The 105,141-nt window shown below is 34.2% G+C and overlaps 1 protein-coding gene and 1 long non-coding RNA gene across 6 annotated transcripts; one reads left to right on the top strand and one right to left on the bottom strand.

The window, feature by feature from the left end:
• Positions 1 to 28,878: 28,878 nt before the first annotated feature.
• Positions 28,879 to 92,611, top strand: LOC128227832 (zinc finger protein 474-like). 5 transcript variants are annotated; one of them, XM_052938708.1, is made up of 7 exons: positions 28,879 to 29,018; positions 47,975 to 48,325; positions 84,278 to 85,387; positions 85,615 to 85,813; positions 87,554 to 87,737; positions 87,961 to 88,141; positions 92,321 to 92,611. In XM_052938708.1, the coding sequence occupies exons 2-7, from the start codon at positions 47,995 to 47,997 to the stop codon at positions 92,479 to 92,481; spliced, it is 2,166 nt and encodes a 721-aa protein (XP_052794668.1). In that variant the 5' UTR covers positions 28,879 to 29,018; positions 47,975 to 47,994; the 3' UTR covers positions 92,482 to 92,611. The 5 variants fall into 5 exon arrangements, with proteins under 5 accessions (XP_052794668.1, XP_052794666.1, XP_052794667.1 ...); XM_052938706.1 differs by lacking the exon at positions 28,879 to 29,018 and adding an exon at positions 33,371 to 33,482; XM_052938707.1 differs by lacking the exon at positions 28,879 to 29,018 and adding an exon at positions 33,590 to 33,880.
• Positions 42,567 to 44,124, bottom strand: LOC128227833 (uncharacterized). The gene is made up of 3 exons (XR_008259857.1): positions 43,841 to 44,124; positions 43,349 to 43,463; positions 42,567 to 42,976 (listed from the first exon to the last, which is right to left on the bottom strand). It is a non-coding gene; the product is annotated as an uncharacterized LOC128227833 (long non-coding RNA).
• Positions 92,612 to 105,141: the final 12,530 nt, after the last annotated feature.

Below are 105,141 nucleotides of genomic sequence, written 5' to 3'. Positions count from 1 at the left end.
GTAACAAATGAGCCAAGTATCAACAAGAGATGTTTGTCAAACATTATGCACCCACCTGAGCGCCATGTTGTTAGGATTATATAAACAATTGAATGAAATAAGCATGGACCGAAATGACAGCTGATTAGTCACGGACATTGGATGCCGTTGAGGTAGTTTTAAGATTATGACCATTCAAAGTGTGAGGATAGAGTGTGTTATGACCATGACCTTTGACTCTAATGACTATGACCTCAAAATCCATATGAGTCATCAGCTGGTCTACAAAAATCTAAATGTCAAGTTTGAGGGACATGGGTTCAGGCATTGACATGTTATCACACAGACAAGCTTTTTTGAATCAATGTCACTGTGATCTTGACGTTTGACCAGATGACCCCTAAAATGAAAGGGACTCATCTACAGGCCAGACACAACTCCAAGTCAGATTTGAGGGCCATGGGTACAGGCATTGTCAAGTTATCACTCGAAACATTTTTGCATTCAAGGTCACTGTGAACTTGACCTTTGACCCAATGACTCCTAAAATCAATAAGCGTCATCTCCTTGTCAGGACCAACCTCCATTGTCAAGTTTGATGATCATAGGTTCAGGCATTGTTGAGATATCACTGAGAGAGGATTTGTTATCTTTTTTGCATTAAAGGTTATTGTGACCTTGACCTTGGCTTGATGACCCTCAAAGTCAAGAGGGGTCATCTACTGGTCAGGCCCAACCTCCATGTCAAGTTTGATGATGATAGGTTCAGGCATTGTTGAGATATCACTGAGAGAGGATTTGTTATCTTTTTTGCATTAAAGGTTATTGTGACCTTGACCTTGGCTTGATGGAATTGTCGAGTTTGCTTTCAAGATCACTTTGACCTTGACATTTGACCCCTAAAATCCATAGGAGTCATCTACTGGTAAGGCCCAACCTCCCAGTCAAGTTTGAGGGCCATGGGGGCAGGCATTGTTTATTTATCACTTGGACAACCTTTTACCATTCAAGGTCACTGTGACCTTGATCTTTGGCTCGATGATCCCCAAAACCAATAGGGGTCATCTACTGGTGAGGCCCAATTTCCATATCAAGTTTGATGACGACAGGTCTTGGCATTGTTGAGTTATCACTCGGACAAGCTTTAAAATTAATTTACCATTCAAGGTCACTGTGGCCTTGACCTTTGACCCGATGAGCCCTAAAATCATCTACTGGTCAGGCCCAACCTTCATGTCAAGTTTGATGACCATACGTCCAGGAATTGTTGAGTTATCACTCGGACAAGCTTTGGTATACAGACGATAGACGGTACCGACCGACCGACCGACATGTGCAAAGAAATATACCCCTCTTCTTCGAAGGGGCGCATTATAAAAAATGTCTTATTATGCACAGCAGTAATTACATTAACAGAGACATTTTTCCATTGAAGTATTTATAAATTGAGTCAGTAGCTGAGTCCTTGGATGACATAACAGTGTAGTATGTTGGTTATAATATTTGTTTCCTTTTTAAAAGATATGCCAGCATGTATAAAGATGGTCTTTTCTATAGAATCAACATCAAAGTCCACAGTAAATCGATTCATGTGAGTTGCACGAAGACAGAATTTTCAAGTTTAAACAATTTACAATGTTGAATTGATGTCAATAGTTGCTCAGATCACAGCATGAATCCATTGAAGGTTTTGAAACAGTTTCTGTTTGAAGGCTGTTCAACTCAAGCACAATCCTTTGATATGAGATGGTGGCATAAACGGTTTGTGAATTCTGTCCTTGAAAAGTCTTTGGTAGTTTTTACTGTGGCAGACTCGTGATGTCCACCATCCCAGCAAAAAGGAGCGAACGGTCCTTGCCCAGAGAATCCACGATTTTGAAATTATCTCAGTTATAAATTCACATTTCTACGAAAATGTTATTGCCTACTATTAAACACATATTTATTTATGTCATAATGATATCATAAAACACTTACGTCATAAAATGTTTTCCACTCGGAGTTTTTGAATATAATTGCACATGTGTACTTCTTTTATATAAAAGTAAATAGTGCAAAAGTTACAGAGTAAAATCTTACTTGCTTGATGAGAAAAAGCCCAACTTCTGTTTTTGCATGCAAAATTTATTAATTATTTACAACATCGTTCCAGCAAGAACAGGTTATCTTGTTATAGCTGATTTTTGCACTAACATAGTCGAGATTGCATTTGAATAATGTTTCTGCAAATTAAGGTTATATTTCAATAGTTGCTTTTTTCACAAACATTGTCAATATTACTGTATGGTATTAGTCCTGCAAAAACAGGTTACATGGTAATAGTGTTTTTTTTTCACAAACATTGTCAACATAATTTTTTAAAAATTATTTCTGCAAACAAAGTTTATCTGCCTATAATGGGTCTATCCACAAACATTGTCAACTTAAAATTTTGATAATTTTATGCAAGAACAATTTATCCAAGCATACACTGTTTTTGTTTGCAACAGTTAGGAAGCAAGACATCACTTATGTCGTGATAAAACACTGTATGCTTCTTCCTAGCAACATAAATAACCAAAACTTTGGCTGCTTAAGCCAAATGATTTCATGTTTAGATAATATGTTTTTGCAGAGAATAAATACATGTATAAATGTAAGTGAGGATATGACATAACACAAAAAAGTAAATTCCATCTCTTACTTACAACGTTTTAGATGAAAGCATTGTTCAATTCATGGTTTTTGCAAGGTTAGAAGTATAATTATCATTAATTTCAGAATAAGTAAAGTATAATAATTATTAAATTTGTAAAGGTAATTATAGGAATAGAAACAGCAAATTAAATGGTTATTCTAATGAAAGCTACACAATATGACTATGAAAATCAAAGTTTTACAAGTTTTCTTTGGCTTTTTGTATTACATTATGATCGTGAAATAAACATCTTCTAAAAGGAGTTCCTGCAAATATTGTTATTTAGATTATAACAACTGTTGGACAAATAAAGATGAAATAAACATTCTAAACTAAGGAGTAAGAATATCTTACGCAACCATTATTCATCAATGTTTATGTATCTTAAGCCAAAAATACTTAGCAAATTTATGCTATTTAAGAACATAATGTAAAATGATAATGGTTGTATGGACTGTATTTATCAGAATGCATAGTTCTATCACTTTTCCAACAATGTTAAATTGTTTCGTGCTTACTTTTTTACAGAACATCATAAATTCAAATAGTTCGTGGACATGACTACTAGTATTTGATTTGCCTACAACTTTTTACATCTGAAAATACAACATATCGGCTGAAGCTTAGTTTTCTGCAGCACGTGCTTTCACTTTACACATCTATGTCACTGTCATCTGATTATTCTGCGTCAGGCTGTGGCAGTTTATCCACAACAGAACTATTGGAAGGAAAGGTTTTATAGTATTCGTGAAACTCATACTTTGGTTGAATACTTTGTTCAACTTTTTTCAGTTTTGATTATTTCGGCCGTCGTAAACTCGACCCGCATGTCATATTTAAAGTACATTGTTTTTGTGTCTTTTTATACGAATCTTATGTGCCTCATCTGTCTCCATGAAATCTTTTGACCAAGGTTTGTCTTGACCTGAGCTTTCACTTGATTTGTTTTCATGCTTGCTTCTGTAATAAAGAAAATCAGTGTGTTTCATCGGAATAACCATGTATGGATCCTTTCTTCTGGCCATGCTGATAACTGTTTCCCATTGACTTGGGACGAATATCTGTGTCTTCTTTTTTGCAAACTCGATAGCTGAGTGGATGCTGTCACATTCCATATGTGTATGGTCGCTTTCCAAGAACGTGTGATCGAGTATCTTTAAATCTGGTGATATATGTTATGGCATGAAGCAGTGAGAGCGCAACAATCTGGTTCTTGTTTTGGCCTATACATTCATCAGAATACAAGATAACATGCTCTACTTCAGAGGGTAGTGATAGTAAATACAGTCTAAGGCAAGTAGCAATTTTACTAGAGCCTCTCATGCCATTGGCTTCAGACCAAAGATAACCAGATCCCTTTCCATACCCTAGATCAAAGACTGACAGGTTATATACGCATAACTTTCTCATGTATTACATGTCAACTCTACTTGTATATATAGCCAGCGCTTCTTCTCCATATTGGCTAATGCAAGAGGCAGAAAGTCAGCAACTCTGACCAATATCAATCACATTTAAGATTCTCTAGTTCTTCCAGATTGTCAAATACAAAGGTTTCATCATCTTCTGGTTGATGCATGTTTAGCAGAAAACCAGCATATTCTTCCGATTTCTTTTCCAGGTGATCACAAAATATCTTTCTAATTGTAAAGCCGACATACTTAATGCAGAAGAGCGTATAACTGCTTCAAAAAAAGCAGTTTCCATGAGCAGGAACTTTTATCCTCTCCAATCTATTACTTTTGAGAAGTTGATCCTGCATTTCATTTGCCTTTATTCTTGCATTTCTTACCAATTGTTCTCTATAACTTGCCTGTGTCACTGATTGTAATGTTGCTGACCGCTTCTTGCTTATATTTGGTGATCTTTTGTCAAAGGATGCATCATTATATCCCTCTCGTGACTTTTTCCGCTTATTTCTTTGGCTTGTAATCATTGAATTGACAGCTCCACTTTTTCTATCAATGTCTTTTTTTAATTTGATGCTTATTTTTGATAGCTTTTATAAACACTCGTTTTGTTTTAATTTTTCTTTTCCTGTCATTCTTAGTCTTTTCGGATACATCGGACATATATTCTGTGTCAGTTGAGTTTAAATCTTTGGAGCATGGTTGATATGGTTTGTCTAAATCATCGTCAATTTCTGAACAATCAGATGCAATGTTTTTCCAATCACAGACAAGATTGATTAATGGGATTAATTATCACTATCTCTTCCACTGTCAATGTATCTGAGCTTCTTGTGAGTAGGTCTCTTAAATCGTTTCTTTCAATGTTTTTATTTATTTATTTCTCCTTTGTGTTAGGCTCCTTTATAATATTGTTATTTCCTTTTACATCTTGTCCCAAGGGCAATTCATTTACGGTGTTTTTATCTTCATTTACACCTTGAACACTTGATAACTTATTGACGGTATTGTCACCTTTATTCATATCCTGTACACGTGACAACTCATGAACATTATTGTCAGATTCATTTACATTGTGTACACTTGACGACTACTTCACAATATTGTCACCTTTATTCACATCCTGTACTCTTGACGACTGATTAACATTATTGCCAGCCTCATTTACATCTTGTATAATTGACAACTCATTAACGGTATTGTCATCTTTATTAACATCTTGTACACTTGGCAACTTTTCTTCACAATAAAGTCGTCTTCATTTACATCTTGTAAATGTGACAACCCATTCACAATATTGTCAGTTTCATAAACATCTTGTACACGTGACAACTCTTCACAATATTGTCATTTTCATTTCTGTCTTGTACACTTGACAACTTATTCACAATATTGTCATTTTTATTTTCATCTTGTACACGTGACAACTCATTCACAATATTGTCAGTTTCATTAACATATTGTACACATGACAACTCATTCACAATATTGTCATTTTCATTTCTGTCTTGTACACTTGTCTCATTTGCTGTATTGTCACCTTTATTTACATCTTGTACATTTGGCGATTTACAAAAATGTTCAAATCTATGGATCGAAAAATCTCATCTTCTGTATCTGATCACATCTGTAAAATAATTAAACAGACAAAGGTGTCATAAAATACGCTTACCAGTGTGATATTTATATTTATAATAGTTTAAAGAATAAAATCTTCATAATCATTTATTTAAATACAAGTTAATTGTATGTATATCTCAAAGATGAAAATGCAGAATGCAAAATCAAAATCGTTTCTGGTTTGCTACTCTTGTAACACTCTCGTGAAAGTTATGTATTTAAAATCAATGTACATGAAAACAATAGGAGACCGTAGAAATTAGTACATAATTTGTTTGCGATATTGTTGAAATGAAAAAGCTATTCACGATGGCAACATTATTTCTTTTGTTAAATGAATAAAAAATAATTTACTTACTTTTTACAATTAAATATCAGAATTCGCTTTGAAACATGAACATTCTCTCTCCAACGTGTTGTCACGTGTACAAGATGCTAATGAAACTGAAAGTAAGTTTCTGTAATGACTCTAAAATTTCAACAAAATTTTAGATTTCTTCAATGCATGGTTTTTATCACTCAACAGGCCACATTATTATCTTTCACTGATAAAAGCAATTATAACTCAATGTATTGTTATTGTATCTGAAATGTCAAAGATACAGACTGGCAGTTACTGGCCTGGTAAAAGCCTGCATCAACTGGTAACCGTTTTTACCTCTAACATATTCAGTATCTCTCTGCTTTTGCTTGTAGAGATAATTTTAATATATCAGATTTCTATACCTCCAAAAACCATGTATCAACACATACTTGGTTTTAGCAGAAAGAGTATTAAGAAGATCAACAATTTACATTCCTGCAAAAATCATGTATTGATACCTAAATTGTTTTAGCTCCATACTGCGTCAGTGTTATAATTAAAACTTGTAAATTATATTGTGATACCTGTTTTTTACTCAAACCAAAGTGAGTGATAATCGATAAGTGTTTTGGTCACAAATCAATATCTTTGAAAGTACTTACGTCATGAAAATGAAATTTTGACACATTTTGTATTTTTAATAAATGCTTCCATTTCTTTAAAAAAAGTCATTTTCCGAAATTTGGCCCGATAACTGGTTCTTGTTCTAACCCCTCGATGTGTCGATTGTTTATCAAGTATCCCCACGGCCTCTAAACGCCAGCTCCACCACTTTACGGTGGTGCAAAGAAAAAGAGCTGTCGACACTTCCGTGGTGGAGCTGTGGACTATGTTTACATAACAAACGTATATATCATTATGTTTTGACAGTATGAAGAGAAGAAAAACACTCGTCAAACTCATAATAATTCGTCAAATTTTATTTTTTGTGTACATAACTCATATTTTATAAAATTATCTGAACAGTTTATGCAGACCTTTCATGGGATTGCGTTTGGGGTCCCTAGGGTCAAGGTCACTGTTACTAAAAATAGAAAAACGGTTGAAACTGAATAACTTACGTTAGGGTTGACATATCTTTACCAAACTTGGTCTATAGGAAGAGTTGATGGATACCATTCAGTAACAAATTTTTATATTTAAGTTCAACATTTGATGTTTTATGCATCTTTCTTAAACCATTGGTAACGCTTTAAGCCATAAAACATTAGTTTTCGAATTGAAATATGAAAATCTGCAATCTAATATTTTGTCAGCAGTCGTATATCACTGGTTTTCAGATATTTACGCAAAAAATTGCTCATTCCAAGACAAAAAAATCCAAATGTTGTAAAAACGGTAAATCTGTGAGAGTGCAGTTTAAATGACTTTGAATGTTTTGATTGGGCTCAATTCTCACTGTAACTTTTGTAACTAAATGGTTTGTTTTTAACAACATTAAATGTGCATATGAATAAATTTGTTCTTAAATTTGTGATTAAGATTGGAAGATTCATTCTACGTCTGGAATGTAGATAATGGCGTGTTACATACTGTTATCACAGCCATGACAGAAACCATATTGAGGAGCTGGTCCGCCCTAAGGAAGATTTGCGTTTCTGGTTGAAGCAGCACTATTTCCTGGCAATACACCAGCACTTTGTTTGTCAGCATTTCTGAGCAGTTATGGGACCACTAACTATGCGGGAATGTCATAATCAAAATTTTGGTTTATATATTATTTTTTATAAATTTAGCATCTGTTGAGAAGAAATTTATTTCAAGATTGAAGGCACACACTATAGATTGATGCCCAAAGATATATTTCTAATTCAATTACATTATCTGACTTAAATGATCAAAGTAAAAGAAATGCAAATGATTCAGCTGCATATATACAAATTTAAGCATTATTTTGTCACCTTTTTAACTGGGGAAATTGTTGCTACTTGTCTATTAATTAAAAAACACATTTATAAATTATATTGTTTAATCTGTACACAAATCATATGCCTTTTTAGTTCGACTATTCGAAGAATAAGGAGAGCTATACTTCTCACCCAAGCGTCGGCGTCAGCGTCGGCGTCACACCTTGGTTACGGTTTTGTATGTAAGCACCTTTAAGTCATTATCTCAGTAAATATATCTTGTATTGCATTGAAACTATAGATATGTATTCCCAACTATCTTACCTACTAATTTAATGAAGTTAGATAACACTTTATTGAATATAATGCAAATTATGGGCCTTTATTATTTGACTTGGTTTAGGTTTTGCATGTAAGCACAAATAGGTTAATATCTCAGCAACTTCTTGATGTATTGCATTGAGACTTAATACAGTGGTACTCAACCATCCAATCTACTTATATAACCAAGTAAGATAACTCTAGTTTGCATTAAATTCAAATTATGGCCCTTTTATATTCGACATAGAAATTCGAATACATCATGTATTGCATTGAAACTTTATACACAGGCTCCCAACCATTCAACCTTCTTAATAAATCAGGAAAGATAACTCTTTCTTGCAAATTATATAATTTTTGCCCCTTTATTATGTGACTTAGAAATTCTGGTTAAGGTTTTGCCTCAAACATAGGTTAATATATCAGCAACTACTTCATGTATGGAATGTCAAATCATTTTAAATCTGACCTTGTAATGATAAAGATGTAGACCGGACACAAGCTATAATCATCAGAAAAGGCTGATAAAGCAAAGCATAAGAACATTTTGACTTTGATCCCGAAGGTAGGATCACGGTTCTTGTGTGCGATACCTCCTCGTACTATATGGTAGTCACATCTGCCAAATAATTTAAAATCCGACATTGTATGACAAAGAAATGGACCAGAAACATACTATTATAAGTAAGCTTTATTTAGCAAAACATATCACAAGTTCACACAGTTATTGTGACCATTTCAAGGGCAACCATTCAATGGCAACCATACTTTTTTCGAATCCGACTGAAAATGTGGACTTGACAAAAACGGGACAGACTGACGCATATGATAAAGCTGCACTCTCACAGTCTGATCGTTTTAAAAACGTTTTTTTATCGTTGAATAAGGCATTTTTTGCGTAAAAATCTTGAAACTAGCGATTTAAGATTGCAAAATCGAAAAAAAAGAATAACTAACGCAAAAAAGAAATTTTCGGCAGTTTTATCAAGCATAGAATAAAACAAATTGCAGCAAAATTAAGCATATTCCACCCTTTATCAAACACAAGAACGGAAAGAAATATTGTGATTTCACGTTTTAACTTTTAATTCTTCAATTAGTGTAGGCGATTGAGGTGGTAAAATGATCTTTGTACCCCCTTTTCTAGAATTTTTTTATTCTACGCATATGTACCAGAGAGCGACTGAGATTCAGCAAGGGCTTATCAGCTAGTAAATCACTTATAACTGTTAATCTCCCATTAACTTCATCTGAAAGTCTAGCCATCATTAACTGGCCCTCTTTGATCTTATCTGGGCTAGTGAAGTTGAATTCTGAAGGGTCAAGTTAATTTCTTTAGATGCAGTTCTTCAAAAAAAATTATTTATTTTTTAAAAGTAAATACATTTCTTAACTAGAAAGAAGAAGAGTTTTATGCTTTATTACTTTAACGTTTTTTAACATTATATAAAATTGAAAGAAAAATGAATGAAATAATAAGGCAATATGGATAATTTCTGTATTTTTGTGTTTTTCATGATTGAAATAATTAAGAATAGAATGGGGTGTCTTATGTTTTAATTATTAGTTAATTTGTATAAATAAAAGGAATAAACCTGTCTGAATGCGATGACCCACATTCTATTCTTAACTACATTGTACATGTAGATATTATTCGTCCCCGGTCGAAGCAAAATCTAAACAGGTATACAATACATGTACAATACATGAATTGCTATGTTATCTTTAACCTTCTGAAATAGTCGTTTGACCATAACCTCTTCTAGACCAATGGATTGCGGTCACGAGTGCGAAACTCCAGTCCCTTTGCAAACTCTTTCATTGTCTGAATATAGTATATGTCGGGAACTCAAAATCTGGCAAAAATGTACTTTGAAGTTTGCTATTATCGTCAAACTGTGTGTGTCCGGTAATTTTTCTTTATGAAAACACTCCTTTCCGTAAAAATGGAATAAGTCGCCGTTAACATATTGCCAATGGCCATGTTGGCGTATCATGGGACACTAATGGTTCATTGACATTTGAAGCTCTGTGTTTGAGACAAACAGGACAATTGAATAATTTCTTTGACAATTCCAAGCCAGAAGAAACATCTCTTGCTCTGCTGACTAAAACATCCACACTCCTTTTCTATAAGTTCAGTGCATGTATGCCTTGTAATATAAAAATACCTTCATATCAGTTATATATATGTTTTTAAATATAATTATGATGAATACCATAAAAACATCTGATGGAAGCGTTTATCACACAAACTTGTTCAAATTCTGCCTTTAAAAAAAGCATATAGGTATTTAAAATAACAAACAACATAATCTACTCTTTAACCAAATATTATTTTGATTAAACGGTAAAAATAGTATAAATTCGATAATCGAGTTTTAAACCGCTTTAATATTTCATATGTTTGAAATGTTTGCTATTTGATGTCGTTTATAATAGTTTTAGTGAGCTGCCTTCGTTTACGTTTAGTTTGTGTTAGTAAAATTCAAATACAATCTATACGCAAGATTCAATGGACAAAACTTCTATCACAAATTTTACATACATGTATCTACACAATTTGATTTTTAGTTACACCTTTTTTTATTATAAAGTGAAAATAAATATGCATGGTGCAGAAGCATCTTCATCGGAAGAAAAAACTAATCCTAACTTTAAAACCTGCAATGTCCTTTTCCCTTAATTTCAAAATGGTCAAAATAATGTATTCCAATTTTAAAATTGCATCGAAATAATGAGTTCCACAACTTTATAACATCACATAATTCCTGAAGGATGAAGTTATGCGCATTCAAAAAATCCATTTGTTTTTGCTTACACTTTATATACGTTCTGCAGCCGCAAACAAAACTCCAGATGCACAACTTTATAACCCTTTTTAGATTCCCCATTTTTTCATGACTCTAGGTTATTTACTGTTTTTTTATACAAGGGTTGTATAAAGTGCAGCGGGAAACAAAATGCAAGTGCAGAACTTCATCGCCCCAACAGCATTTCCCAACCTTTCATGATTCTTGATCATATGCCGTAGTTTTGGAGTTAAGATGAATCGAGAAATGCGAATTTATGCTACAATCAAGGGCCATAACAATGGTTTTATTATTAAGAGCAGCAAAAAGAACCCAAGTGCAAAATTTCAACACCCATCAAGTTTCATAAAGTTAGATAATACAGTTTTGGATTTTAAAGTAACACGAGTGCAGTAATGCAAAAGGGCATTAACTTTGGTGAAGCCGCAAACTCATAATTTTTCGACATTCCACTAAGCTTTTATGACTCCTTTTTATACCTATACAGGGTGGAACGGAACCACACACTGCTGCACAGGCGAACAGTGGCAAATGAATACGCCCAACCATTTTAGAGGGCATTAGAATACATTTTAATTATAATTGAATAAATATATTTTGTTTACACTACATACAAAACGTCATATTGTGTTTTGATTTGACAATGAACATGAAACTACAAGTGTGATGTTGCCTCCTACCTATAATGAAATCTTGTCAGGTAGACATAAATTAAAATGTTCAATAATTTATTTCTTTATAACATCGAAACTTTTCAGCTGGGGGTCGAACCGGTCTCCGTGACAGGTAAACAAAACAAACATTTTCCTTATGAAACTAAAGTAAACAACCACATGTGTTAAGAAAAAACCCATCTTTGATTACTTCATGATAAATAATATGTTTTATTCAATAAATAAGAATTATTAATTTAATAAAGATTAAATATATATGTTTCATTGCAATGTCTTTATATCCAAATCAAATGAAATGCAAAACTGTTGTCGCAAGCAAAATGAAGAGTAAAAAAAATTTATGATCATATTTACATGGTCAGATTTTAAATGTTTGAAGGATTGGTGAAAGAATTTTAATTTTAGAACTATTTTGAATGAGAAATGTAAAACGCAATAGTAAAACAATGGTTTCAGTAATTTAATTCATAATTATTTCAATTATGGTTAAATATATTTCTTTGACTTTAAAGAAATACTTGTTATTTATGTCAAAACAAAATTAGCATCAGCCTGCGCGAATCTAAAGGTTTCAACCAAATATAAATACCTCGCAGGGACAGGGAAATCACAAAAATTGCTCACACAAGAGACCATGTTCCGGCTTGTGTAAAAAATTAGAAATTTGTTTAGATTGTTATATGGTGTTCTTGTTTTTATTGTATGCCAGGAAAATATTGGAATCTCTTGTCTAATAAAGGTATTGAAGTTTTTCAAAGTAACTGGACGAGTTGTCTAGAAAGTCAATGTCGAACCTTGAGCAAATCAAATTTCATGTGAATCCAAATTACCAACTTGGCAATGGTTCTTTCAAACTATTATCATTAATATTGATGATATATCATAACTTATTCATGATATTATTTCTAAATAACATGTTGAGATTTATTGTATGTGGAATCAAATATCATTAAATTCTTGCACTTAAATGAAACATAATTTATAGTTATCATTGACATAATCCCAAGTGTTGTGTTTCAATGTAGGTATGTAATAAAGACACGTACAGTTTTACTACATTTATTCTAGAAGAGAACATGTGAAATGCGCATTTTGCTGTCTTTCTTCCCAAACGAATGTTCTGTAGTCGTTGAGTAGTTTGGTATAAAACTGGAGACATAGTTTGTCATTGCGAGGAAGCTTCGTACTTCTCGTGTGTTTTTGATTATTTCACACTTTTTCTTGTCAGCAGAACATCTGTTTTCACTGAAAATATAGCATTTCTGTTTGTTAAATGTGAGGCCCTTTTCATGTAGTCGTCGTAGGGCGGCTGCCCTGTTGCTACACACGAATATGTCATCGCTGATGTTTTGTACACCAACAACTTCAAGTTTTAGTTTAGTCTTTTGTAACGTCTCATGCAAACATGTGTAGTGCGTGATTTCTTTGAGATTTCAAGCGTTGATTTAACTAATATTGAGAACAATTTTGAACCATTTAAGTCCACAATTGGTCCACTGTCAATTGTTTAATGGCTTTTTTGTCTACACAGATACGTATTTCATTGTTTTTGCACTTCGGTTTTCGGTGCTACGACAATCGGTGATATCCAGTCTGTTGGTCCATCTACGTTTTCGATTATGTCCATGTCTTCGAGTCTTTTGAGTTCAATTTTCACCTGTTTCGAAGGTAAAATGGTATTCTTCTATATTGGTTGAACAAGGGGTTGAACTGTTTTATCTACAAATCAATTTATAAATAACTCAATTTGTGTGTCTTGGGCAACAACAAAAAAGATGCAATATACGCGCTAACTTTTATTCCATCTAAATTGGAGCGACCATACATGTTTTACTTATCTATATACAAAACAAGTATTTTAAATTTGAACAGACCGCCATTTTATGACTAACTCAAACATAACTGTTCAGACTCCATCTCTGTCAAATCTGGCATTTTGGGCACAATCAACCTCAACAAGGGTGGGTTTCTTCAGACTAGAAAACAAGAATATAAATGTTTTTACTTATATAAAACAAGTATTAGGTAGACAAATAACATTTCCAACATTATTCATTTAAAGATTTAGGCAGACCGCCATTTTATTACTGATTCAGATATAAATATTCCATTTCTTGTAATATATATCTATAACAACGATGCAAATAATCAACTTATAATTAAACCTGTTCAGACTCCATCTCTGTCAAATCTAGCGTCTGGGGCACATCAATGATTTTAAAGGGTTTCTTCAGACTAGAAAACAAAAATAATGTATGTTTTATAATATGTTTTTACTTATCAATATGCTAAACAAGCATAGACACATCAATTTCTAACATTATAGTATACATTTTAAAATTTAGACTGCTTTTTTGTTTCTGATTCAGGCTGACAATACCAATTTAAAATGAATTGATAAACGTAAAGTAAAAATATGTACAGTGTATAGCAAGATCTTTTTAATAGATTTAATGTATTTATGTGTGTTGATGAAAAGCTGGCAATGTATCAAAGTAAGGAACCTGAGATTAGGAAAAACACAAACATTGAGTGTTAAAGCTGCGATCTCACAGATTGAACGTTTCGGGAACTTTTTTTGTCTTGGAACGAGCCAATTTATGCAAAAATGCATGTAAACCATTCATATAGGACTGATGACAAAAAATAGTCGAACTGAAATATAAAATTGGCGATCTAATATTTAGTCAGCAGTCTTTTATCAATGGTTTGCAGATATTGACGCAAAAAAATGCGCTTAATGATGTCAGTAAACAACGTCGCACGCGCTTTTTGGTGAAATGAGCAAAAGTGCGTTTTGTGCGTCAATTATTCTACAAATTGAATATTTGCAAGAAAAAATGTCAATCATATTTTCCTGGTCTGAATCGAAAAATCCGACTCTTGGGCACACGGCATGGCCGGTAACTCGGCAAGCCTCGTTGCCGGCTTACTCGGGTCGGAATATTCTATCCGTACCGGAAACACATGATTTATTCTATTAAAGGTTGCAAATGCAGCAAGGAAAACGAAAATGCCGGAAAATGAAATCGTTTGGTTGGTTTAAATCTGAAATGGTTATCATTTAGTCAAAATAATTGTACGTTGACAGATTTGTTTACGATCCCGTATAAAACATTTATATTTTTAGACTAGGTTATCAATGTGCCATGTTATACACGAACTGTAGGTATATTAGTTTTACGATAATTTATTAATATGAAGGAGCCGAGAAGTACAAACAGGATAATTGTCTGTCTTAGTGTAATATGGTAAAATATTTAACCAAGTGAGCACCAAAAGTCAGAGTACATTAATTTATGGTATTCATGAGATGAAAAAAATATTGCGATTTTAAAGCTACACTCTCACAATTTGAACATTTTGACAACTTTTTTTATTTTTTGTCTTGGAACGAGTCCATTTTGGCGAAAATCCATGGAAACCAGTAAAATAAGACTGCTAACTAAAGCTTAGATCGCAGAATTTTATATTCAAGTTAAAAAATTGATGTTTTATGCATTTTTCTTAAACCGTTAGTAACGGTTTAAGCCATAAAACATTAATTATCGAACAGAAATATAAAAATCTACGATCTGATTTTTTGTCATCAATCTTATATGCGTTTTGTGCGTGTGTTTGTATGATTGTTAATATCCTTTGTATAGAATGTTGGTATAAAAACGATATCCATTGTTAATAAAAAAATCCGAAGTCGGTCCCTGTTCTTTTTTTCGACATAATTTGCATGTTTCGTGATATTTTATACCCAGATACTATTCAGAACATCCTAGTATGGCTAAGTTTATCTCTCTACTGCAAACTGATAATAAATCACTTCTTGTTAAATTAGCAATTTTTTGTCTAAAAGCCTTTGAAATAAGAAAGAACAATGCCTAATGGTTTTATTCATAAATTGTCACCCAAAACTAGACGAGCTGTATATGTCTTTGTATTTCCTTTTTACATGTTTGTTTGTTTTGTTTCCTGTTGTTGATTTATCACACATGATGTATCTCCAATCTATTGGTATTAGGTTCCTCTATAAACGGCAATACTGCTTCTATTTTCATGTCTTATTCGATTTCTTTCCACAATTTTCAAGGTTTATGTGTTAAAGAATATATTTAACATTCTCACTTCCATATCAACCATCATGCACGCTAATTTGTGTGTAACTTGGTTGATGTTTTCCTTTTTTTTCTTTTGTTCTTTCCATTTTTGAGTATTTACTAAAAAATCTGTCAATGATGCAAAACTCATTTAAAATATGTCATACATGAAACTTTATATATTTTGATTGTTTTTATGTGTGTGTGTATTCTATATTTATGTTTATATTCTGTGTAATGTGACGATGAGCTGTATATGCTTAATTCAAAAAATAAATTTTCTGTTCTGTTCTGTTCTTGATTAGCCCAATTTTTGCATAATATCTTCATAACAAATCAGAGTACATGTAAACAATAATCATTTATATAACTAGTATCAAATGTGTCTAGTCTAAAGTGTGTTTTTATTTGCATTAAATTAATATATACCAGAAAAGCAATTATAAAAATCCTTAAATGTATAAAAAAAAACTAGAGACAGCAAAGAATAACACCCATTTATGAATATCTCCAAAACAAATCAGAGGTCACCTAAACAATAATCATTTATATAATTAGTATTTTGTGTGTCTGTTCATTATCTTTAAATGAGCATATTTAAAGTGAAACTCTTACTTAAAATCAATACATATAATTGTATAACACACATCAAATTGACTGATAAACCAATAACTACTTACTCAATAATGCATTTACTGAAAATATTGTTTACTGATAACAAGCTTGTAACCCTGTTTATAATGGCAGAAAGCATGACAAATATTAAATGATTGGTGATTGCTAAAAGGTTTACTGTGGTCTACTATAGAATCACAAGGCAGAAATACCATGTTTTATGTTCATTCTTATTCGCAAATTGAACTCCGGATCCTTCATAAGAAACATTGTTGTCGACATCTATCAACCCATTTTGAAAAATCAAAACAATAATATTAATTGTGATAAGTCTTCTTTGGGAGTAAGAGTGCATCTTTAAAAATATTGTGTGTGTTTTTTCACTTATACGGTTTATAGGTCCATGGAAATATGTAACAATTTAACTTGACCATTCGTCAAAAAAAAAAATAAGTTAGGAAATAGAAGTAATAATTGTACATAATACAAAACAACAACAAAATTGACAAAGCTCAATATAACAGGAAATCAATATGAAAACAAAAATCCTTAAAGGCCATAATCATTTAAACTGAATATTAATTCATTAGAAGGTGTAAGATTTATGAAGTTCCCGCGAAAACATCTTACCACTCGACCAATCATTTTGTACGCATCGTTCTTAAAATAAAACAATTCGGGGGCAGTCGTGATGACATTTTACTAATGTCACCTTCAACCCATTAACAAATAAAGTTAGATGAACATTTAATTCGAATATCGATTAAATTAAAGAAAACAGCTTACCTCATGGTTTATCAATGCAGTGAACAAAATAAAACATAATTATTCCCATTCACATAATAACCGGTCCACACATTTTACATTTCTGGCACATGATTACAGGCATGGGTCCGTGTTACAGGTAACCAATCGGAAAACGTAAACAAATCGGGAACACTTATTAAACTTATTTGTCGTTCTTCCGAAATAATGTTTGAAGTAAATTGAAGACAATCTATTCAACCATAAATATCATTTTTAACACACAGTTTTGAGTTTTTGAACAATTCCCCCCGGATGTCATTCAGAAGAGAAGGAAGCTGGTTCCTAGCCTACGACACCCTCTACATCGACGGAACTGCTGTGAGGGCATAGGGACACGACGGCGGTGAGGTGTCCATCCTGTCGTGGAACATCAATGGTTTAACTGATTGTAAAAAGAGCAATATTGATTTTACTGATTTGATTAGTTCATTTGATATTTGTTTTTTTATATGAAACTTGGACAAATTCATCTAGTAACGTTAATTTAAGCGGTTACAGTTCGTTTAATTTCTACAGAAAATTTCAACACAAAAACGCCCGTAGAAATAGCGGTGGTATCGTTATTTACTTTAAAGACCATCTAGCAAACGGCATTCAAATTGTAAAAAACCATTATGATAGCATTATCTGGCTAAAATTAGATCGTTATTTCTTTAATACTGAGGAGGATGTATATATTTGTGCATCTTATATATGGGGTGAAGGTTTGCCAGTTTACAATACATTTAACGTAGATCTATTTGAAATTCTAGAAAATGACATCACATATTTTTTGAATTTGGTAAAATATTTTTATCTTGTGATTTTAATAGCCGTGTAGGCAACAAATGCGATTTTATTACACATGATAATTTTAATACTGTTTTTGACGACCTAGACTATGTCCCTGATTATGCCTCTGTTAGGGCCTCTGTTGAAAATGTACAAAATAGTCATGGGATTAAATTGCTAGATCTTTGTAAATCAACTTGTATTCGCATTTTAAACGGTAGAATTGGTGACAGTTGTAAACATACTTTTTATTCTCATAACGGATCTTCCGTAATTGATTACTTATTGACCCATGAATGTAACTTTTCATTGATATCCAACTTTACTATTGGCGATTTCAATGAATGGAGCGATCACGCTCCTATACAGTTTTCATTATATTGTAAGTATTTCTCGAATAGTTACGATACATACACTGATGTTAAATTTAAATCGGATAATACTCTACGTGAACAATTTCGCACTGTGATTATTACAAAATTACCTATGTTCGATGATATTGTTGATAATATAAACTGTTGAAATAGATTGTCAATTAATGAAGTTTAGATAGATTTACAGCTACAATCCGCAGTGAATTTTGGAAAAAATTTTTAAATAAAAAATAAAGTTAATAATTGTAATATCTCTTTGGAAGATTTAAAAACATTTTTTAAAAATCTTTTGATTGCAATAACGACGAGGCTGAACAATTTTGTTCAAGTAATGATTTTGATGAAGATAACTCTACATTTCCAGAGTTAGACCAACCTATTTCTATTATTGAAGTACGTAACGCAATAAAGCATTTAAAACGAAATAAATCGGCTGGTAGCGACTGTATATTAAATGAGTACTTTATTGAATGCGCTGATATATTGAATAGCATTTTAGCGTCTGTTTTGTTTTTTTCCAGAAAAGTGGACAGAAGGTGTCATCATTCCACTCCATAAAAAAAGGTTCTGTTAATGATGTCAATAATTATAGAGGAATTACACTTGTTAGTTGTTTTTCAAAAGTATTTACAACAATTTTAAATAAGCGCATCGAGTCTTTTTGTGAGGCTAATGCCACTATTTCGGATGCACAATTCGGATTTCGAAAAGGTTGCTCAACAGTTGACGCAATTTATATTTTAATGTCTATTGTGCAAAAATATATCAATGATATTAAAAGATTATATGTTATTTATGTCGACATGTTGAAGTGTTTTGATAGTATTTATCGCAATGCTCTGTGGCTTAAGTTGTATAAATCTGGTATAAAAGGTAAATAACTTAGAATAGTGAAAGATATGTATGAAAATGTTAAATCTTGTGTGAAATCATGTACATCTCATGTACTCTGAATACTTTAGTTATGCCATTGGCCTGCGCCAGGGGGAGGTTATGTCCCCGATTCTTTTTTCCCTGTTTGTAGAGGACTTAGAACTATATATGCAAGATAGCATCACTTCCGGTTTAAGTATTGATGACATTGAATTAATTATGTTGTTATTTGCTGACGATATGGCCATTTTAGGGAAATCGCCCGAGGAAGTCCAGAACCATTTAAACACTCTTTACTCGTATTGCAAAGCATGGGGATTAAATGTAAATACATCAAAGACAAAAATAATGGTTTTCCGTAAACGGCGTGGAATACGTCGTAACGAGCATTGGACATATAATGGCCATACTTTCGATGTTGTTGATAACTTAAATTATTTAGGTACTGTGATAAATTACACTGGAAGTTTTACAATGAATCAAGAGCATTTGGTTGGAAAAGCTCTTAAGGCCATGAATACTTTATTATATAAATGCAAAGAATACGACCTTAAACCTAAAATATTTTGTCAACTATTTGATTCTTTTGTTGGCTCAATATTGAATTATGCCTGTGAAATATGGGGTTTTAGTAAGTCAAAAGAAATAGAACGTATACAATTAAAATTTTGTAAGCGATTGTTACACGTTAAAATAAACACATGTAATGCTACAGTGTATGGAGAACTAGGTAGATACCCTTTATACATTAATCGATATGTAAGAATTATTAGATACTGATTTAAGATTTGCAACAGTAATAACATTATAATAAAGTCCGTGTATAACCAGGCCATTGATGACTGTAATAAGGGTTATATAAACTGGGTTTCTAAGGTAAAAAAAAACTGTTAAATGATTATGGTTTTGCATACGTATTTGATAACCCAAATATTGTGCATGTTAATGTATTTATAAACGAATTTAAATGTAGAATTATAGATACATTTAAACAAGAATGGTATGGTAATATTAGTAACAGTTCTGTTTTCGATATGTATAGAATTTTCAAAACTTCCTTTGATTATGAAATATATTTAGATTTAGTCCCAAAGAATTTACGTTTATACTTTGTTAGATTGGGAGTTTCTGCACACCCTTCAAGAATACAAACAGGACGCTCCAGGTTTATTGAAGCATGATGGTAAACGAAAAGATAATATTTTTTGACAATGAAATTAATGTCGCTGTGTAAGAAGGCAAACAAGGATGGAGAATGTAACCAATCCAAGCAGAACTCCATCATATGGTGTAATCAAACTGTACTCATTAGAAAGAGTTTGCCTATGTTTGCCTTGTTATTCACAAAAATACTTCGAAAATACAACAGATTAAAGAGAAATAGTTTTTTAATTAAAATGATGAAAATTTAAATAATTTAAAACAGTTGTAGATGAAACACCTAAATAAGTTATTAAATCCTCGATATTTTCTCATATTTATACCAAATCAGCAACAATAGAAATCGATTCATTTCAATAAATTTCCATTTTCAAAAATAATTGCACAAACATCCGTCTATACGTACACTCTATATATATATATTTATACATCATCAAGTTAGCATAAAATCTTTAATTTCAAAACTGTTTTTTCCTTCATTGTCTATAATGTCACCAACTCTCTTCTATTTCTATATCGTCAGGTAAGTCATCAGCACTTTAGCACGTTTGTAATTCCCACGTGGGCTATCACGTGATGTTTTAAGCAGGGAAACTGTTATGATCATTGAGATCAATGAGACCATTGTTGCTTTCTAGGTTTTAAGATGAGAATACATATATGTAATTCCTAAGCGAGGGTGGCTCTATATGTCCAGGTTACCATATGTAGCAGTTTAATAGTTCAAACAACAAACACAGTGTTCCTCAATATCTCTATATTCAACATTATCGAATGTAGATATAATATCGGAGCGTCCTGAAAATATAAATATAAACAATCATAAGATAATGAATAATAACATGTTTATAAGTTAACATCGTAAACAGTCTAATATCTTATATGATTTAATCGTGTGCAGTGGCAGATTAAATTAAATGGCTAAAGCATATAAAACACACATATAATACAAGCAACATTACTATACAACAACAACAACAACAACAACAACACAGTACATTATAAAACAAATCATTGACATGGAACTTACTGATTTATGGAATCAAACACTCCTACTACCTCGTACTCCCATGGTGACTTCTGTTATCCATGCATGTTATCATCTGTAACCAAACCCATATATATATTAGTATATGGAAAGAGGCTAAAAGAATATCACGGAACTGCCATTCTCAGATTAAATACAAAATCTGCTGATGTCGTAAAAATACATGACAAAACTAAATAAATGCAGCTGAATGAAATAATGATCATGTCAATCCATTGCTAACCCAAAACAAACACAAAAGACTACAAATGCAAATCAATACTAACCATCAGAACATCAGATTCCAAGTGAAACAATCAAGTTTTCTAAAACAAAGTAAAACAAACATCTCTGTAGACTTCAGATGTGCACGACAATCAATCAAACTTGGATTTCCCGCTTCTTCTTTACAAAGGCAAGGGAGAGAAACCTTATTAACTTACTGCATTATCTCATTACAGGATTATCTCTCTTCGACTGTAAATTCACTTGGCTTCATCATTGTGTCACGTGATTGAATGATGCGCTTAGAGTGGATAGTAATTCTTTGTTTACGTTTCGATGTTCAGTCATTTTTTTTTTGGTGCAGGGATACAACTTTAATGTTATCTTTATCTAAGTTCAACAGATTAAATTATTTGAATAGATATTGCATTATGATTGCTTCTTGCTTTGTCAAATCTACCTCGGTTATTTGAAACATAGCTTGCAATTTATATAGTCTGCACTTTCTCAAACTATATTTTTGGTGGTAAATCGGCTGGCGACATTTGTGACTATTAATAGGAATTTTCTGTTGTGAGTGTCGAGTTTGTGGCTACAATGTACAGGGTTGAAACAACCCTGTTCAAAAAGGAAGTTATGAATGTTTGTAAATATATTAAAGAATCATTTATTATACGCAACTCACTTATAAATAATTTAACTTGATATAGTAGTTATGAAACATTCCCTCACTGCCAAAGTTAACATAATATTTATTTGGTATTCAATTTACATAATATTTTTGCTTATATTTTATTTTATTATATTATGTTTGTAAGTTTAGATACGTGACAAGTTTATATGTATAACTATATGTATTACGACGATGTACACATGTATAAGTCAAATAAACTGTCTGTTCTGTTCTGTTCTGTTCCTATCAAGTGCTTCGCATAAACTTTTCTGGTATGGTGTCTTTTGTTCTTTCCATTTTTGAGTATTTACTGAAAAATCTGTCAATGATGCAAAACTCATTTAAAATGTATTATACATGAAACTTTATATATTTTGATTGTTTATGTGTGTGTGTATTCTATATTTATGTTTTTATTTTGTGTAATGTGACGATGAGCTGTATATGCTTAAGTCAAAAAATAAATTTTCTGTTCTGTTCTGTTCTTGATTAGCCCAATTTTTGCATAATATCTTCATAACAAATCAGAGTACATGTAAACAATGATCATTTATATAACTAGTATCAAATGTGTCTAGTTTAAAGTGTGTTTTTATTTGCATTAAATTAATATATACCAGAAAAGCAATTATAAAAATCCTTAAATGTATAAAAAAACAGCAAAGAATAACACCCATTTATGAATATCTCCAAAACAAATCAGAGGTCACCTAAACAATAATCATTTATATAATTAGTATTTTGTGTGTCTGTTCATTATCTTTAAATGAGCATATTTAAAGTGAAACTCTTACTTAAAATCAATACACACACATCAAATTGACTGATAAACCAATAACTACTTACTCAATAATGCATTTACTGAAAATATTGTTTACTGATAACAAGCTTGTAACCCTGTTTATAATAGCAGAAAGCATGACAAATATTAAATGATTGGTGATTGCTAAAAGGTTTACTGTGGTCTACTATAGAATCACAAGGCAGAAATACCATGTTTTATGTTCATTCTTATTCGCAAATTGAACTCCGGATCCTTCATAAGAAACATTGTTGTCGACATCTATCAACCCATTTTGAAAAATCAAAACAATAATATTAATTGTGATAAGTCTTCTTTGGGAGTAAGAGTGCATCTTTAAAAATATTGTGTGTGTTTTTTCACTTATATGAAATATCACGGTTTATAGGTCCATGGAAATATGTAACAATTCAACTTGACCATTCGTCAAAAAAAATAAGTTAGGAAATAGAAGTAATAATTGTACATAATACAAAACAACAACAAAATTGACAAAGCTCAATATAACAGGAAATCAATATGAAAACAAAAATCCTTAAAGGCCATAATCATTTAAACTGAATATTAATTCATTAGAAAGTGTAAGATTTATGAAGTTCCCGCGAAAACATCTTACCACATGACTTACTCGACCAATCATTTTGTACGCATCGTTCTTAAAATAAAACAATTCGGGGGCAGTCGTGATGACATTTTACTAATGTCACCTTCAACCCATTAACAAATAAAGTTAGATGAACATTTAATTCGAATATCGATTAAATTAAAGAAAACAGCTTACCTCATGGTTTATCAATGCAGTGAACAAAATAAAACATAATTATTCCCATTCACATAATAACCGGTCCACACATTTTACATTTCTGGCACATGATTACAGGCATGGGTCCGTGTTACAGGTAACCAATCGGAAAACGTAAACAAATCGGGAACACTTATTAAACTTATTTGTCGTTCTTCCGAAATAATGTTTTGAAGTAAATTGAAGACAATCTATTCAACCATAAATATCATTTTTAACACACAGTTTTGAGTTTTTGAACAATTCCCCCCGGATGTCATTCAGAAGAGAAGGAAGCTGGTTCCTAGCCTACGACACCCTCTACATCGACGGAACTGCTGTGAGGGCATAGGACACGACGGCGGTGAGGTGTCCATCCTGTCGTGAAACATCAATGGTTTAACTGATTGTCAAAAGAGCAATACTGATTTTACTGATTTGATTAGTTCATTTGATATTTGTTTTTTTATATGAAACTTGGACAAATTCATCTAGTAACGTTAATTTAAGCGGTTACAGTTCGTTTAATTTCTACAGAAAATTTCAACACAAAAACGCCCGTAGAAATAGCGGTGGTATCGTTATTTACTTTAAAGACCATCTAGCAAACGGCATTCAAATTGTAAAAAACCATTATGATAGCATTATCTGGCTAAAATTAGATCGTTATTTCTTTAATACTGAGGAGGATGTATATATTTGTGCATCTTATATATGGGGTGAAGGTTTGCCAGTTTACAATACATTTAACGTAGATCTATTTGAAATTCTAGAAAATGACATCACATATTTTTTTGAATTTGGTAAAATATTTTTATCTTGTGATTTTAATAGCCGTGTAGGCAACAAATGCGATTTTATTACACATGATAATGTTAATACTGTTTTTGACGACCTAGACTATGTCCCTGATTATGCCTCTGTTAGGGCCTCTGTTGAAAATGTACAAAATAGTCATGGGATTAAATTGCTAGATCTTTGTAAATCAACTTGTATTCGCATTTTAAACGGTAGAATTGGTGACAGTTGTAAACATACTTTTTATTCTCATAACGGATCTTCCGTAATTGATTACTTATTGACCCATGAATGTAACTTTTCATTGATATCCAACTTTACTATTGGCGATTTCAATGAATGGAGCGATCACGCTCCTATACAGTTTTCATTATATTGTAATAATTTCTCGAATAGTTACGATACATACACTGATGTTAAATTTAAATCGGATAATACTCTACGTGAACAATTTCGCACTGTGATTATTACAAAATTACCTGTGTTCGATGATATTGTTGATAATATAAACTGTTGAAATAGATTGTCAATTAATGAAGTTTAGATAGATTTACAGCTACAATCCGCAGTGAATTTTGGAATTTTTTTTTAAATAAAAAAATAAAGTTAATAATTGTAATATCTCTTTGGAAGATTTAAAAACATTTTTTAAAAATCTTTTGATTGCAATAACGACGAGGCTGAACAATTTTGTTCAAGTAATGATTTTGATGAAGATAACTCTACATTTCCAGAGTTAGACCAACCTATTTCTATTATTGAAGTACGTAACGCAATAAAGCATTTAAAACGAAATAAATCGGCTGGTAGCGACTGTATATTAAATGAGTACTTTATTGAATGCGCTGATATATTGAATAGCATTTTAGCGTCTGTTTTGTTTTTTTCCAGAAAAGTGGACAGAAGGTGTCATCATTCCACTCCATAAAAAAAGGTTCTGTTAATGATGTCAATAATTATAGAGGAATTACACTTGTTAGTTGTTTTTCAAAAGTATTTACAACAATTTTAAATAAGCGCATCGAGTCTTTTTGTGAGGCTAATGCCACTATTTCGGATGCACAATTCGGATTTCGAAAAGGTTGCTCAACAGTTGACGCAATTTATATTTTAATGTCTATTGTGCAAAAATATATCAATGATATTAAAAGATTATATGTTATTTATGTCGACATGTTGAAGTGTTTTGATAGTATTTATCGCAATGCTCTGTGGCTTAAGTTGTATAAATCTGGTATAAAAGGTAAATAACTTAGAATAGTGAAAGATATGTATGAAAATGTTAAATCTTGTGTGAAATCATGTACATCTCATGTACTCTGAATACTTTAGTTATGCCATTGGCCTGCGCCAGGGGGAGGTTATGTCCCCGATTCTTTTTTCCCTGTTTGTAGAGGACTTAGAACTATATATGCAAGATAGCATCACTTCCGGTTTAAGTATTGATGACATTGAATTAATTATGTTGTTATTTGCTGACGATATGGCCATTTTAGGGAAATCGCCCGAGGAAGTCCAGAACCATTTAAACACTCTTTACTCGTATTGCAAAGCATGGGGATTAAATGTAAATACATCAAAGACAAAAATAATGGTTTTCCGTAAACGGCGTGGAATACGTCGTAACGAGCATTGGACATATAATGGCCATACTTTCGATGTTGTTGATAACTTAAATTATTTAGGTACTGTGATAAATTACACTGGAAGTTTTACAATGAATCAAGAGCATTTGGTTGGAAAAGCTCTTAAGGCCATGAATACTTTATTATATAAATGCAAAGAATACGACCTTAAACCTAAAATATTTTGTCAACTATTTGATTCTTTTGTTGGCTCAATATTGAATTATGCCTGTGAAATATGGGGTTTTAGTAAGTCAAAAGAAATAGAACGTATACAATTAAAATTTTGTAAGCGATTGTTACACGTTAAAATAAACACATGTAATGCTACAGTGTATGGAGAACTAGGTAGATACCTTTATACATTAATCGATATGTAAGAATTATTAGATACTGATTTAAGATTTGCAACAGTAATAACATTATAATAAAGTCCGTGTATAACCAGGCCATTGATGACTGTAATAAGGGTTATATAAACTGGGTTTCTAAGGTAAAAAAAAACTGTTAAATGATTATGGTTTTGCATACGTATTTGATAACCCAAATATTGTGCATGTTAATGTATTTATAAACGAATTTAAATGTAGAATTATAGATACATTTAAACAAGAATGGTATGGTAATATTAGTAACAGTTCTGTTTTCGATATGTATAGAATTTTCAAAACTTCCTTTGATTATGAAATATATTTAGATTTAGTCCCAAAGAATTTACGTTTATACTTTGTTAGATTGGGAGTTTCTGCACACCCTTCAAGAATACAAACAGGACGCTCCAGGTTTATTGAAGCATGATGGTAAACGAAAAGATAATATTTTTTGACAATGAAATTAATGTCGCTGTGTAAGAAGGCAAACAAGGATGGAGAATGTAACCAATCCAAGCAGAACTCCATCATATGGTGTAATCAAACTGTACTCATTAGAAAGAGTTTGCCTATGTTTGCCTTGTTATTCACAAAAATACTTCGAAAATACAACAGATTAAAGAGAAATAGTTTTTTAATTAAAATGATGAAAATTTAAATAATTTAAAACAGTTGTAGATGAAACACCTAAATAAGTTATTAAATCCTCGATATTTTCTCATATTTATACCAAATCAGCAACAATAGAAATCGATTCATTTCAATAAATTTCCATTTTCAAAAATAATTGCACAAACATCCGTCTATACGTACACTCTATATATATATATTTATACATCATCAAGTTAGCATAAAATCTTTAATTTCAAAACTGTTTTTTCCTTCATTGTCTATAATGTCACCAACTCTCTTCTATTTCTATATCGTCAGGTAAGTCATCAGCACTTTAGCACGTTTGTAATTCCCACGTGGGCTATCACGTGATGTTTTAAGCAGGGAAACTGTTATGATCATTGAGATCAATGAGACCATTGTTGCTTTCTAGGTTTTAAGATGAGAATACATATATGTAATTCCTAAGCGAGGGTGGCTCTATATGTCCAGGTTACCATATGTAGCAGTTTAATAGTTCAAACAACAAACACAGTGTTCCTCAATATCTCTATATTCAACATTATCGAATGTAGATATAATATCGGAGCGTCCTGAAAATATAAATATAAACAATCATAAGATAATGAATAATAACATGTTTATAAGTTAACATCGTAAACAGTCTAATATCTTATATGATTTAATCGTGTGCAGTGGCAGATTAAATTAAATGGCTAAAGCATATAAAACACACATATAATACAAGCAACATTACTATACAACAACAACAACAACAACAACAACACAGTACATTATAAAACAAATCATTGACATGGAACTTACTGATTTATGGAATCAAACACTCCTACTACCTCGTACTCCCATGGTGACTTCTGTTATCCATGCATGTTATCATCTGTAACCAAACCCATATATATATTAGTATATGGAAAGAGGCTAAAAGAATATCACGGAACTGCCATTCTCAGATTAAATACAAAATCTGCTGATGTCGTAAAAATACATGACAAAACTAAATAAATGCAGCTGAATGAAATAATGATCATGTCAATCCATTGCTAACCCAAAACAAACACAAAAGACTACAAATGCAAATCAATACTAACCATCAGAACATCAGATTCCAAGTGAAACAATCAAGTTTTCTAAAACAAAGTAAAACAAACATCTCTGTAGACTTCAGATGTGCACGACAATCAATCAAACTTGGATTTCCCGCTTCTTCTTTACAAAGGCAAGGGAGAGAAACCTTATTAACTTACTGCATTATCTCATTACAGGATTATCTCTCTTCGACTGTAAATTCACTTGGCTTCATCATTGTGTCACGTGATTGAATGATGCGCTTAGAGTGGATAGTAATTCTTTGTTTACGTTTCGATGTTCAGTCATTTTTTTTTTGGTGCAGGGATACAACTTTAATGTTATCTTTATCTAAGTTCAACAGATTAAATTATTTGAATAGATATTGCATTATGATTGCTTCTTGCTTTGTCAAATCTACCTCGGTTATTTGAAACATAGCTTGCAATTTATATAGTCTGCACTTTCTCAAACTATATTTTTGGTGGTAAATCGGCTGGCGACATTTGTGACTATTAATAGGAATTTTCTGTTGTGAGTGTCGAGTTTGTGGCTACAATGTACAGGGTTGAAACAACCCTGTTGGGTTGAAACAACCCTGTTCAAAAAGGAAGTTATGAATGTTTGTAAATATATTAAAGAATCATTTATTATACGCAACTCACTTATAAATAATTTAACTTGATATAGTAGTTATGAAACATTCCCTCACTGCCAAAGTTAACATAATATTTATTTGGTATTCAATTTACATAATATTTTTGCTTATATTTTATTTTATTATATTATGTTTGTAAGTTTAGATACGTGACAAGTTTATATGTATAACTATATGTATTACGACGATGTACACATGTATAAGTCGAATAAACTGTCTGTTCTGTTCTGTTCTGTTCCTATCAAGTGCTTCGCATAAACTTTTCTGGTATGGTGGCTGCCATTGAATGAACGATTTACGGTAGTCACACCACTTTACGGTTATTGGCGCCGCACTGAAGTGCGCGCCTATTATGGAATGAGAATTTATTTTAGTTAGTGGTAGGAGCGGTTTTTAAGTTGATTGACAGTTTGGTTTTACTGTTATTTTATTATGATTAAAAAATGCAAATTGATGGCGATTGCATGAGTGTTAAAAATGCTATTTATGGTTGAATAGATTGTCTTCAATTTATCTTCAAAACATTATATCGGAAGAACGACAAATAAGTTTAATAACTGTTCCCGATTCGTTTACGTTTTCCGATTGGTTACCTGCAACGCGTTCAGTAGAGATGTTTGCGGCGAACGTTTGCTGTTTGGTTTCCCGCTTAACGTGTATGCGCTGCGTTGCAACAGAGATACAAAACAAAACGTTTGCGAGCGTTTTGTAAACGCTCGCCTTACTGAACGCACTGCTGTAATATCATGTGCCGGAAATGTAAACATTCGGAGGAGTTCCGAATGAAATGTAAAATGTGTGGACCGGTAATTATGTGAATGGGAATAATTATGTTTCATGTTGTTTTGTTATGTTTACTGCATTAATAAACCATGAGGTAAGCTGTTTTCTTTAATTTAATCGATATTGGAATTAAATGTTCACATAACTTTATTTGTTAATGTGTTTAAGGTGACATTAGTAAAATTTTATTACGATTGCCCCCGAGTTGTTTTATTTTTAGAACCTTACACATATCCGGATGTTGCTATTTTTAGAACCAGAAGATATTTCCCCGCTATTCATAGGTCAATAATGGATTTTCTACATCGTCGATTAATAGTTGGAAATTCGTTGAAGTTTTTTCATGAATATACGTTTAAAATAAGTAAACACTAAAAGTGCACACTGACAGTTGATTACGATACATCTAACAATTTGAGTCATTACAGTAAAACATGGATTATAAGTGAATTATACGCATAAGAGAAGATTTTCGGGTCGGTGGAATTACCGAAATCCCGAAAATCCCCGTAAATACCGAAAATCCCTTCCATTCTCTGAGGTAAATAGCGTTTTCTTTAATACGCCCGGATTTACTACTTTATTGTGTTCGAATGTTGTATGCCGTAATTGTTGGAGGTTGGAGAGGGGTAGGGAAGCCTGGGGAGGGTGGGGGTGGGGGTCGTGGTGACTAAAACCCGGGACCCCCTTTCATTTTACATCTAGTGTGCGAGGTGGTTTGTACGCCGGGAGTAATTACTTATTATTAGTGTCATCGCTTGTATGCCATAGTTGGTTGTAGAGAGTGGAAGGGGAGTCGGTGGAGGGGTGTTGGGGTGACTTAAACGTAATCAAAACCAACGAAGGATGATAACAAGATTTATTCATTCAGTTTCGTTTATGAAAATTGTACTGTATTGGATGACACCGCACAGCAAGACACTTAAATGCGTGATCTGATAAGACAGCAGACGGTAATAAAGATACACAGAAGTTGTGTACTTTACATGGGCTGGAGTTATTTTGTTACCGTAGATATTGATATTTAATGTTTTAACTTCAAACTAGTAATTCAATTGATATCACATTAGATTTTTTTATTAATTTTCTGATTTTTAATATGTCGTACATTGATTGTTTAATAGCTTTTGTATTGATATTGCTTGTAATTAGTTACCAGTTTATATTGTTGAAAGCGCCTTTGAACGTGTATATAGAAATGGTGCTGTATAAGTTAATCGATAAATAATAATTAATTGTGTATTGTGAACAAGTTGTGTGTCGAGAAAGGTGAATAACTGGTATCAAGCGGGAGTTGATTATACAATTGTCCTTATGTGTATCATAACGAATTGTATGTGTCTAAACTGTTATGTGGAATCGCTTGCTATGTTTCATTGCACAATCTCGCGAAGAAAGAAATGCAAATTGTACAATTTCACTTAAATACCATCACTGCACCTAAATACGAATCATCAACATCATATTAACATTGGTCATGATAGGAAAGTGTTATTAATGAATAAAGGCATAATATAATATTTTATATCGTAAAGCATACCGTTTAAATACTAACATGCAATACTCGTCTCAATATCGATATGGACATGTCATTGTGAGATATTGGTCCATGTCTGTTATCTATCAGTAATGACACCCCGCTGTAGATTCTTATCGTGCGGTCAGTACCTGGAACCATGCTGTCACTGATGACTATAATACGATGTGTATTGAACCCCAATCAATGGCGTTCTGGTTCAAAACGGAATGCTCCTGTGAACCAGAAATTAAATCTTGTATTTACACGGAGGTAACAAGTAAGAGTACGCGGTGTATGAAAGAAACATCGGAAGTCTGAATACTTATTTCTTAGTGTAATGCAGTTCAAGAGTACGTTGCACGTCAGTGTTAACGATATTAAAGAAATTTAATATAATACACCACTGAGGGCCATATGACATAATAAGGACAGGCCATTTACCCATCGAAGGTGTATATGGACGGAGGCGTAAGCCGAGGTCTGTTCACCTTCGGGGGCTGAGTAGGCGGTTATTATAATGCCATAAGTCCCGAAGTGGTATATTATATGAAAGAGGATGATCTTAAGCGAAGTGATATTGCTAATTTTCGACCATATGAGAGCGTTCAGTTATGGCAGGATGAATGTGGACTTGAACTGGACCAAAGATTTGTATTATATATATATTTTTTTCTAATTTAGATGAAAAACAGATTGTTCATTCACCGAGCCATATCCAGGCCACACCACGAGGAGGCACTCTCGTCATGGCCCATCCCCCACCCCCACCGAAAACCTACCCTCATTTAGTTGAAGAAGTTTCAACACATTCCTCATTGGTATGTTTCATTGCACAATCTCGCGAAGAAAGAAATGCAAATTGTACAATGTCGACTACATTTACTGGGATGGATTATTCCATAATCATCGCTTTATGATAAAATATTTCTCTATATCGCATCAACAACAAATAAATAAAAATAGTTCAGGAAAAGTTCATGAAGAGTTCGAACTTGCTCGACAACATGACATGTTACAGGCATATTTTCCTCGCGTTTCGCTTTCGAGTCTTTGAGGTACGCATGAAGTAACAACTGTACTTAAAAAATGAAGAAAGGGTGCTTATGTGTTCAGTTTATGTCCCCCTTTAGGGAAAGCTGGGACATATGCATTGACGTGACATTCAACAGTACTGCCAACAATGTCACACCATTATACCTATCTTTCTAGCCATGGGTTCTTTGTATGCTTTGATTGATAATTGACAGTCATTATACAACTGTTTTGTCAACTCAGTTTTACATCTTGTACATATGTACGAACTTTTGAAAATGAAAGGGGGTCCCGGGTTTTAGTCACCACGACCCCCACCCCCACCCTCCCCAGGCTTCCCCACCCCTCTCCAACCTCCAACAATTACGGCATACAACATTCGAACACAATAAAGTAGTAAATCCGGGCGTATTAAAGAAAACGCTATATACCTTAGAGAATGGAAGGGATATTCGGTATTTACGGGGATTTTCGGGATTTCGGTAATTCCACCGACCCCAAACGCTATAAAAAATACATGCATTGTAAAAAATTTAGTAACTTACAAGTCTGAATTCCTTTTTTTTTTGCACCACCCGACCAACATTTTTTCAAAAAAATCTGTAAACCAATTAATAAAAAAATGGCCTGATAGAAAATAAAATTTAGTGTTATTTAACCTAAGGGCTATTCCAGTTAAACATATGTCCCACCCCAGGACGGCAAAATAAAGAAATTCTGTAGGGGGTAGGTCTTTTTCTTAATTTGCTACTGTAGGGGGTGGTGATAAGTCCAATTTCGCTTCTATAGGGGGGCGTCATTTTCTTTTTTGCTTCTGACCGTATCTGCTCATTTATATTCACTGCCCGATGGTGAAATACCGGTTTTTTTTATCCATATAACATATTTTACCGAACGTCGTGTACGGAATTGGTTTGGATACAAATTTTCGCGATATTACGAGTCGGTTCCGCGGTACCGGAAATCAGAAGAAGTTGCGTCCCTTGACAACAAGATGGCGGAGGCGCCAGAATTTGTAAAGTCGTGGTCGAAGACCAACCTACAAAATTGGCTAGAAAGCAATAGTTGCGCCGCATGTGTGGATACGTTTCGTGGTAAGTATACCAAATTGCAGTGTTCGACACTAACGGGGTCCCGGGATCCCGAGGACACCAGTTTTTCAGGAGGGACACCTGAACTTCGAAGTCCGGTATTTCGTCGGGACACTTTAAATTTCTGACTGATAAACGCTAAATATCAATAAATAAGTAGCATTTAATTAATTTATTACCTAAATTCGGGCTCCCTAAATTTCTTGACAGCACATGTCAAAACAATATTATTAATTATCATTATCGGACTCATCAAAGCGAAAGTATAGCTGACTATTTGACTATAGTTACGTCATGAATCTATAAATAAACAGGTCATTTCACAGGCGCATGCAGGTTAACGCTTCCGTTTTGTTGTTTACATTTTAAACAAGGTCAGAGCTGACAGAGATTTATTATCGGTAAAATACTTATGTGGAATTGTTTTGCTTATGTGTCAGAACCGCCCAAAAAGATGCCAACTCTGATGATACCTATTATATAATATGATACGAAATTTGAGTATTTACAGTAACATTTACGACACAAAAGAACTGCATCCTACATTCAGCATTCTTTGTTAATTGGCATTCAACTTATCAATATTCTTTGTTAATTTTAAAGACATATATTTTATGCCTTGATAAAAAATAATAGAAATAAAATTTGCAGGGTTTTATTCATTAATTCAATAAATTTATAAAATTTTATGACTTTTTGGCGCGAAAATTAACATGTATACACAATTTTTGGTCGTCTGCTCTTCCAGTATGCACTACGACTGTTGGGCAGTCTGATTGATTTATCAACAGCTCTACTAAATATTGATTGGAGTTTTCACAAGCCAGATGTAATATTCCTACAGTTTCTTAATGAAAAGCACCGACATTTGACAAGACCCTGAACCATGATGTATTTTATGCGTATTTTCCAAAAATCTAAAAATAGTAACAACATCAAGTTTTTGTTTACATTGTATCCATCTCTGTTTTTGACTGAAAACAGAAGGGACTTAGACATTCTCCCGCTTTTGAACCCAATCTACCAACTTAGAGACCAAAATATACCTCACTGCCATTCAGTGCTACTAACCTGTCATTACATGCTGCTGAAAACATGTATAATAATTATGGTGGTTTATACTTGCATTACAAATTGAAAAGTAAAAGGATGTTGAATTTAATATTAAAACAGGCTCAACAATGAAAAAATGTAAAAAGTGGAAGGGACTCCTAATTTCAGGAAGGGACACCTGATTTCAAATGTTGGTGTCCCTTCGGGATCCCTTGGAAAAATGGTTAGTGTCGACCCCTGAAATTGACAACAGTTGTCTAGAATTTTATTAGAAATCATAATTTGTACGTATTGCGTAAATGTTATAAATCCGAATGTTTCGTCCCCTTAACATTTCGACCACAAGTTATTTTAAGGTTGTATATAATTACATGGGTGAAAGTTTCAGCCTCATGTGGCTTAATATGCACTTATAGCAACATATGAAGAAACAAGAGAACCGTGGTGTGTAGGTTATAGTCCATATAATGGAAAATAACCAAATTTATTAATGGAAAATAACAAAATTTATTACAAGCGAAGCCCAGTAATAAGTTTTGTTATTTTCCATTACATGAGCTGTAACCGACTTATAGTTCACCCTAGTTTCTAAGCCAATCATCGAACAAGGCCGTATACAGCGTGCCCATTGGCTGCTCGAAGTTCATTTGGCGCGCGCCATGTCTGTTGACCTAGTTATAATAATTAACTTATTGGATGCAGATGTGATCTTATATGAAACCTATTCGAGCAAAGATTTGAAAATCTCTGGGTGATGATTGGCTTAGAAACTAGGGTGAGCTCTAAGGTCCTATATAGCTCACCTGATCAAAGAGTTACAAAAGAGTAATTGCAAATAATCTTTGCATATAGACGTATAAAAAAATAAACTTCTCAAGGGGGTCCGAATTTGCTCAAAAAATATTCTAAAGGGGGTTCTTTTCTCATCAAATAAACTTCTGAAGGGGGATGGTCCATTTTGAAAGTGCCTTCCTGGGGTGGGACATATGTTTTACTGGAATAGCCCTAATGCTAATTTCACAACAATGATAATTTACGCGCACAATTTTCAAGATGGCAGACCGTTTTTTAAAGTCTCTGTCGAAAGCATAAAAAAAGAACAAAATAAACAAAATAGAGCGATTTTTAACATCAGCATCAGTGGGAGAGGCCCTCCACGGCATCTAAGAGGGTGTTGATGACCCGGTAGTGAACAGGATCTATGCCAGGGGTGATCAGTTCCTTTGCGAACTCGACACCGCTGTGCATGTACTTGTACAACTCGGGTAAATGATTATACTTGTACAACTTAAATGATTATAATTGTGAGATGTATGCTTAAGATGACAATTATTGACTGTATGACTGCCAATCGTAAGATATCAAAACTATGTTCAGGGCTTTCATTAAGAGCCGGCTGCCAGCTCAAATGACTGCTTCAAAGAGAATTTTGGCCGGTTCCAAATCTCCACAAAAAATGCCAAAATGCTCCATCGTTATTAACTCTAACAGTTATTTATTTACATATCTGTTGCTCATATTATTATTTGCAACAAATTCATTTTTGTGTATAATGAACTGATTAATATATATATAATTTGAGAAAAAACACGACGTTACTTTGAAAGATGTCAAACACGCCTTCAAAGTTCAAAGCACATGTGTGTTTAGGGCGTTCTTGCATCATTTTTCTATGGACAATCCCCAAACATGTCACGAGCTATTTTAAACTACCAATAATAAATATCATATAATTATATCCTATTTATCATGTGCGAATGAAATCGTCATGGAACTTAATCAGAATGATGTCACAGGTCATGCTTCAGAAATATGTCAAAATGACTGATTTACAAAACATGTAGTAAACAAGTGTCTGCCTTGAACAAACACATGTCATGTCACATTTGTCACTACTGTTTCCAAAAATGGAATGCTAATCCGGCAATAAAACTGTACTCTTATGTCTAATTATCAAAGTAAGTATTTTGCTATGAATACATGGATTATAGAAATATCATATATCACATGTGATATGACCCAGTTTTACAGCTGTTAAAACGTGTGTTCTCTCGATCTCGAATATTACAGAAGAATGTTGTCATTATTGCCCATGTATTTCAGACCTTGATTTTTTGTATTGTACACTAAGTTTGATTATATTATATAACTGAATTTTTTTTAACTGTTCTTTTATATATATATATATATATATATATATATATATATATATATATATATATATATATATATATATATATATATATATATAGCAATTCTTACTAATTCGAGTTGTAGGGCTTTGTTGAGGGCAATATCTAGTAAGACGTCTAGTTTATCAAATCCATTCCCAATGCTGTTAAAACCGTTGCTACTAAGAGGTTGACCCAGCTTTTCTTACAGATCTTATAATTATGATATTTAACTTAATTCATTTTAAAAAAACAATGAACGTGCAAAGTTGATTTATTAGTTCAAATTAATCTGAAATAACACTAGTTAATTGTTTACCCAATAAAATTGTGTTTTTACTTAGTACAGTACAGGACTCCCTCTATTTTAATACAAAAAATGTTCATTGTCTAAGTTTCCTTTGAGATTTCCTGTACGAAAAGAGCCAGGCGGAATCAGAGCAGGAAACCAGCTGGGTTTTTTTTATCCAAAACCAGTTGGTTTGGGATAGAAAACCAGGCGGAAACCTGGCATAATACGGCGAATTATGTAAATGAGCTGATTTTTAAAACCAGGCGTAAATTTGATGAAATCAGGCGTAAAAATAAACCCAGGCATAAAACAAATCCAGGCGTAAAATAAAACCAGGCTTAAAAATAATTCCAGGCGTAAAAATGAAACCAGGCGTAAAAAAATCCAGGCGTAAAAAGCTAGGTTAAAACATATTATCCATGTAAGGTCTACTTATACATACAAACAGAACAATGTAAAATGTTAAATGACAATGAATTTTATTGAATTAATACTTGAATGTATAAATTTTTCACATTATCTGATTTGAGCATAATGCATTCCCTGTGCAGTATCATATATCTATTATAAGTGTTCAGGTACATGTTATTTATTACTATCATGATTCTTGAAAATAAGACCTGCTACCAATATAAACACAAGTTAATGTTGTTACTATTACAAGGAGAAGGTTTATATTTCACTTTCTCCACAGTCACTGAATCCCGCCTGTGAATGGTGATGCTCATGACTCAGTCTCACTTAAAGGTGACAATAGCATACAGCAAAATGTCAAAATTTCAACAACAGTATTTACATTATCTGTATTGCTTGCAATGATAATAAGTATATATCCGATCATTTGGCAAAATTTTATGAGTACAAGTGTTCTGAAACTAAATATATAGCCATTTTAAGGTAGCCACTATCGAGTTTCTTGCAGTAATTTTCGAGTCACACCTTCAAAAAACAAGTACAAAGTAAACCACTGTTACCTATTAAATGAGTGTCATTTTGTGTCAAATTCTGAAACTAGATATATATTCTGAAATGAATCAATATACTTTATGTTTATTTAAAAATAATGTGTATTTTGATGAAATTGGCAAAAAAAACGAACTCGTTTATTCTATTTTTCTAATTTTAATTTGAAAATCTAACTGTAACATAACAATAGTAAATCAAAAAAACATGTTTAAATCATATCAGTAGCTTTTTTTGATACATCAAATCATTTCATTTTAACATGTTAAACATGGATTATGTTGTCAATAAACAATCAATTTCTATTTGATTTAAAAAATTGTCCCGTAAATTACAAGAAAATGTATCGTAAATTATCTTAATAAGATATCTCATTTGAACATCATATAATGAATTTAAACATTTATATATATACATAAACATTAAACTAGAGGCTTGAATGTATCATGTTTAACATACATACTATATATATACCTGGTTAACATATGACTAGATACATAACATGATATAACATTTTCCGTTGTAAGCAATTACAAACAGGTTTTGAACAATTAACTATTAAACATTAACAACACATGATTTTTCATGAACTTGTCAATTTCACATGCTAATTTCAGTTTTAACTAGAACATTTTTGTCCATTGTTAGGTCATAAACTATTCAGCATACGCTATAAGTGCATAGCCATTGTATGTCCCGTAACTGACAAACGTTTGTCAAAATTGTGTATTGATAAATGTTAGTGTTTCTGCATCAACGCTGAAAATTCTGCAAGACTTTCCAGTGGCTACAGGCTCTGCGATCTGTTTCAAAATACTTTGGCGATTAATCCATATCTTGTCCTCGTTTCAGGGCCATTTGTATCGACCTACAGTCTTACCACACGACTCCATACATGCTACCTCTAGTTCACCATCTTCTTTGTCAATATCTGTGACTTTTGCGATGTAGTATTTCATGTCATAAGCGATAACAACATAATCTTCTACATTGATATCAATCTCTGGGTTTTCCTTCTGGATAGTGCTTTCATTTGTTGTATCAGATACAATTTCACCATTTTTCTGTGACTCACCATCATTTGCATTTGCATTCTTTATAGGCTTTAATAATGAATGTCTCTCCCATTCACATGGTGAATTTTCACTGAAACCTCCCTATTGAAAACATTCATCACATACACAAACGGTCTCCCTCGATAGGATATTCATTGGTGATACACCAATAACACTGTGCAACTTCATTGTTCCCTTTACTGGTTTCAGCTCTATATTTCGCGTATCCACAGCCTCCTTTCTTTGGTCAAACTCTTCTGGTAATATCTTTTTGTATTTGATTTGACCTTCTGTCTGTATTGCCCATTTGTAAAAATCCTCCTCGTCTTGAATGATTACTTTGCCCTGCTTTATTGCATTATCTGCATTCCTCTTGGTCGTGCCACCAACGCCGTCACAGGTGCCCTTCCCATGACCTGATTCTAAATAGTGCCATGACCCTTTGATTCCAAACTCTGTTTCCAGACGACTTACAATGTCAAATACTGTCTTATTACGGTATTGACTCGTGGGCGAGTCAGTCCAGAAGTGAATTCCTTTAATACTTTTATCTGATTCCTGGATGTACTTTATCACCTTCTGGATTATTACTTGGACCATAGCAGCATTGTGTTGAAGAACTTCAGAGACAAAAACAATGCTGTCGTGTGTAAGTTTTCCGTCCGTGGCCTTTTTGTAAATTACCGTAGGGTGTAGGGTGATGGCTGTTGCGTTCCAATACGCGCTCTGAATTTCTTCTAAACTTTGACAAGTATAGTTCTCCGAAAAGTCCATCTGTACTAATACGTGGTTTACAGGAAGCTTTTCTTTCATTTGTTTCAATCCCTTGTATTGATCAATGACTCTGCTAATGTGTTTTGCAAACTCATTGTAAGTGCTTATCATTACATTGATGAACTCCCCTTTCGGTAACTCGATGTCAACAACTCTCATACGCTCCTTGCCTTCACTCATTTTCTTTCGTTTCCATTCCTGGTACTTAATAGTCGTGCAATTAATATTTTGCAACATTGCTTTCAGCTTGTATTCACTATCGAACGTTTCCATGAACTTGTCAGGGCTTGTGATACTTGTGACCTTGTTATTTTTTAGACATCGCAGTTTCAACGCAAAGTTTTGATGCTTTTGACATAAACATACGCTCCGAGCGGAGAAATTAACATGGGTTATGTTCGCCAGTTTCTTCCTACAAAACGTAGCATGTGACACCTTGTAGCTTGACTCAGTCAAAAACTTTGTGTGAAGGTTGTACATATAGTCATTGAGAACGCGCTTTTGTACCTTACTTTTACCAACTTTTACAGCATCTGCTTTGCCAGGTAGTTGTCGCGAGTTATCATCTCTTTCTAAAAATATTTGTATATCATTCTCTACTCGTTGATTAAGGACTTTGTTTCGTGCTCGTTTGCAAATTGAAGCGGTTTTCTGTAGCCCATTCATTTTTCTCCGATTAAGGCCCGTCAACGATGCAAGCGAATATTTCATTCTATATTTCTTTATAATTTTGCCTGATGCAATGCGCATGACAACATGTTTTCTGTTCGATTGTGTTGCTGCCTTTATTTCATTTCCAATACATTCGGCAAACAGCACCTTTTGCCTGACTTTAGATGCTGACGGGTCACTCAGGTCAATGCCTGCTTCGCGCAATAAACTTTCTGATTTACTTTTAGGTGTAGATGGCTGTTGGGTTGCCAATTGCTTCTGTTTAAGCCTATAAAGTTTCTTTCTTGCACTATTCAGCTTTCTCTGTAAGTCTTCATTTTGGTCTCTCAGTGTCTCATTTGTCCTATATTGTTTTGCAAGGGCCCTTGATACTCTTTTGCGGCCGCGCGACTCTCTTGAACTTTTCTGATAAGAAGAAAATGGCATCTTAATTGCCAGTGGTGTTCTAATATCAGTTGTGCTACTGATTTCATTTTCTTGTGAGGTACTTGGTTCTTGTTCCAACATGGCTTCTTCTCTGTCATTTTGGCCTTCAATGTAGTTTGTGTCTATCTTTCGCTTCCTCCTGTGTGTCCGAGCATGTTTTCTGTTAAGCTCGCGTTTGTGTTCTCGTTTCCTTAATGGGAGTTCTGACACTGGCACAAAATAACTTTTAACTCTCTGGTTTTCTCTTCTTAGCCATTCATCTCCCAACATAGCTTTCTTCCTTGCCCTGTACTCCTTCATTCGCTGTGATTTTGACTTTGTCATGCTGAAAATAGTGTATGATTATTTTATTAGCAAAATATGTTTGCAATTTCAAATATGTAAATATCTTAATTAATTATGATAATATTTTGCAATATAATATTTTAAATATAACTTATATATGTATACATTATGTAGCTGATTATTAAACTATCGTTTGAAAGAACGAAAATGTGCGTATCAATCTAAAATTCGGAATAAAAAGATAAATAAGTTACGGGACAAATGGGGGTGATTTACGAGACAGCGTCCCTTTATGGACCATATCAGACATGTAGTTAAAATAATCATTTTCTTTTTAATTGCACACATATACTGTTACATTAGACAATGTTTAATTAATCTTTTTTAAGAAAACATACCTGATTTACTCTTAGTACATTAACATTGAATACACATTGTCATTGAGAAAATAGAGTACCCTAATGTGCAATGAAATTTTCTAAGGGTAAAAAACTTATAAAACTTAATAATATCCTGTGTTTTATACAAACCATTGACTTTATTAGTGTGATCAGTGGGTTTAACACATGTACCAATGTAGAAACATGAAATATTACTTAATTAAAAGATCAATGAAAATGGGTGATTTACGGGACAATGACTTAAGTTACGGGACAACATTTCAATACAACATGTAAACATGAAACAGTAAAATGCAGCTGACATCGAATTCATACTTTAAATAAACATACAATCACAGCATTGTGTACACAAAATTATTTGAATATTATTTAACAATAAAATTTTATGATATAAAACAAAAACATACCTTCTGTTCAAAATTTGGGCGGCCTGTAAACTATAACAAAAATGGCTGATGACTGTGTTTTCTTTATATGACGTCACTATATTGCGTCATTAGACCGAAAAATAATCAACTAGCGAAAAGAAATTAATTTTATGGTATAAACGAAACACATGTGACTCGTAACTTATGCCTCGTAAATTACTTCAAAAACAATTCTTACTTGATTATTACCTTTGATATTAATAATTCAAACTACATAGAGCCATTCCAAATTAGGAAAGTACTATGGTAATGTACATGTGTAATCCTTTTACAGAATATAACACCATGTGGATGTAACAAACATTTATACCATGGCCTCGTAACTTATCATTAAAAAAATACGGTCGATGGTCGATAGGAATGTCTTCTGCTTGCAAAATAGATAAAATATTTCAGTCCAAAAAGAAATTTGCTTTCAAACAATCAATATTGGCTCTTTAAGAACGTATTTTGCAATGTTTATTTATATTTTTACATGATATTCTATTAACATAATTCGGCAATGACTCGTAACTGAAACATAATTGAAGGACATAGGTAAAACACAAAATATTTTAAAACTTTTACTGGATTGGATAAAATTTATTTTCAACATAAAATAAACACATCCAGAGCATTGCATTAGATACATTTTTTCAATACATGGGATGCACGATATTGATTATATATGACATACAAAATTGATATTCTTGCAAAGGACACCAGCTTTTTGGCTACCTTGCAAAAGTTAGTCCAAAATTTTAGACTGAAATATTGTGAATAACATATTGAAGTACATGAAAAATAATAATCATATACAAGACCTTGTATTAGTACTATTTTTTGTCAAAATTGCCATTAAAATCTGATCCATGCAGCACCGCTTATTGCAAGGACAGCATTTGTCACCCTTACGTGAGACTGACTCTCATATGATTTTCAGCTTGGTCCTTGTTTTCTGTCTAGAAGTCATTCAGCATTTCTTTTGTAACAGTCATCTGTATAAATCAAATCACTTTTTATTTCACTGCAATAAAAACATTGATCAAATGTCTAGTCAACAAAAAGACAATGTTTGTACATTTCTATAAGAAATATGTGTTGTTACATGCAACCCATTGCATTATTATTAGAAGAATATACTTTTTATAAACTTTTCTAAAATGGTAACCCTTCATACATTGATTCCCCTATTATGCACACATGTCGTATTGCCATGGTATATTTTAAGCTAATAACATAAATAAGGAATGTTATTGTAATTAAATAATTCATAGTTCTACTTCATGACTACATGGGGGTATATTTATAAAAAGAATAAAGTTTGAAAGTTAAAACTAAATGTAATAGCAGATAATACAGCAACCCACCATGTGGTTGAGCATGGACGCGGCCATTATGTTCTACGTCTGGTTCCAACTTTCCCCATTGTATCTTGTTTGGTCACAGGATTCTCATCTTAGCCACAGACACAACATTGGCCATCTATAGTATTAAAATAATGACATTTGCACATACATACACAACCACATGATCATCAATGATAACTTATTGGGGCTCAATTATAAAGAAGAGTATATATGAAGTTTATTGCAGCTTAATTATACTAACTTTCAAGTATTAGAACTTGTGCATATATTCATATAACTACACACACTGTATAACAATCATGAGGCTTCAAAGCATCCCAGTGAGACAATTTGTGTTAATGGAGGTTCACTGTCCTGGGAGCAATACACAAAATGTTTAAATGCTGCCAGATAAAGAACTGCAAGAATATTATACTTAATCACTCGCCATATTTATTTATGTCCTTTTTAATGTGGAATTTTATAAAAGAAATATATTAAAACTGTTCTTACCTTTTAAATGATTAGGAAGAAGGTTTATCCACACAAAATATGAGCTTCAGAAACCGCCATGTTTACATGATTCTTCTCCATGCATTTGAATTTCCTACTCAGATGAATGTTAACCTGATGCTGATTGGCTTAGATAAAACTCTCCAGGAAGCTTTCTGCCTGACCTTTGATTGAACTGATAAGCCCAGGGTGTGATACAACTGGACTCATAGAGAGAGAAATTTTGATAACATGTAGCAGTATTAAACCTTTTATCAAAATAAATCATGAGTCAAATAGAAAAGAGTTAGAAATGTGACCAGCTGGTTTAGCCTGAATTTTTCGTAAGGGGATAAAAATTAGATCATTGGATTTGAAATTTAATTATGCAACAGCAAAGTTGTGCATTAAGTGTAAATATCATCTCAATAATTTGTTTGTAACTGTTTACAAATTGGCTCACAGTTGTGTAACCAATGATTGATGGCTACAGTAGGCTTAAATACCACAAAGAGTGGATGTTTGTTGAAACAATAAGGATGAAAAAATGAAAGATTTTTTTTATAAAACTAAAATATTTCCAAACTTTCTCGAGAGAAGTTGTCCGAGGCCACATGTCGCCTTAATGTGATTGTGCCAAAAAACTTTACCATAGGATTGAAAATCCTGTATGCTTGACAACAATACAGAGTTGGTCTTGCAAATGTGACATTGCCTTTACATGTCAAAGACATATGGCAAGTTATTTTAAATTGCCTCTGAACATAAAAAAAAAATCACCCATACTTTACAACCTACACTCTTATGTCCTTCTATTCAGCATTCCATTGTGAATAAACACTAAGTGTATCTTTCACCTTAGCGGTAGGAACATGGGTCTTGCACGCGATACGTCGTCTTGGTATGTCGAACACATGTGGCTAGTTATTTTAAAATCTGTCCATACAAGAAAAAGATACAGCCCGGACACGACAACCTATACTTAATGTCCTTATATGCAACATTCCATTGTGAATAAACACCTAAGTGTGACCTTGACCTTAGAGGTAGGGACACAGGTCTTGCACGCGACACGTCGTCTTGGTATGTCAAACACATGTGGCAAGTTATTTTAAAATCTGTCCATACAAGAGAAAGTTACAGCCTGGATGCGACAACTTATCCTCTATGTCCTTATATGCAGCTATCCATTATGAATAGACACTAAGTGTGACGACGACCTTAGAGGTAAGGACACAGATCTTGCAAGCGACACGTCGTCTTGGTATTTCAAAGCACATGTGGCAAGTCATTTCAAAGTCTGTCCATACAAGAGAAAGTTACAGCCCAGACGACAACCTAAACTCTATGTCCTTATATACAGCATTCCATTGTGAATAAACACTAAGGGTGACCTTGACCTTAGAGATAGGAAAACGGGTCTTGTACGCGACACGTTGTCTTGGTATGTCGAACACATGTGGCAAGTCATTTTAAAATCTGTCCATACAAGAAAAAGTTACAGCCCGGACACGACAACCTATACTCTATGTCCTTATATACAGCATTCCATTGTGAATAAACACTAAGTGTGACCTTGACCTTAGAGATAGGGAAACGGGTCTTGCACGCGACAAGTTGTCTTGGTATGTCAAACACATGTGGCAAATCATTTTAAAATCTGTCTATACAAGAGAAAGTTACAGCCCGGACACCAGTTATTGAGCCGGACGCATGGACTGACAGTGCGATTTTAATATGCTTCAGGGGCATAAAAACCATGATTCTGACAGTAAATACCATGCAAAAGAAACCTTAATAATTATTTACTATTAGCTATTTGTATCATGATAACGTTTATCTTTTTAAAGAAGGTATCGAAATAGGTATTACTTAATTTCCTGCCTTGGTATATAATCCTTGGGATAAAAACAGGAAATAAAATCCTCGCTTGTCGGTTCAGCGAATCTCTGGATTCTATCTTTTATGAGCAGTTGTATAGAAATTTGGGCACCAGATATATTTTGTCACTCGCACCAGATTCTATCTAAGTTTTATTATGCTGTTTTTGTAACCAGCAATGCTTCTTTATTACAATTTAAATTTAACAGTTTGGTAATCAACAAACGGATATATCATATAATGATCGACGACGACGACATAGCATGATATTGCCATGTGAAAATATGGGCTGATTTTAACACTTGATAAGGATAGCAGTGCTGCAAGCACAAAATTAACACATAATTTGTTTAATTGTGTCCTCTGCGACCTACACATGATTGGACCGATTGCAAGCATCTGCATAGCGGAAAAAGCTGCTGGTCGGATTGGTCTGGTGGTAACTAGAACACTTTTATTGGGGGTAATTTTGAATGTGTGAATGGCCCAGAAATGTTTGTGTATAACAATTTCTACAATTTTTACTAACTTAGTCGTTTTGGACCGAAATTATGAAAATATGTCAAAATTTCGGACTTGGCTAAAGGTCAAAATCAGTCCAGACCGGCAAATTGCCGGTTTTTAGAAGCCCTGTCACCGTGAGACTACTGCTTGTGACACATTACCATGTTAAAGTGAGAATGGTGAATAGATTAAAGAATTTATACAGGTTCAAAAGCAGAAGAAATCAAAGTGCTGAAAGCACTGATTGACTAGGGCTTTGTTTAGGGGAATGTTGACAACCATGTTCTAGGTCACAGAGCCCAAATATGGAATTTCAGCCCAAATATCCTGAAAATTTGTCAGAAAGGTTGTTTTGATAATTATTAAGTCAAGTTCGAATATGGGTCATCTGGGGTCAAAAACTAGGTCACAGAGCCCAAATATAGAAACACCTTGTTTACACTCAAGAGGTAACATTTTCAGCCCAAATATCCTGTAAATTTGTTAGAAAGGTTGTTTTGATAATTTTTTAAGTCAAGCTGAATATGGGTCATCTGTTTATTTTATTGTTATATTATTGTTTTAAAATCATTGAAGGTACATGTACCAATTTCAAACTTCATGAACTTATTCACAGTAAATTGTGATTTTTTTGTGACAAGTTATATAAATCCAACCTAAATATTGTGAGTTATTGCCCTTTGTATCTTTTAAAACAAATACATATTTGTCATGTTTTTACCCGCCAGTTTTACAGTTCCACCTATGGTGTATGGAAGGGCAGAAAGGCACCATACAGTATGTAGTCCGATCAATTACTTTTGAACCCTTTATCCAATCATGACTAAATTTGGTCAGAATGTGTATGAACGTGATTGATAATTAGCAAATTGCTGTAGTTACCCGAGAGTTATTGTGCTTTAATTATAGAAATTACCTAAAATTGCTCTTGTCCTATCAAAAACTTTTTAAGCATTTGTCCAATCATCACAAAATTTGATGAGAATGTGAATGGGCATAATACATCAGAGAAGCCAAATCCCTGTTATTGCCATTTAATTATCAACAAATCTTTAGCACAAAGTTTTACTCAGGTGAGCAATATAGGGCCATCTTGGCCCTCTTGTTTTAAATATTATTATAATATTATAAAATTCTTTTTAAATATGATGAAATTCATACGAAATTGACAGTTCAAAGTGCAGCACCTTGCTGGCGCATAAGAAATCGGTGAAAAGAAATTGTTTAGAAACTGATAATTAATTGTACCTGTGTTAAATTGTATATTTAAAAAAATCAACACCATGAGCAAATATTTTTATCTTGAACACCCCATTGGTAATAAAGTTGAGAAATGTACAGGCTGTCTTGTGATAATATGCATACGTGTATATGTCTTGATGTTATGTAAAGCTGCTTTTGAGATAATGTATGTGATAGTGTTATTTTTCATTAACAATCATGAATGTTTCATGCTTTTAAGTTGATTTGGTGATGAACAAGTTCTTAATCCATAGTTCTATAACATAAATATTGTACAAGAGCCACAACATAATACATCATACATGTACTACTTTGATACAATATATAATATTTATATTGGTAGGATGGGTTCAGCCAATGCTCATCCCTTTTTCTCAATCAATCAAGGGACATAACTCAACAATTATAATTACGAAAGTTATAGGGCTTCCTTTTAAAACAGCTGTTGTTGAAATTATTAACCTTAACCCTTCATGAAGCTAACACCATTTTAAATCTTGTAATGACGTTTTATGTTCTTCGTTGCAGAATAGCACTTATTCAGCACCATGCCCCCAGCAGTAGGGAAGAAAAAAACAGTGGTGTGCTACATTTGTGGTCGAGAATTTTGCTCCTCTTCAGTTACAATACATGAACCCCAGTGCCTTAAAAAATGGCAGGCCGAGAACAACAGATTACCCAAAGGTCAGAGACGTAAAACACCCTCCAGGCCAGAGATTTTACCATCTATTGGTAATGGAGACTCCTCGGATATCGAGAGATTCAATGAAGCTGCTTTTAAGACTGCCCAGGGGCAGTTGTTGCCGTGTAAAAATTGTGGACGAACGTTCGCGACTGATCGGCTGGAAATCCATCTGAGGTCATGCAAACCTTCTCAAGGCATGTTGTTGTTTTAATCATAATTCAAGCTGTATTATCAAAGGTTGGTCACGACCAGAAGATGACCCTGAAATTGGTTCCTCTCCAATCCAAAAGTACAAATTTAATGTCCATCATTATTTATTTCTTAGCTACGACCACACAATATAGTCCAGTGATTCGTGGCTAAAAAAGCAAATAAAGGAAAACAAATACACAGACATGATTTTTGCATATTGCTGTGTGGTAAAAAGGTATAGAAAAATCCAACGGTGCAAAATGTGATTTTTTTTGGGTAAAATGTTGAAAATAGTAAACAAAAGTATGAATTCCTGGAATTTGTCTTTATCAATTTTGGATTTAGCAGTAAAAATACCAAAAGAACTGTATTTATATATACATTATACCGCACCATAACATACCTAATGTATAGCACTCATTCTTTGTTAACCAAGACAAATGGGAGTGAAAAAAAACTAATTTTTCAAGGTTATCAAAATCATTTGTTTTTCATGGCAGCTTATTTATGCATGTTTCGTAGTTACCTTTTTGTCGTTTTACCAGTTGGGCTTCAATGATTGTTGAGATATGATATTTCAAAGTATACCACCCTCACGATAGTGTAGCTATTTTTTTAGCACAACACTTAATTTCGAAATCTTTTATTTCGATATGTATTTACTTAAAACACTGCACATTGACTTCCCTTTTATGCCTATATAATATCCGAGTCAGAAAAAAATAAATCAGCCATTGCGGTTATGCTTTTTATTGGAAATATCAAACAAATAAAACTGCAACCATGGTAACATTAACTGAAAAATACAAATGACCTGTGTTTAGAACATCGTAAAAACACAACTGTCTTTTGTATAAGTAAACAGCATATTGTATATAATAGTACTATGTGACTATAACTCAAGTTGGTTATTGAATTCATGTTTTGCAAATACAGCGATCCTTAATAAATCTAAATTAAAATGTCCCGTTCATTACACCTACTTGTCCCGTTCATTACACTGTTATTTTCCACAATGTAGATTATGAGCGTATTAAAGCAAAACTTGTACGCATAAGAATATTGACTAATTTCAATTAAAGATGTTAAAATAACTATTTAAAAATATATTTTAAATACATAAAACAGCAAATTCGATACAAAGCTTGATATTGTGAGGTTAATTTGAATTTCATACATCTCCAACTTTACGACGCAATAAGCAGGTGGTGGAATGTTAAAATATTAAAATATATATTATTGACTAGAATCTTTATAAACTCTAATTGTCCCGTTCATTACTTTTAGCTTCGATGTATCAGCTTTTCATTACAGCGTCGCAGTGTTGTAAAGAATAAAAAAATGACTAAAGAAAAACTCTTAAAGTTTAACTATTCACCGTCAAGGTTTTTACAGAACACACCTTTCTCATTTATTCATCGCACACAAGCTTCAGTATATTTTCAGGAACAGAAAATAGGCGACCTGCCTTAGTCGTCGGCACCGGCGTTTGAATCACTTTAATGATGTCCGCCATATCGCGCCATACTTTGTCCTCGGTAATTGGCCATTTAAAGCATCCTTTACGCTTACCAGAGTCGGCCATGAAGTTGATATAAACAGTGTTGTCATGAAAGCAAACTTCGATTACTTGACCAATGTATTTCATATCGTCATATCGTGCAACTACAAAACACCCTTCACTGACTTCAGTAGGAGCAAGTGGCTCTGGCTCTGACTGGTTACGCGTTGTTTCATCATCAGTTTGATCAATTTCTGGTTCATCATCTTCTTGATTTGGACTTGCCTCGACAACTTGAGGAATTCTCTTAGTAACTGCAATTTCACTCCAATTGCATTTAGACTGACTGTTAAACTTGTCTACAAAACAGTCATCACAAGCACAACTCGTATTCCGTGTCAATAATGGGCCGTCTCCCTGGCCTATCATGGCATGCAACTTCATAGAGCCTTTGACAGGTTTAATCTGTGCATTTCTGTCATCATCTTCAGTTTTAGAGTGGTTGTACTCTTGTTCAGTTATTAACTGATATTTTATACCGCCTTCCTCTTTTGAAGCCCAGGTTAAAAAGTCCTCGGCGTCTTGGATTAACACTTTCCCCTGTTTCACAGCGTTATCGGCGTTCCTTTTTGTCGTGCCGCCAACACCATCACATGGTCCTTTACCATGGCCACATTCAAAATACAGCCATGACGTGGATGTATCATAACGCTGTTCAAAATTACTCACTAGGTCAAAGATAGTTTTATTCCGATATTGAGATAAGGGAGAATCAGACCAAAAATGAACAAATTTTAAATCATGAATGATGTTTTTCAAAAGTCCCATCAGCTTGTCTATGATAGCGATGACCATAGCTGCATTGTGGCTCAGAACCTCAGAGACAAAGACGTAACTTGAGTGTTTTAGCTGATTGTCGTCTGACCTGTAATATATTACTATCGGGTGTAATGTAATCATGCAGCTATTCCAATACGCTGATTGGATTTCTTCTAGGGTGTCTTGCCCCTGGGGGTATTACTCTGTTTTTTCTTCTCTTCATACCTTTGCAGTCGTCTTTGGGCGCTTCTAAGCTTTCGTTATAAGGCTTCATTCTGATCTTCTAAGGTTTCTACCTGTCTGTATGCCTTCGACAGTGCCCTAGATGTTCTTTTCTTCCCTTTCTGTGCTCTTGAAGGAAATGGCAGTTTAATAGTTATTGTCGTGTCTGTTGTGCTTGAGATTTCATTTTCATTAGATTCCGTGCTTGTAGACGGTTGTGATTCTGTATTGCTGCGGTCGACATCAGTATTCTTCTGTTCCTGTTTTCTCCTTCTAAATTGAATTTGGTTTAACCGGTTATTTTCTCTTGTTTCTAACTGCTTGCTCTCATCCAGCAACGCCATCGGTTTGAAGTAAGCTTTTGTCCGGGCACGTTCTTTTTTTAGCCATTCTTTTTCTCCAAGCTTTTCTTTCTTCCGAGCTTGGTATTCGCGCATGCGCTCTGCTTTAGATTTTGCCATTCTGAAACACAGAGATAAGTATTCTTTAATATTACAAAGTACACTGGTCAGTTTGAGCTAACAGTATTTTTGTGGTTGGTTTTACAAATGTAATTGACGGGACGAACCGTACGTAATGAACGGGACACGTGTAATAAGGAATTTACATGCATACACAATTAAGGGATTTATCTAGGTTGTATATGTTTTTACTATGAAAAGGATGGGTTTTTAAAAACACAATATATTGCATGGTAAACATGACCTTTGATTTCATGTTGAATTCCATTAGCGGGCAACTGTAATATTTAAACTATACACGGCTAAAACGCAGAATTTTACAATAATTCGTGCTGCCATAAACATTTCCTTCATGTAAAAGTGAAAATATTAACAAAACAAGAGTCCTTATTTAAAATAAGAGCTATTTAGAAGCGTTGACACTTCATTGTAATCAACGGGACTTTTATCATAATGAACGGGACACACATTTACACGGCTACATAATAATTCAAGGAAGAACGGCATATTTTAAAATGTGTGCAATGAATATGCAAGGTGTCTAGTTACTCAATCAGTTTACATTCTAAGAAATACATTTTCAAAAAATACGAACACATGTACTTGTAATACTTACATAATCGTGGAAACTTTGTGGTCTGCACATTCTTTGTCAAATCTTTCCCGCTACGAAAACATCCGGTGAAGTGTGATCCACATGAGTAAATGAACCCAAGTAAATCAATTAGCGGCAAGAAAATAATGTTTAGCGGGGTGTTTTAATGTTCTGTGTCCCGTTAGTTACGTCCCGTTCATTACGGTCGTTTGATTTGGTCTTTCAAATATGTCGATTAAAGTGAACTTTTATATAATTGTTGTGCACTTACAAATATCAGTTGTGTTGGATTATTGTTAACGCATAATAAACCGCCACAACTTCTGTCATAAATTGTTTACGCTTGTTTTTACATGTGTTTTCATAAAGGCCTCGTTCATTACTAAATTAAAATTACGCTGCAGAACAATAAATTGTATCTGTTATTTGACAAGGTTGGTTGATATGTTCACAAAAAGTAATAGTTATTTTCAAATAGTTGCCCTTTCGGATGATTTTAATCCCCGATATAACCACATATGATCTATGTTTTGACGAAGTATGGCTTTAAGATTGCATTGTCCCGTCGATTATGCCAGGGATGATAAAATTCCGGATTAATCCGGAATTCCGGATTTAAGGCCTCACGGATCGATTTTGAGATTAATGTAAATCCGTTGAGTTTTTTTCTAGGGGGGAGGGGTACAGGGAGCGATTCGAGCTCAGTTCGAACAATATGGGTACGAAAGGTTGAGTTTTCCGGAAGTGTAAAGCCGGAAATTAACGAACCTATTTACGTCTTGGCAATCGAGCTATATGATTGGTTAAGATAACATCCGGTGATTACGGAAATTACCGATGGGACTAGAAGACAGTATCCGGAAGGTCGTATCCGGATATGACAGACGACGAATAAACGGGTATTGGAAAATTGGAAAAAAACGACCACCACCAACTTCTAAAAGCATCGATTCGTCGATTTTAAGGGTATATTTGCCATTTATTTTTGAAGAGCAATTTCCGAAACGTTTCTTTTTAAGTTAATAGAAAGTGATCAAACTGAGAATGAATTTTTCGAATGTAGCATTATTTCGGACATCCCGATTCGGATTGTGTCATAATAATGGATTTTTATTTGGCCGATTGAAGTTTACGCTGTTTCTTTATTTTTCTCATAATGTTTGAAGCATTGTTCTCAATAAGAAGTGGCTGTTGACCATAATGGGAGGTTCAAATGAAAATTGGTTTGGTTCAAATTTAAAAAAACAAACATGAATAAATATTTTGTAGTAGTAATATATAGTGAGATTTATATTCTATTGTTGTAATTTGTATTTCCCCATCCAGGTAGGTTGATGGTTACAAAAGTCAGGGATGAAAGACACCTCAGCCAGTGCATCCAGTGACTGACAATTCAATCCAGAGGCCATGATACTTGGATTTATGGCTGAACATGCTCCCTGGCACCACAGTAGTGTGTCTTACTTAACACACTTGCCAAAGATACAAAAGCTCTCAGCGACATAAAACTTCAAAGGTGTACAGCATCATACAAGATGACTTACGGAGTGGCTAGCCATTTCAATGATGAACATGTGGAGGAGCTAATGGATCTCGGTTTTGTTTCAACTAAGACAAGTCAACAAACGCAAACAATGAGAAAACTGTTGCAGCTATTTTTCTGCTATAGAGAAAGAAATAGTGTTGAGGTATTTGGCCTCCTTAAAAATCACAAGGGCTGATTCTAAATCAATTTTCATAGAATTTGGAAGCCTGTTTGAGAGACTTGAACTGCCATGGGACAATCTAGTTTAAGTGTGCTACTGGACTCATGTAACACCATGAGGGGAAAAAATCTGGCTTGGGGACCAGAATACGTCAATGTCCACCATGTCCACAACGGCTACGCTGCCAAAGCATTTAAGTCCCGTTTGGATATTACTTGGAATAATATATATAATAATTAATAACATTATATTCTCATCAAATGTGCAGAAAATGGAATTGAATAAATACCACTTTTACCTGACAATAAACATTTGCAAGCATGATAATTGATATGTTGTTCATTATTATAAATCAAACATCCCACAGTGTAGACTGTTCATACACAGGCATTTGATCATAGCCAGTTGAGTTTTATGGGAAGTGGACAACTGAACCAAAATGTCAGGTACACATGTCTAATGCCTGTGACTTCAGGTAAAAAAAAAAGTAAATTTTACTGTTTAAAGACAAAGGTGTTAAACTTCACTGCTAAGATTCCTTATTATACCCCCCAATACAAAGTTTGGGGGGGGTATACTGGAATCGGGTTGTCCGTCTGTCCGTCTGTCTGTCCGTCTGTCCGTCTGTCCGTCCGTTTTTTTTTGTCCGGGATTCATCTTTGTCGTTATTGAACAAATCTTTTTCAAACTTTCAAATATTAATGACCATGATGTAAACCTGTGCCTCCGTGGATTTGGTCAGAGTCGCATGATCCTGAGTGGAGTTGTGGCCCCTTAATGAGTTAAATTGGGCAAAATTAGCTTTGTCCAGGATTCTTCTTTGAAGCTATTGAGCAAATCTTTTTCAAACTTTCAAATATTAATGGCCATGATGTAAACCTTTGCCTCCATGAATTTGGTGGGAGTCACATGATCCTGAGTGGAGTTGTGGCCCCTTAATGAGTTAAATTGGGTAAAATTAGTTTTGTTCGTCCTACTCCTTCGTCATTTTTGAATGAATCTTTTTCAAACTTTTAGCCATGGTGAGAACATTTGCCCTTGTGATTGTGGTTGGAATCACATGATCATGTCTGACTCCAATTATGGCCCCTGAATAAGTTAAAATAGGCAAAAATTATACAGCTTTGTCTAGCCTAATCCTTGGTCATTTTTTCTCATTTTTTCTATAAATCTTTTTCAAACTTTCAGATGTCAATGACCATGATATGAACTGTTGAATATGTGATTTGGTGCACCTGTATTAATCAGAATGTTTGCATGGCCTTAAAAAGACCTTTAATTGATTTTGTCCTTAAAAAGACCATCAAAAGTCCTGAAGTTAGGTGCATACAGGCCTTAAATTTGTTACAATATTCGCTTTGGTGGCCTACTCCTTTGTCATTTTTCAATATATTTTTCTCAAACTTTCAGCTATCCATGACCATGATGTGAACCTTTGTATATGTGATTTTGTGCACCTGTATTATTTCCTTGGTACTCATGTGTGGGGGGGAGGTGGTAGGGGTGGGTAAACAGAAATTGGGTTGGCAGACTGTCAAATTCACCCGTCCACCTTCATTTTGGAATATCCTGTCAGGAGTCATGACCCCTTTATGGTGAAAATGAGAGAAACAGGTTTTATATCTCCCCTGAGGTGGGTGGGAGTGGGGTAATATTCGCTTTGGTGGCCTACTCCTTTGTCATTTTTCATCATGACCCCTTTATGGTGAAAATGAGAGAAACAGGTTTGTTATCTCCCCTGAGGTGGGTGGGAGTGGGGTAATATTCGCTTTGGTGGCCTACTCCTTTGTCATTTTTTAATATATTTTTCTCAAACTTTCAGATATCCATGACCATTATGTGAACCTTTGTATATGTGATTTTTTACACCTGTATTATTTCCTTGGTACTCATGTGTGGGGGGTGGGGGTGGGTAAACAGAAATTGGGTTGGCAGACTGCCAAATTCACCCGTCCACCTTCATTTTGGAATATCCTGCCAGGAAGGGTTGGGGGGTATTCGTTAGCCTTTGGCTTACAGTTCTAGTTATTGTTCTGATTGTGGATGTCTCGTGTTGAACATAATTATATCTACTTAACCGAAAGGTGTACTCCTTGAACACTATTCTAAGGCAAAAAAGGGTATTAGAATCCCTGAATTTCAGAAATACAGAAAGCTTCGGGGGGCTTCGCCCCCCTTATCCCCCCATCAGGGCTTTGCCCTGGACCCATCGGGGGCCTTGAGCGGCCCCCAGAACCCCACGCAGACATTTTCAGGATTGGCAACTTGGCTCTGTTATCATCCCTGTTATGCTAATTTTGCGACATGGACGTTAGTAAAGAAATTTGTTTGAACATCGGACAATATTTAAATGTTGACTGTTTTATCTCAGAATTGTCACCATAACATTGTCAAAAAACCTGAAGACGGATTTGTTTCAGGTTTAAAGACATGTATGCTGAGTCAAAATCAAACGCCATGCCATAAAGGCGACATGGACATTTGGCTACCCCTACTGTCATAAATCGGCAAAAATATACATTTTTCATGGTTTTAATAATTTTGATTTTTTTTGTGATTTTTGACCAGGACTCCTTAAAGTCAAAACAGTAAGCTTTGACAAAAAACATATAAAATTTTCCAGAATACGATATCATTAATAGTGGCGACATCAATTGTCCAGATTAACATGGAATGAGTGATAGGCACATCATATATTATAAAATGGGATTTTTTGGGCAAAATGTAAACAGAAGTATGAATTTATGTGATTTGTCTATATCAAAATTAGATATAGCAAAAGAAATACTAGAAAAACTGTATTTAATAGACGGTATACAGCACCATAACATATCCAATATAATGACACATCATTTGATGTAAAATAGGATTTTTGGGGTATAATGTTGAAAAATATAAACGACCATATGAACTTCTTGACTTTGTCTATATCAAAATTAGATTTAGCAATAAAAATACCAAAATAACTGTATTTAATATATATTATACAGCACCATAACATACCTAATGTGTAGACACATCATTTATTGTGAAATGTGATATTTGGGGTAAAATGTTGAAATTAAATGTAAACAAAAGTATGAATTTCTGGAATTTGTCTATATCAAATCATAATTAGCAAAAAAATACCAGAATAACTCTGTTTAATATATATTATACAGCACCATAACATACCTAATGTGTAGACACATCATTTATTGTGAAATGTGATATTTGGGGTAAAATGTTGAAATTAAATGTAAACAAAAGTATGAATTTCTGGAATTTGTCTATATCAAATCATAATTAGCAAAAACATACCAGAATAACTCTGTTTAATATATATTATACAGCACCATAACATACCTAATGTGTAGACACATCATTTATTGTGAAATGTGATTTTTGTGTATATTTTTATAAAAATAAATCAACATCATCAACAACAACAAAAAAAAATCATCAACAAATCTATTTAAAGAACTAAAATGGCTAAACTTCTCGGATAGATGTAAATACCACGCAGCAGTATTAGTTTACAAGACGTTGAATAGCATGGCTCCATCATATATGTCAGAATTAGTAACAGTTTCAGACAATAATGTATATATGCTAAGATCAATGGCACACAAAGATATTGTTTTACAAACTAGACCTCGTACTAATTATATGAAAGCATCGTTTACATATTACAGCAGAATTGTTTGGAATAATATACCTTTGGAAATACGAGAATCAAAAAACTTTAATACGTATAAAATAAAGGTCAAACAGTACCTCATAGGAAACTTGTGATTATACAAATTGTGATGTTTTATTCATAATTATATTTAACTGAGAGTATCTGTCTAATATTGGTTTAACATCATCATCATGTCATCATATGCATCATTATCGTCAGCATCAACAGCATACTTATAATCATCATCATCATCGTCATCGTTGTTAGCATCGTCTTCATGTTTGTCTTATGATTATTTGCCATATTTTCATTCTGTTTCAGAGGGCCATATCGAAAATAAGATTCTGTAGTTTTGTACATGATCTTAATATGTCACCTTCTTAAAATAAAGATATTATTATTATTATTATTATTATTATAAAGCGTGTTTTTTTGGAGTTTGCCAATAACTGGACAAATTTGAGCTGAATAACTACCAGTCCTAATTAACTGTATTTTATGTAATTATATTAACCTGCTCTATAACAAACCTAAGGTTCAGAATGTCATACAAAGAGAAAGGTGATTATTTGGTTATAGTGCTGTAACTGTAAATGAGACTGAAGATTTCTTGAATTTGCCAAATTTCATCATTAAATTTAGCTTTGAAATATCAGAATAACTGAATCATTATTTTATTTTTTATATCTAAATGTATTCATCAGTAGATAAATAACCAATCATAGAAAGTAAGTGACATCAACGTCATAAAATGGCACATCGTTAAGCAGCAAAACCAAAGAAGTTAATTTAAACAGAAACATGATATAGACACATACATTTTGACGATTTAGTATTATAGATCACAAGTGATACAATAGCCTATCAAAAATTGTGTAATAAATACATAATATTAGGCAAACATGTGACAAATATGTGACTTAATTAAATATTGTATAGAAATTTATTATTGAGACCGTGGAACTATAAAAAAAACTTCTATATGATATTTAATCATGAGGACTAAGTATTTGAGCAGATGCTAAAAATTTCAGATTGTCTGAAAGTGTTGACAAGGGGTAAGGGCATGAATGAGATTTGAAATGCTGACTGGATTCTGTCCAACCTTCATGCTCTGACATAAATGAAGCTATGCAGAGTTTTAGTGGTGTAATGTATTCTACAAGTGAAGAGCACATGATGACCACAACAGCATTCCAAACTCGAGACAGAAAGGACATTGAAATTGTTACACTGTACTTGCAAAAAAGAAATCCATTACAATGTGAAGCAGATACGAAGAGTATAACCAGTGGTGTTGCATCATATGAGAGTATAATGTTGATGAAGCAAAATAGATTGGTGAAAATGTGGTAGCTAGAGTGGTTGGCAAAACTATGAAAGAATTCACGTTATGAAAAAAAGACGCTGTTGTGCTATTAAATGAATGACAATGCTGGGGTCAAAAGTGATGATGAAGTACTGTGTTACAGTTTGCGGGTATTTCTTCAAATTCAGGACTGGAATTTTTTAGGACACACTGTTATGAACCCGCTAGAATGGGGTTGGGAACTAGTGAGTAACAAAGTACTATAACCAGTGACAACTGAAAGAGCTCCAGCTCATGCTTATATTATGAAAGTTGTACTGTGCACTTGTCAAACTGGCTGCCGTACAGTAACATGCAGCTGCAAGAAGGTTGGATTTAATTGCGCACGGCCTGCTCTGCATGCGTTGAAAGGTTATGCACATCTTTTGGTACATTAAGTCACTGACATTGCTACTATTATCAACTAAAAAGTTCCATGTATGTAAAAAAAACAATTATGCATATCTTACAAAGTATAAAATGTTTGAGACTCTTTTCTGAAAACGAAGAATGTACAAATTCTCTTTTAGTATAGAACATGAAATACAAAGTTACATATTTTGGGCTTGTATTTATTGTTTTGTGATCAAATTCCGAAAATTTTCGTTCATGCTTTCAGAACTTTTTACTCCAAAATCAAAACCACATTTCTTGTTTGATCTTATAGCATAATGTTTTCAAATAATATGTTGCACGATATGCAGCTCATATACATGTCATTTCTGTGACCATAATTGTTCAGTTTTTGATCCAGGTATGGACAAATACCAGAAATTCACAAATGTTTTTCTTTTTTTCATTTCTTTTTTGTAATATTTGACATTACATTCAGCCATGTTAGCTGTTTCTAAATGTTTAAGTAAATTATTTATCAATATAACATAAATAAAAAAACTATTGTGAAAATTTTATATGGAAATTTAACAGGATATTGACTGATTCCAAAAATTCCATTTTTTAGTTTTTAGCTGTATTGGCCAAAGGCCAGAAGAGCTTATGCAATGGTAATGTGTACGTAGTATGTGCGTCCGTGCGTCTGTAAACAATTTCTTGTGAACACGATACAGTCTTCAGTTTTGATTGTATCTCAATGAAACTTGTACAGTAGTTAGATATCCATTAGAGCCAGCCAGATCCGCCCATGCATGCCTTGATTATGGGCCTTGAAAGTATAAAAAATCAGTGCGTCTGTAAACAATTGCTTGTGAACATGATACAGTGTTCAGTTTTGATTGTATCTCGATAAAACTTGTACAGTATCTAGATATCCATTAGTGCTCAGTTCTGTTCGAAAACCAACCAGATCCGCCAATGCATGCCTAGATTTTGGGCCTTGATAGTATAAAAAAATGCTATTGTGTAAACAATTGCTTGTGAACACGATACAGTGTTCAGTTTTGATTGTATCTCGATGAAACTTGTACAGTATCTAGATATCCATTAGTGCTCAGTTCCGTTCGAAAACCAGCCAGATCCGCCCATGCATGCCTAGATTTTGGGCCTTGATAGTATAAAAAAATGCTATTGTGTAAACAATTGCTTGTGAACACGATACAGTGTTCAGTTTTGATTGTATCTCGATGAAACTTGTACAGTATTTAGATATCCATTAAAGCTCAGTTCCTTTTGAAAACCTTTTTTAGCTCGACTATTCGAAGAATAGGTGGGCTATACTACTCGCCCCGGCGTATCGGCGTCCGGTTAAAGTTTTAGGGCAAATTAGGATTTTCACTTATAAGTCCAATACCCTACATTCAATTGACTTAATACTTCACGCAGTTGTTCAGGGCCATCACATGATGAGGTTAGATAAATCCATATCATTCTTTACACAGATTATGGCCCCTGATTGACTATGGAACTTAGGTTAAAGTTTTAGGGCAAGTTGGAATATTTATTAATAACTTCTATATCCTTTGTTCAATTGACTTAATACTTCACACAGTCGTTCAGGGCCATCACACAATGAGGTTACATAACTCCATATTATCCTAAATACAAGTTATGGCCCCTGATTGACTTAGGTTAAAGTTTTAGGGCAGGTTAAAGTTTTAGGGCAAGTTGGGATTTTCACTTAATACTTCACACAGTTGTTTAGAGCCATCACATAATGAGGTAAGATAACTCCATATTATCTTTTATACAAATAATGGCCCCTGATTGACTATGGAACTTAGGTTAAAGTTTTAGGGCAGGTTGGGATATTGTTTAATAACTTCTATACCCTTCATTCAATTGACTTAATACTTCACACAATTGTTCAGGACCATCACCCAATGAGGTTACATAACTCCATATCCTTAATACAAGTTATGGCCCCTGATTGACTTAGGTTAAAGTTTAAGGCAAGTAAAAGTTAAGGGCAAGTTGGGATTTTAATAAAAAAAACTTCTATACCATTCATTAAATGCACTTTATAAAATTCAAAATTATTTACGACCATCTTACAACAAGAAAAATAGCTCCGTTTTAAGCCTAAATACAAATTATGGCCCTTGAATTTTTTTTTTTTTTTTTTTTATTTTTTTTTAATTTCCTTTGAAAGGCATATTTGTATATTCTTAACCACATTTTCATAATGGGAAATCAAGTTATTTGAATGACCTGCCTCATTGTTTGGGCGGGCTGGTGGGAGGGCAGCATCAAAGTCACCTTTTGTATCAAATAATTTTAGTTAGGTTTGACATAAAGAGACCAAACTTGGTATTATTACATCGTTATTGTATTCTTAGACAAAGCGGCGTTGTCGAGCGACGGCTCTTGTTTGATATCTGCCCATGCATGCCTAGATTATGGGTCTTGAAAGTATAAAAAATGCTATTTTTAGCTAAGTCTATTTTTAGCCAAGTCTGCATGAGCGAAGTCTATTTTTAGCCAAGTTTACATGTAAAGTTACAATTGCTTGTAAATGTTTGTTCAAATTATGCCCCTGGGGTCATAACTGGCCACGCCCAGGGTTCACAGGTTTGGTATACTTAAATTGGGAAATGTTAAAAACCTTTTTGTCTTAAACAGCTATGCAGATCCTTGCTATTTTAAACAAGGCTTTATTTAGTGGTCCACTACCATGGTTGTTCAAGTTATGCCCCTTGGATCAAAACTGGCACTGCCCCGGAGGTCACAAGTTTCCTAGAGACTTATTAAAGAAATATTTTCAAAATCTTCTTGTTTCAAACCACAAGGCCCATACCTTTGATATTTGTTGTGGAGCATCATATGATGACCATCTAGCAAAACATTTGAAATTATGCCCCTTGGGCAAAAGCTGGCCCCACCTTTTTTGACTTACTTTTTAATTTTTAAAGCTACAGCAATGAAATTTTGACCATGTGCACAGTTTTGCAAACGAGCATCAATGTTGTCCTCGGATGTCCTTGACTTTGACCTTTTGACCAACTTTTTTAATTTTAAAAGCTACAGAAATAAAATTTTGACCATGGGTACAGTTTTGAAAGCAAATATTTTTTACCCTCAGATTACCTTTACTAAATGGCACATATTGAAATAGTTCATGCACCTAATCTGCTTACAACACTTCCTGTCCTCAGATGTTGAACATGCAGCGTTTTTAAGCTAACCCAAACACAAAAAGTGAATGATATATTTGTTGCCTATTACTCATACATACATGCTCTGGATTGAAAATGACCACAAGAGCCATGCCAGTAGAGCATAGGCCCTCTTGGGCCTCTTGTTTTGTTATGTTTTACCCCCAAAATCACATTGCATACTACATGATGTTTCTTTACTTTAGGTATGTTATACTATTATATTATATGTACTTAATACAGAAACCCGGTGTTTATAAGGTATAGTAATTCTGGTAATTTTATTGCAAAATATGACTTATAATATAATAAGTCATTGACAAATTCCAGAAATTCTCATTTTTATTGAATTTTCAAACGTTTTCTCCCAAAAACACATTTTTCACTTTACAATGATTGTGAACTGAAGATATGCTATACTGTTCTATAATATATATTAAATACAGTAATTCTGGTAATTGTATTGCAACAATTGAAAGTTCTTGGTAAATTCCAGAAATTCTCATTTTTATTTATTTTACCTAAAAAATCACATGTCACAAAATTAGGTAGTTTTTATAATTTATATATTAATATATATTAAATGCAGTTATTCTGGTAATTGTATTGCAACAATTGACAGTTCTTACCTAAAACATCACATGTCACAAAATTATGTAGTTTTTAGACTATCTGCGGATGCGCGCAGGTAGTCTTGAGACCACAAACTCCAAAAACTACTTCTATTCATGTCGTTTTAACCCATTTTTTTTGTCTCAATGTGCTCTATGTTTAGCAGAATGACGTCGAAACCATAAAAATAGATTGGTTTTGTTGCAGTCCGAGTATGAGTGTTTGCTTGTTCGGCTATTTCCGCGCTGTAGTTATCTATCCCGGCGTTTTATTTTTAGCAGATTATTACTATTTTTAGATCGTTATATTTATCAGATTAATGAGGGTCAAGATAGGAGGCTCTGGTAGGAAGATAACATATTGATATTCACTCTGAGTTTAGCCCATGATGTTTTAGAAATGATTACCGACCGTAAGAGTCCCATCGCCTGCAGGATTTGTTATTAAAACCTGAAGTGACCCTGAAGCAAGTATTTGTAATGGTGATTTTTTATTTGACTTTTATGAGATAAGAAACAAAAATAATTGTCTAAGTTTAAAATAGTTGTATCTCAGGTTTCGCATTGCTAATGCTTCAAATACTATACATTGTAATTTACCTGCAACACAATAACAAGATACTATTCATTTTATGATTTTAGGCGTTTATATATCTAATGAGATGTTTTCATTTTTTGCATAAAAGCTTCGTTCCGGTGTATTCTTGGCATAGTTTTAGACATTAGGCTTTCAATTTATATAAGCACACATGCCCTGATACGACAGTGAGTCATGCATAAGTTTGGTGAAGCAAAGTAGTTCGGTTTAAACCTGTTTAACATCCAAAGAGTACGAGGCATTCATAACAGCACTAGTACTATTTCTACACAGGTACTAACATAAAACATTAATAACATTAAATTTATCAATAAGTTTTAAAAAGCACAATCATAATCTCATTCATAAAACAGACAAGTTCCGATAATTTAAAAATAGATTCAACTACATTAACTGACCGGTATTCTAAACATAGTTTCTACATACATTAACTGACCACATGTTTGTCCTCACCGCGGGAAAACAACCATCTGATAAGTTCTGCATTTTAAAAGGTATTATTGCTAAAGTTGCTCGTAAAAATAAATTCATTTTCCTCAAAGAATTGAAACGTGTAAGTCCATAAAACTTGTCTAACGTATGCTATCTAATCAAAACACCGAAAAACCTTTAGACGCGATTGAAAAGAGCATTTACTGTAACTTCAAATACATGGGGATGCGTCGACTGAAGTGATAAGCTGTGTATTTTGAATGGAATTATTGCTGAAGTTGTCTGTAATAAAATGATTTTCCCTAAACAAAACGTGTATGTTAATAAAAGGAAATGATATATGTATGATGTATTGTATTTTCCTATGGTATGGTATCTAATCAAAGCAACGAAAAACCTTTAGAAACGTTTGAAATGGGGCATGCATTGTTACACTAAATACATGGGAATAGGGGATTACGACGATTGAAGTGACACTTACAAAAACAAAATGACACAAGACGCCATAAAGATATAGATATGTTTGTTTCCTCACCCAGTGAGGGTACAAGCGCTCTCGGCACATTTTTCACTTTTATTTATGTGCCCTTCACCCATTCCCATAGTTCAAATAAAATTTGCAACTCTCACATATTTGCCCGCAGATAGTCTCTCAGCGCTCTTTCGCGCTTTGATTATAATTTAGGTATATTATAGTGTAGTATAATATCTATTAAAAAAAAAGCAATTCTGGTAAATTTATTGCAAAATTTGACAAAGAAATTAGCAAATTCCAGAAATTCTCATTTTCATTTATTTTTTCAAACATTTCAACCCAAAAATCGCATTTCACAAAAGTATGTAGTTTCTAAACTTTAGCTATATTAAACTGTAATATAATACCTATTAAATATAGTAATTCTGGCAATTTTATTGCAAACTTTGAAAAAGTTACTGGCAAATTCCAGAAATTCTCATTTTCATTTTATTTCTCAAATAATTTACCCCAAAAAACACATTTCACAAAATCAGGTAGTTTCTTAACTTTAGCTTTATTAAACTGTAATATAATACCTATTAAAAATAGTAATTCTGGCAATTATATTGCAAAATTTGAAAAAGTTATTGGCATATTCCAGAAATTCTCATTTACATTTAATTTTTTAAACAATTTACCCCCAAAAAACATATTTCACAGAATATGGTGTTTCTTTACTTTTGGTATATTAAACTGTATTATAGTATATATAACATACAGTAACTCTGGTTATTTTATTGCAAAATTAGACACAGTTATTGGAAATTTCAAGGTGAGCTATTGTGATCAGTCTTATAATGTCCGGCGTAAGTCGTCCGCCGTCAACAATTACTTGTAAATATCATCTTCTCCTAATCCGCTTGGACAATTTTAATGAAACTTTATAGGAACCATCCTTGGTTTAAGTGCTCTTTCAAAATTGTTCAAAGAAATGAATTCCATGCAGAACTCTTGTTGCCTAAAGGAAAAACTAAAAAACTTTTCTTCACAAAAACCATGAGGCCTAGAGCTTAGATATTTGGTGTGTAACATTGTCTAGTTGTTGTCTACCAAGTTTGTTGAAATAATGCCCCTGGGGTCAAAGTTGGCCCCACCCCGTGGGTTACAAGTTCACTATAAAGGTATTTGTGTTAAAATCTGATAGTTAGGTAAAGTTTACTCTTGAAGCAAGGGCAGCAAATCTTCCTACAGTAAAACTGCGATCGCTCGAGGACGCCGGGATCCGAGCTGAAAACTCAAGGGAACCGATATTTTGAACGACCCGAGTTTCAATCTTCCAGTCTGTTATGAAATATCTTTCTGTGTATTTTAAGTTCGAAGTCATTAAACCCACTGTTCACTGTGACACCGATTTTGTGTTGCGTTGTGGAAATCGCTCATATTTTCAAAGGCTGTCGTATACTAAATGAAAAATCAATTAGAAGTCATGTTCATTTTTACAAAAAGCACATTTTCTAAACAAGCCAAATTTATATATGACCGTACATATTATGGCCTTGTCAGATTTAAGTTTCGCAAAATCAACGATTGATGGTTGCGCAATCTTGTCAAACTGTTCAAACTCATAATTATTTTTTTAAATGTCCTTATCAACTATTAGCGGTCATGGATTAACAGAGATAAATGGTTTTTCACACCTTATGAAATTTCCTTTCAACTGTCATCCAAATTTTTACAACTTGCAAAATTTTTAACACCTAGCAAATGTTTGTTCATTTTGGAACACGCGTTCGGGAAAAAGTGTGAAATTATGACCTCGAGGGAGCCGTAAGGTTTTGAGCATGATTTGTATATTTGGGACGGGATATCGTACTTGACTCCTCGACTTATTTTGGTTTTGATGCAGCGTCAGTATATTTTATATGAAAATAGAAGGAAAAATGATCGGGACCAAGCTCCGACCTCGAGGGACCACTGGTTCTCTAAAGACCACTTGTTCGAACGACCGTAGTTTTACTGTATATGGTCTCCTTTTCTGTTGAAGATTGCATTGTCTATTTTTAGCTCGACTATTCGAAGAATAAGGAGGGAGGTACTACTCGCCCCAGTGTCGGGTTCGGTGTCAGTGTCCGGTTGAAGTTTTAGGCCAAGTTGGGATTTTCACTTATAAGTCCAATACCCTTAATTCAATTTGCTTAATACTTCACACAGTTGTTCAGGGCCATCACATAATGAAGTTAGATAACTCCATATTATCCTTTATACAAATTATAGCCCCTGATTTGGATATTTTTTAATAACTTCTATACCCTTCTTTCAATTGACTTAATACTTCATACATTTGTTCAGGACCATCACACAGTAAGGTTACATAACTCCAATGTATCCTTTATACAAGTTATGGCCCCTGATTGACTTAGGAACTGAGGTTAAAGTTTTAGGGCAGGTTAAAGTTTTAGGGCAAGTTGGGATTTTCTCTTATTAGTCATACCCTTCATTCACTTCACTTAATACTTTACACAGTTGTTCAGGGCCATCACATAATGAGGTTAGATAACTCCATACTATCCTTAATACAAGTTATGGCCTCTGATTGTATTAGGAACTTAGGTTAAAGTTTTAGGGCAAGTTGAAGTTGTAGGGCAAGTTTGGATTTTATACCTTTCATTCAATTGACCTAATACTTCGCACAATTAATGATGGCCATCTAACAATAAGATTACATAACTCCATTTAAACCCTAGGCCTAAAAAAAAAATACATTTGGTTCGGGTTACCCGACCCTACCTACGGAATAGGCGCCGACCCTAACGTTTTTATAGTCAGTTTGAAAAAAAAAATGAAAAACTAAAAAAAAAAAAAAAAAAAAAAAATTTTTTTTTTTTTTGCTTTTCAATATGTAGTTTAAAACCTTAATTGCTTATATAGAAGATAACTTTAACACCATTCTCCAATGATGAAAATGAAATTCTTATATAAAGCCTAATAAAAAAAAATAATAATAAAAAAAAAAAGCCTACCTACCCTACCTATTTTTGAAAAGGATGTAACCCTAACCAAACAATTTTTTTTTTTAGGCCCTACAGTGTTCAACACTAATGGGATCCCAGGATCCTGAGGACACACATTTTTCAGGAGGGACACCTTAACTTCAGAGTTCGGTATTCTGTTGGGACACTTAAATTTTGATGAATACTTTTATATCAATAAATAAATAGCTTTTCATTAAATTATTACCTAAATTTGGGTCCCCCTAAATTTCTAAAAAGTTTAACTAAAGTTACGTCATGAATCTATGAATAAACAGGTAATTTAACAGTACGCATGCGGATTAACGCTTCTGTTTTATTGTTAACATTATCAACAAGGTCAGAGGTGACACCCCCCCCCCCCTCCCCGGAGCGCAATGTTGTCAGGATTATTTGGACAATTGAATGAAATATGCAGGGATGAAATGACAGCTGATTTGTCATTGACATTGGATGCCTTTGAGGCAGTTTTAAGATTATGACCATTCAAAGTGTGAGGATATTAAATCATGTTTAGATGATGACTGGTATTTGCAGATAAAAATGTATCCTCTTCGCAGCAGGGAATAAGTAAATATGATGAAATTTAAATGATAAATATGAGTTAGGACAATGACCTTTGACTCTATGACCTCAATATCCATAGGAGTCATCAACTGGTCACCCAAAACCTAAATGTCAAGTTTGAGGGTCATGGGTGCAGGCATTGTCAAGTTATCACACAGACAAGATTTTTGCATTCAAGGTCACTGTGACCCTTGACGCAATGACCCCTAAATCAAAAGGGGTCATCTACAGGTCAGACCCAACCCCCAAGTAAAGTTTGAGGGCCATGGGTGCAGGCATTGTCTAGTTATCACTTGAAGAACATTTATGCATTCAAGGTCACTGTGATAACCCGATAACTCCTAAAATCAATAGGGGTCATTTTCTAGTCAGGCCCAGACACCATGTCAAGTTTGATGATCATAGGTCCAGGCATTGTTGAGATATCACTGGGAGAAGCTTTGTTAGCTTTTTCGCATTAAAGGTCACTGTGACCTTGAACTTTGGCCCGATGACCCCCAAAATCAAGGGGTCATCTACTAGTCAGGGCCAACCTTTATATCATTTTGAGGGCCATGGGTGCAGGCATTGTTGAGTTATACGTAAGACAACCTTTTATCATTCAAGGTCACTGTGACCTTGACTTTTGACCCGATGACCCCTAAAATCAACCAGGGGTCATCTACTGGTCAGGCCCAGCCTCTATGTCAAGTTTGATGACCATTAGTCTAGGCATTGTTGAGTTATCACTCGGACAAGCTTTTAAGTCCTTTTACCATTAAAGGCCACTGTGACCTTGACCTTTGACCTTTTTACCCCTGTAATCAATAGGGGTCATCTACTGGTCATGCCCAACCTTCTTGTCATGTTTAGTGACCATACGTCCAGGAATTATTAAGTTATCACTCGGACAAGCTTTGGTTTACCGCTGGACTGACCGACCGACCGACTGACGGACCGACCTACCGACCGACCGACATGTGCAAAGCAATATACCCCTCTTCTTCGAAGGGGGGCATAATAAAATTCCCAAAGTTTTATTAATGTGATCAATGTATAAAATTTTAGGACATTTTGGCGCGAAAATTAACCTACACAATTTTCGGTCATCCGCTCTTCCAGTATGCACTACACCTGTTTGGCAGTCTGATTGATTGATTGATTGATTAACAGCTCCACTAAATATAAACCTGAGTTTTCACAAGCCAGATGTAATATTCCTACTGTGTCTCAATCAAAAGCACTGATATACAAGACGCTGAACCATGACGTATCTTATCCGTATTTTCCAATTCTAAAAATATTAACAACATCAAGATTTTAACTCACCTTAGCACAAAGTTCTCAAGGTGAGCTATTGTGATCGGTCTATATCCAGCGTCTGTTGTCCGTCGTCCATCCGGCGTTCGGCGTCAACAATTGGTTATAACCATCTCCTAAACCACTCGGACAATTTTGATGAAACTTCATAGGAATGATCCTTGGTTGGTGCTTTTTCAAAATTGTTCAAAGAACTGAATTCCATGCAGAACTCTGGTTGCCATTGTAACCTAAAGGAAAATGTCAACAATTGGTTAAAATCATCATCTTCTCCTTAACCCCTTGGATAATTTTGTTGAAACTTCACAGGAATGATCCTTGGTTGGTGCTTTTTCAAAAGTATTCAAAGAAATGAATTCCATGCAGAACTCTGGTTGCCATGGCAACCTAAAGGAAAACATCAACAATTGGTTATAATCATCATCTTCTCCTAAACCCCTTGGACAATTTTAATGAAACTTCATAGGAATGATCCTTGGTTGGTGCTTTTAAAAAGTGTTCAAAGAAATGAATTCCATGCAGAACTCTGGTTGCCATGGCAACCTAAAGGAAAACATCAACAATTGTTTATAATCATCATCTTCTCCTAAACCCCTTGGACAATTTTAATGAAACTTCATAGAAATAATCCTTGGTTGGTGCTTTTTCAAAAGTGTTCATAGAAATGAATTCCATGCAGAACTCTGATTGCCATGGCAACCTAAAGGAAAAATTACAAAACCTTTTTTGGCAAATACTTTGAGGCCTAGTGCTTAAATATTTGGTGTGTAACATTGTTGATTGGTTATCTACCAAGTTTTTTCAAATTATGCTCCTGGAGAAAAATTGGCCTCACCCCCGGGTTAAAAGTTCTTTATAAATACATTTTGTTGAAATCTGATAGTTATGTAAATTTTACTCTTGAAGCAAGTTAAGCAACTCTTGCTATATGGTCTCCCATTTTGTTGGAGATTCCACTACTTTCTTTATTTAGTAACAAGGGAATAGATTAAAAATTTTATTAAGTCTTTAACATTGTTACTTGTAAGGTAATAACTGTTCTTTTTTTAGGTTTATAGATTCAAATAATTAACACTTTATTCTTTAGAAGAAATTTCATTTTTACTTAATGATAAATTTAATAATCAGACTTTTCCATTGAACTTCATATATATTATTGTAAACTTCATGTAGATTATTTTAAGCTACAATCTTATCTTGTATGTGGATAGTGTTATTCACTTATACCTTATATAAAGATTTTTTTTATTATTAAAATTAGATGGAAGGTGATGTTGTCATCTAGATGGAAAAAATGATAATATAAGTTGAATGTGTTCTGATATTTTATTTTTAGAGCTTAAAGGCAGTTTATTGATTTTATTGGATGGTGCACTGTTTGTTGTTTGTGTATCTATACTATAAGTTCTTTCAGTGTGCAAGCAATTTAACATAGTTTTGTCAGTGTTTAGGCAATTGAACAAAGTCCTGTCAGTGTGCAGGTATCTGTACCAAGTGCTGTCAGTGTGCAGTCAATTACCAAGTCCTGTCAGTGTGCAGGGAACTGAACAAAGTCCTGTCAGTGTGCAGGTATGAGAATCAAATTCTGTCAGTGTGCAGTCAATCACCAAGTCCTGTCAGTGTGCAGGAAACTGTGACAAGTCCTGTCAGAGTGCAGGCAAATGTGACAAGTCCTGTCAGTGATTGTCCAGGCAACATGTTTGACCAGTATGTTTTTCAATATTCTTTGAGAACAAATATCAAGCTATATTGATAACAAAGGTTAAACTCTTTTACTCAGGTGAGGGATTTAGGGCCATCATGGGCCTCTTGTTGTTTACATTGAATCCATCTTTGTTTTTGACTTAAAACAAAAGGGGCTAAGACATTCTACCGCTTTTGATGCCAATGTACTGACTTGGCGACCCAATTCTTCCTCTCTGCTATTGCCAGAGGTTCATATGTCTGACATTGTGCTACTAACTTATCATTACATGGTGTTGAAAACATGTATAATATGGTGTATACTTAAATTACAAATTGAAAAGATAAAGATACTGTGTTTGTATGTTACATTTAATATCAAAACAGGCTAAGTAGTGAAAAAAAAGTAAAACATGGAAGGGACTCCTAATTTCAGGAAGGGACACCTGATTTCAAATGTTGGTGTCCCTTTGGGATCCCTTGGAAAAATGGTTAGTGTCTACCCCTGCCCTAAATACAAATTATGGCCCTTGATTGACTTTTTTTTCTTTTTATTTCTTTTGACAGGCACATTTTTTATTCTTAACCAGGTTTTCACAAAGGGAAAACAAGTTATTAGACTGACCTGTGTCATTGTTTGGGCGGGCTGGTGAGAGGGCAGCGTCAAAGTCACCTTATGTATCGAATAATTTTAGCTAGGTTTGACATAGAGTGACCAAACTTGGTAATACTATATAGGAAGAGTTTATGGAGACCTTTAATGGGATTGTGTTTGAGGCCCCTAGGATCAAGGTCAAGGTCAAAGTTACTATTAATAGAAAAATGGTTGTTATTAAATAACTTACATGAGGGTCGACATATTGTGAGCAAACTTGGTATGTATAAAGAGTGTATAGAGACTTTTCATGAGATTGTGTTTTGGGACCCCGAGAGTTATGGTCACTGTTTACTATTCATCCCCCGCCAAATCGAAGATTTCAGGAGAGGGATATTGTTTAGGTCACTAGGTCAAATCTTAGAAAAATCTTGTCTGGAACCTTATCATGGTAATGATTGGTCAAGTTATGTTCATAATTGGTCATGATGTACCTCTTGATGAAATATGGACCACTTAAAAAAGTGAGTCACATGGGGTCAAAAACTAGGTCACTAGGTCAAATTTAGAAAAACCTTTGGAACATACTAGAGGCATTATACATGGTCAAATATTCATAAACTTATTTAAAACTGGGTCACATATGATCGAAAATAAGGTCACTAGGTCAAATCTTAGATTTTTTTTGTCCGGAATTGAAATGATTGGTTGGATTATGTTCAAACTTGGTCTTGATGTACCCTTTGATGAAATATGGACCGCAAGTAAAGTGGGGCACATGGGGTCAAAAACTAAGTCACTAGGTCAAACCTTAGAAAAATCTTTGAAACACATTAGAGGCATTATATATGGTCTAATATTCATGAAACTTGATCAGAATGTTTCCTTGATGAACTCTTGGATATGTTTCCAACTGTTCACATGTGATAAAAAAATTAGGTCACTTGGTCAAATCTTTCAAAAATCTTGTCCGAAACTATTTTATGGTGGTGATTGGTCAGCTTATGTTCAAACATGGTCAGAATGTTCTTTTAGGTTAAATTTCAACTGCATTTCAAAAGTGGGTCATATGGGTCAAAAACAAGGTCAATAGGTCAAATCTAAAAAAAAGATTGGGAATACACTAGAGGCAACTAATATTTATGAAACTTAATTAAACTGTTTTCCTTGATTGTTGTTGAATAGTTCGAGACTGGGTCACATGGGGACAGAAACCAGGTCAGTAGGTGAAATCTTTGAAAAATTGTGTCCCAAACCAAACATTGGTATTGAATAGTCGGTTATGTTCAAATTTAGTCCTAATGTTTGCCTTAATGAAATCTTTCAAGAATTTTAAAATTGGTCACATGGGGTCAAAAACTAGGTCACTAGGTCATTATTACAGAAATCTTGGGAACACTCTAAAGGAAATACATAGATCTGCTCTAATTTTCATGAAACTTAATCAGAATGTTTGCTTTGATGAAATCTTGGAATAGTTTGAAACTAGTAGGTCATGTGGGGTCAAAAATGAGGTCACTGTTTCAAATCTTAAAAAAACAACACCTTTTGGACACTCTAGAGGCTATATTTTTTGCAATATATCTGGACCAATCTTCATGAAACTTGATTAGAATGTTTGCCTTGATAAAATCTTAGATAAGTTTGGAACTGGGTAACATGGAGTCATAAACTAGGTTTCTTGGTCAATTCTAAATGCTACATTATATACAATATATTTTTATTTCAAACAGTTGCAATCAAACTCAAACTCATATATAATTATTTCACCAATAATTGATTTCCATTCCTTGACTTAGCCCAATCAGGCGGGGGATATTAACAAATTTGCTTGTTACTTTTATTAGCTCACCTGAGCACGAAGTGCTCAAGGTGAGCTATTGTGATCGCCCTGTGTCCGTCGTCATCGTCAACAATTTGACTGTTAACACTCTATAGAGGTCACAATTTAATGAAACTTGGTCAGAATGTTACCAACAATAAAATCTTGAACAAGTTCAATATTCGGTCATCTGGGGTTAAAACTAGGTCACCAGGTCAAATTAAAGGAAAAGCTTGTTAACACTATACAGATCACATTTATGACTGTATTTTCAGGAAACTTGGTCAGAATGTTCATATTAATACTCTCTAGGTCAAGTTTGAATCTGGGTCATGTGAAGTCAAAAACTAGGTCACCAGGTCAAATTGAAGGAAAAGCTTATTAACACTCGAGAGGTCTCATTTATGACTGTATCTTCATATAAATTGGTCAGAATGTTTATATTAAAAATCTTTAAGTCATGTTCAAATCTGGGTCATGTGCGGTCAAAAACTAGGTCACCAGGTCAAATCAAAGGAAAAGCTTGTTAGCACTCTAGAGGTTACATTTATGACTGTATGTTCATGAAACTTAGTCAGAATGTTAATATTGATAACCTCTAGGCCATGTTTGAATCTGGGTCATGTGCGGTCAAAAACAAGGTCACCAGGTCAAATTTAAGGAAAAGCTTGTTAACACTCTGAGGTCACATTTATAAAGGTTTCTTCATGAAAGTTTGTCAGAATGTTAATATTAATTATCTCTAAATGAAGTTTAAATCTGGGTCATGTGCGGTCAAAAACTAGGTCATTAGGTCAAATCATGGGAAAAGCTTGTTAACACTCTAGAGGTTACATTTATGATTGTATGTTCATGAAACTTGATCAGAATGTTTATATTGATCAGCTCTAGGCCAAGTTCGAATATGGGTCATGTGTGGTTAAAAACTAGGTCACCAGGTCAAATTTAAGGAAAAGCTTGTTAACACTCTAGAGGTCACATTTATAACTGTATGTTCATGACAGTTGGTCAGAATGTTTATATTAATAATGTCTTAGTCGAGTTTGAATCTGGGTCATGTGCGGTCAAAAAATATGTCACCAGGTCAAAAATTAGGAAAAGCATGTTAACAATCTAGAGGCCACATTTATGACCATATGTTCATGGAACTTGATCAGAATGTTATTCTTGATGATCTTTTGGTAGAGTTTGAAACTGGGTAATCAGAGGTCAAAAACCAGGCCACTAGGTCAAATCATAGAAAACCTTTGTAAACACTGTAGAGGTTACATTCTCTCTTTGATCACCATGAAACTATGTCAGAATGTTTGTGTTTATGAAGTCTATGTCAAGATTGAAACTGGGTATCCTGAGTTCAAAAACTAGGTCACGAAGTCAAATCATAGGAAACATTGTTAAAACACTATTTTTTACTTTATCTATATGAAACGTAGTCAGAATGTACTTATTACAGCAAGGTAAGGTTTGCAACTGGGTCATCCGTGATATTAAAAAAATCATCCGTGATATTAAAAAAAAAACTTGGTCACTAGGAAGGATCTAAGTAATATATTTTTTAATTCCAGCAGGTATAAATGTTTTGATTCCATACTTCATGATTATATGCAGACTTATTGAAAATATAACTTGTAATTTAATAAAAAAAGTCCTTCCATGATGTAGTCAAAAGTATGTATACTTAGTTTTCAATGTTTCGTGCAATTTCATTTAGAACAAGTGTTTTAATCACACTCACTGCTAAAATACATTCTGAATGAAATGAAACAATTTTCATGTTTATACTCCAACCATAACAAGAACAGAAAATAAAAATGTACAAACAAAGACAAGTATGCATCCTTTCTAAGGTAGCAGACCACCAGACTGACATTTCAAATTCTCTAAAACTGTAATACCCTCAACTTTAATATTTAACATGTAGCATTGAAAACTAGCCCTAAATTTGTTTTAATTAAGTCCCCTCTCGTTGCACTTTCCATCGCCCTGAAAAACATTTATTCCCTCCCCCTGTCACAATTGGCCTTGCCCTGAAAACACTTATTTCACACTTGAATTGGATCAGGTGAGCGATACAGAGCCTTCAGGGCCCTCTTGTTAATTTTTATTCATTACTAAAATGCCCACTGAAATACTTTCTGGTATTAGAATACCATATCTTGTCCAGTGGGTGTAGGCCATGGCAACTGAAAACAAAACTCCTTTTCCGTGGAGACAAAGGATAAAAGATATTCAGTGATACACCTTATAATTCTCAATTTCTTCTTATTTTTTAAGTTATAAAATATTACTTGCACATTAAGCATTCACGTGCAGATCAGATTCCATGTTGTTTTGAGAGCACCTTATTTCCTTTCGGAGGCTGTTCCATACCTGACAGTGACTTGCCTGAAAGTGGAAAGAGTTTTTCCCATATTAAGTTGTTCTTACTGATGGCATATCTACAAAGTTTTCATATCTGAGATTAGAATTACATGTCTTAAAAGCTACAAGGTTTTGAACATATTCTGGAGATATACAGTACAATCATTTGAAAGCAATGCAACTTATCCTGTTCAGATGTAATGTTCGCAATTGAACTCCATGAGGATTTTCAAAAGTTGATGTGTAATCATTAAAAGCAATTTTTAAAGCTCTGTATTGAAACTTTTCTATTTTTTCTGTGTTGGTCTTGCTACGAAAATGCCAAACAACAGGACATTAGTTGAAATTGGATCTGATGAAAGATTTTAAGATAACAAGCAAATTCGTTGAATTGATATCCCCTGCCTGATTAGGCAATGTTCATGGATTGGAAATGAAAAGTATGTGGAATATTCCTATATTAACATTGTAATATGGCTGCAGAGAAATGGACCATTATGAACATTGGATATAAGTTTGAGTTTGTTTGGAATTATTTGAAATAAAAGTTTTGTATATAGAGTAACATTTTTAATAGTTTTTATGAATTTGAATGAATTTTCTAAGATTTGACCTAGTGACCTAATTATTGATCATATGTGACCCAGTTTTATAGACATCAAAAGTTCATCAAGGAAAACATTTTGATTAAGTTTCATGAATATTTGACCATGTATAATGCCTCTAGTTTGTTCCAAATATTTTTCTAAGATTTGACGTAGTGACCTAGTTTTTGACACCATGTGACCCACTTTTACAAGTGGGTATGGGATATGATAATGGGAAAATTCTGACCAAGTTTTAACATTTTCTGATCAATGCCTACCAAGATATGGTACGGATGGACGGAATGATGGACGGCCGGACAACGCCAAAACAATGTCCCCCTCCCGAAACCTTCAATTTAGCGGGGAATAATAAGCTTAGTAACATAACATAACATAACATAACATAAGTTTTATTAGCATTAATGTTGTGGCAACATCATAGCCATACAAAAAATAACATACAATGAAATACAGTGGTACAAGTACACAAGAACACAAACTTTTACACGGAAGAAGAGTGAACATTTAATTTCCACTTCTGTTGCAAAATGAAAAACATACAAACTTTTTTAAATTTAGAAGTAATTTTGGCGATTTAGTTATCATAAGGTTTTCGAATTTTGTTAATGTTGGCCATCTGCAGTAAAAATTGCTTTTTTCGCAGTTCTCTGTGTTTAGGGCAAACTAGAAGGAAATGGTATTCATCCTCAATAGTTCTCATGTTACAATTATTACAATATCTTTCGTGTCGATGAGTATTAGTATATCTGCCTATTTCTATTTGTAGATCGTGACATGAAGTTCTTAGTTTGGTTAAAGCAATTCTAAATTTATTTTCAGTGATATCACTAAGGTACGTTTCCTGATCAAACTTATGTTTAATTAATGAATATGAGCAAAGTTTAGGTAGGTTGTTTATTTGTCCATACCATGTCTGTTTATAATTGGCGATTATTCTATGCCTTATAGGTATTATATTGTAATGTAATTGGCTATGCATATTTGCCAAACTCTTCTTGCATTTAGTAATATTCAACATGATTTATCCAGTTAGTATATTAAAATACTGCCTGCGTTTGTTGTCAAAAGTAACTTTCATTGGCCGCGAAAATACATTACTTTTCCCCCTACCTACAATAATAGTTGTGTTGCATACACCGGTCAGTGGCTTTACAATAGCTCATGGTTATAGTTTAATGTACTTACGTTAAACTCTCTTAATTATGTCATTCCATTTAGTAATTTCACGTTGTAATTGAAACACGGAAGTAAAAACAGTTTGTTTTAGGGCGGCCTCTTTTACTGGAAATAATCTCTATTCGTAAAACATGCTTTATAGGTAAAATGCTATACCTCTGTAATACAAGGTTACGTTAAACCATACTTTAAGTTGTTAATGTCACGGTGGATCACGCTTACGTGACCGGAGTACGTATCATAGGGATTTTGTCCGGATTCCGTACGTGGCACTAGATTTGATGTGGTGGAAGACTACAATCTACGGATTTTCCGCACGGCTCCTGATTGGATGAGATTGGCCATTTTGGATTTTCCGGGTTTCTGATTGGTTTTGGGGCAAATGATTGCCATGACCTCATCACCAAGTATCAAGGCGCGGGAAAGTATAAATACAAGACCACGCAGCAGACGCCAGCTTTCACAACTTTTCGGCCATATTGGAAACTTTAAAAACTTAACTTTTTCAAATCTTTTCGTACAAGTTTATTTAACAAGAAAGAGAGCCACCCCGCAGCAATGTAAATATTATATTATATCATTATAGATAATAGATAAAAGGAACGTTATCATTAAAAGAACATTTACTCTTTATAAAGTAATATTATTACAGTATCTTATTTGTTTGCAAAGATTGATATTTATTTATGAGTAAATAAAAGTTATTACACATGTCACGATCGTTTGTCCTGTATCTAGTAAATTAAATGTCAACTGGAGCATCTGCTTTCCGTTACGCATGAAATAAGGTAAACAACAAATCGAACGTATAAATTGAGTCGTCTACGTAAGGGTTCACGTTACAATATCAATAGATAACGTATCTTGATTAAGCCAAATGTTAGTCATCCCAAGGCGATTCAATAAGGTTTGTATATGATAAGTCCAATTATTACCGTTATACGTAGTATCATTGTTAATGTCATCGCGTAGCATATTGTATACTATTTTGATCAGGCAATTATTCGGGGAGTTAAGAATTTTTATCCAGTATCTGATCATTATGATCATTCTATTAATTTTCATTGGGACCCTTCCTAATTCACCATACAAACATTCTAAATTTGTTGATCGTTTAACACATAATAATTTTCTGCAAAATTTAGTATGTATCATTTCAACATCTTTGGCATCGTGAAAACCCCAAACTTCTGCTGAATAGCTAAGAACTGGTGTCACTAGACTATCAAATAATTTATTTTTTTCTTTTATTTTGTGCAGTTGGCTGAATACAATAAACAAATTATGCATAGAATATGAGGCGTGCTGTGCTAATCGCTTTTGTGTTTTGTTCCAGTTATTGTTCTTATATAAATGCGTCCCAAGATATTTAAAGGAAGTAACTATTTCTATCTCGGCGTCGTAGAGATAAAATTGGTAGGTTGTGTGACGGCCCTTTTCAAAAATCATAGCTTTCGTTTTTTTAGCATTAATTTTTAACCCCCAGGTGTTACAATAATCTTGGAGATCATTTAACATGCATTGTAGAGAGTTTGGGTCATGTGAAAATAAAGCTGCGTCATCTGCAAACATTAGGAGAAATACCTTTATGTCGTTTATAGTAAATATTCCTTCCCGATTACTGTTAATATTAGACGTGACATCATTCACGAAGAATAAAAATAATAAACTTGAACTCGGACAGCCCTGTTTCAGGCCAGTGCCAGATTCGAACCAGTCTGATCTTGACTGTTTGTATCTAACACAACATTTGACTGCAGAATACATCGCCTTAAGTGAAAGTGCTATTTTAGAGCTTACATTTTCTTGTATGAGCTTTGTCCAAAGCTTAATTCTATCGATTTTGTCATATGCCTTTTCATAATCAACAAAAATGCAATACAGTTTTTTACCACCATTAAGGGTTTTAGCAATGATAGAGAATAGCACGAATATACAATCAATAGTCGATTTTCCTTTCTGGAAACCAAATTGTGAATCGCTTTTTTTTTCATTTTTAATTGCCAATAGTCAGTCTATTTAATAATATCTGAGAATACACCTTACTTAATATATTACTGAACGTAATGCCTCTATAATTTTTAGATTCACTTGGGTTACCACCTTTAAATATTGGTGTTATTATACCTTCTCCCCATGACTGCGGGTATTCTGCGCTATTAAACATTCTGTTATACAATTTGAGCAAATATGGGGAAGTAATTTCAAATGAATTCTTAAAAATTATATATCGTTGCCGGGACTTTTCCCGCTTTTTTGAGAAAATATAGCATTCTTGAGTGTCGATTCCGAGATAATCCCATCCAGCGATTCATCTGCCTAAAAGGGCACATTAAAATCTTGTTCATTATTTGTAGCACCAAAAAGGTTTTTAAAATGATCATACAAATCATCAATAGATAAACCTTCAGAGCTGGGTATATTTTTCTTGTACTGATTTTTGATATTCTTTCAAAGCTGTTTTGGTTTTGTCATGTTAGCAATTCTAACACCCTCAATTTTAAGGAAGAGTTTCTTTTCTTTTCGTTTAATCCTATTATATGTTTTTATGCCCCCGAAGGTGGGCATATTAAAATCGCACCGTCCGTCCGTCGTCTGTCGGTCCGTCCTTCCATCCATCTGTGTGTCCGGCTCAATAACTCGTGTCCGGGTTGTAACTTTCCCTTGTATGGACAGATTTTAAAATAACTTGCCACATGTTCGGCATACCAAGACGACATGTCGCATGCAAGAACCGTGTCCCTACCTCTTAGGTCAAGGTCACACTTAATGTTTATTCACAATGGAATGCTGAATATAAGGACATAAGAATGTAGGTTGTCAAGTATGGGTGGTATTTTTTATGTTCAGAGGCAATTTAAAATAACTTATATGTATTTGTTTGATCTTTAACTTTTCATGTACTGACCTTGTTCATAGGTATTTTTACATTCAATTTAAACGTATTTTGGTTTTTACCCATAGTTTTTTTTTGCACAATTTAGCAATATTTCAGTAAATGAATTAACTGAGTCATCAATGTTTGTATTATCGATATTGTCACACAATGCGGCTAATCCGTTACTGTGCGACTGTAGCAAATTTATGAATGAATCACGCTTATCGTCCTCCCACGCGATGTGTATACTGGGGATATCCGATGAATCACGTGATTTAAATTCCGTTTGTAAACAAATACCTTGTAAACATACTTTAATTGCCGAGTGGTAAAAAAATTCTGTAGGGAGGAGTATTTCAAAATCGCTAAAATGAGAGAAATATCGATAATTTATGATAAAATAATCTACCAGGCTATTTCCATTAGTATTATGGAAAGTAAAGTCGCCTACTTTCTATCCTTATGTAATCGACCATTTACTATATGAAGGTTTGATGCCTTACATAAGTCTAGTAACCTTTTGCTGTGGTTGTCTAAACATTTATCTTTACTTATTCTATTTGGAACTTTTGTCAACATTTGTTCAAATTCCTCATTGTCTATGTAATAGTCAAAATTTAAGAAGTCAATTTCGTCCGCAGTGCGGCTGTTAAAATCGCCATTTAGTGCAACTATTCCATCAGTGCTATATTTTTCGATTCCCTGTTCAATTAGATCGAAAAAATCTATATCAAATTGTTTTAAAATAATAGAATTACTTGGTGGTAAATATACACTGCATATATATAAATCTTCGTTTCCTGAAAGGATACTTTTACATATCTTAATCCACAAAATACCATTTTTATGCCTTTCAATAATTGAAATCTTATCTCTTAAACTTTCCTTAAATAAATGGAGATACCCCCACTATAATGACCTTTTCTTGTATTTTAGATTTAGTACCAAATAAATGCTCATGATAAAAATTTCCTATGTCTAGATTTATAGTGTGCTTTTCTGATAACCATGTCTCTGTTAAAATAACTATATCATATTCACATCTAATGTCCAAAAAGTCAGTATCACCAAGTTTTCTACCAAGTCCATTTATTATATTCCATGATATAATGTTAATATCTTCCCTACGACCCCCCTAGTGTGTAATCGTCTGGGCTCTCCCTCTCGTCTGCTGTCCCCCGGCGTGCGCGTCCTTGGCTCATGGCACCGGTCCGTTGTATGCCTCACCGTTTACGAATAACTTTTTACCAACGAAATATGTCCGTTTTCCCTTCCGCTCTTCCTCCTTTTGTATATGATACAATGCTTTCCTGGCGTCCCGGATTTCCTTGGGCTGCTGTATCCCCACTCCATAACCGGCTTTCTTAAATGTCGTCCCTTTTCTCGTACGCCATTTTTCTAACATTTTTGCCAACTACAATCCCCCAGACCCTTTCTTCTTCCATATATTTATTAAGAAAATCTTTAACTAAATGCTCGCAGTTGTGACCTTCGTCTTTCTTTGCCAACCCTGGGTCCTCTTCAAACCCATAGAACATTAAGCTGTCCTTCATTGCACGTGCCTCGTTTTCAAGCGATCTATTTGCGTAATCGTCCATTTGTTCTTGCATAGATTTAAGACCATTTTCTATCTGGCTAATGTTCTTTTTTAGAACATCGTGTTCACTATCAGTTCACTTCGTAGTGCACTAGGGTAAGACAAGGGTAAGACAAGGGAAAGACTAAATGGAGACAAGGGGCTAACCAGATAAGGCTTCTTCAGTCTATAATAAATGCTATCTTTACAGTGAAACTTAGAATGATGTGTTTAGTTTCAACAGATGTTTTAATGTTAACTATTATAGAGAATGATTATAATCAATTTTGACCTTTCATTTTAACAATATAGAATTATATGATTGATGTTGTTTTATATAAAATAAAGTTAATTTGTCAAACATTTAGACATTTAAATGTTTTTGTTTTCTTTATAAATATGCATTGCATTATTTTCATATTAATTGATAGCTTTAATTATATAACTTTGGTTCTAAATAAAAGGGTTTCATCTTCAAATACTTTTATGACATAACGTTCAAAGGAGTTCATGAGCCTTTCTTTAAAGTTTCACAAGGTGATAATTACACGTTGTTCGTTATTTGTAATTGTTAATTATCAAAGTTCACGCCTTATATATTGTTCCAAGCTCAAACTGTGAAATTGTAGATCAGTTTTTGCCTCTGTAAAAGTAGTTTTATTTTGTTCTACTATGTCGCTTATGGTTTGGCAGGACGCTTCTATAATGTCTACCCGCTTATCCAGGTCCAACACTTTTTGTTCAAGATCTATGACCTTTGCGTTTATCCTAGTAACTGTCTTGTCGATGTTGTCGATTTTTGGCAACGCTTGTTTAATACACTGAATTTCTTCTAATATCGTCGTTGCCCATGGTGGCAGCTGATTGGGTGTGGCACTCGCCCCTGCCGGTTGGTACATCTGTGGACCCGGTGTCATATATGGGAAATTCTGTGCCATATTCATAATAGGTGAAGTCATTAAGTTGTTCATTGTGTTCAGATTTTCATTCCATGAAGGACCAATGTACTGACCGCTATGTCCATTATATTGGCCAAGATTAACCCTCTTGTTTACCTCCGGCGTGCTCGGTACATGTATATTGCTGTAACCGGTTTGACCACTATTGTCCAAAGGAGAATTTGCTTTCCGCTTATTTTACTTCTTTTTCTTTGAATTTTCGGTCTTCGAATTATCAGACATGAATGCATACTATAAAACACTATTAACTAATGCAAAAAACACACTTTGTAATCCTTTTTTAACCACTTTATGTCCATTTTGTTTCAGAGCTAAATTTCCATGTGCACTCGCGACTTGACCACGTGACCACACATTGATTGACAAAAATTTGCTTAGTCTTTAAAGGAAATTCACTTGCTTAGCTGCTTTTTTGCACATTTTAGAAATCTGGGCATCTTAATTTAACAGACTATCTACCTCAATGCCTAAAAGTTTAACTTACTCTTCACAAACAATAGTGTGATTAAGTATTGATTGTTTTATTTTTTTAACAGACTGAGCCAACTGAAATTGCTTGAAATTTGTCAGGGTTAGCCTGCATTTGATTGGAAGTAAACCAATTTATCAAAATGTTACTTTCTTCTTTAAGAGTGGTCTTAACAACATCAGTATTTAAGAATATATTAAGAAAAAAAATGATAGCAATAATAACAACAACAATCAATGTTTTTAATAATGATAAACATCATAATACTATTTTTGTATTAATACTAACAATATCTTGACAATAATAATTGTAATATATGAAGTTATACTAGTATTTATCATTAATTAATAAATCATAATAAAAAATGAACATTTGAATTTGAAAAGTTGAAATTGTATTTGAATACAGGTTTTATGATAGACATGATGTTATACTAAATGATTTATTATTTAAATTTATTATTGAAATCTCAATGTTCCCCTTAATGATCTCATTGACTTGTCAATCAAAGATTAATGTCAATCAATAAATGTATACAGTTAAATAAATATTCAGCATTTCCCTTTGTATAAGAACAGGTAGTTGATAGTTGAAATCACAGTTTGGTAAACTCTACTCTAAGAAATCAATATCTGATATTGATTTGGGAATTTCAAATCAACCATTCACTTACTTTACCTATTTGTTTTGCTCAATGAACTTGAATACATTTGAAACATTCAATTTAAAGGGAGCAAAGTTTACGCTTCAGATTGGTTCTACATATTAACTTGTATAGGGTGTATAAACTTTCTTCTTAATAGTTTATAGAGCAACTGGATATTAAAAATATCAGATCAAATAAATACTGATAAGCTACATGTATGCTTGGAATGAATGAGTTAGGTGAGTACAAATTTGCTTCTTAACATATATTGTTAAGGTATTGTTAAGGTGTTAGTTCCTTCATCAGTGCCAAGGGATATTTTTACAGGTAAACAGTCACAGAATGGGACCAGGGCTGAAGTTAAACCAGAAGATACTGAGGGGATGGAATTGAGACCAAAAACAGCCGTTGTCGTCAATCCTAAAGTTGTGAACGAGAGTAATGCTGTGCCGCTAGAAAAACAGAGTACTAGACAGGCAGACGGGGTGCTAGAAGTTGCACTATCACCTGCAAAGAGATCAGAAGATTCAGGCAACCAGTCGGCAGCTTCTGCATACTCTTCTGGGGGAAGTCAAAGTAAACCTGCTAACCAGTCAACTCCTCAAAACCAGTCAAAATTGAATCCTTCATTGGGAGCAAAGTTTGTTTTGTGCTATGTTTGCGGAAGAAAGTTCGGGGAAGCTTCTGTGAGCATACATGAACCTCAGTGTTTAGAAAAGTGGAAATTAGAAAATAGTAGGCTACCAAAAGGGCAACGTAGACCAATACCAAAAAAGCCAGAGGTGCTAACGTTAGCAGATGGGAAGTATGATGTGGTGGCTATAAATGAAGCAGCGTGGCAGAGTGCACAGGCTCAATTGATTCCTTGTGACGGTTGCAGAAGAACATTTTCACCTGATCGGATAACTGTCCACCAGAGATCATGTAAAGGGACTGGCAAAGAAATAGCCAAGGCTGGGCCTAAGCCTGTGGGGGGCGGGGCAACCAATCAGGGTCCCGCTGTTGGCCCTGGGTTCAAGAGGGAAGGCACTTTTACGTCAGATAATCCTCATCCGCCCAAGTCAATAGTACCACCTGGTCCAAGATTTATGCTATGTTATATCTGTGGAAGAAAGTTTGGAACAAAATCTATAAGTTTCCACGAACCACAGTGCCTTGAAAAATGGAAGATAGAAAATGATAAACTCCCAAAATCACAACGGCGCCCATTGCCAAAAAAGCCAGAAGTTGCTGGTGGTAGTGGAAAATATGATGTTGATGCAATAAATGAAGCTGCCTGGCAAAGCGCACAGTCTCAGCTAATATCTTGTGGAAACTGCGGACGGACATTTGCGCCTGATAGGTTGTCTGTCCACCAGCGTGCATGTAAGCCCAAGGGCGGGGCTGCAGCCACCAACAATGATGACTCAGGGCCTGGGATGGCCTCAAATCATCTTGGTATATTGCTGTCTATTTTAAATTGTCTAAACAAAATTTACAGCATTAGTAGAAGGAAGATAACTGGTGCATAATGTAACATTAAAAGTTGACTAGCAGAAATTTGTCACATTTTGATATTTAGAGAGGAAATTGAACATTTTCATAGTTTTAGTATTTAAATGAATTTTTTTTCTTAAAAAATAAAGACTTAAAAATAAAAATAAATAAGTCTTAGCATTCTACAGGTGGCCTGAAGCAGCCAAAACAGGGAGCAAAGGGTGGACCGCAGACTGTAGTATGCAACATCTGCGGGCGAGAGTTTGGGTCTAAGTCAATTGCAATTCACGAGCCCCAGTGTCTTGAGAAATGGAAGGTGGAGAACTCAAAACTGCCCAAAGGTCAGAGAAGACCACTGCCAAAAAAACCTGATGGAGGAATGTCCAGGTTTGTGGATGGATTCTTGTGTAAAAGGTTGAATAATATTAGAGGTCGTTAAAAACAAGACGTGCGCATGTAATTGTACATATAGCTACATGTACATGTTAAAGTGGCAGTTGAGTTTAATAGCTGTTTGGTAAATTTCACTTTAAACTTGTACTTGTAGGCTCGATGATACTTGAAAAACTTACTTTCCATATGCTATTGTACATGTCATTCCAAACGTGTACAATGAACACATACCTGGACAATGAAGTGCACAAAAAATAGCCCACACTTATATGTATAAATAGTGTTTCACAACCTCTCTAATTATTGCCAGTTTAAAGCATTGGCAACCTTATTGACATAATTTTAAAACAAATCATATCAGTTGATTTGATTTATACATAATCTAATTATTAAGGGCCGGCAGCGATGCTAAAGTCATCTGAAGGACCAAAATTTAAATTTTTTAAACAAATCAATTTCTGTTTAGTTTTGAGGTTTAATATTTAACAAGCATGATTCATATATCCGTTGCAACATGAAAAGCTGTAATTAGGAGTTCAGCAATTTTCATGAAATAATATTTTATTATATTTACAATCAAAAAGCTTTTTCCTGGCAATGTCTTGATACGAAAAGAACATGTTTATGAATCAAATTTATCAGAATTGCCCAATGAACAACGCATTGGGATTTAGTGTTGATTGCCGCAATTTTAAAAAAGATATACCGGTATGCATTTTTGTATCCCGGAAATGAATTCCATCCACTATTTTTTATAACTTTTCTGAATAACTTTTTTATTTGACAAGATATCATCAAAAACTCTCAAGACATTGTTGAATAGGTAGTCTGGGGCATTTTGACATAAAAACAGTAATAATGTCGACAGAACTTTCCGAAATAATGTTAATGTTTTTTATCCAAAATCTGATAAAATATTCTTTTGTAAAATTTGTTTAACTCCTTACTACCCCAAAACAAGTTACCAAGAATATACATTTCACTCCCAAACAAGATGTTCCTCAAAACTAAATAAAACATTTTTAAACGTTTTAGTTTTTGACCTTCCCCACCCACTTTTGGATTGTGGCCAGCTCTTAGGTTAAGGGATAAATGTACTGGTACATGTTTACCTGTCTCTTGTTGAATTCCAGGTAAATCTAGGATGAATCAAAATTAAAGCTTATTTTTATATAGTGATAACATTTATTAAATGGTGGTAATAATTTTTTCTTGCTGCATAATGCACCTATCAATGTTTTGCTGAACCGGGCGGTTACAGGGTGGTAGCCCCCTACAAAGCCACAAATAGTGAATTTTGTCAAACTGCCAAAATTGCTCTATATCTCACCCCTTGAGCAGTGAAATAAGTCAAATTCCCAGGTGAGGTATTCATAAAACTTAAGTAATTTCTTAACTAAAGTAGTGTTTTTAATAGATACATGTAAGTATGCATTTTTGATAAAATCATTGTAAATGAAGTTTTTCAGATATTATAAAGTTACTATATCATATGCTTAGGGAGATACTCAAGTTATGAAAATGACTTAAGTTATGAAATGGACCCCCCCCCCCCCCCCCCCCCCCCCCCCGCAGGGTAGTAAGATGTTAAAAGGCATTGAAAATCCTTTAAAAAAATCCATCTTAATAAAGTGGCAGTCTCGTCAGGCTTCTCAAAAACAACACCTGTTGTGAATCACCCGCTGCCTCAAGTCCCCTATATAATAAAATATCAGTTTGTTTCCAATTTAACAGACAGGAGATGAATGACCTTGCCTGGGAGAATGCGAAGGCCCAACTGCTCCCATGTGAGAACTGCGGGCGTCGTTTTGCCTCAGACCGCCTGCCCGTCCACCAGCGATCCTGCAAGCCCAAGGGTGGGGCAGGTGGTGGGGGCTCCACTGGTGGGGCAGGGGCATTTGGGGGCGGTCAATCTAAGGTACTTAGATTAAGATATTTGCAATGAGTTTCTTATCTTCTGATTTACACCATTATAAAGCCAAAAATACATTTCAATCTTGACAGAATATAATGATTCATACAAGCATCTAGCTGTCTTCAAATTTGATAAAGATTGAATTTCACTCTTCCTAAAGATAATACTAATCTTGGTAGGTGCAACACCAAGTAGGGGTGTCTTAATTTTCATTTCTGACCAACAGGCTCCAGTTTTTAAGAAGCCTCCTACTATGGTGTGCTACATTTGTGGACGCGAATTTGGCACGAAGTCCATTGCGATACACGAGCCCCAGTGTCTGGAGAAATGGAAGGTTCAGAATGACAAACTCCCGAAGGGCCAGCGGAGACCCGAACCTAACAAGCCAGAGGTTCGCTCTATTGGAGGTGAGAAAAGATTCATTATTTTTAGCTTGTTTGTTTTTCGATGAAAACATTGAGATGTTGTCATAGCCTTGGTGTCTTTGATGGCTTGCAAAAACTTTCATCTTGGCCATAACTAAAAAAAATGGTAGACATATTTAAATACACTTATATCTGATTAAGTTATTTAAACAATGGTCAACGCTATTATTTTTCTCAGGCAACAATTATTAAATCCAGTATTATGGGCCTACCAACACCCAAAATTCTTGATATCATAACTGTTGCCTTAGAAAAAACAACAGTTTTGACTTTCATTTCACTTAGCCCCCATTGTTTAAATAACTTATTCAGATGTTAGTGCATTAAAATATATGTAATTATTTCTTGTACGTAAAATGGAAAGAAATGTTGGTACACAGTCGTACAATGCTTATTTAAATATTTAAAAAGGACAATCTGAATCATATTCTGCACACCAGGAATTAATAAAATGTTCATTTAGAATGACACTGTATAGACTTTGGTGGTTTGTATTTAGCTCACCTGAGCACAAAGTGCTCAAGGTGAGCTATTGTGATCGGTCTATGTCCGTCGTCTGTTGTCCAGCGTCAACAATTGCTTATAAATGTCATCTTCTCCTAAACCACTTGGACAATCTTAATGAAACTTTATAGGAATGATCCTTGGTTGGTTTTCTTTCAAAATTGTTCAAAGAAATTAAATTCATGCAGAACTTTGGTTGCCATGGCAACCTAAAGGAAAAATAACAAAACTGTTCTTGACTTAAAACCATGAGGCCTAGAGCTCAGATATTTGGTATGTATCATTGTCTAGTAGTTGTCTACCAAGTTTGTTCAAATTATGCCCCTGGGGTCAAAATTGGCCCCACCTTGTGGGTAACAAGTTCACTATAAAAACATTTTGTTAAAATCTTGATAGTCATGTAAAGTTTACTCTTGAAGCAAGGGCAGCAAATCTTACTATATTTTTGTTAAAGAGTGCATTGTCTATTTTTAGTTTTTCTATTTTTAGTAACAAGGGATTAAAATAGTTGTTCATTAATTCATCTAAGGTTATAATTGTTTTTTATAGGTTTGTAGGTTAGGAAATATTATTATTTCATGCTTTTCGATGAAATATGGAGTTTTATCAGTGAAATAACAACAGTGGAAATATCAATTTGATATTTTCACTGCAAAATATGGAGTGAAAATATCAACTTTCAGAACTACTTTTAAAATCCATTGCAGTTACTTACCCTTGATCAAAACAGAACACTCAACCATAAAATTTTGGCAATTTTTTTTTAATATTTAAAGAATTGTTACATATTAAAGTTTAAATAAATATATTTGGAAAGTAACAACTAACCATTTATAAGAAAAATGGTTATCCTGTTTTTCAAACTTTTTCTTGATAATGAAGCTGAATGTTTGAGCATTTGCTTTCATACCAAACAAATTACAGATGAAAACAACTGTTCGAACATAAATAGAATGTTATATCATCGTTCAAATGTATTTTGAACTGTTTGTTGTTGTTATACGTAATACGAACTTCCCGGAAAATTCACACAACAATTTACAGATTTACTGATATTCGTTTTTAACCCACCTACGCCTCAAAATTTGTAAACCAGCATGCCCATCATTATTACCTGGTAAACTACCAGTCTTCAAGCAAAACATACTGGTCTCTGACAGTAAGATGACTGAATATCCATGTATCATAAAACACACTCTTAAACTAAAAAAAATGTTTTATATCCAATGCTTAAAAATTAAAGTGTTTTGGTTAATTTTTAGAACATGGATACACTTATAAAACTTCATTGATAACTGTTCATGAAATATTTGCACTAAAAAACGAGCGAATAATAAACTATAAAAAATAATATCAGAGAACTTTTTCTCAACAAACCGGAAAGAGACAATTGACAGCGTTAATTTTGCATGAGGGGCACCCCACGGGTAGCAGAGTTAATAACACCCTTTTCAAAAAAGGGGATAATTAAGAAAATATTTAAAATTCTTTAAAACTCGGAAAATAAGCATAAAAGAAACAGAAAATTTGTTTATTTCAGTGTAAGACCATATTTTATTCCACTCGTGATTATAGAAAAACTATATTTTCACCCGTGGCTTGGCCAGTAACTCGTGAAAATATGTTTTTCTACAACTATCGTGAAATAAAATCTTACACTGAAATAAACAAATATCCTCTATATCTCTTTATTTTTAAGAAGAATTTCATTTTTTATACCCAATGATGAATTTAATAATCAGACTTTTCCATTGAACTACATGTAGACCATTGTAATTTTCAATCTTATCTTTAATGATTAGTGAATACACCTTATATAAACAGGACTTTTACTCAGTTGATTAGTTGGAAAGCCATGTTACAGTGTGTGTATTTCATGTGATAAATTGCGACATAAATGCTACGTCAGTAGGCAGTATTTTGCTTCGAACGAAGACTTTAAACAAAGATAACTTTCCTATTTTTTCACTATTTTAAATAAAACATAGCGCATTCTACGCCGCTTACAGAGCCCCGCCTTCGGTCTTAATTTGATTAAGAGTGTAGTTTCTTAAAATACTTTGACAAACATCATTTTGGAAACAGGTTTTTCGATGTGTATGATGAAACTAATCACCTTATAAAACGAAGGATGCTGCTCTTTAAGCAGCATAGACTGCCCTTTGTTGCATTTAGTAGATGTAGTTAAAGAAAAGTTATCTTTGATTTAAGTCTTCTTTTTAGGCAAAATGTTGCATTCTGACGTAGCATATATGATGTAATTTATCACATGGTATACACACACTGATGTTATGAAGGATGGAAATTGAGACACTTTTACTTTAGGCTGTTCATAGTGTAGTTTTATCAAATCCTCATAATTTATAGCAGGTATATAATTTATTGGATGGTGCGCTGTCGGTCATTTGTGTGTCTTACACTATTGCTTCTGAAAATCAACTTATGCTTTTGCTTTGGCGAAAATTAAGTTTAATGTTCACAGCAAATCAGTATGACAAATTTTGTCAAATGTATTATTCCGAACAATTATTAGAAATGATGTCCGGTTTCCGATCTTTTACGCTCTGCGAACACAGTCGAGTACATATTTTCAAGACGATACTACGATACTTACATTTTCTCAGCAAGCCACTGGCTCATTTTTTACCGCATATGTAAATACATGTACAATGTGTGTAAACATACCCTCATTTGAAGTCTTGTTCATTTGGGTTGTTTTTGTAAAAGTAACTATTATTTCACTATGTTTACTTTACTTATAAATATCACTCCTTTTATATCATTGTCATAACTCTATCTAAAATGCAGGACGATGTGTATTGTAGGGACATGTCATTTATCTCCCATTCTTTGTATTGTTGTGTACCCTGAAATTGATGTCATGCATATCATTTTCCTATTCTTTAACTGTATATTCATGTATTGTATGTTATAAATATGTAATGCTCTCCATTGTTGGAGGAATAAAAGAATCTATCTACCGTACCAAGATTGTGCAAATTATGCCCCTTGGGTCAAATTCGGTCCCACCCTTTTTGACCTACTGTCTCATTTTTGAAACTACAGCGAAGAAATTTTGACCACGTTCACAATTATGTAAACAAATAACAATGTTGTGGTTGGATGACCTTGACTGTGACCTGTTAGCCTACTTTCTTATTTTTGAAGATAAAGCAATGAAATTTGGACGTCCATGTGTAGATATTTAAAAACAAATATCAATATTGTCCTCGGATGACCTTGACTGTGACTTTTGACTTACCCGGTAGTCTCCTTTTTTTAAGGTGCAGCAATAACATTTTGACCATGTGTACAGTTTTGAAAACAGATATCAATGCTATGCTTGGATGACCTTTATTGTACCTTATTGACCTTACTTATTTTTGAAGTCTCTGTTATGATATTTCGACCATGTTTACAGCTTGAAAACATATATCAATATTGACATTGCCAGGTGACCTTTTGACCTACTTTCTATGTTTTAAAGGTACAGTTTTGAAATGGGTCATATGTACAGCTTTGAGAACAAATATCAAGCTATATTGATTACAAATGTTTAACACTTTTACTCTGGTGAGCGATTTAGGGCCATCATGGCCCTCTTGTTTATTATGGTTAGCGATTATAAGCTACTTATAACATAATTCTTACCTCCAGCAACAGGTAAATATGATGTAGACGCAATGAACGAGGCAGCGTACCAGAGTGCAATGTCAAACCTAGTACCATGCCCGAACTGTGGGCGTACATTCAACCCTGACCGTCTGACTGTACATCAGCGTAGCTGTAAGCCCAAGGTACCCAAGGAGGATGCCTGAACATTGGATTGACCACATTATGATGGACCACCTCTGTTTTAATATCATTCCTTACAGATTTTAATTGAAATAGACATATTTTGCTCATATACATGTATATATATATGTCAAACAAAGTGAGAGAAGCATGTTTTTTCTTCAGTTGGTATTATTTTATTACAACTTGATAGGTCGATCGTGTCATATAGTAGTAACTGAATGGATAGAAATGTAAGAATTCTGTAATTGTATTGGTTGCTTCTAAAACAAAATGCAAAAATTGTGTTTAAATGGAGGGCTGCCTGTTGCCGTTTGATGTTATTTCAAACCAGTTAATATGAACTTAAAAGCAGTTGAGCGCTGTCTCTGTAACAGCTATTGTTCTTTTATTATATGGCTTAAAAGGATTTAAAATTACAGTTTATAGTAGTTTTTAGAAAAGTTCGCCAAATTGTATGCGAACGCAACGTCATTGCTGAAATGACATTGTTGTAATTGTGTCCCTGCCGCATAGGCACTGACATTTGATTTGAAAGTGAGAGCGGGCTAAAATTGATATTTTCACTGTTTGAAACAGTGACATATCAATTTTAATTCACTGATAAATCTCTATAAACCACAGGCAAGATTTAATAAATGTTATTATTAGCAATAATAAGCTACATATTACATCACCCTTTACACAGTTCCTGTACATACATGCCATATATTTGAAAGGCTCTAAGGGGATTTTGTTCAGAATTCCAGGGGATTTGAGTCACATACCAGGGGATTTTCAACATCGCCATTTTAGCCCTTTGGCGAGGACAATATTTCACTTTTTTACCCTTTATTGCAACATACATGAGTATTTAATTTACACATCTATAAGTCATTTATATTTTTATGACACACTTTCATGTTGCATTGTAAAATCACTCACTTAACACATCAAAATATTTCATAGCAAATATATTTCAGAGAAAACTTAATGGACTTACCTTCCTCTAATGTGGGTAAAAAAACCCTGGTTACTATCAGAAATGATGATTTTTAGACTAATAGAAAGAATGGAAGGTAAATGAATGTTTTTCATTTCTTCTAATTCCCTAACAGTCAGTTTGTTTGCATTTGATCAATAAGTAAATTTAACCCTTCATAAACTTGTTTCCTTTTGGCAATAATCAAAATATAACATACAACATCATTGTAATGAATAAAGACTGTCACTTAGTCATTTTCTCTGAATTGTTTAGATTCTACTATCAGTTTCGTTTTTGTCAATTTCCTATGTCATTGCCAGTTATGTAAACATAGGTGAAGCATGACAAAGAACAGCATTTTCTACTAGTTATTTTAATCTCACTAAGCACTACCCTTTAATGCCAAGCGCCAGGCAAGGGAGCTACTTGTACTTTTAACGTCTTTCGGTATGACACGGCCAGGGATAAAACCCCCGACCCCCCGCTCCGTAGGTGGACCTTAACCACATGGCCACAGAGAAGGTTTAAAATAAACAAAGTGTCACATGTTTTTAACAGAACGGAAGAATCATTTATCTGTAACATGCTCTCTGATTGTATCTAAAATATAGTTAAACCAATGAAAATCCACCTTTCATTTGACCAGTCTACTTGACACTTGTTACACAATTTCTCTCAGTTTTAATCCCACAATTTGTGCCTTGCTGATGGATATAGTGTTGTTTGTGAACACCATCAGTTGATAATCCAATTAAGCTTCAGGACAGGAGGGGCATTTTTACTGTTTTACTGTTTACATGATGATAAAATTCAATCCTGTGATAAACTGAAATTATTTTTTTTTTAATTTCGGGAGGGGGGGGGGGGATAGCACAACACGTTGTTGTTGTTGGTGGTGGTGGTGTTGAACAATCGTGACCCCTTGTTCTATTTTTTGTTAAGGGTCACCCAAGGAAGCTTCCTGTAAAGTTTAATTGAATTTGGAGTAGTAGCTTTAGAGGAGATGTTTTTTTAGAGCAAAACAGGAAGTCAGCCATTTTGTTGTTGCTCTTGTTGTTGTTGTTTTTGTTGTTGTTGTTGTTGTTGATCAATCGTGACCCTTTGTTGTATTTTTGTAGATGGTCACCCAAGAAGCTTCCTGTAAAAGTTCATTGAATTTGGACAGGTACATAGTTTCAGAGGAGATGGTTTTTTAAAGCAAAACAGGAAGTCGGCCATTTTGTTGTTGTTGATCAATCGTGACCCCTTGGTGTTTTTTTGTAGAGGGTCTCCCAAGAAAGCTTCGTGTAAAGTTTCATTGAATTGGGACTGGTTGTTTTAGAGGAGATTTTTTTTTTAAAGCAAAACAGGAAGTTGGCCATTTTGTTGTTGTTGTTTTTGTTGCTGTTGATCAATCGTGACCCCTTTTGTAATTTTGTAGAGAGTCAACCAAGGAAGCTTCTTATAAAGCTTCATTGAATTTGGAATGGTAGTTTCAGAAGAGATGTTTTTAAAGCAAAACAGAAAGTCAGCCATTTTGTTGTGGTTGCTGTTGTTGTTGTTGATCAATCATGACCCCTTGTTGTATTTTTGTAAAGGGTCACCCAAGAAAGCTTCCTGTAAAGTTTCAGAGAATTTAGCCTGGTACCTTCAGGGTGATGTTTTTAAAGCAAAACAGTAAGTTGGCCAGATTGTTGTTGTTGTTGATCAATCGTGACCCTTTGTTGTATTTTTGTAGATGGTCACCCAAGAAGCTTCCTGTAAAAGTTCATTGAATTTAGACAGGTACATAGTTTCAGAGGAGATGGTTTTTTAAAGCAAAACAGGAAGTCGGCCATTTTGTTGTTGTTGATCAATCGTGACCCCTTGGTGTTTTTTGTAGAGGGTCTCCCAAGGAAGCTTCGTGTAAAGTTTCATTGAATTTGGACTGGTAGTTTTAGAGGAGATGTTTTTTTTTAAAGCAAAACAGGAAGTTTGCCATTTTGTTGTTGTTGTTTTTGTTGCTGTTGATCAATCGTGACCCCTTTTGTAATTTTGTAGAGAAGTCACCCAAGGAAGCTTCCTGTAATGCTTCATTGAATTTGGAGTGGTAGTTTCAGAAGAGATGTTTTTAAAGCAAAACAGGAAGTCGTCCATTTTGTTGTTGTTGATCAATCGTGACCACTTGGTGTATTTTTGTAGAGGGTCTCCCAAGAAAGCTTCGTGTAAATTTTAATTGAATTTGGACTTTTGGAGCAATTATTGACGGACGGACGGACTCACGGACGGACGACGGACAAAAACCGATCAAAATATTATGTGTACCATGATCGTATAGTCTCGATAAGTCGTAAAAGCCATAAACATATTTTTTTCTGTAGTCATACAAATGTTCGACATACTGTACACCCCTACTATGCCATTCTTTGTAAAAAATGTTTTATTATTAGGTAGTTTTATTTTGCTGTTGTTCCATATTATTTCTATTGCTTCTATTGCTTCTATCGCAGCATCCGTCTTTTATGTAATGTATTACTTCTAGAAGAAAAACAGATTTTAATTGAAAATTTTGAATGCTGAACGGATCCAAACAACTTTAAAAAAATAGATCTTCTCCAAACTGTTTGATGATTTGCATATATAGTTTGACCCATATGGATTGTTTGTTTAACATTATTATTTTTACCCAGCTTGCTTTAATTGCTTTTACAAAAAGGGATAGGTGGAGCATTTTTAAACCAACATTTTCATATTCTTGAATTATTTGATGTACTTGAGTTATTTTTTTTCTTGATTTTTTATCGGGTTTTCCATTCCGTAAGAATTTGTTTATTTTTTTTAATCGTTTTTAAGCATGTTTCAGATGGTGTTTCATAAACAGTTATAGTGGGAACAGAAGTTTTGGGAACGCAAACGTTTTTATTACAGTGAATTAGCCATGTAAAGAAAGATTCCATTTTTCAAGACATGACTCAAATTCTAAAAACTTATCAGTGAAATTTACTTTTTCCATCACAACTGTGCCGTTGGTAAATGCTACGCAGAGGTTTAAGTGATTTGTCAGTTATATTTCCTACAAAAGGGTATGTCAGCGTATTTATGTGGACCTAATCGTAAAACTACACATTTAGCTTTATTTAATGCTAGCCCTGAAACTTTTCCAAGATCGTTTAGACTAATCAGGAGTTCTTCGAAAGGTTTTTGTGTTCCAGACATAACAGTGTGTGTATACCACGTGATAAATTACGTCATATATGCTACGTCGGAAGGCAACATTTTGCTTAAAATGAAGATTTAAATCAACGATAATTTTTCTTGTACAACATCTTTTTAAATGAAACAAAGGGCAGTCTATGCATCTTAAAGAGCCCCGCATTTGTTTTATCACCGAAATTTGATAAAGTCATTAGTTGTATCAAACACTTCGAAAAACCTGTTTCCAAAATCATGTTTTGACAGTGCTCCGTCAGACGGCCGTATTGTGAAAAGGTTTGTCGAAATGTTTAAAGAAACTCTCAATCAAACTCTGGTAAAAGACCGAAGGCAGGGCTCTGTAAGCAGCGTAGACCTTTAAAATGGTGAAGAAATGGTGAAGTTATCTTTGTTTAAAGTTTTTTTTCAAATCAAAATATTGCCTTCCGACGTAGCATTTATGACGCAATTTATCACGTGGTGTACACACACTGCATAAAGAAACTGCATCATCAGCAAATAAGATTTGTTTCAGTTCCGTATTATAGACATTTATACCTTTAATATTTTTGTTTGTATTGATTTCGACAGCAATTAGCGCTTCGTTACAAATAATATATAAATACGGAGATAGGAGGCATCCTTGGCGTACACTTTTTTTATGTTGAAAAACACATAGCCTTTGCATTTTTATATAATAATCGAATCCATTTAATTATATTTTTACTGAAATTAAATTTTCGAAGACATTCAAACATAAATTTGTGATCTAAGCTGTCGAATGCTTTGTTAAATTCTGAAAAATATATTAGGCCATTTATATATATTTTCATTTACAAAATTAATAGCTTCTTGTAAAATACGAATATTTTCCCCCGAGTGCCAAGTGTTCCTCATTTTGTCTTTATTTTTAACGCGCCGTATATCACACATACCATACCTTTCTAGAAGCATGCTAAGCTGTCTCTTGCAATTTTTATGCCTTGTTATGTTACCGTTCAGATTATCTATTTTAGGGTCTAAAACAGTATTAAAATCTCCACCTATTACAAGAGGTTTATATTTGCGCTCTCACATTCGAAATTTATTGATGGGACAGAAAATACTAACACCCAATTGGATTGAAAAGGGCTGATGCATGTTGCAGCAGCCGGTATTTATTTTGAAAAGGACTGGTGCATTTACAACCCAGTTCGCATAACGTGTATGATTACATAATAATGTTGGATAAAAGTCCCATAAAGTTGGGCGTATAAGAAGTCCAAAACCAAGTCCAACCAAAGGAAGGAAGAGCGCAAATTTATTTAACTAGAGTAAGTTAATAAGCTTTTTAAAACTATCTAGCAGTGTGCGTAAAAGCTGTACCTTGTCAGGTGAGAGAGCTGGTATCTACGAGAATACCATGCACTTCAACTTTGGTGTTTGGGAGAACTATCTTTGATGTTTTAATTGGCAGACCAATCGTTTTTGCGAAATCTTAGAACTTTTGAAGATAATTAAAGCATGTATTCAAACCCGCATGACCAACACAAATGAAGTCATCAATAATGTGAGATAGTGGAGTTTGTGTTGTAGGATCCACTGTAAACTAGTTGAAAAAGCTTCAAAATGGCCACTGACGATGAAGCACCAATTGGTAAAACGGTGTCAAAATAGTACTTCAAATAATAGTACTTTAAAAAATAGATTTCAAATGTGAATCCCAGTTTGCGATAGTCTAATGGTGATATTGGGGTAATGCGGAAAGCTTCCTCAATGTCAGCTTTTGCAATTGTACAGTTTCGGCCACATTGAAGAATGGGTGATGCAACGTGGTCAAATGTTTCCAGTGTAACAACATAATAATATTTTGGAATAAGCTAGAGAGTTTACTGATGTCATTGTTTTGGATGACGAGAAAGAAAGGTCATGAATCAGTCTAAAGCTGTTTTTGGTGCGTTTTGGTACCGCTCCCAGCAGACTACATACAAGATTTGGTAGAGGTGGTGTAATGTAGGGACCCTTTATGCGGCCACGTGTAACCTCAGGGGCTAATTTGTTTCTGACAAAGGCAAGGTTTTTATGAACTGAGGAATGGTTTTGTGATACGCGTGGAGGTATGTAGCCGGCTGTTCCTAATGAAAATCCCCGATTAAAACCGTTAACCAAGAATTGTGTTTTATCTGTGTCATATCCATCAAGATAAGGTGCTAAGGCATTGATAAGAACAGGGGTTGGCGACTTAAAAATGTTCTCACTTGAATTGCATTTTGGTTGAGGAGTGGCCTAATTTTTGAACATTTGGTGTGTTGAAAGGGTAATTTTTTCGGTAAATTGAATGGTTTTGAGCAGCGTGAAGCACCATGGGGTCCTTCACAGTTTCTACAATGGTGGGCGACAGTGCACTTTGGCTTTCTGCAGTTCCCGGACTGTTGGTAATCCCAACAGTAACCTTTTCCGTACATAATTTTGTTGGACAGAAATTTGGAGTTGACGTTAGTGGGGCCATGAAAGGTCTGGTTCAGTATTGAGCAGAATAAGTATGGCTCTGTATGTATGATGCCCTATGGTATGGAAGGTGATGCAGCACGCAGTTTTCTGAACTTCTCGTCATAGAGTTGCAAGTGTTTAGACGTGTTTGCAAGGTATTGAATGATGGACATATAGCGAACAAGATGAGGGGCTTGAGCAGGGTATTTTGCAGAGGGTATTTTGCAGAGTATACATTAGCGTTCATTTGAAATGCCCTGTTCCATTGGTTGATTTCAGTAATGGGCTGTGAGGGTGATTTTTGAATGAAAGTAATTGTGGCATTGCTGGTTTTTCTTATGGTTGTGGTTTCATTGTTGTTGTCTTTGTGTTATAAATATGGGAAGTCCACACACTCTCCGTTTGTTATATTGTCGATGATTTTTTAATCAAGGGGGGAATGGATAGTTGAGAATGCCTCCAATGAAATGTGTTCATATGCATTAGCGCTGTGCATAGACAAGTCATCGACACTTACACTCACGGATGAACTGTCAGCATCAGAGGACTCAGATGAAATTAAGGGAACCTCCGTACCGTCAGTCTTGTTCTGGTCCTTATTACCAAGGAGTTCACCGATTTCTTGAAGAATTTCGTCATCCTTTGAGATAGCGTCAGCCAGTAGGACAACTAGGCAGCTCTGTTCATTCCCCGTGGTTGCTTCTGGGACTGCCTTCCGTTTGCCCGTTCTAGCTGCCTTGGGGTTCTACTAAAATTAATGAAGTCGGTTAATTTTAGTGTGTATTTAGTACAGGCTGCAAGTTGCAACCTGTAAGCACACTGTGTAATACATCACATTAAAGTGATGTACATAACAATCACATTGAGTGATAATAAAGATAGGAAATAGGCACACAACCAATGCCCGAAAATCCATCCTAAAAGAAAAATCACATTAATTGATAATTAGGATAGGAAATAGGCACATAACCAATGCCCGAAAATCCATCCTAAAAGAAAAACCACATTAAGTGATAATTAGGATAGGAAATAGGCACACAACCAATGCCAGAAAATCCATCCCTAAAATAATGTCACATTAAGTGTTAAATAGGATAGGGAATAAGGACACAACCAATGCCCGAAAATCCATCCGTAAAATAATGTCACATTAAGTGATAAATAGGATAGGAAATAGGTACACAACCAATGCCCGAAAATCCCTCCATGAAAATAATGTCACATGAAGTGATAACAGGATAGGAAATAGGTCTGTATCCAAAGCCAGATAATCCATCCATTGCAATAATACATATGTAGTGATAAATATGGATAATAACTAGGGATGCAAACGAAAATTCGAATATTCGAATATTAGATCAAACGTTTGGTATTCGAATGCAAAAATCGGTATTCGAATATTCCAATGATACTAATTCTCAATAAAGAGAATAAAAAACCTTTTGCCTACAACACTGAAGTTGTTTATAAAGTTCGCTTGTTTTGTTTTTACAACGACTCGCCCCTAATGCCAGAGGTGTGAATGTGATGACAATACACTATTAAACACGTGCCATATGCCATTTAGGGACATACCGTCGGGTCCTGTAAAAAGTCCCCCTACTTTTACAATAACTGACTAGGAATCGGCTTTAACACCAATGTTTTGTCTTGGCTACAAATTAAGCTGTGCAACGTAACTCAAATCGCCGTGATGATATGAATGTCATGTGCTACATTAATGTTGTTACATATATGTGCTTTAAATTGCTTCCCATGTTTCGATAAAATGTTCGTGCTTTGAATTGTAAATGTATAGTATAGCGTTTTAGGATATATTTCCTCTATTGTTGAACACTGGATGAGTCAAATCCAGATATGTTTTCGTTTTATTATGTTACTAGTTCCCGAGTTTGGTTTGGGTTTTCCATAGTTATATTTAATCAATTTAGAGTTCAGTCTCAGAACGAGGCTGCTTGTCCTACTGAAATACCATCCGTTGGCTCAAAACGCTATTTAACTAGGAATCCAACTAATTTCACATTGTTTACACATATAAAGGCGGCGGAATCAAAATTATTCGATTTTGTTGTTTGTCTGTTTATAATGTTGTTTTTTTTCTTCCTGAAAATTGCGAATTTCAAAGGCTCATTTGGGGAAAATCGGGGTCCGCCGCTACGACAAATAGGGTCAAATTGCCCCGGCTATTACTTAAGCGAATGATAATAGTAGTTTACTACATCTTCCAAAATATGTATTTCGGTAATCGAATATTCGAATATTCGATCGAAAGAAAGAATATTCGAATATCAATTTTGCCATTCGTTTGCATCCCTAATAATAACATGACACACAGTTACTGAAAATCCATTAAAGCTCAAAGATGGCATTATTGTAACTTATGCTGCCAGTACTTATTTAAACAGTTGCTCATTCGAACAACATATGGTTCACTTGAAAAGTGAAACCAACTTGGGTAGTATTCCCAAAATTACTAGATAAATAAAGGCCATACAAGGTGATAATTGATGTATATAAAACTTGCCCTTAGATACAAATACCTAAGATGTCGCTGATACGCACTACACAGGAAGAAGGTACAATTGACGAAATGTACGGCAAGCCAGGTTCGGCAAAATATACACACTGTAGATCAGTACACCTTGTGACAAATGTGTTCTGAAAATATAACTATTAGTTATGAAATTGGTAAGATCTAGCTCAATGCTTGGAATATTGACCAAACCAGCAATTTAAAGCCACCACACGTCGCTCTGCGAAAATGAGAGCACTTCGTACTGACCTGTAATATCTCGGCATCCCACGCACTTGATGTACATGAACTCCGTCAGTAGCACGTACAACGAAATAACGTACAAACCCTGAATTAAAATTGTTTCTGCAATGAGACCAAAAAATGTATGTTCGTGGTGTTCTGACAGCCGTATAGAAGCATTTGATTGTCGTAGTCTGGAATTAAATTGTTGATTTCCCCGACGCTGTAGAATTTCAGAGAGAACAACTTTTTGACATCCCATCCTTATATGGGAGAATGCAAATTCAAATAAATTCTGAACGAAAAGTTCAGCAGAAAAATGTACGTCACATAAATCATAACTGCCTATGTCTATAAATGAAATATCTATGTCAAGCTCAGAAATAAGATATGTTGATTGCCACAATGATTTTTGTTTATCGGCGGGAAGAAGAAATCCCCCTCCAATGCCATGCCAGAAAATTTGATAACGTTCAGGTGATAAATTCATGTTAATTTATGTTTGTTTGCTACACCCCAAGACTGGGGACGTTTCTTGAACGAATGTCCAATAATGAGAGTAGAAAATGGCATCGTTCAGATGTAATAAAACTTACGGTTGAATTTTGCAACAAAGGAACAAAGAACGCGGTGAAAGTAGATCACACAGCGAAATAGATGCTAAGTGGAAATGTACTTACAGTTCCAAAGTCCTGGTTATGATTTTGATTGCAATATCAACACATAAATATAATGCATAAGATACAATTTACTTTAAACCCGAAAATTCACGTTAAACCGAACAGATGAAGAAAAATCGACAGCGAATTTGCAGTGTGCAATCTGCATGAGCTTGGAAAATATAAAGGCCGTTATGCGCATGAATACTCTGCAGCTTCCGTTGTAGATGTCAATATGTTCTTCTAATGTTTGTTTAAATTCTAAATCATCTGAATTCGGACCATACACATTAATATAACTATTATACTCATATCGTTTATTTTGATATTTAGAAGCTTTAATCTGCCTGATATTATTTCTTTATATTCTTCAACTATGTAATTGATATTTGTAATTGACACCAACGATAATGCTTCTAGCATACATATTGACATGAGGAAGATCACGGGGACTTCCGGTTTATTTCCGCATTCATTTTCTAGTAAAAGGCAGTGTATTACAGGCAAAGTAGATTGACAGGTGAGTAAAACATGTGAGGAACATTATTTTATACATTCTTCTATACATTTTTATCGTTTTGTGTAAATGTGTAAACGTTTTCTACTATCATACTCAACTTCATTACACACGTGGGTGGGGTAAAATACCAAATGTGTAAAACTTAGTTTCATAGCAGTTTTCAAAGACTTAAAATACATTTTGATTTTTATAAAGTATGTATAAGAGTGTAGTTTGTCGAAGTTATTATTAAATTTAATAAATGATATATTGTCATTTGTGTATGATGGTTAAATGTTGCAACACTTAAGCATGGCCGCCTCCAGTTATGCCAAAGTTGCAATGTCCAAAGAAGCTCCTGAACAATTCAACAGTGGCTAGAGTTCCAGTAAAACAATGGATATGGATGTTCTGGATCGCACTCAGATGGAATTTCATTAACCGATGTGCATCACAGAATGCAGCCTCACCAGTGTCCCTAACATGTATCACAACTGGTTTCCTGACCATGACCAATGTCATGATGTTTTGAAAGACCTAGCTAGCTCATCTTGCCTTTTCCAATCAGACGAAGGGCATGTCATATCGATACCAAACCACCAGCTTTGGGATCCAGGAACAAACTTACAAGTCTTCTTTCTACATCTGGATTCAACAGATGGATTTTTTTCGGGTGCAGTCCAACTACAGATGTAGAGCCTGGTCATGGAGTCAGTTTGGTTGGATAATTTGATGGGTCGCAGAAAACCAGGACTCCTTTAACCAACTTTACTTTTTCATATTTTTCTTAATCAAATCCTCAATAGTTGCCGAAGATTCGCAAATGGTGTTGCTTACAACTCCTTCAAAGTGGAAATGACTGTGGTGTTCTTTGAGAAGTATTACCCTCTGCACTTTGAGGAACTGGAAACCTTTGGTCATACATATCTGTATCCAACTCGTCATCTGTAGAATCACTTACTTCATATTCTTGACCATCGTTAATGGTGATCTTTCGATTTCCTTCATCAGCTGTCACAGACAATCCTTTGCCATATTTTTCCTTTGTGGTTATCAACGCCTGGACGAATTTATCAGGGTGGTTAACCGTCGCAGTGGTCTCTGGAGTGGTTTCTGGTCTCTTGACAGAGCTTACCTTACTGGAAGCTGTCACAGTCATTGTCTTTGCTAGCCACTCCTGCTTGGATCCCGACCTAGAGGTTGAAGTCCTTTGTCGTTCCCCATGTTTGCATGGTCCTACTATGTGGCTCAGTATTGTATTTGTCTAATGGCCATCCAAATCGAGCAAACTCCTCACTGTGATTACGGCATTGATGGTTTGCTGTCTCTAAAAGGATCCTCCAATGAAACAGAATCACCTTGGTATCCTTTTGAATAAGCGACGTCCTCGTCGCATGAGGGCAGGACTCCAATAAAGCTGCCAAGTCAAATTATTCAAGAGCGATGTGGCTGAGCTCTGCATTATGGATGGTTATGTTCTTTTTAACCCACAATAACAATTTGTACAATGACGGTGTGCCAGTGATATGCCTGGACATCCACGTTAAACACCAGACACGATCGGTGTGTGCTGATACTAGGGTCATCTGCTCCCGTTGAAAACAATAGGGTAAATGACTTACTGAATGGGGACGAAGGGCTTGAAACAGCTCCAATTGACAATGTTTGTTTGTCCCTGCAAATTAGCAGATTTTGTTTGTTCCTGCGGCTCAGCAGTTTTGAAGTGGACAAGGGTGCGCAATGGGGTTTCCTTTCCTATGTACTCCTCTAACACGGTGCCAAGAGTTGTCATAACGTCTCGAAAGCCTTCGACGCCTCCAACCTCACTGAGGGTGACAACCTCCATTGCTCCTTCTTCCAAAGATTGACCTGGTTCCAAGTTGCGGTGAACTGAGCTCAAATTTCAAAGTGGCGGGAACTCAATTTCTGTTGGATAATATGTCACTGTCTGAATTTTCGGAATCAGCAGACGAACATTCTTTGCGTCATGGGACGTAGTATAGAGGATACTACCGTGACCTTTCGAGGAGGCCGACCATCTGAATGCATTACAGCAGCTTCGGCTTGTAGTTCGCGCATATACATGACCTTCATCTGTTTCTTGGCAATTTGGTAGTAACCTTTGAGGTACTCCTTTACCCTATCCATTAAATCCGATAGCATATGTTTGAGGGTCCGGGTCAATTC

Source organism: Mya arenaria, chromosome 3, assembly GCF_026914265.1.
Source record: "Mya arenaria isolate MELC-2E11 chromosome 3, ASM2691426v1".
Classification (NCBI taxonomy): domain Eukaryota; kingdom Metazoa; phylum Mollusca; class Bivalvia; order Myida; family Myidae; genus Mya; species Mya arenaria.
The sequence above is the reverse complement of the archived record's forward strand: the minus strand, read 5'-3'. Positions and strand labels throughout refer to the sequence as shown.

Coding starts and splice junctions, on each gene's coding strand:
- LOC128227832 (XM_052938708.1), top strand. CDS start 47,995: ATGCCCCCAGCAGTAGGGAAGAAAAAAACAGTGGTGTGCTACATTTGT. Junction 85,388..85,614: donor GATGGCCTCAAATCATCTTG/GTATATTGCTGT, acceptor AGCATTCTACAG/GTGGCCTGAAGCAGCCAAAA. Junction 88,142..92,320: donor AGAGGTTCGCTCTATTGGAG/GTGAGAAAAGAT, acceptor TCTTACCTCCAG/CAACAGGTAAATATGATGTA.